Source organism: Coenobita brevimanus, chromosome 69 (assembly GCF_032717465.1).
Source record: "Coenobita brevimanus isolate Jiangsu-jjx chromosome 69, ASM3271746v2, whole genome shotgun sequence".
In the NCBI taxonomy this organism is placed as follows: Eukaryota; Metazoa; Arthropoda; class Malacostraca; order Decapoda; family Coenobitidae; genus Coenobita; species Coenobita brevimanus.
Window position 1 is genome coordinate 26,481,235 of NC_137022.1, and position 121,896 is coordinate 26,603,130.

Genomic DNA, 121,896 nt, shown 5'->3' on the forward strand with positions numbered 1-121,896 from the left:
TTAATGGGAAATCAGTAAAGTTTCTTCGAACTGGTTAGTTGAGAGCTGAATGAGTTGAATATATTTAGACTCACTATACATGCAACAGTAAGTTACATGAATGAAAAAACAAGTCTAACAATATCAACATATTTATTACATAAAAACAAATTGAACGATATTGAAAGCAGGTTATACCAACCCATATAAAAGTTAGCCTTGGGAGGTGAAGTCACGCTGGTATTTGGCATATGTCAAATACAGCATAAAATTTTCAGTGATTCTCTATAAATTATTTGTTGCCTTGTCTTTTACTGATGATATATTCCAAGGAAAGGTCCATGTTTCTCACCAGCATCATAAATCAATGAATATATTTTGACATCATATTTCTACATTTTTGCATTATAGATTTACACTGTACAGTATAGGATTGGTTATGTTGGTTAGTTTAAGTATATAGTATGATGTTTGGCACACACACACACACACACACACACACACACACACACACACACACACACACACACACACACACACACACACACACACACACACACACACACCGCTCGCTAGCTCAGTGGTAACGCTTTCGTCTGTTATCTGCTAAGACAGGGTTTCGCGCCTTGTTCGGGATGCCAAAAGTTTCACTGATGAAGCGGGTGGTTACTGTCCCCCTTGAGCAAGAAGATGGGTGTGTGCGTGTGTGAAGGTCATGGCTTTGCCCTTAGATCGGACTATATGAGCTCTCAGCTCTCATCTGAGAGGGTATAAAGCTGACGATCACAACCATCAAGTGATCCTGACCTACTCAGTGACTTACACACACACACACACACACACACACACACACACACACACACACACACACACACACACACACACACACACACACACACACACACACACACTACTTATACTACTAACTTCCATTTCCAGTTCTATGTTTTTTAACCCCTTGAATCTGAGTGATGTCCTTTTTACCATATTCTTGCTGCCACCAGGAAATTTGTATTCACCTTGGGAGAGGCAAGAATAAAATGAAAAGATATCCCTGGGCTCAGTGGGTGAAATGCTTTATACTGTACTTTGAATAGTTTTTATATAACCTTTATAGAAACTGATTGGTTATTATGATATGAAAATGAATGCTGATTTTAGAAAAAGTAATTTGTCAGACATAAACAAAGATATTGTGTTGAAATTCTGTACAGTATTTGCATAAAAGCAAAACATACTGTACCTTATTCATGTGAAGGATACAGGTAGGTGTGACTTTTTTTGTTTTTTGTTTTTAGTGCTTGTCATTCTTCATAATGACATAAATTCTGGAATACATAATCTATGCAGTGTGTTGTATGAAGTGTCTTTGGTACATATTCTGTCAACTCATGAGGGGTTCTGGCACCTCCTTTCCACTCTTATTCTGCATACGACACGTTAATTCTATACAGTAAGTCCTTCCTAAATGTCATTTTTCTACCTATTTATTCATTTATAGGAAGAGAAGGTAATAAGTGTGTCTGGGTTGACTGCTGAATTGTTGAGGGCCTCAGGGGATATAGGAGTGGGTTTGGTTACTGATTTGAAAAATTTATATATGAGTGTGTTGTTCCAGATGACTGGCTAAAAATGTGATTATAAATATAAATATGGGCAAGGATGCTGCCCTGGAAAGAGGAAATTATAGAGGCATAAACTTGTGGACTAGATAATGAAGTTAATGAAGAGAGTTTTCGAGGGTATGATAAGGGAAAGAGAAAATACTGATGAGATGCTGTTTGGGTTTATGCCAGGCAGAGGGACCACTGATGCAATATTCATTGTTTGACAGCTTCAAGATTGTATTTGTTTCTGTTGATTTGGAAAAGGCCTTTGACAGAGTTCCTGGGGAAGTGATGAAGTGGGCAATGAGAAAGTTTGGCATCAAGGAATGGCTGGTTTGTATGGTTATGACAGTGTACAAGGGTGCTTGCAGCCAGGTGAGGGTGAACAGAAATTTCAGTGATGAGTATTCTGGAAATGTTGGCCTGCATCAGGGGTCAGTCGTGAGCCTCTTATAGTTTATCATAGTGCTTGAAGCTCTCTCATATGAAATCAGAAATGAACTTCAATAGGAGATTTTGTATGCTGATGACTTGGTGTTGATCGCATGCAGTGGGAAGGAGGAGGACAAAAGATTTAGGGAGTGGAGATGGAATGGGGTCCAAGGATTTGAGGGTACATGGGGATAAAACAAAAATGATGTTGTGAAGGGCTGGTGGCAGTACTGTCAAACCAGAGAGAGTTTGGTGATGTGTAGTTTCCCACAAGAGTGTGAGAAATAACTCCATATTGTGCAGTGTTTGTGACAAGTGGGTGGATAAGAGATGTAGTGGTATAAGAGGCAGGCTGCGAAAAAATGCTGATTTCATGTGTACAGTGTGTCAGAGGGAGCTTGTGAGGAACACCTTCACATAGGCCCTGAAGCCTTTGTCCAGAGTTGGACATGTGGGAAAAAAAAAAAAAAATAAAGGGAACATGGTGGCACCAGTATGATTGGGTGGAGGAGCTGCCTGGTTATACAAATGACCCTCTGTCACATTCCCATCACCCAAAAGGAAGATGGTGGACTGCAGTGGATGGGCAGCTTCATTCTACAGTCCTGTGGGTTCACATTTCGAATGGACCTGGGGCTACATCTGCTGTAAATTTACTACTATTACCATTACTACAACTATATGTCAGTTTTTCATAGACATAAATGATGTACAAGAGAGTAGTAAGATATCATATGCAAAATAAACCGTGAAGGGAAAGGTGCATGGGTGTCTCCTCACTGGACAAGAATACAGCCTTTAGGAAGTAACCTCACATTCACTGATGTTATTGGTAGCTTCATATTTATGTCTTTTACAACTGGAAGCAGAGGTCATTTCTTTGGGGGGGGGAGGGATTGAAGACACAAAGGTTAACACATGACTGATTAATCCCTTCAGTCCAATGAGTTATATTGTATTTTGAATAGTATAATACTGTATTTTGTCCCCTTTAACAAGGTGTAAATTTACCATCACTCTACTTTGAATGTTGAGACATACAATAACAGGAGATAAACACTAGAATATGATGCTAGTCATGAAGAAATACTATGGAAAGGATTTTGAGCCACAGTACATGTACTGTCTTTTTCTGCCATTGAGCAATGGAAAATAGGCTGCAAAAGGATACAAGTTAGGGCTAGGTTAAAGTGACACAGCTATAGACAGTCTGTTCAGCTCAGGAGAGACCTGTTGAGCTAGTAGTAGTTGTAGTGGTAATAGATGTAGCAACAGGTTCATCTGTAATGTGAACCCAGTGGCCTTCAGGCTGAAGTTTCCTTTTTCTGACAGTCAACCATCCTCCTTTTGGGGAATAGGGAGGGTAATAAAATCATGTGGAGATGAGAAGAATAAACTAAATGAATGTGTCATCAAAGTGATGGGGTTCATAATGGAGCCTTTTGACAACAGCTCATACTATAGTTGGTTTGTTTTTACCAGACAGAATTGGGCCGCTCCCACAGATTGAAGCATGAAATTCAATGAGCCATAGTTATGAGATATTAATGGATCTCCATGCTTAGTAGTCAGAGTCTCTTTGGTTATTACTGAACAATAGATCCTCGATTTAATAGATCTCGATAGACCAGGTATCAGATTTAATGGACACTAAGAAAGCCACTAGACTTCTGTGTGTCTATTGCCAAACGCCTTAACCTGGTAAGGAGTGGCCACTGGACTTCCGTCGGCTATAACAATCACTGTCCATTAAATGGGCGCAGTAGGTCACAATACGTGTGTTTCATACCCATTTTGCTCTATTCTGGCCTGAAATTGCCCTCTCCCCATCATGATTTCTGAGTTGTAATAACAGACTATAGTAATACAGTGTTGTACTAGTCATGAAGAGCTATGACAAGGATGTGAAATGAGCTGCGAAAAGGCGAAATTATGGGCTGAGTTAGTGTATAATGGGTATGGTTTTCATTTTTAGCACCAGATCATGCTATCGTACCGGTACTCATTTTCTTCCAAACATGCTTGAAATTCCACCTGGGGGGGGGGACATCGGATATAATGGATTATTGGCTTTATCAGATCAGGCTTCCCCCCAGTTAGTCTGTTCAAGCGGGGGTCTACTGTATAGTCATTTTCTCAGACAGAGGGCCATTTCTGCAAATTAATACTAATTTGTGGTTGCATGAACTTAATTGATCCTTAATTATGAGGTAGGAATGAGTCTCCTTGGCTGTATTTGATTTTCCTGACAGAACTAGACCACTCCCACAGCTTAGATACTAAATCATGGTTATACGAAATAGAATGAGCTTTAGTTATGAGGCAGGAATGAGTCTCCATGGTTAATAATCCAGTCTATCCTCCAGTCTGATTTCCCTGCATGAAGGGTTAGGGATCTCTGTCAGGTTAAGAAAACAAAAAAGAAAAAGTATAGGACAAATACTGTACTGTAGTTTGTTCAGTTGAGAAAGGTTTTTTACTTAATAACTGAATCTACTTTAACTAGATGTAAAATTGCTATCTGTCTATCTTGAATATGCAGCTGTAACAAGAGGTTTTTAGAATATGGTGCTAGTCATGAAGAAGTGCAGTGGATGATACAGAGCCATAGCATTGTACCATTCAACCATTGAGCTACGGAATATAAACTGCAAGAGAATTAAAGTCTCCACCTAGTTATAATGAATGAACTATAATACAGTATCAAGTTTACCCTCATGGTCTGTATAATGTTAAGCCATTGTGTTGTCAGTTTGGAAGAAGTTAGACATTTATTACTTGATGCTGGGCAGTTCCCTATCCTGACAAGCAAATACTGTACATGACAAATGAATCACTTTTTAAAGCTATATGACCATGTGGAGAGAATGAAGAGTGAGAATCTGACTAGGAGAGTGTATGTGAGTGAGGTGGAAGGGAGGAGGGCAAGGGGGGAAGCTGAGGATGAGTGGAAGGGATGGGATGAAGAGGTATATGAATGGTAGATGTCAGTTGGAGAGAGGGCAGCCTGATAGTGGAGGATAGCAACATGGAGGCATTCTGCTTATAGCTACCCCATCTGGGATTAAGGCTTGTGGCAATAGATAGGTAGACTATACTTTATCTTGATATCGCAGTACCATGAAGTATTCAAATGGAAAAATTTTACTCTTGTATGGAAACACTAGAGATACTAACATTTTCATAGGTGGGTAGTTTCTTCTGTCAGGTTTCTCCAGGCTATCTGGACCCTATCTCACCCCATCCCTAGGTGGAAAGAAGGTCTAGATGATGATGGTGAGGATGATGACATTGGCAATGATGATGATGATGCTAATGATGGAAATGTTGTTTACTGGGAACCTACAACAGTTCTGGACCAACCTGGACTGTCTTCAGGTAAGGATGTGGGTGTAACAGCAGCACTGGAGGTGACTTTGAAGATTTTGTAGCTCCTTTTCCTTAGCATTTTATTGTGCACATTACACCTCAGTATCCTCTTGTATGTCACTGCTACAAATATTGTCTGCATTAAAATGTTATAATAGCATACATGAAAATGCCACGAGGTAAGATGCTAATTCACAGAGGAAAAGGTACTACTGGCTCCCGTATTCAAATACGAGTAAATGTTGAATTGTAATATATAAAATCAGTCACTAAGGAAGAGGTGCTATGAAGCCTCCTGTTCCACCAAGAATATGACATTTTTTCATCTGTGCTGTAATGGCTGTCATTGTTTTCTAGGTAACACCACACCTCACTGTCCAGCTTACCAAGAGTGTGTTCTTATTTTGAAGGGAAACCTAGTGGTCAGGACTTGGGAGGGGGGAAGGTGTGGGTAGGCTCTGTTAGTGTCTCTTTGTCTGGGCTCAGGGCTGTGTGGGTTAGGCCTGTGGTCCATCTCCGCCGTTTATTTATTCCAGGAATAGAAATGAGAGGCTGCTAGAGACTGAGCAGTATTGAGTGTTGGCATTAGTTACCTAGGCTGACATGTGCAAGCATGTTGAAGCCTTGAAATGAACCAAAACCATACATGAAATACCCTGTATTGGAAAAGTTGTAATTTCCGGCAAGACCAAGATGTATGATTGATGTTTTAAGTGGAATGTTAAATTCCTGATAGAAAACTTTTGAAGCGTTTGTGTTTTGATGTTATAAAAGGAATGTTTACGATTCCTGAAAGAAGACCTATGAAACATCTATTATGATGGAGGACCACCATACAGCATATAGAATATTGGCAAAGTACTTATTTATGGAAAGACTGAGGTGTGCTGACTGATGGTGGAAAAAAACAAAAATGGAATGTATTTGCAACTCCTGAGAAAAAACTGAGTATTTTTTGTTCCCTTGATTTACTATACGTAGACACGATACTCGTTCCTGGAGCATAAGACGAACTGACTGATGGTAAAGCAGTAGTAGCAGTAGTGGTAGTTGCAACCCCAGGCTCAACTGAGAGTAAGCCCAGTGAACCGCAGGCTAAAGCTGCTCTTCTCCTGTAGCTCACCATCCTCCTTTCAGGGGATAGGGAAATGGATGAGGAACGTTTATATAATCAAGCCGTGGAATTGCCTGGTTCTGTCAGTGCCACCATGCAAAGGTGTCACTCCAGCACCACTGATAGTAAAACTGTCATTTAGCTTGTGCTTGTTTATGAGAAGAGAGAGGAAGATGTAGTGATTGATGTTGTGTAAGGAATAGTTATAGTTCTTGATATACAAACAGTTTTTAAAAGCAACAGTCATTTATCCTCCATTTGTTTATGAGGATAGAATGAGATATAGTGACTGATACAAAATGGTTTTTAAAAGCAACAGTCATTTATCCTGTGTTTGTTTAGGAGGAAAGGTAAACACGTGAAGCAGCTGAGTTTTGAGCTAAATAAATCCTACTACAGTATAGATGTTATATGTGACCAAGTCCACGTGTATCATGGTTGTGTCTGTGTACATAACTCGTTCTTTTCTTCTCTGTACATATATATCTACTTTTACTCTCCAGTTTGTTTTATAAATATATGTATAAATGACTTGTTAAGTTTACATTTGTACTGTAAAATTATTTTGGATGTTTCTACATGGAGAGGGTAATCTAAAGAGCTTACTCGCTATACAATCGTTCTTGTGTATCATGGCAGTTCACGTCCCTCGTTTATCACAGTGTATTTTTGGCTTGTGTGTGCGTATGTAATATATTTGTATGGGAATAAGAATAACAGAAAGGATAATTAAGGTGTGGCTTCATTTTCCCATTACAACGAGTCATCATTATCAATCAGCAGAAAATGAGACAGGAAAAAGGTCAGGATGAGGATGGTATACAGTATACCGTATTTGTATGGGAATAACAATAACAGAGGACAGTTATGGTGCGGCTTTATTCTCCCATTACAGACATTTCTCATTACAATTCAGGGAAAAGAAAAGAAAAGTTTTGATGATGACAATATGTTTATATTATGGGAACAGAACAGAAAGGATAATTAAAGGGTAGCTTTATTTTCCCATTACAGTCTGCTCTTACTACAATTTGAAAGTATTAGGGGAGGGGGGAAATAAGGATAATGTTGATAATGATGGTGTATCTTCATTCTCTTTTTTACTCTTCATTACAGCATTATGGGGTACTGACTGAAAAGGATTCTGCTGCTGGACACCATCATTGAAGTTTAAGTGAAAAGTTGAGGTAACTAGAATATTTAACCCTATGGCATACATCCATTGTTATTTTTGGCTTTAAATATAAACTTAGGGATATTGCTTCTATGCAGACATGAACCAGTGGTGCCTTGAATATACTAACATGAGTCTTGATGGCTTAGGACTGGGTGAGATGGAGGCAGTTCATTCATGGCCACCCCTTCTGGTATTAAGGCATCCAGGTATGAGGTCTGTTAAGAAAGTGTCTGACCTTAGGCTCTAAAGAAATAACAAACAGCTAACCTGTTGAGCTAGGACACCAATCCCACTCAAAGAGGGTCCCTACTGACTTGACACACGTAGCCCAGCATTTTTTTCTATTGCCTGAAACTTTTCTGAAAATCAGTTTTTGCTGGGCTATGTGTGTCAAGTCAGAAGGGGTCTACTTTGTGGGGGATTAGCATCCTAGCTCAACAGGTTAGCTATTCATTTTTTAAAGAGCCTAAGGTCGGATACTTTCTGAACAGACCTCATATATATATAGACAGATAAACAGGACTTCATGGTATAAAGATGAATAAAGTAATATTGCCACAGCAACAATGAAAGGGAAAACCTTTAATTCTGAATGGTCTGAGGCACTGACAACTGATCAGTATCACTAGGCACTGACTGGATTTGTATCATTAGGCACTGACTGACTAGACTGGTATCACTAGGCACTGACTAGACTGGTATCACTAGGCACTGACTGGACTGGTATCACTAGGCATTGACTGGACTGGTATCACTAGGCACTGACTGGACTGGTATCACTAGGCACTGACTGGACTGGTATCACTAGGCACTGACTGGACTGGTACCACTAGGCACTGACTGGAATGGTATCACTAGGCACTGACTGGACTTTGTATCACTAGGCACTGACTGGACTTTGTATCACTAGGCACTGACTGGACTTTGTATCACTAGGCACTGATTGGATTCATATCACTAAGTACTGACTGGACTTATATTATTAGGCACCAACTGGACTTACTGTCTGGACTGATATCACTAGGAACTGCTGGATATTCCCACGTGACTGGGGTACCCTGTACCTCACTCTGTCCCTTCCTGGGCAATAATTGTATATTACAAAAACATGGAACACTCAGTACATGGGAATATGATTATGTTTATACAATACTGAGCGCACTGACCATTCTTGCAAGTGTAGGTAGTATCATGATGGAAGACTTCCATTTGCAAATCTTGAGCCAGTTCCCTAGCCTGGAGGTCTCCATGCAGGGCCGTACCTCACATCTTCCTAAGTCTTCCCGGACACTCTACCCTCCACATGCACATCTGTGACCTTCCTCAGCTAGCCATCCTCCCCTGCTTTTCAGCATCTCCAGATCAACTGAACCTACCAATTTGCATCACTCTCCTAATATTCCTCATCCCAAATCTCTCTCACAGAACACAAAACTCAGTTTTGTTGCCTAATCATATGCAACTCATCCATCTCTACAATTTATTTTCTGTGCATTCTAGTCTGCCTGTATCCTTTTCTCTTTGAGGCCAAGTCTCATTGTCATCCAGCATAACCCCATTCACATGTATTTTGTAGACAGGACCCTTGACATAAAGAGCCCCTTCATGCTCTGTAGAGGAATTTCCCTAAATTTCTTCCATTCACTTCTTACTCTAGCAATTAAGCTAGCCCCTCCTCCTCCTCCCACATTGGACATCCCTAACAGATTTATTGGGGGGGGGGGGAAGACTGGCTCCCAGCTCAACACTTTTCACTGTATCATTCACAGTTTGGATACCCCTACATATTGTACAATGAAAATTTTTCACATCCTGCAGTCTAACTGTAGCATCACTGTATTTTTTGTGGAGCCATCTATTACAAATTATACAAGATACACAATAAATAACTAAGGAGGAAGTATTAGGAAGCTTTCTCTGCACACAGGAAGGTACAAACAACCAACTACACTCTACACTGTAATTCCTAGACTGAGCTTCCTCCTTGGGTAAGTAAGTCTATATCAGAAAGATGTAAATAACATAAAAAGGAATAACAAGGTGTACATGTAATATGCAAGACAGGTAATTACAGAAGAGATTTAGAAAGCTGCTTAAAAACATAATGATAAGTCATCAACAACTAATCACTGAGTAGACAGAGATGTAAGTGGTGTAATATACAAAATGTCTTCGAAACATGTACAGTTAGAAAGCTTCTAAACACAAAAATATGGCATTAACAACCAACCACTGACTAGATTAAGATTCCTAGGTTGAGATTCCTCCCTGCCCATGTACAGTAAGTCTATATTAGAATTAAATTTATATAGAAAATAAAAGAAGTAATCATGTGTAGTATGGAAAATGCATAGGAAGAGGTGTTATAGAACTGCCTATACACACAATTCCGCCATAAAAATGAATCCTTAACTAGATTATGAGGGATATGGAAAATACACTGCTAAGGAATGGTAATATGGAATATAGATATAAATCACTGAAGAACAAATGCTAGGAACCCTCCCAAAACACTTAAGAATATGGCACTACTTCCTTCACTGTAAGTTAACCAAGATTTTCATCTTTTTGCAGCTCATTTCATCTAGCTCAGTAACAGAAAATGACAATGCTAAAGCTCTGCATCCCTTCCAAAGCACTTCATGGCTAGCATCATATTCTTGTGTTAATCAATTGTTACAAATCAGCATTCAGATGGTGAGATGGAAATTTTAGGCCATGTTAATGTGAAAAAGAGTTTAATAATCAAACACTGATTAGACTCAGATTCCTGCGAGAGTGACTGTTAACCTAGGCCTCGCTCTGTCCCTCCCTGGCCAAGGTTACACTGCGCTGAGGTTGTACACCAAGGTATGGGGTCTTGCCGGAAGCTCCACAGTCGTACCCAAACTTGCTAAAATCTTTCATCATTATGTTGAAGGTTATTGTCATCTCTCCCTGCGATCTCACACGAGTCACTGTAAAGAAAATGTCCCTAACTTTTTTGCATTTACAGTATTTATGACGGTGGATAGAGCTGGTTGGATGAGTTATGTGCAGAAAAGTACAGGACAAGGCTTTGGTACCCCTCACTTGTCATGACAGTCAAGAGATTGTCTCCATCTAGGAAGGATATGTGAAGTGCCTTTAAGAAGAGAAATACGAAAGATATGTGAAGATGGTTAAGCTGGTGAGGTGAAGACAGGCTTTTCAAGGAATGAATGATGTGTGAATATACATGTGGGCCCCATTTTGCTGGGCATGGTACAGATATCTTTCCTATTTTTATGCTCTCTCCTTATTTCTGTATCCTATCTCTCATCATTAGTTTGGGTAGGTGTATGATGATTTATTAAAAGGTATGGAACATACTCAATGTGATGTCTTATCTATTACTGATAATGCTTAAAAATGATGTCTTAAGGCACAAGTAATTACTTCTGCTTTAAAGGAGAAACTGCAGAAAAAATAACTTGTTTATGGTCTGATTTGAAAGGAAAATGTCAAAACAGGAGAAACTGAAGAGTAATAATCTAATTTGCAATCCATTTTAAAGTGGAAGTGTTAAATAGGAGAAATTTTAGAAAAATAAAGTAGTTTACAGTACAGTTTGGTCTGAAGTGGAAGTGCTAGAGCTCTCACCTTCCCTGCCTCGTCCCTGTGCTATCAACTTGAGGTCACGGAACTCAGGTCGCCTCCCTGTCAGCCACGACAGCAGCTTCTGAACGGTGGATGCTGATTCAGGCACAAATGTTGTTAACCTGTGGAGGTAAATCATTTTGGTCAAAGAATGTATCTTTCTTTTAAACTCTTGACTCCAGGTGAAATGCTTTTTAGTTTGTTCTTGCTGTTACTAGACTATTTTATTCAACTTAGGAAAGGACTCATACTGAAGGAATTTACAAAGGCTGTAACTAACCCTTCCATTTAGAAAAGTTGAATATAATTTTCATGAGTTTATACCTTGAAACACATGATGTCTTGTAGTGTATTGTACTGATTTATCCTTTTTACTTCCAGGAGATTTCATTCAGGCTAGAAGAACACTATACTGTTGAAATTTACGAAGACTGTATCTATCTCCTCCAGTCAGAAAAGTCTATCCCACGTTAAATGACAAGAATAAATTTTTAAAAGATATTTCTGGGTTGAATGGGTTAATCTTGCCATCCCTTAGATAAATTTAGTTTAGGGTTGGCTTTTAGACCTGGAGGAGTCACATACTGTACAGCTTCCATTAACCCTTTAACCACAAAGTGCTGAAGAGGGACATCTTTATGTGACAGCACCAATATGACTGGGTGGTCGAGCTGCCCAGTTATACAAACATCCTATAACCCTCTCCTTATCCCTTGAAAGGAGGATGGTGGATTGCACAGAAAGGGTGAAAATGGCATCCCTTAGAATTCACCCATAAGGCTGTTGGTAACTGAATTAATGTTGAGGTATTATATAAAATACTGTCTTACTGCACTTAAAGTCAGCCCTAGAATAACCTTAAGTTTCTATAGGGGGGGGAAAAAAAAAAAAAAAAAAAAAAAAAAATCATGGGATACCCCGTGACTTCCTAAAATAATAAGGTCCACGAGCTTCAGGTTCCTGCATGCATTGAGAGAACTGATAGTAACCTGCGTGTGTGTGTGCCGGGGGTGATGGGCACATGGCAGGCAGTGTACCCCATGATTACACTGTTGCCAAAGAAGTCTGTCCCATAAACACTGAGGATGAACTGTGGCCCTGTGGAGGATGGATACAGTGGAACCATAATTATTTTTATTGCAAATGATAGTAAACATTAAAATCTATACCAGTAAATAAATCTTACTAATATTAGTAACTCTGTAATTTAACTGTCATCAACTTTATCTTTGGAGTGCTCAGTGGGTATAACAAATCCAATTACAGTCAGACCTTCAAAGGGTATAACAAATTCAGTTACAGTCAGGCCTTGGTATTCATCAGTCTGGTACCGCATGAGATAAATCTATAAAACAATGAACTAAAAGTTATATTCAGTTTCCTTATAATGATGGTGAAATTCACTTATACAATGATTGTGGTGGCCACATACAACAACTCCATACATACTCATTGCCTCCTGCGTAAGCTGACAGTCAAATGTTTGAGCCGAGATGGCTGACCATTGTTTACATTCACTGTGATCATCTCCCTTTCATTTCATTTTGTGCATGTAACTACTGAAACATGTTATCGCCAGATAACAGTGCAATTTCGTAACAAATAATGCAGTGTGCGATGTTAAGTGGAGCAATAACTTTTTTGTGTGTGACAGACTGAAACTTCTGACATGCAAAATCATATCTGGCAAGGATGCTACCCCTAGTGGAAAGTGTGATGCTACTGAGGGTGCTGAGGGGAAGCCTAAAAGGGTAAAGATTTTTGAGATTTTAGGTTAAGTGACCCTCAACCCCACTGAACCCATGACTGTACTGTGCTATATTTTGTTCCACATGGAAATTCTCCCCACAGGGGATGGCTATGCAAGAATTCTCCAAATTGCTTTCTCCTTTATCATCTCTTGGGCATTTTGTATTTCTTCCACTGACAACTCTCTCAAGCAAAAATTGTTCAACTTTTTTTTTCCCCCCTCAAGTCTGTCACTAGTTTGAAAAATTAGGGATCTCAGTTTTACCCAAACCTAAATGGTTCAGCTTTTTTGTTAAATTACAGACTTACTGTACTGTACTTAAAGGTGGTGGATGGTGGAAACCATCATCTGCTCACTTGATATAGTGCTGCCTACTTCTTCCTTCACCTTTATCATCCCTTTTCTGTGTCAGCGCTCCTCTCCCTATTTCTCCCATCTTTCCTGTCACTTCTTACTATTCTTTCCTTTTCAGGTGTATTTACATTGAGTGGCAAACCTAATGGTTTCCTGTAAACCAGGAAACCATTTACAATGCTGAGTGGTAACCATATAACCAATCCATACGGTTTCTCTACGTGTCAACAAGTGGGTCGGCGTAGGGTTAGTGCCCCTCCCCGTAAAACAACTAACTCAAAGTCAAACAGCCACTCTTTATGGGATTATGGCATCTGGGTATAGATAGACTGACAGACTAACAACTAAGACAAATATAGTACATAACTACTGTCATTACTGAAAGCTGAAGTGCAATTGTCCTCTGTCAGTAACTCTATATTACATCCTTATTATTCCACTACAGTTCCTGTCATCATCTTGATCTATAAGCATGAAGTTCTCAACTTATTACTCAGTACGTACATCCAAAAGGGTTCGTTGACTTGAAGGTGATGTCAAAAGGGAAATTCCACACAAACAATTGCCTCTCATCATCACTCCGACAGGCTGTTTGAGACATGCATTCTTCTAGTCCCTGTAGGTGATTAAAAGAACTGTTAAAACACAGTTCTATATGACTTGTTTTTGCTAGTAGTGTAAGCTCATTCTTATCTCCATCCAGTCACTAATCTTACCTAAGAAATGGGATTTGCCCAACCCATTTAATGTAGTATCCTCAGTTTTTTATTGAGGCGAAAATGCACTTGACAGATTGGTGATTATTGGCTGAAAGCAACATTACTTCATAATCTAGCATTATTAATTGACAACAAATATCTGAGAGGGAAATTTGGGTTACCGTAGTAAATATTTTTTGGACATGTTGCATTCAGCCATCATCAAGCTGTCAAGTGCATCTTCACCTCAATAAAAAAAAAAAAATGGGGTATAGTTATATTGTTTTGGTTAAGTCATTTATTTACGGGTTCCTCTTTTTCAGTAGTTTTCCTCCATCTCACCATCATATTTTTATCCTGTGTTGGATGCTTTGATGCTGCAGGTTGTTAGAAATGTGTTTTAGAAATTAACCTCATCTGTCCCTACATAAGATACACATTGAAAGGGGGTGAAGTGTTTTTGATGAGGGATGAGTGCCATGTGTTGCTGCGCATAGCAAAGTAATGCCATCTGAATATGCTAGTATCCCTTTTGATTTGTTTATTAGATGCAGTTAGTTTATTATCAAAATGCACATCTCTGACAACCTTCAACATCGTCAAGCCACTCAGGACAAAAGCAAGGTGTTAAAAAAAAAAAAACTGCCAAAATAGAGGAGCCTGTAGGTAAAGTAAACACTGACCAAGGATAATGGTGATAATAGCTAATGTTCATATATTTTTTGGTGCTTTTTATACCGTATTAACATTACATTCAAAATCTAATAGTGTGAACATACTGTGACCACCTCCCAGTCCTGGCCAGCAGTGAAGCAGCCATTGAAGCGCAAGTTGTCACCACTCAGGAACCGTCCAGTTTCAACCTGGCCTGTTACATTCACCAGGAACACACTGGGGGAAGTGACCGACATTTTTAAGTGAGAAGATCCACACGTAATTACTCCCCATTCATAGCGGTTGGTGCACTTGGTTATTTTATTCAGAAGAGCACCAGAAGATTTAGTTCAGCTGAGAGGAATACAACCAGCAGCAGTCAAAAACTTTTCAAACTATCCCAAGTAACCCTTACATTGGTAGTGGTACATTTAGGCATTCTATGTAGACAAACCATCTAAACGGAACTCATAGTCAAGTGAACTCCTAGTGGTCAAAGAGTTAATCCGAGCCTTTCTTCCCGATTTTTTCTGAAATCGGGGGCCGCTTCTCGCTTCCGCAGTTTTGTTTACAAACATACCATGTTGCTAGGCAACCACATGATTGATCTTATACACTGAATTTGGTAGTAAGCCTTCCTTGACTGAAATCTTTATTGTTGTTAAGGTATACAGATAATATACATAGTTATACGGAGGTGGTGGGTCTTTCTCTGCTTCTTTTGAGTACATTTTGATCAACTTCATCGTGTTTTGATAGCGTTTAGCAAAATCTGCCCATTTTGATTTTGAGGAGGTGGAGGATGATCCTTTTGCACTTCATAAACTGATCTATTTGAAATTTTTCTCTCTTATTCCAATATTCACCTTACAATATTTCATGTAAGCTACAGTGCTTTAATGAACCTCGGACAGTAAAAAGAATTTAATAGATAATTAAAAGATAACAAAACGCGTTAAATTCATAAAGTTTTCGATAATGAATTCCTCATACATCACCGCATCTCCGAATTTCGTCCATTTTCGAATTCCCTGAACCTCTTCAGCTTCCCGCCGACCGCGTGAAGGTGGAGGTGGTGGGTGTGCTGAAAGATAAGGGATATTAAAAGTGTTTAATTTATCTTGTGTCTACGAGTAACTGATAATATATGTATGACAATTTGCGCTGTTTTTTATAACACCACTTCAGAACTAATGAAGGTTTGTATTTTCTTAATAGGTGTACTGGCATTGGGAAATCACTTTCAGGCCATTTTGAAGTTCATGCTGGGTATTTCTGCTGCCTATCGTACCGTTACTTCACCCTGTCTTTCAAAGCCAGAAGAAAGAGTGAGTTAGGAGGCCGGAAAATAGATGTGTTGAGAATGAACCACTAATTTAGCTGGGCACCACACTGATAGGTATTTCAGAACAATTTTTCGTCTTGAAGCATGGCAGTACTTACCGTAGGTAGATGAGAACGTTTATCATAGCTCTGCAGGAACTTCGTCTATCCACTTTTTTTTTTTCTTGCTAACAGTTCACCAAATAATTATAGGTGCTAGCAATTTACAGTAAACTAGTTCAGTTTTTGATTAGGTATAGTAGGGTAATACTTGAATTTTTGGTCACATGGCAGGTAAGTGTGTTGGTTATTTATTTTACTGAGGTGTAATTGGAATTTTATTTTGCTGAGTTATGCGGTAATTTTTAGGGTACAGTTTATGTCCAGTATCAGTGATATTCTTTTCCAGGGTGATGGTTAAATTCTGCGTAACTTTCAAGCAGTTGGTGTGCCCAAATTTATGCAGTCATATCCTACTGCCAGTAATGAAATGCTGAAATTTTTGCACAGAAACCTGCAGTACAATCCAGTGTGGTACTGTACATTCTTGTATTTTGCAGACTCTGTACTGTGCAGTGTATTTGTTATATAAATCAACAATTTTCTCGTTTCAGTCCACACTCAACATGGTGGTAATCTGGTTTTTCCCATTTTCTTAATGTGGTTTGATTGATTTTTACCATAGCCCCTCCATGCCAGGCTATTTATAGCACTGTTGTTCTCTAACTATGGAAATTTTTCAGAAAATATCCCGTTATATATCCCTGTGTAAAATATTCCTATTACAGTATACAGTATATCCCTGTGTTAAACTGGAGTCCTCAGTGCCCTCTGTCGGGTTCGAGGTTTTCAATAGCACCCCATTTTCACTGGAAATGATCAGATTTTAAAATTATTCCACACCCCTTAAAATGAGTGAATTACAAACCAATTTAGGCATTCTAACCTGACTCCATGTAACCTCACATAACCAACCATACCTTAGTTATGTGCCTCACATTCCTGAAAAAAAAGAACGAATGGGAGAGGACCTGTTACTTACAGAGGCCATGGTGAAACCAAGTTGCTTGGCAACTCACATGGCGATTGGGTAGAGAACATCATGTATTCATCCTGCCCACCAGCTGGCTACATAATTTATATTCAACATAATTCATAAAGAAATAATGAGACCTAACAATAGAACATTGCTAAAACAATAAGATTGATTATGAGCTGAAAAAAGAATAATGCTGTAACAGAAAATCATCACTTTTTGTCTAAACCCTTTTAGTAGTCATTCCCCCCCGCCCATAGAATGTTCATGTTTATTTACATTGGAAATACTGTAGCATCATAACAGAGGTTGCCATTGCAAGGCTGCCTTTGAGCCACAGTTTCTCCTTTGTAAAAAATGCTAGGGTGAACTGCAAGAGACATGCTTACTGTAGAGCTAAAGGTTCATCTTTGAGTTATTTATGTAGGGTCCTGGTAGCAAAAAATAGTGAGGTCAAGAAATGTACAGTCCTAACAGGTTTACCAATGGATCTGCTGTTCACAGAGGCTTGTTCATAGTCTCAGACATCTTTCTTGCCTTTCAGTTGCTGTGTGTACGATATTTCTGTCATTATAATCATTTTTCCAGTAAAACCTTACTATAATGGACTAATTGGGGCCCAAGCCATTCTGAAAAAAGCGAAAGTCTGATAAAAACGACATTTAGACTTCCCCCTGCGAACCCAGACTTTTTCCGATGTATCAGACTTTAGTCTGGATCGCATCAGTGGTTTTTCACTACCAGTACCATTGCAGTACTTTACTGTACTATAGTCACTACAATAATCAAGTGGTATAGTATATACAGTATACAGTACTGTAATAATACCGTACTGTACACTGATAAACATGTCTTATATTTACCTTAGTGTGGTGAACATAGCTGAAGTGGTCATGCAGTTTGGACTGCATTTGGCATTATCGGTCTTTTTCTGATAGATATACCTGTACTGTATAAGAATTTAGTCCAGTCAGCTCCTCGAGTCCGTTGAAAGCAAATTCTGGTATATTGCAGTTTGTTATATGGAGGTTTTACTACCATACTGATGGTAAATATTGCAAGAGATGGTTGTGTATTTTTTGTACAATTTTGTCATGAAGAACAGATGTTTTCTTGTTTGTTCCATTACTGTACAGTACTGGTAATGGAAAATTTCTTGTTTCAGCTCATACTGTACTCAAGTTGGTGATGAATCTGTTTTTCCCCCTTTTTTTGTGGTTTACAAGATTTACCGTTACATATGTTGGAAATTATTAGTTTTTGAGTTACCGGTATGGTTTCTTCCCCCTAAGTGAATTACAAGCCATTATACAGTATAGACATCAGCGTGTCCTGACATCATTTAAACTTCCCAAGACCCTGAGCAGTTCAGTCCCTAACCAAAGCAGAGCCCAACCGTAACTTGGTTATCAGCCTCACGTTCCCAGACAAGCAGGAATAGGAGAGTGCCTGCTGCTTACAGAGGCCATGATGAAACTGAGTTGCTTGACAGCAGCTCAGCCGATGATTGGCAGAGGAAATTACAGTACCTGTATATGACTCATTCTGGCCGCCAACTGGCTAGATTAAGTAATGCTACGTGTCTTATTGTTTCTGATGGAAACATCATAGAAGAAAAGATGTTGGCACGGATGAGATTGACTATAGAACACCCATTGAATAACCAGATCAATTATGGACTGAAACACTATCCCTTTCATCGGGAAGCACATAGCTGTTCTCTGGTACAGCCATACCCTCCTCATCAGTAGTTTTGAATCCCAGCATAAGTGTGGAATGCTTTGAAGATTAGAGAAAAATGTAGGATTGTAAAGCCGTGAAATTTGATTTAAAAGGGGGGGGGGTTTCCAAGAACTTAAAAAAAAAAAAAAAAAAAAAAAAAGGCTCAAATATTTCATAGTAAAGAAGGAAAGAAAAAAAAAGTGGAAATGAGAGCCACCTTTGACCCTAGCCTGCTTGAGCTTATTTTAACTCCTGCCTAACCAAATGGGCATGTTGTTGTTACTGACCTGCTTGGATGTGCATTGATATTAACTGTGGCATTTTTTGGCCCTAAGCTTAGCATCCTTCGGTCTTAACTTTGGCATCCTTCGGTCCAATCTCTCTATTTTAACATTTGTATTCATCAGTCCTATGCATAGCTTCTGTGTATTTGATGTTAAACCAAGTCTGTGTGATCTAACCCATCTGAAAAACCACAACTTTTGGGCCAAACCATAACATGCTTCTCTCCTGGGTAAGGTTTGGTTTTACATTTCATTTTTTTCATGTTGCTTTGAAAAGAAGCCTGGCATATGCCTGTAGAAAACAGATGCTATGAAATGAACTGGAGATAAAGATTATTAGAAGAATTATATGGTATACTAAGGAGTGCCCCTCTGCTTCCTCCTCCCCTTTATATGTACCGTATATATACCTGTATATATATATACAGTATATATATATATACACACACATATATATATATATATATATATATATATATATATATATATATATAGGCACCTCATTACTGTAATTGTGTTTGGCATTCTGTTTGGCAAGTACAGTATGTGAAATGCATTACCCTGACATACTGTACATATCCCCCTCTCCCGCCCAAAAAGAAGCATATTTTGTTCAGCTTGAGAAGGACCTCTGTTAATGAAGTGTTGATGAAGGCAATATAGTATCTACCCACTCCAGTTCCAAATGTTGTAATCCTTTGAATGTTTATTTTATTTTGTTTTTCTTAATTCCTGTTACTTTCAAACAGTATTATTGATTTAGGTAAAGCTTCTCATATTGAAAGAGTTAGTGAAGACAGTAGCTAACCTCACCAGTTTAAAAAGTCTGTGCCAAAGCTGAATAAAAATTGCCTGGAGATAGTTAAAAAAAAAAAAAAAAAAAAAAAAAAAAAAAGGGAAATGAAGGGATAAGCTTAATAAAATTGAAAGAATGGAACAGAAGTGACAGCATCTGAGGGAACTAGATAAAATTGTGGGGTACTGGTATTAAACTTTGTTAACTTCCATGGCCAGAACAGACTCAGCTTCAGTATATCAGAATACCTATGTTGCACTCATCTAAGAGAATCATAAGTTCCTGAGAGTGTAAATACCATCAACTGTAGTATGCTGATGGCAGACCATCTTATTTAGCTAGGTGCACCACAGGAGCTGCAAATGTTATGTAATGCTTGTACTGCTACCAAACTCTCACGTGGTCTGATGACCAAGTCTATCTATCCGTCTGTTGCCAGACTCCTTATGGTAAGGGGTGGCCACAAACAAATTGCCTCCATGTCACCCTGTCCCCTGCCATTTCATTTTGCTGCACCCAGTTTACACTCCTCTCATATACCTCTCCACTCCATCCCTCCATCTCATCCTTGGTCTCTCCCTCCCTCTCTCCCCCCTCCCTCCTCACTCACATACACTCTCCTTATGAGTCTCTTACTCTCCATCCTCTCCATATGGCCAGATCACCTCAGTGCATTTCTCACATCCACATCCACACCAAAGTGCTCTTTCACTTCCTCATTTGTCAGTCTCTCCATGTGACTTCACATGCTCCTTTTAAATAACTCATTTCCACTGCTCTCACTCTTGACTTGTGTCCCTCCAACAAGGTCCAGGCTTCATTTCGATATGTTAGAGTTGTTATAATAATACTGCCATGCAGCAACTTTTTCACTTCCATGCTCACTTCCCTGTTTCTTATCACTGCCTTCAAAGAACCAGCAACCTTTCTTCTTTGTACCATTTTAAGCACTTCATCCTCCAGAATTCCATCCTTACTCATCACACTTCTGAAGTACTTAAATGCACTCACTCGTTTTATTTCCTAATCCAACCTCACTGTACATTCCATGACTTCATTTCTCTTGAAGACCATAACTTTTCCCTACATTCACCCTTAGATCCCATTTCTTACACACACTCCCAGACTCATTGACCAAGCCTTGCAGCTTCCCTATATCATCACATAACAACACAGTATCAACTACAAACAACAGTAGGCTACAGGAATTTCCAAACACTGTCCTCTCTCATTAGGGCCGCTCCAGCATCCACTGCCCTACCCTGTATCTTTTTTATAATTCTATCCATATACAGATTGAACAACCATGGAGACATGACACATCCATGTTTCAATTCAACCTTCATATAAAAAAATTCACTAAGCTCACTGTCTACATGCACTCCAGCCTCAGCACCCTCATACATACTCCTCACAGCATTCAATAACTTCCCATTTACTGCACATATTCTTAATACTTTCCACATTCCTTGTCTATCCACCCTGTCATACGTTTTCTCTAAATCCATGAAGGTTGTATACAACTTCTTTCCCTTCTCTAGAGACTTTTCCACTAAAGACCTGAGAATGAATATCAGATCTACACAACCTCTTCCCTTCCTAAAACCTCCCTGTTCTTCTCCAACTAATTCTTCTGTTATTTCCCTAACTCTGTCAATAAGTATCCTATCCTATAGTTTTCATATTTCACTGAGAAGACAAATGCCTCTGTGATTACCACACACTTTTCCCCCCCCCCCTTTTCCTTTGTTTAGGGGAATAATTATAGCTGACTGCCAAACCTCTGGGACTCTACCTTCCTCCCAGGCCAATCTGCACATCTTCCTCTTCCATTCTACTACTATCTCACCCCCATGCTTCAGCATTTCACCACACACTCCATCAGTTCTTGGGGCTTTCCCCATTTTGACTTTCTTCATTGCTTCCACAACTTGTATCCTACTGATTTCTTCCTCTCCTCTCACCTCCCACCGTCTCCCAGCCATTCTCCAGCCACTTATACTCGCATGATTGTCATTCTTAGTGTGAATTTTATTATTTTATCATTCTTTTTATTTATGTTTTCCCAGTTTTTATCTTTTTACCTGTTAATCTTTTACTAGTTTTTATTACTCTCAAATGATGTTTTATATTTTTATCCATCCATCCATCATCTAATCCTACGTTGCCCCATGAGGAGTGTAGGAGCCCGGAGCTAGGAAAGTTGGTCTTGGCATTTAAGATGAGAGTGACCAGCCTCACTCATCCCTGAGTGGCATTACGTGAGCAATAAACCCCAACCACCCCATGGATATAAACTACAGTGTACAATTGTCCCTGGGTGGTAGGTGGGGGTGACCATCATCCACTCACTTGATATAATGCTGTTTACTTCTTCCTTCATGTTTCATTCATTTTCTGTGTCTGTTCTTTCATCCTATTTCTCCTGTCCTTCCTGTCACTGTTTGTTACTTCTCTTTCCACATCAGGTGGCTCAACACAAAGAAAAGCCTAATGGTTTCTTGTAACTGAGGAAACCATTTACATTGCTGGGCAATAACCATCCAGCCAAACAATGGGACGACATGGAGCCTACTATGATGCCCCTGTCAACTTGGTGGAGAGACACTAGTTTGGTGTCCACCCTTGAACCAAATTTTTACAGTAATTCTCGTGTCTCACTGTGTTGAAGTGCTGTCAGCTGTATGGGAACATCAGTTCACTGCAGGGTTGATTGCTTGCCTGCTGTTGATGGGTCTGCTCAATCAGACAGACAGGTACAACAGCAGAAGTGCAATTTCAGCCATCAATCTACAGGATTCATGTTTGGGGGGGGGGTGGGGGAATTTTTGTTGCTTAAGAGGTTATATTTATTCATTCATTCATCATTCATCATCCAGTCCTACATTGCCCCACGAGGAGTGCAGGAGCCTGGGGCCAGGCAAGCTGACATTCAAGATGAGGGTGACCAGCCTCACTCATCCCTGGGTGGCATTACGTGAACAATAAACCCCAACCACACCTTGGATAGCCTATAAACCTTCACCGGCTCGGTCCGACTGGAGCGCTGAAATTACTCACTAAACCACCAGGTGCCAAAATTTGGTTATATGGTTACCACCCAGCATAGTAAATGGTTTCCTGGTGTACAGGAAACCATTTGACTTGTCACTGAGTGTAGAGTCACCCACAGGCAGAAGGAAGAGGAAAGAATGAAGGACAGAAAGACAGAAGAGGGAGCATAAAGTCACCCGTAGGCAGAAGGATGAGGGAAGAATGAAGGAAAGAAAGAAGAGAATGGTGGGAAAGAAGGATGGCTTTCATTTATTTCTGGAATAAAAGAAATCTTTCCTGAATTGAAGAGAACCATCTCTAAAAAGGCAGATATAACACCTAACACTGTCACAGGATTGAATTAAGTTGTCTAACCCCTACACCGCGGGCTTGTTTACCAATGACTTGCGTGTGCCGCGGGGTTATTTGGGCTCCGACAGACTCTCAAAAAATATTTTGCCAAAAATCAGTTATTAGTCCTAGAATAATAAAATTACATATGCTTATGGCACATACCTTCAGCTTTCTCCTGGAATGATTGTTGAGCCTTCGTCAGTTACCGTAGGACTTGTGGAGACCTCTGAAGTAGGGTAACGAAGTCTCCACTTTACACTTCCCGACAACCCGTAATATGATTACCACAGCCAGATACAAACACTATAAACACTATTCTACAATTTTCAAGTAGTTTGGGATCCAAAAAAAAAAAAAAAAAAAAACTGTGAAAGCAATGGAAATTACGAGCGCGTCTGATCGTCGCACTGGCACTAGTTCGCTCTTAGTAGTCTGTCATTTATTATTCATAAAACCCCTCACACTTTATATTTCTATTACTATATAACACTTATATTTATCTACAGTCTTTATTCATAAGTTTCCTTCAGTAGTATTAGTTTATTGTCACTGTAGGGATTCAATTTCTTTCAGTAAAATACATAGCATTCACTTTCTCGTCCTGTATACTGGCATTGAGAGTGAATGTCACTTTCATCTTCACTCTCATAACTCATAGCATTCAGACATGCTAGAGTGAAACTTTCACTTTCATTACTCCTAGGGTATATACTCGTATTCTTATAATACTACTCATTTACATTTCTATTTACGTTCTCTATTTTATTTACGTTATTTACATTTCTATTTTATTTACACTGTTGTGCACTGTCACTTGAAATAACTTATAAAACTGTTTTCCATTGTTCACGTATATTTACATTCATTACTTTCACTTGCTGTTTACACATTATTTACACATTATTTACAATTCCACTTGCACTGTTTTACTCAATAGAAAGATCGTAGTCACTCTTTTATCAATTGTCAGCCCTTTACCTCTTTCCACACGAGGTTTAGTAGGGGGTAAAGGTCACAGGGCCATTTGCATGGGGGTGAAAAAAGGCCTTGAAGTCAGCAAGAAGAAACATACGTACTCTCACTTCGGAAGTTGAGAGTAACCTGATAACGGAGGGCTAGCGTGGAGGCCTGCTAAGGGGTTATTCAGGGTTACCAATATTACTTCTTGAAACAGCTAAGTCTAGCACTGATATGATTGGCAGGAAATCTAGACAATACATTATAAATTTGGTAGTTCCAGGTGAATGTAAATATCACTTAGGCTTCTCCCTTCCCTCCTTACATGTATATTTACTTCGAAAATAGATTAGAGGCCTACTTAGGAGATATATTTTGAGAGCTACCAATGTTAGATCTTGAAACATCTTTGTTTGGCACTGATATGATTGGCAGGAAATCTAGACAATACATTATAAATTAGGTAGTTCCAGGTGAATGTAAATATCACTTAGGCTTCTCCCTTCCCTCCTTACATGTATATTTATTACGAAAATAGATTATAGGGCATATTTCAAGGGGAAAAAAACAGCGAAAATTAGTGAACGAGTGCACGTGAGGTGTTGTCAGGTGATAATTAGCCAATTCCAGGTGTTTGGCACTCTCACTTACCTTATTTCTTTCTTGTATATATTATTTGGTATAAGAATAGGACATAGGGCTTATTTCAATGGATGAAATCAGTGAAAAATTCCAGGGAAGATTTACTTAGCGTAGCACGGCCGGGCAGGCGAGAGGATAGGGTAATGGAGGGGGGGTAGGGAGGGGAGTCAAGAACGGGGAGAAATGGCTAAATTGTCAACAATGGATGGGAGTACAGATGAGGTTAGGAGTGCTGACTAGTGTTGGACATTGGCAGTACTGATAGATGATACAAGCCCCCACTTGGAAGCCCGGGTGAATTCAAAATAACACAGAATCACAAAAGCGACGCCCCGCGGTATGATCCCTTGCTCCCAAGCGTCACGAAAGTGACGCCCCGCGGTTAAGGGGTTAAGTAGTCATGTTTTATTTTTTATTTTTTTATTTTTTTTTTAGTTTGTATGTGTTTTGCATTTATATCTTTGTGTTTATGCATTGTGTGTGTGTGTGTGTGTGTGTGTGTGTGTGTGTGTGTGTGTGTTTTAATCCTACTTCACCCCATCCATGGATGAGAAAAGAAGCCTGGATGATGATGTAGTGACTCAGTATCTCTATTTACTTGACCTGTATTTAACATGTGTCACAGACTTACATGATGTCTGATTGCTGTCTCTCTTTTTTTCCACAGATGTGAATATTATCCAGCCTCCTGTGGTTTGCATCGGAAAAAATTTGGAGATACTGCACAAGGTGTGGCTTTAGAAACCCATAGTTCAGGTTTGTAAATGAATGATTTCATACTTTTTTTTAAATTAATCATTTATCTCATTACAGATTTAGTAGTACAACTTATGGGATGTACAAGTATTCAGTAGTACTAATAATAAGCAAAATAGCCATGTCTGAAGGTATTGTATGTGCTAATCCTAAGGTTTCCCTTCTGGGTGAAAATTGTTTAGCGACACTCTTTTGTCTGTTTTCTGCAGGCCCATTGTATTGCATTTCCAATCAGTGTTCTGGCATAGTTAACATACTGGATATTTAAAATTGAATCCTATCTATCTATCAATCTATTGCCAGACGCCTTAATCCCGCACGGGGTTACCACAAACAAATCACCTCCATGTCGCCCTGTCCCCCGCCATTTCACTACCCTGCTCCCAACTCACGCCCCCATCTCTCATATACCTCTCCACTCCATCCCTCCATCTCATTCTCTGCCTCCCCCTCCCTTTCCCCCCCTCCACCTCACTCACATTGGTATAAAATTGCCATGAGTACATGTAGCTATTATGTTTGTGCTAATCCTGTGGTTTCCTTTCAGGGTCAGTATTTTTACTTATTTTTGATTATCATTATTATTTTTTATTGATGATTATACCTTTTCTATGTGCTTAATATTGTTTCTAGCATGTGTAAGATATATTACATTTTACAATGTGCTGAATCCATTAGCGTAAAGTTGTTTTGTATGTGTGCTAATCATGAGGTTTCCTTATAGGGTTGGCATTATTTGTTCATATTTTTTCTTTGATTTGGTTGCGTTATCTTGTGTTTTATATGTCTATCTATTTATCCATCTGTTTATCTATACAGTATATATATATTATATATCTATGTATATTTATCTATCTATCTGTCTATATAGTGTATAAAGTAGAAAACAAATCCAGTGTTATATAAAGGTCATAAGGAATTCAGTGCTAATTCTAATGTTTTATTTCAGGGTCAGCATTGTTGACACTTTGAAATATTTCTTTGGTGTTTTCACTGTTTCTTCAAATTTAATGTTATTTCTAGCGTGCTTGAAATATAATTGAAAATGTACTGAGTCCATTGGTATAACTTTTACCTGAAAAACTGGGTGGGGATTGGTTTTGGATGGGATATGAGAATCTAGTTCTAGAGGGATATAACCACAAATTAGCTAATTTTTCCTGAAAAAACTATTTCTTTGAGTTCTGGTTGCTTACATATTTTTGTCCTAGTCATCAAGACTGTGTGGGAAGTGGTTCTGGTGTACTGTAAAACTTATGATAAGTCATCATGAACAGCAGTTTGAAGCCATGTGATTCAAGCTAATTACTCTTAGTATACTTTCAGTCCACCTAGACGAGCAGACCTGAAGCTGAGATTGGTAATCTCTTGTACCTACCAAAGTACATTTCTTCTTGTGTGATTTCCTGATTCCTATACTTGGTACAAGTAAGTGTTGGTATTAGTTCATAGTTCAGTCATTTTTATAACTATTTGATTCTTTTTTCATATACCGGTAATTATAGTAATTGTAGTTATATTTTTCCATTTGATTCATGTTTCATATAAATATAGTAGTAATAATTCATAGGTCATTATTTTTCAATCTGTGATTCCTGATTTTTCATAAAAGTAATATTAAGAGTGCCATACAGGACACCAGATAATAACTTTCATGGATTTTTTTTTGTTTCTGTACTTATTTTGTAACAAGTACTTATAGAGTGGTGAGTGGTGGTGACCATCATCCACTCACTTGATGTAATGCCGCCTACATCTTCCTTCACTTGTATCATTCTTCTTCTGTATCTTCCCTCCTCTCTTCCTATTTTCCCCATCTTTCCTGTCACTACCGCTCCTCTTTCCTTCTTAGGTGTCTTTACATTGAATGACAAGCCTAATGGTGCCCTCTAAGCTTGGAAACCATTTACAGTGCTGGGTGGTAACCATATAACCAACCCATATGTGTTCCATATGTGTCAACAGGTGGGTTGGGATAGATCTAATAGAGACATCTCCCATAATTGTGGAATTGTAAAAGTAGCCTGTTCTTTTATAATTACAGAGATCTAAGATCAGTAGGTTAAGAAGATTCTTTTGTTAATAGGCAACATGCTACTGACAAAACATTTGTGCTTTAGTGAAGCAGATGTCTTAAATATGCCTGGGTTTCTCTTAATTATAGTATTAAGAGCTGGAAAGGTGACCATTGATAATCTTGTTGCTCAGATGTAGTACCTCTCTCTCTCTCTCTCTCTCTCTCTCTCTCACTCACTATTACTCCTCTTGTGTCCCTTCATCCATCTTGGGGACTTTTGATAAAGGATGTCTCCTAAAGAGAAGGGTAAATGGGAAAAATAGGTTTTTGAAGGCCAAAAACCGTTTTCACTGTGACCATTAATAATCTTGTTGCTTGTGTGTAGTATGGTATATATATATATATATATATATATATAAAATATATATTATATACTGTATATACAGTAATACCTTGATATACAATACCCCTAGATACGATACCCTGGCTTAATGAGTGGGGTAGAAATACCACCATACCCCGCCTTATGGCCAAACCCTGGTTAAATGATGCATTTTGATTTTTTAAAACCAATTTTGATATTTTAGAGGAAAATTGTGTGTTTAGGTTGATTTATAAACTGTATTTAGACTTAGATTAATGTGTTTTAGCCATTGGTCGGGTGAACATTGCCATTTTGGGGTATAATTTATTAGGCTTGATTTTTTCCAGACTTATTTGATGATTTTCAGATTTTATTTGTTGGTTTTAGTGAGTTATATACAGGTGTTAGGCTTAGGTTAGCTTCCATGACAGCTGTTAGGCTATTTAGATTGGCTTTTAACTTGTTTTTGTGCTCATTTGAGTGGGTTTTGGGCTTGGTTTTGGGTGAAACCCAAGGCTAGTAAATGCTCCGCATTACTTTACATGTTAAAAGTACCCTGTTATACGATATACTGCCTAACGATGGGGTTTTACCTAACCAATTGGCAGGGTAAGCCTATATATATATATATATATACAGTATTGACTTCTATTGTGTCCCCCTTCTTTCAGTAAGTACCGTACAAAATCATTGCCACTGGGTAGAGGACTTTGGTTTTGGAGCGTGTAGCACTTTATGACTGGATGCCCTTCTTGATGTCTACCAATGAACCCTTGGGTGGACTCGAACCTCCAACCCTTCATTCAGAGTGCTCTAACCCACTGAGCCACAGCTGCTACAACCAGCTAGGTGACAGGAGAGTGCTACCTCTCCCGGCATGGGAGCTTACGCAGGCGCGGCGCACGACTTCGGTCTCGAGTCAGGCACTCTTCCACTGAGCCACAATGCCCCTCATATATATATATATATATATATATATATATAATTTGTGGTAGGTGGGGGCGCTCACCATCCACTCACTCGATGTAGTGGTGCTCTTGGATGTCTATCCTTTCTTCTCCTCTGTCCTTCTTTCCTTCCATTCCCTTCTGTCTCTCTTTCCTTCAGGCTTTCCTCGTCCTTCTGCCTACCGGTGACTTTACACTCCCTCTTCCTTTCTTTCCTTCATTCTTTCCACTTCCTTCTGCCTGTGGGTGACTCTACACTGAGTGACAAGCCAAATGGTTTCCTGTACACAGGAAACCATTTCCTACGCTGGGTGGTAACCATATAACCAAATTTTGGCGCCTGGTGGTTTAGTGGGTAATTTTTGTACTCCAATTGGATTGAGACAGCACAGGTTTATATCCAAGGGGTGGTTGGGGTTTATTGCTCATGTAGTGTCACTCAGGGATGAGTGAGGCTGGTCAATCTCATTTTAAATGTCGGGACCAACTGCCTAGCCCCGGGCTCCTACGTTCCTCATGGGGCAATGTAGGATTCGATGATGGATGATACACACACACACACACACACACACAGTATTCCACTTTTACTTTTCTGCTATCCTTCGGTCCATCTTGGGGACTTTTATAGAGGGTGTCTCCTAAAGAGAATTATTGAATGGAAAAATAGATTTTTGTAAGGCCAAAGCCCCATTTTTCACTGACCATTGATGATCCTGTTGCTTGAATGTAGTGGCTTTCCCCCTTCCCCTTCCACCCCTTTTTAAAATGACAGCGTCTGGATTGACTCTATCTGATATGTTTATGTGAAGCTACAGAACGTGGTGAATGTTTTCGACGTTTCAGATAGAGCCAGGATTCCGGGGATTTGAATGGTGAGTCAATGGAAGCATGGCCCATTGGATTGGGCAAATTTGGTCTGTCTGGACATTGCTACTCCTCATCCTGTCCTAGGGTGGGAGAGGAGGTCCAGTTGATGATGATGACGATTTTTGTTTCCCCTTCATATTCCATTGTCCCTCCATTCATCCTAGGGACTTCATAAAGGGTGTTTCCTAAAGAGAAGTGTACAGTAAGCTTTCAATTCTTTGGATAGCTGAATAAAGCAAAATGCCGGGTATTGCATAGTACCCCCTATCAAGAGAAATGAAGCTATTGAATGAACAGTGAGGCCGAATGAGGAGGAAATGGAAAATGTGAGTGTGATAAGAAACAGGGAAGTGAGTATGGAAGTAAAATTCATGGCATGACAGTATTGTGATACCAACCCTAACATATGGAAGTGAAGCTTGGACCTTGTTGGAAGGACACAAGTCAAGAGTGAGTGCAGTGGAAATGAGAGTATTTAAGAAGAGCGTGTGGAGTTACGTAGAAAGACAGACTGACAAATGAGGAAGTGAAGAAGCATTGGGATGTGGATGTGGATGTGGATGTGATAGAAAGCGTTAGGAGAAATTCGTTGAGATGGTTTAGTCATGTGGAGAGGATGAAGAGCAAGAGAGACAAGGAGAGTGTATGTTAGTGAGGTGGGGGGGGGTGAAGGCGGGGGAGGCCAAGGATGAGATGGAGGGATGGAATGGAGAGGTATATGAGAGAGGGGCGTGTGAGGTGGGAGCAGGGCAGCGAAATGGTGTTGAGCAGGGCGACGTGGAGGAATTTGTATGTGGCCACCCTTACGGGATTGAGGCGTCTGGCAGTAGATAGATAGATAGACCCCCATTGACTGAACTTTTGGTGTTTAGCCGGATATTATGTAACTATCCGTCTCAATCCTCTATCCAAAAAACTTTCCTGTGAGTAAAATATGAAAATTAAGCATAAAATACAATATACTGTAGTAATGATGCAGTCTAGTAATACAGTGCCAGTTGGCTACTGGTTGTGAGCTGGTTGCTACGCCTCAGTTCCGGATATTGCATAAAACTGCTGGTTACTTCCTGTTTTGGTGCCAAATGTTGCATAGAGCCGAGCCAACAGCGCTGGATGTTGTGTTGGTCCTGATATTTCAATGACGGATAATTGAGAGTTAAGTGTAGAATGGAAAAATAGGTTTTTGCGGGGCCAAAACCCCTTTTTCCACTCACAGTAAATGAATCTGGAATAGTCGTCAGATTCCGTAAACCCTGTCTGAGGGTTTGATATTCCTTTTCCTCCGTTACCCTAAGTGAGGCCACACACTGGTTGTATTGGCAAGACCATCCGCTAGCAAACCTGGTGCTTCTGTGGACCCAAAGCACAGGTTTCTCATTGTTTAATGTTCAGTTAACCCATTGAGTGAGGGGATATGTTTTTATTCTTGCATTGCCCTAGTGATTTTATTTAGCTTGGGATAAACTTATAAACATGTGTTATATACAATACCAGATATAGCCATAATAACCCCTTTCAGCATGTGCCTCTCCTAAGTTCAGTAAAATTGTCTGATAGCTGTAAGAATAAACTGAAAAGGTCATCCCCTGGATTCAAAGGGTTAAATGACCAGGTAAGATATAATTGGCCTTGAAAGAGGGTTGTCTTGCCTTTTGAGACATTATAACCATAGACAAGAAGTAGTGAATGTGTCCCTCAGCTCCCTTGATCTGAGATGATACTTCTTGTCACTGTTTATAATGTCTGTGGGTGTCAGAGTGGCTTGAAGCTGCCCTTTCTTGAAGGGTCCTTCCCAGTTATTTCAGTTTGAGTGAAAGATGATGTTTTTGGCCCTTGAGAAATAACTGGAGACAAGAAGCTCCCTTGATGTGGGATGATTTGTGTTGTTATTTATAATGTCTGTGTGGTGTGAAAGTGGCTTGATGCTGCCCGTTCGTGAAGGGTACTTCCCAATTAATTCAGGTTTAGTGAAAAAAGTGTTTTTGGCCTTGCATAGGCCTATTTCACATACTTGTATGTGTATGTCCTTTATGTGTATTACAGTATTTATATATAATTTATATATACTATAATTATATACAGCACACTATATTTTAGTTAGCTAAATTATCTTTATTCTGTTTACCTATATGGCATGATGATGCCTTTTATGTATTATTCCTGCTGCCTCAGAAGATATTCATTCAACTATATAAAAAGATCCATGTTGAAGACAGGGTTAATGAAGGCTATCTATAACCCATCCAGTAGGAAAAATCTTCAGCCAAAGTCATCAGAGATAGCACGAATACTACTGTATACTGTACAAGCTGTATATGTCTGTACAGTATATTACTTGTGAATGACATTACTATTGTATGTGTTTAATTATGCACTTTGGCAAATTAGATAGCTTACTGGTAGTCCTTTTATGATACTTTGCGTGCATTATAATAATTTTCTGAGTTCAGAAGTATTGTCTTCACTTTTGTTTTCTTCCAGGAAGCCTATTATTATGTGGAATGATGCTTTATACACATTTAGGATTGTATGATACTTTATGGGCTTATACCGTTTAGAATACTATGTGAAACTTGGTTATTATGAGCATTTTTGTTTGGGGGGAGAAAGAAAGTTTCCACAAGGTACCATCTAAGGTTGACATGTGCTTGTGTATATTAATCACTTTAACCTGTTGTTGGGTATTTATGCTGCATTATCATTGGCAACACGTGATAATTCCAAAAACTTGAGTTGTTTTGCTGGATCTCATTCCAGGCATCTGTACCTTTGTCTAATGGTACACTACCCTCCACATTCACACTTCTTTGAGCATCTTCCGTTCTCTCCGTGTGCTCAAACCACCAGTCTCCTACATTGCATCGCATCACCAATGCATTCAGTTTCCAGCCAGCCTCATCCTCTTACTTGTAGCTCGTGTCATTCAAGGAAAACTATACATTCATCAAGCCACCCTCATACATGTATATCCAGACCTGTGAATGTTAACCCATTAATCATTATTATTATTTTTCACTGCAAGTCAGCATTAGGTACTTACACATACCACATATATTATTGCCCCCTTTGTATATGTTAGTGCACCTGTAAGGAAAAATACCATAAAGATATTGTGCAAATGGTTTGGTCTGTGAGCTGGAGCTGAAATTCTGGGGCTTGAATGAAGTGTGAATGGTTGTGTGGCTCATTGCAGAGGTCATGAAGTTGGTAGTTCTCCTTTGTAAATACTGTAATTTCGTTTTCCTTGTTTCTGGATTCTACCTTATGTTGAATAGATGTGGGTAGTGCAGGCCAGCTTTAGGACAGTGCAAGAGTGCCACACCATTTCATTAAAAAGAAAAAAAAGAAAAAAAATGACTATTATAAGAAATATGAACTGACCAGAGTGAAAGGAAAGGAAAGAGGGAAGGGTGGGAATGAGGGAAGGTTGGAGAGCGAGGGAAGGAAGGAAGGAGGAATGTGGTCATACCCACTGATTTTTTCCGGCTTGGTAGGAGGGAAGTGTTGGAGAAGAGGACAAGAATGGAGAGAATGAAGGGAGAAATAGAGAGGAAGCAGGAGGGGAAATGAAGGAAAATGATGTCGTAAATAGTAGCTTGATGCTAAAAGATTACTTGGAAAAGAGGGAGTGGGAGGAAATGGTTTGTGTATTTACCTAATTGTGATATGCAGGAAATGAGCTACGCTTGTGAGGTCCCGTCTCTGTTTCCCAGTGAATCAAATATAGCTTTAAACTCGTTTAAGTGTGTGTGTGTGTGTGTGTGTGTTTGTGTTTGTGTGAGAGAGAGAGAGACAGACAGACAGAATGTGGACATACAAGTAAGAAATAAAATGTATAGCACAAAGATTGAGTTAGAAATGGAGGCAGAGGAAGGGGGTGGATCAGAAGAGGGAAGAGGAGAGATCAGGAGGAGGAAGGAGAGAGGAGGTGGAGTGATTCAAGTCTTTACCCAAACTTAAAAATACTCTCAACACAAAAAATGACACACAAATTGCTAGTATGTCAGGGAAGTATAAATTTTTTTTTTGGGGGGGGGAACTAAAATCGATGACAAAAATTATATACAGTACCCTATGCTTTGCCATACTGTACTGTGACTTCTCTTATTTCATCCATTTAGCCTACTTGACCCAGTCTCTTATCTTTCTGCTAGTTGCCTAAAAAAAGGATCAGTAGGGTAGGAGGAGAGGAAGGAGAAGGTCAAAGTGGTCAAGGAAAGAGATGGAAGGAGGAGGAGGAGACAGGGAAGGCGAGAAGGAAGAGGAGGAAGAGTAAAGGAAAGAGGTGGAAGGAGGTACAGGGGGAGGGGGAGAGAGAGAGAGAGGAGAGAAATGGTAGGATATGAAGAGGTGGATGGGGAAGGGAAAGAAGAAAAGGAGGAGGAAGAGGAAAGGAGGGACGAGGAAGGGAGGAGAGCCAGAAGTAGTTAATCTCCTAGACAGACAGGCACCAGTGAGAGGGAGAGGGAGGGAGAGGCAAATATGAAAATGATTAAATTAAACCATTATGAGAGAGAGGGAGGGAAAGCACAACATGGAATGGATAAAAATGAGTTATAGAGGGAGAGAGAGGTTATCACTTTCATATTTATGTATGAAAGTGATAAAAATGCGTAAGCCATGATGAGAAAGAGAGGGAAGCACTCATAAAAGAGAGAGCAAGTTGATTAGATGTGTACTTGATATCAGTTAATCTTTGTTGAAGAGGTTAATGTAGACTCAGATCCCCCCCAGATTGGAAAATTTCTCCCTGCCCGAATAAAATGGTCTTCAGGACAAACACATCATTGAATTGAAGAGGTGAAACTGTTTTTGTAGGTATGATTCAGATCATTCTAGAATATATATATATATATATATATATATATATATATATATATATATATATATATATATTGGGGTATTGGGCAAGAGGGTAATGATGAGGTTGTGTTGATTAAGGTGGAGCCAGGATTCCAGGGACTTGAATGATGTGTAGATGAGTGTCTGACCCATTTAAGCAATGATACTTTTGATTTTTTTTCCTCATTTTTTTTCCTCAGTCCATTCCTAGGTGGGAAAAAAAGGTTATGATGATAGATTTACTTTTTTTTTTTTCCCCTGCCGTTGAGTCTAAGTGTATAATCTTCCTTTTGATATAGTGCAGTGGGATTGGATAATGATGCTAAGGTGTTATGATTATGATTAGTATTATTTTTCATTGTTTACCTTTGTGTGTGTGTGTGTGTGTGTGAGAGAGAGGGAGAGAGAGAGAGACCTCATCAACTCCAACTGTACAAGATTTAGATGGTGCTAAGCATTTTAAAGTTGCTGTCACTAGTAGAACAGGCAGAATGAGGAGAGAGAAGAGGGAAGCAGAGTGAGGAGGAGGAGAAAAAAGAGATAGGAACAGGGAGAGAGGGGAGGAAAGAAGAGGAAAATGAGTGAGGAGGGAAGAGGGAAGGGGGAGGTGGTGAAAGGAGAGAGAAAATGAAAACCGGAAAGATTAAGTGCAAAAGAATAAAAAGGGAGAAAGAAAAGATAGGGGGAGAAAAGAAGCTGACAGGACGAAATGAAAGGTAGGAGAGAGAGAGAGAGAGAGAGAGAAGCCGTGAGGAATGCCCCAAGAGTTTTCCCTCGGTATATTTTAGTTGAGGGTCACTGCTACAGGGTTGTTTATAGATGACTCGCCGTTTTCTATACGTGTGGGTGGTGGGGAGAAGGGTACCATTTATGTGCTCTCTCTCTCTCTCTCTCTCTCTCTCTCTCTCATTTTACTATGCACATTATTTACCATGCATTTTACTCTATTACTTGGTACAGTAGGTTATGCAATATTACTGTGCTGCTCAAACAGTACCTACAGTAATTCATGCAGAAAAAATGCAGTAAATGAAAGACGTACACAGTATGGTATTTTACAGTGCAATATACAGCACCCGAAGAGAAACAGGTAGACCTAAAGAGAAACAGAGCTGAAAGATACGGGAAGAAAAAAAGGTAGAGCTGAAAGATACCTGAAAAGATATAGGTAGACCTGAAGTGAAATAGGTAGAGCTGAAATAACTGATGAGAAATGGATTGAGGTGAATGATACCTGAAGAAGTAGGTAGAGCTGATTGATACCTGAACTAGGTAGAGCTGATTGATACCTGAACTAGGTAGAGTTGAATGATTCCTGAATAAGTAGGTAGAGCTGAATGATTCCTGAATAAGTAGGTAGAGCTGAATGATTCCTGAATAAGTAGGTAGAGCTGAATGATACCTGAAGTAGGTAGAGCTGAATGATACCTGAAGAGATATTAGCAGAGCTTAAAAATGCCTAAAAAGAATAGGTAGAACTAAAAAATGACATAAAAGAAATAGGGAGAGCTGAAATATACTTGAGAAATAAGCGGAGCTGAAAGATGGCTGAAGAGAAATAGAGTTGATTGGTGCCTAAAACGAAACAAGGTAAACTGAAAGAGACTTGAAGAGAAGTAGGGAAAGGTAAATATGCCTGAGGAGTGGCCGTCAACAGGGTGCCAAACCAAGGTGGCAGGGGGCAGGTATGGCACGGTGGTGCTGCTGTTGGTGAAAGTTCATGTGTTGGGGATCAGTAAGTTGGGAGTGGGTTCTCGATTGTCCAATTGTGTGGAAGGAGTCGATCTGAGTATCTGATGAGAAAAGTTTGACTCCAACCCCGTGGAACCTGCGAGGTGGAAACCCTCTGGGTTGCTCACTCCCCTTTCCTACTGTGATCCACCTGGAACTGATCTGGCAGTTGTTCTCACCGCCTACTTTTGGTTTACCCCAAAGTAGGGTAGATTCTCCTCCCCCCCTACTCTGGGTTTACCCTGGAGTATGTCCATTTAATTCAGCTTTACTCTAAAGTTGAGTTCCCTCAGTAGTTCCCTGTTGAAGGATAGATGAATAAAAGGAGCTAGAGTACATAGGTGTGGAGAGAGAGAGAGAAAGTATGGATGACTGGGTGGATTAGTATGGGAAGGAGAGACAAAGTACTCGTGCGGGGGGTGGGGGAGAAGGTATGGATGGTAGAGGAATAGTTTAGGAAATAGAGGGGAAGGGTTAAGGGAGACAGCTGTATGGTCAGAAAAGTGGTGAAGGATAGACAAGAAGGAGAAATGTTGGAAGGCGTGTCCTAGAGGATGAGAGGACTCTGGAAAAATTGTTAGGGAGCGATGTGTAAAATTAGGAGAATCTGAAATGTGAGAGGACAGGAAGAATTTGTGGAGAGAGAAGAGGGAAAGCACTGGGAGAGGGTGAAGTGCAGAAGGATTAGTAAAGAATAAGAAACGGGTATAGTTGGAAGTGGACTTGACAGATTTGGTTGATAGACTGGACTGAGGAAAGATTGATTATGAGGGAGATAAAGTGTCAGAAAGAACTGAGTCTGGGTTGGCTGGGTGAGTGGTCGAACCGGGCAAGGATTAAAGAGAGGACTAAGAATGTAGTAAGTGGTAAAGACCATTGGAAAAATTGGTTGTGAATTGAATGAGAAAGAATTGGTCATGTATTAATAGTACACACACATACACACACTCTCTCTCTCTCTCTCTCCGTCCCTTTGTTTTTTCCCATCTCTCTTTCACAACAGGGGGGAGGGAAGAAGTTTGTTGTGAGCGGGTAGAACAAACACACAATCAAACAAACGCACTCCCCGGGGTAGTCTGTATCCTGTAATCTCTCTCTCTCTCTCTCTCTCTCTCTCTCTCTCTCTTTTCCTTCATTATCTTTTTTTTCTCTGTCTTTCCCTTCGACATCATCATCATCATCATTTCCATTATTTCACTTTTCCATTGCCAGTCACTATCATCATTATTTTCACCTCCATCATCATCATCATCAGTTAAAATATTAGTATTATCAGTATCTTTTTTTTTTATTGCTGATCGTGTGTTATCATCATTAGTTTTTGCCATCCAGTGTTGTATTTGTTTTTATTTATCATTATCATCATCATTGTCGTCATCGTCGTCATTATCGTCCCCTTATTTTTATTATCCTTCCCTCCCTCTGTGTGTCTTTCATTTGAAGTGTTGACATTGGGCGACTCTCTCTCTCTCTCTCTCTCTCTCTCTCTCTCTCTCTCTCTCTCTCTCTCTCGTAAGAATTGAAATTCCAGGAAGAAAAGTAGGTAAAAAAAAAAAAAAGTAAGTCCCCCCTTTCTTAGTACTTCCTAGAAACCGAATCTTAACCGGGGATTAATCTTAGGGTTTCTGAATCGGCGTCCACAGCATTATTCTAGCCTTATTTATGTAGGTAGGTAGGTAGGTAGATTGATAGGTAAGTAGGTAGACAGGTGGGTGGGTAGGTATGGTATTTAGTTATGGTATTAGGTAGGTATTTAATATGTTCTTGCTGTTACCAGATGATTTTATTTACTTAGGAAAACTTTTTGTATTCTGGAGGGTTTATGTAGGCTGTATCTAACCCCTGCAGGCCAAAGTTTGTGTGTGTGTGTGTGTGTGTGTGTGTGTGTGTGTGTGAGGGAGAGGGAGGGAGTCCACCAGTGTCAACACTTCAAATGAAAGACGTACAGTGGGTGGGATAAAAATAATGGAATGATGATGATGGTGATAGGAAGAGAGCGACCCTGGGCTGAAAATGATGAGGAAAATCGTCTGGGTTCAATCTGAGTTAGGTAAATCGTCCCATGGGTTTTATAGGTTTAATCGAGGTTGATGTTGAAGGCTGGTTTACTAACACATTTAAGGTTATGTTTTGTAAGGCTGGTTTATTAGGGCATCAGTGGTTGGTTAGGAAAAGTGTTCACAGTGCATTGTGCAACTTTTCTTCTATATGTGTCTGTATCTGTGGGCTTGTCTGTCTATATAACTGTCTGCCTGCCTATCTGCATCTTCATCTGTCACCATCTGTGTATCTTTCTTGTATATCTGTCTGTCTGTCGGTCTGTTGCTTTTGTCGATCTGTCTGTCCCTGTCTAAAACATCTGTCAACAGTAATATAAATCAGATAAGAATCAACCCTGGAGGAATACAAGAAATCAAAGACGAAAATGTTGAGAAAGTCCAAAGGAACACTTCTGATGCAAACAACCCGTTCGCATAAGCCGGTGGCCATAGATCCGGATTCGATGCAGGGAGGGCGGGGTTGTATTGTGGTGGGGGAGGTGGAGGGAGTAGAGGTAGAAAGGGAAGGATTGGAGAGAAAAGAGAGTTGCGGAAAAACGTACCGAGAAAGGAATGGACAATGGGGAGAGATGAGGCGAAAAGTTTGAGAGAGAAATGAAAGGGAGAGAGGAGGAAAAAGAGTGAGGGAGAGAGAAGTTGGAGAGAGGTGAAGAGGGAGAGAAGTTGGAGAGAGGTGAAGAGGAAGATAAGTTGGTGAGAGGTGAAGAGGGAAGAAAGAGATGGAGAGGGAAATATGAGATAGGGGGAGGAAAGAGGTGGAGAGGGAGATATGTGTTGGAGGGAGGAAAGAGGTGCAGAGGGAGGAAAAAGTTTGAGTAAAAGCATAGCGTAATGGGAAGAGGAAGGGAAGGAAAAAGGTATGGAAGCAGAAATGAATAGGTAGAAATGAAAGGTAGGAGAGAGAGAATGGGATGAAAGGGGGAAGGAGTGAAAAGAGATAGAAGGAAAGGGTGGAGGTAAGAAGGAAAGGAAGAGGAGTAACTAAGAAGAGAAAGAAAATAGGGTGGAGATGAAAAGGGAGGGACAAAAAAAAATAGGAGAATTTGGAAGAGAAGAATAGGAGAGAGAGAGAGAGAGAGAATCTGGGAAAGACGAGGAAGTAGAAAAAGAGAAGATAGAGGAACTGGGAAAGACGAGGAAGTAGAAAAAGAGAAGAGAGGAGGAATAATAAGGAAGGGAGAGAGAGGTATGGAGAGGTAGGAGGACGGGGAGCAAGAGAATAAAGAAGGGGAAGTAAGAGAGAGAGAGGAGGGGAGGGGAGGGAAATATTAATGGGTGGAGAAGGGGAGCAAGTTTGATGAAAGGGGGGAGAGATGTTGGGGGAGATAAGGGAGTTAAAGAGGAGGGTATGAGAGAGAGAGAGGAACTAGGCGGCCCGAACCGAGAGAAATGTACAACAGAGAGAGAGGGAAAGAAAGAAAAAGAGAAATAGAGAGAGAAGAACATGCCAGCTTTAATTCCGAACCCTCCTCCTTCCCCTTCCCCTTCCTCCTCCTCTTCATTATCTTTCTCATCGCTTCAGTTTTCACATTCTCTCTCTCTCTCTCTCTCTCTCTCTCTCTCTCTCTCTCTCTCACTCAAACAAAAAGCGAATTTCTCCTCATTTCACTGTCCATTTAACAGTTAATAAGGTTAACTCTCTCTCTCTCTCTCTCTCTCTCTCTCTCTCTCTCTCTCTCTCTCTCATTGATACAGGGTAGGGCAAATGGTGTGATTGGTCTAACATCCTGTTGTTAGTTGAACCATTTCCGAGTTGCGGAGAGAGAGAGAGAGAGAGAGGTGCATACCAGTGCATGCTGTTCAAAACGAATGCAGTTTTTATTTGTCTACTGTTTTTGTCTATCATATAAAGCATATATGTATCTATTTATATTTCCATCTAAGTTTTTATGTCCATTCTCTCTCTCTCTGTGCCTGTATCTTTATCTACCTAGATATCAGTCTATCTGCGTGTCTACCTCCCTATCTATCTGTCTATCAGCAGTACCTATCTGCCGATTTCTATGTATGCATAGTGTGGGGGGATATATCGTCATCATCATCAGTCGTTGAGGTCCACTGCAGGACCGGCCTATCCCTACCGAAGCAGGGACGATACATCCAATGTATCTTTACCCAGTGGCTTAGGCTGTCTGGTAGAGATTGTATGTAGGGTGTGAAGTGCTTGTGAGTGTGATTGTAGTGGCTTTGGATATGTGTGTAGTCTGTGAACCAAGTGCAATCGGCCCGCAATCCGACTGGATGCAAGCATACTAGTATGCGACACTGGTTCAACCACAGCACCCCTTATGTCCGCCAAAGTAGTAAGTGGCTGGGTGAACGCTTCCCAAAGTTTTTACAACCCTGGTGGGAGGCAAACCCGCGTCCACCAGCGTGCGGAAGGCACACTTTACCATTGTACCACAGAGACTCCATATAGATAGATAGATAACTGTGTGTGTGAAGATTTCCAGGCTTGTATGTCTCTCTCTCTCTCTCTGTATATTATGTGTTTGTTTGTTTTATCCGATGTTACGCAGATTATTACACCGACTTGTATGTTATGCAAATGAATGCAGATGTATAGGTGCATGAATATGGGAATTAGTATGTGTGTTTGTGTTTGGAGTCGCTGGTGGTGTGTGTGTGTGTGTGTGTGTAGATAGGCATAAAGATGAGACGATACGCACATATCTTTCTCACATACATCCATAAACACCTTCGTATAAACCTTTACCCTCCATATCTTCTCACATACTTTGATACATATTACCATTACTTTCTTATATGCAAATACACATACACGACAAAATAGTCTTATCATAATTAGGTACTCTTTATAACTTATCCATTCATTTATCCATATCTAGAAAAGCTGAAGTATCTCATTGTCAATTATTTCATGCATTTTATTTTTATCTAACATGTGTACTGCGTTTCACCCTTGGCATATATTATTATTATTATTATTATTATTTTTTTTTTTATCATTCTCCCAGTACGCTTGCCTGCCCATCCTATCTATTTTTTATCAGTATATGTCTGTCTGCTTCCTGCCCATCGTTTACTCTCTGCCTGTAATAGTCTGCCTGTCTGTATTTTTCTGTCTTTATGTGTCTGTCTATATCTTCCCTTCTGTGTCTCCGTCATTGAGTCTCCATACGTATCTGTCTGTCAGTCCTTGTCTGTCGATGTCTGTCAATCCATCTATCTACTTGTGTGTATATCTGAGTCCTTATCTGTATATCTCTATTTGTCTATTCATCTGCTCACCTATGTCTGTCTATCTGTCTGGCTATCTATATGTGTGTCTGTCTATATCAGTCTAACTATCTATCTGTCTTCCTCGCCATCTATTTATGCCTCCCACGGTATCCTATGAAATTGTTTGTTGATATTCTCCTCTCTCTCTCTCTCTCTCTCTCTCTCTCTCTCTCTCTCTCTCTCTCTCTCACACATACTTTGAATAGAGTAACACTTAATATTAAGGAAGAACCATCTCGTTGGGACAGTGCGGTCTTTGTAGTTTGTTTCTCTCTCTCTCTCTCTCTCTCTCTCTCTCTCTCTCTCTCTCTCTCTCTCGGGACATTAGAGTGTGAAGATTGCAAGTCAGAAGTTGCTTCCCATAAAAGCGCTTATTTTTGTTCATCAGGAGAGAGGGAGAGAGAGCAGATGTGTGTGTGTGTGTGTGTGTGTGTGTGTGTGTGTGTGTGTGTGTGTGTGTGTGTGATAGAGTAAGGATGTGTAAGTATGGTCATCGTTGTTCCGTGTGTGTGTGTTTTGGAAGAGTAGGGGTGTGTAGGCTATGTCATAATTTTGCCTTTGTGTGTGTGTGTGTGTGTGTGTGTGTGTGTGTGTGTGTGTGTGAGAGAGAGAGAGCGAGAGAGATTGGGATCGGGAGTAGGGATGTGTATATTATTTTAGTGCCTTTATGTGTGTGTGTTTGTGTGAGTGAGTGATTGGGATAGGGAGTAGGGATGTGTATAGTATCTTAGTGCCTTTATGTGTGAGTGTGTGTATGTGTGTGAGAGAGAGAGAGAGAGAGAGAGAGAGAGAGCTGTTTTGAACGGTCTTAACCCATTCATAATCGTAAGCCTCTAATTTCTTCTAGCCAATTGATTTTCTTAGCAAAAAATAAGTCATAGGAGCCTGGGGGGTGTTGTCATTATTCATGCATGTATTGTTGGTATTTGGCAACCGTTATTCACTGGCCTAGATGTCTGTTAGGTGGTTTGTATAATGTATGTAATTCATTAGTCATTCTCTGGACGTGCTGAGCTTGGAGTCTACCTACCTACATACATACGTTCTTAATTACTTGCCTGGAGACCTACCTACCTACCTACATACTTACCTTCCTAATTACTTACATAGAGACCTACGTATATATCTACATTCACAATTGCGTGACACCTACATGCATAGATGTAAAAATGCCTACATGGAGACTTACATACATAGCTACATTCACAGTTACTTGAAGACATACACACATACTTATGGTCTTAATTTTTTACGTGACCAACATGCAGACATATTCTTAGTTACATCCATCCATAAATACCTACATACACATACGTATATAAAAACATGGTTACATCCATCCATCCATACCTGCCTAAATTTATACATAAACATTGATAGTTAAAACACACACACACACACACACACACACACACACACACACACACACACACACACACACACACACACACACACACACACACACACACACACACACACACACACACACACACACACACACACACACACACACACACACACACACACACTGCAAAAACGAAAGAACCAAAGACCGGAATAATAAAAAAAGTATTACTTCGAAAGAAAGAACAAACACGGGAGGTAAAATTAAGATCGGTTCATTTCGAGACGCCTGGACACACTGCGTTTAAAAGACTGGAGATCAGAGGGAGAGGGAAATATAGGCCCGCAGTGTCGTCGGTCAAGGTAGGCCCCTAACACCTCTCCCCAAGCGATTTATTGTGCTTATCTTGGTATCCTCTCGTGTGTTATATAATTTTTTCTAATCGCCATACTCTTCGGAAGTAACATACAGAATTATATTAACTAACCGTACGTAAAATTAAGTCGCTGAGGAAAAGGTGCTAGGGAACCTCCTTAGGTGACGAGAATACGAGCCATGGAATGAGAAAGACAGAGAAAGATTATAGTTCCTTCAATTTCGCTTGGTGGAAATTGCCGCTCTTTTGCAAGCTATTTTCCGTTGTTCAGTGTCAGAATAAGCCAATACTACGGCCGCTGCATCCTTTCCATGACACTTCTTCGTGACTAGCACCGTATTCTAGCGTTAATCCCTCGTAACTCAGCATTGAAGATGGAGGGTGGCAGTTTAAGCTTAATTAATGTGAATATTTACGCCTAGTTAAGGAATATTTGGTCCTATTTAGTGAATATTTTACGCCTAGTTAAAGTGAATGTTTATTGCTATTTAGGGAATATTTTAGACCTAATTAAAGTGAATATTTTACAAGTTAAAGTGAATATTTATGACTAGTTACCGTAGTGAATATTGTACGCCTAATTAAAGTGAATAGTTAATACCTAACTTGCGAATATTTTACGCCAAAGTAAAATGAGGATTTATACCTAGTGAATATTTTAAACCTAGAAGTGAATATTTTACGCCTAGTTAAAGTGAATTCAGTGTCATATATGAAGGACTGAGAGTAACAGTTAATTCCCGCCATAGATAGTTGGACAGAACAAGTTGAGAGTGCGTTGCTTGAAGGTTGCTGCATGTCCGCCGTAGAATGCGTCTACTTTTTTTTTTTTTTTTTTTTAATCTAGACTGCTGAGTTGTATGAATAGGTTGGCACTTTATTACGATGCTAGTCACAAAGAAGTATGTAGGGGCGGTAGCATTGTCTCTCCGGCACAGCGGTACGTGAGAGAAAAAAAAAAAAAGCGAAATGGCGAAAGTCTGGGTCAAGTTCGTAAAAAGTCTGAATGTGAACCCGGTGGACTGCAGGCTGGAGTTCCCCTTCCCCTGTACTCCGCCATCCTTTTTTCGGGGGATAGGGAGGGAGTTAAAGGGACGTTTGTATAACCGGGCAACTCCTCTGCCCAGTTAATCGGTGCCACCACATGAAGGCGTCCCTCTTCAACACCAAGTCCCCCTTAGTCGGATTGGATAAAAGCAGTTTACATATACAAAATCATTTATATCCATCCATCCATCCATACATACATACATATATCCATACATACATGCATACATACACAAATGAAGACATGGATACCAGTGCACATACATACTGGCATTTATACCTGTGTTCATGGCTCATACACGCTAAGAGGGGTGTACACATGTATACACGCTCATGTTCCAGTCCAAGGCCGCACACGAAACCTTTATCACGCACATGCTGTCTCTCTTTCTCTCTCTCTCTGTTTATCTAAGTGCCAACATATCTATAAATTTCTTTTAAAATTTATCTACCCATGTATGTGTGTGTGTGTGTGTGTGAGAGAGAGAGAGAGAGAGAGAGAGAGAGAGAGAGAGAGAGAGAGAATAACAACCAATAATAATATATCCAGCAAAATAATGCAAGAATAGCATAAGAGCAAGAAAAATAGGCTGCTCACTCCTCCTATCTTCTTTTCTCCACTCCTTTTCCTTGTCATCTCCCTCTCCACTCTCTACCCCACCATTTCCTTTCCATACCCTCCCCTCCCTTTTGTTTCTGTCCCTTCCTTCCCCTTCGTCTCCTCTTCCCTTCCCCTCACCTTCCTATCCCTCCTCTTTTCTCCGCTCCTCTACCCCTTTCTCCCCTCTCCATCAGCGCCACTCCCCTCCGTTCTTTTTTTCCCCCGTTCCTTCCTTCCCTTCCCTTCCCTTCCCACCTCTCCACTCCCCTCTCTCCTCCCCCTCTCTCCTTCCCTTCCCTCCCCCTCCCCCGTCGGTGGAAATGGTAGGAGTGTCCCTTAAGTGCCCGTTACCTGAACCAGCGCTTGAGTGCAACGGGATATATATTAAGGCACTTGGACCTATTCTCAGACTAACCTTAACCTCTTTCATCCAGTAACTTAGTTTTTAAAATGGTCTACCTTCGGATTATTTTATTCAGCTCGTGGTATGTCATGTATTTATTATTATTATTATTATTATCATCATCATCATCATCATCATCATTATCCTTTCATGTTTCCTTTTCCTCTTGCCGCTTCCCTTTCATTTCTCTCTCTCTCTCTCTCTCTCTCTCTCTCGTTTATATTGCCTCTGTGCTTGGGATCCATTTTCCAGTTCAATTTAGCATCACAAATTAATATCATAGCAATTTAAGGGTTAATGGAGGCTCTTTCTACCCTTCCCCCCTTTCGAAAATTTACCTAAAATAAAAAAAATCGCCCAAAGCAAGAATAAACCAGAAATGACGTCACAGGAATGAAGGAGTTGTGTGTTGAATTTTTTTTCGTATGGATGCTCTGTTGGTTTTATTTTTTGTATTTTTTCCCCGATGGTAATTTATTGGTCTTTTCTGTACTGATTTTATTTTTCCTTTAATTTCATGGTCTTTTTCGTATTAATTTTGTCTTTTTGTGTGTCTTTTCTGCATTGATTTTTCTTCGCATATTCCTTTTCTTTTGATATTCGTCCCTTTTTCCTTTTCATCTTTTGATTTTTCTTCCCTTGTTTGTCTTGATAATTTATTGGTCTTTGTTGATTTGTCTTTATTGGTTTGTGTTTGTTCCCTCATTTCGATAATGTCTTCTTTTCCTCTAATTTTGGGTGTCCGTTTATTTAGTGGGTCTTCAATATTGGGTGTCGATTTTTTGTTAGTTCTACCTTTTTCTTGGGAGTGGGGGGAGGGGGTAATTTTGGGTGTCGAATTTTTTAGTGGTTCTTCATTTTTTTTTTTTTTTTTTTTTTTTTTTTTTAGTGGTTCTTAACTTTGGGTGTCCTTTTTTTTTTTTTTTTTTTTGGTGCTTCAATTTTGGGTGTCGATTTTTTTTTTTTTTTTTTGCTTCAATTTTGGATATCATTTTTTTTTTTTTTTTTTTTTTTTTTTTTTGTGCTTCAATTTTGGGTGTCGATTTTTTTTTTTTTTTTTGTGCGTCAGTTTTGGGTGTCGATTTTTTTTTTTTAGTACTTCAGTTTTGGGTGTTGACTTTTTTTTAGAGTTTCTTCAATTTTGGCTGTCGTTTTTTTTTTTTTTTTTTTTTTGTGTGTGTGTGTGTGTGTGTGTGTTAATTTAAAGTATCTATTTTTTCCCCAAGTTCCAATACTTCTAATTGTTCTTCAGAGTTGGGTTTCGAGTTTTTTTTATTTATTTATTTATTTATTTTTTTTTGTCGTATAGGTGCGTGGATTCTAATTTTTCTTGAATTTCGGGTGTCGATTTTTTTTCTTGTCGCATAGTTACGTGGTGTCTTTAAGTTTGGGTGTCGATTTTATGCTTTTTTCCCCTTTACTTCCATGGCGTCTAATTTTTCTTTAATTTTGGGTGTCGAGTTTATGCCTTTTCCCCTTTACTTCCATGACGTCAATTTTTTTCTTCAGATTTAGATGTAGATTTTATCAGTTTTTAATCCCCTCGTTTCCATTATTATTAATTTCATATTTTGGATGCCGATTCTGTTTTTTTCGTCCTTCATTTTATTTGATGTTGGATGGGGAATATGGGATTTGATAACCTGTTTTGCTTTTGTGGAAGAAAGAAGGAACCAAAGGCTAGAAACCCACAAGATTTTTCCAGAGAGAGAGGGAGGGAGACGTTCATTTCAAGATGTCCGAACACATAGCTCGTAAAAGGCTGAAAGTCATAAACAGAAGGAAATTTAGACATAGCACAATTCCAGACGACCTGTTGCATATATGAAGGATTGGGAGTATCCTTTAATTTTTGCATTATACAGTTGGACAGGAAAGGAGTGAGAGTTTGCTGCCAGTCATGTGCTACTTATTATTCATTGATTTTTTGTTTCACCAGTTTCATTCAGATGTTTTATAGCTCATGAATTTTAGCTGGACACGGTTTTCGTCCTTTTGCAACATATTCCTTGTAGTTCAGTAGCAGAATAAGACAATACAACAGTCCTACATCTTTTCCACCTAACTTTTCGACCAGCACTGTGTGCTAGTGTCAAGCTTCTGATACAGCTCACCATTCGAGACGGAAAGATGGCAGTTTTACATCTATACTCCTTTGTACTCTAACCTGGCCAAAACTTGACATCTCTCCCTTTTGAATGCTGACACTGTAAGTTAGATTAACACTTGAATATGATGCTGGTCATAAAGAAGTGCCATGGAGAGGATATGCAGCCGTAAATTGTCTTTTTCTGCCTCTGAGTTACATAAATAAAGCTGCAAAAGGACGAAAATCTAGGCCAAGTTAAGGTGAAAAGAGTATAGTTAAAATGAGGAGAGTATAGTGAAGGTATAAACTAAGGCATAGACCAACCACGCTTAATCGGAAATCCCAACTTGAGATGAATTAACTCTTTTGGAGATAGCAGAAACAAGGCTTAAGAAATACCTTATGAGACTGCAGGGGATGACGATAAAATCATCTTGAGATTACAAAACGACAACACCTGAAATCACCGTTATGAACAGGTTAAAATGGGGTCTTTCTGTCGGTTTCTGTGGTAACTTGTTTGTTTTCTTTTATATATGTGTACTAATATTTTTCTCGTAGTAAGATGTAATTTTTGCATGCGCTAATGAAGTTGGCCGAAGGTCATGTATTCACTCGTCTCGTTCATGAACATTAAAAAATTTATAGGATTTCAACGAAAGCTGGTGGATAAATGGGCAGTGAGTCAAGAAAAAGTTGATTAAATTTAAGGTGTATCCGGATACGGATACAGGAAATAGTAATAAGTTTTATTGGCAATGGAGGGTATGCGCTCCGAATTTCGGTAATAGGGCAGAGTAACACCTTAGAATTCACTGACTGAGAGACCATAACTATTCACTTGGCTGGAAAGAGGATTCACATCAATAAATGTAATATTTTTTCGCTTTGACGAAAGTATGCGTTCTCTGAATGCTTTCTTGTTAGTTTTAGTTTTGCAAGTGCCATACGATTTTGATTCAGCTAAAAGAGCATCTTGTACTAAAGGGGTTTTAGAAAGTGTTTATTAATCTCTGCAGTGCGATGATTCAGGAATTTTGTCTGTTACTGCCACGTGATAATAGGCAGCTTAGGACTCTTGTCCTAACTTGGTTGTGATTGCAGAGTTAAGATTTGAGAGAGACGGGGGGCGGGAGAGGGAGGGAGGAATAGAGGGGAAGGGGAGGAAGGTCAGGTGGTGAGGAAAAGGGGAGATTGAGTTAAAAGGAAAGTGTTTACGAGAGGGAGGGTGAGAAGGGAAATAGTGAGCAAAGGGTATGAATGAAAAGGGAGGTGTTTATGAGAGGTGGGGGGGAGGGCATCTGAGTGAAGGAGCAGGCGGTGAAAGAGGTATGTGTGAGTGACAGGGATGCTACGAGAGGGAGAGATGAGGGACGGTAGTAAACAAACTCTCTTGGCTTCCTGCAAGTTGGATTTGCTTACAAGAACGTCACCATCTCTCTCTCTCTCTCTCTCTCTCTCTCTCTCTCTCTCTCTCTCTCTCTCTCTCAAGTGATGTGGGTGGGGATGTGGAAGGGTTGCATGATAGATGGGTTGAGGTGTGACTCGTTGCTCTTTGGCACTTTGATGATATTTCCCTGTTAGTTCTTCATTTGGGCTTCAGTTTTCCAGTTTCTAGATCTAATGATGGTGATGGTGATGATGGTCGTGGTGGCGATGGTGTGAGATGTTGGTCGTGGTGGTCTTGTTGGTTGTGTGAGAGATCTTGATGATGATGATTATGATGGTAGTCTTGGTAGGAGTGTGACAGATAGTGATGATGATGATGATAATAATGATGATGATGAAGTTGATAATGATGGTTATAGTCTTGGTGGTGGTATGAAAGATAGTGATGATGGTGGTGGTGTGAGAGAGTGATAATGATGATGGTGGTGTGAGAGATAGTAATGATGGTGGTGGCGATGGTGATGTAAGAGATAGTGAGGTGGAAAAAATGTGGAAGGGTAGCGTGATGTGTGGATGGTGTGACTCATTCCCCCTGGCACTCTGGGGATGGTTCTCACACTTATACAAATTACTTCTCCTATTTCTGGATCCTGAAATGATGATGATGATGGTGACGATGATGATGATGATAATGGGGGGGAGGACGGTTATGGTTATGATGATAATGAGGAGGAGGACGGTTATGGTTATGAGGATGAGGAGGAGGAGGAAGGGGAGGGTGATGATGATGATGAGGAGGAGGACGGTGATGGTTATGATGATGATGATGAGGAGGAGGAAGGGGAGGGTGATGATGATAATGAGGAGGATGGTGATGACTGATGATGACGTGAAAGATAGTGACGTGGACTTCTATGATAATTGATGATATAGTGATGTGGAAAGATTGCATGAAAGTGTGGCTGCAGGTGTGACCCCATTACCACAGGCACTTTGTTGATAATTTTCCTGTTTATTTTTTTTTTTAATGGAGATGCGTGACTCATTTCCTCCATGCAGTCTGATGAGAGGTCTGCATTTGTTGTTTAGCACATCCTGGTTCCGGAGTATATGGTGGTGGTGGTGGTGATGATGATGATTATAGACGGTGATGATGGGGGTGGTGGTGATGATGACAGAATGTTGAAGAGGATGATAGTGACGATGATGGAGATGATATTGGAGGGTAGGTGGTGGTGGTGGTGGTGGTGGTGGTGGTGGTGCTGCTGCTGCTGATAATGATGATGATGATGATGACACTTATAATGTTGAAGATGATGATGATGATGATGATTTTGAAGACGAGGAGGGTTACAGTGAGATGATAATGACCGATAATGTTGAATTAACTGTGGTGATGATAACAGTGATAATACTAAAGATGATGATGTGAGATAGCGGCGTGGCTTTTTGTGGGTGGTGATGATGTAGTGATGTGGAAGGGTTACATGATGAGTGAATTTACATTTCCTGGTTGTGGAAGTGACTCATTTCATCTAAACACTCTGATGATACGTCTATTTTTGTGGTCTAATTTTTCCTGTATCCTGTGGGTGTGATGATGATGATGATGATGATGATGATAGTGCTCCTGCTGCTGATGGTGATGATAACTGATAATGTTAAAGATGATGGTACAGGTTAGTGATGATGACGACGATGATAGTGCCGATGGTGGTGGTGGTGGTGATGATGATGATGATATTGAAGATAATGATAGTGACGGTTATGATATATGATTAGCGATGATGATAATACTGACGATGTTGCGATTTGATAATATAATGATTACGGTAAATGTGTTAGTAGTGATGAAGTGTATTAGTGATGAAAGTTAGTGGTGATATAGTTACGTGCCAGTGATGAAATGCACAGTAGTGATGGTGATTATGTGATGATGCATGATGTAGTAAAGCGGTTATTGCTCCTCTTCCTCCTCATCACCACCCCACCCCACCCTCCTCCACTCAGACACCCTTAACCCTTCCACACTTTCCACTCCCTCGAAACACACACACACACACCAGCCCAAACACCTGTACGCACACCTGTATGCCCTGCAGCTGTGTGTATGTGTGCGTGTGTGTGTGTGTGAGAGAGAGAGAGAGAGAGATGGATGAGTGCATAGATAAACAGACACAGATAGATAGACAGCGAGAATAAGCAAGGGAACACACGAAACAAAGATATTTGGAATGAAATTAAAAATGAAATCGACAAAGAATGAAATAAAGACGCAATTGGACAGAGAAACATGTAACAAAAAACGTAAACGAAGAAAACCCAGCAAAGAAGTAAATGGTACAAGGCAGACAAAGAAAAGATGAAAAACGTGATAGGCAAAGAAACAGAAATATGAAAAACTAGACATAGGAAGAATTGAACAAAAAGACAGCATAGGCAGATGATAAATAAACAAAACAGAGAACAGATAGACATGGACATAGAAGTGGAGGAAGCACAGCATTAACAACTAGACAAAGAATGTAGACATAAGAATATAGACAAAGAAACGAAAATGAACATAGACAGTTGCACAAAGAAAAGTTGCAGACTGAACAAAGAATCAGTGTCAGAAAGGAAAACAATATAGACACAGAAACTGGCTGGTGAAAACAGAAATACAAACAAGAGTAAAGAAAGTAGACAGACAGATATGAATAAACATGATAAAAACATAGATACACTAGGGTAAGCAGATCGATGGACAGACAGAGAGAGAGAAAAACACAAGCAGACATACAGACAGACACTAATTCAGACAAAGAGAATCAGACAGACAGACTAACAGGAAGACAGACAAAGACAAGCACCGATAGACAAAGACAGAAAAGCACAGGCAGACACACATGCAGACAGACTCAGACAAAGAGAAACAGACGGACTAACTTCTTACTCGCCTCATGGATGAAAGTTTGATAAAGAAGTTTCTCTCTCTCTCACACACACACACACACACACACACACACACACACACACACACACACACACACACACACACACACACACACACACACACACACACACACACACACACCTGCCTTGCTTCCCTACTTTCCCTTTAACTCCTTCCTCCTTCCCTCCGGCCTCCTCCTCCTCCTCCCCTCTCATTTCCTGCTCTCCTGTTCCTCCTTCCTCTTCACCTCTTTTCTCCCATCTCCTTCCCTCCACCTCCTCCGCGACTCCCTCCCTCTCCCTCCTCACCTTCTGCTAGTCCCTCTCTCCCTCCTTTCCTCTCCCTTCCTCCCTCTCTTATCTCTCTCTCTCTGCTATACTGGTAGCCTAGTAGTCCCCTTTGTAGTCCCCTGATATAGTCTCATAGCCTTTGTAGCAGTAGACCCCTGGCAGTAGTCGTCACGTAGTACCTTAATAGTAGCCCCTCTTGTAGCCTCGTAGCCCCTGGTAGTAGCCCTCCTGGTAGCCCCTAGTATTAGCCCCCGAGTGGTCTTCTAGCCTTTAGTAATAGCCCCCTGGTAGCCTCCCTAGTCGCCGTGTTCTCTACCCCTTCCCCTCCCCCCTCACTTGTAATCGATTCTGGTTATCTCCGTCTCTTCCCCTCTCCTCCAGGTTCTCTCTCTCTCTCTCGTCTTTACTTTTCTTCAGTCATCGTCTCCAACCTCTTCCCTTCCCTTCCTTTCTTCTTGCTTTTCCCTTCCCTTCCTTTATATTCTCTTTTCTGCCTCTCCTCTCCTCTCCCCTCTTCTCTTCCCATCCCTTCCATTCTCCATTCTTCTCCACTCCCTTCTCTTTTTTTTTATCTTATCTTTCCTTCCGTTCTGCCATTTCCTTTCACCTGCCTCATTCACTCTGCCCTTACGTCTCGCCTCCCCGGCCTTCTCTCCTCTCCTCACTTTTCTTTCTTCTACCCTTTCCTCTCCTGCACTCTCTCTCTCTTAACCTCTCTTTTCTTCCCTTCTAATGCCTGTCCTCATCTTTTCTTTCCTCCTATCCTCCCATTCCCTCCCGTCTCTCTTCTCCATTCCTCTCTTTCGTCCACCTGGCTCTTTCATCCTCCTTTTTTATCGCGATTTTGTTATTATTATTTTTATCATCATCATTATTATTATTATTATTATTATTATTATTATTATTATTGTTATCATCCATCATCACCATCATTCTTATGCAGTAAAGGTTTATATTGCTTCAACCCACAGAAATGTTAATAAAACACAAGGAAGAAGTTTACAAAGTTTATTATCAGTACTGGGAAGGGGGAGGGGTAAACGGGAGGGGAAGGGGGTAGGGAGAGGGGAAATAGGATGGAGAAGATATGATGAGAGAGAATGCGAAGGGGAGGAGGAGGTGGTGTTATAGTGTGAAGAGAGAGAAAGAGAGATTGAGAGACAGACAGACAGAGTGGGAGGGAAAGAAGGAAGTGACAGGGAGGGGGAAGGGGATGGGGGTGAGAGGGGAAGGGTAGAGGGGAAACTGACTAAAACCCTAACTATTTTAATGACTAGGAGACCCATATCTTGCTTTCTTGACTTCCTTGCTTACTTGTTTGTTCTTGTTTACATTCGCTCTTGGGATATTTTTTCTGTTTATTTGCATTTTGCGTAATCACCGTTCCGTTGATTTTCTCTCTCTGCTTTATTTGGCTTTCTTGAATTGTTTGTTTCTTGATTTGTTTGCTTGTTTATTCATTGTTGCCTCATGCTTGCAGATAACTTGATATTGTCGTATCTCTCTTTTTTCTTTGTCACAGTTCACTCATTTTCCTTTAATTTGTTTTTTCTGTATCTTCTCAAGTTACTTTTCACTTCACTTTTTCTTTGCTGGTTGGCTTTCATTTTCTGTGATTGATTATTCCAGCTTAGTTGATACACTGATTTTCTTATGGGTATTTAATATATTGTTTTTCCTTACCTCTGTGCAGTTAACGTTCTTAAATATTTTCACTCGTTCAGTAATTTTTCTTTTATATTATTATTATTATGCTCGTTTATTTTACATTTAGTATACTTACAATTATGCCTACTTATTTACGTACGAATATACTTATTTTTCATCTGAGCCGCTTCAACCCGAAGACGTTTGATTAATTCTTGCTATCTCGAAGTATTTTTTATTTTTTTTTTTAACTTGGGAGAGACTGTTCAAACTAGGTCTTAGATACAGCCTGCATTAAGCCCTTCAGTGCGAAGTCTATCTCAAGTTGAAGAAAATCGTCTGAAGGTAGCAAGATTGAAATGTGACGTCATTGGGTTAAAGTTTTTAAATACACCAGTGATCTTTATATAATTCCCACGTATTTTAATAAAGATTACAATATCATAGTTCGGTACCGGTAGTAATAACAGTAAATCTTGTGTATATATTGCCCAATACTCATGATCTTAAACCTGTCGGAATACATTGCTTATTTGAAAGCTGGTCTTACTGCTGTTGTTTTTCCAAATGCCAGTACATATTTCAAAGTCATTATTTATCCTTTCCATAGATAGATTACTGGTTCCATTATAAAGCCTAGATGTACACATGATTGCAACAAATAACTTATAATGTCTTGGGCCACGAACACACACACCCTTCTTCAATCCTGATATCCTACAAAGACAGTCCACGAACGCGCACAGGAAGGCAGGCCCAGGGCAGGGATAATAATAGGAATAAAGTCTCTGGTCCTAATTTTTTTTTATTCATCACATATGTCACGTCTTTTTTTTATGAATTTAAAAACAGACGCAGATTTTTACGCCACATAGCCGTGATGAAGTATACGTTGAATTCTGGTGGCCATTTTTGGCAACGTGAGGGAAAGTCGGGGACCCAGAGGGGTTTATTGTTATTATTTCCCCCCTTATGTTTTCGCCTGGCTTATTAGAACAAACAAGTTGATATAACTCCTACACCCTCGTTTCGGTCACAGCTTACCTCTAGAACACATAATATAAAATGAAAAAGAAGTGAGAGGAGGAGAAGGGGGAGGCGGCCATGACAGCTTTCCCGGATGTGACGTCACCAGCCAACAATACCCGCCACTCCCAAACCCGCCAATGGGAGCTGAGATATCGAGCTTTTTAAAAAAATGTTTTCGGGCTCTCTTCATTGAGTTCGTTGTATTGTGGCTAGTTTTAAACCGAAACTCAGATTTTTTTGTGATGGTTGAATCATATTTCGAGTAGTGCGTCGGAAGTTAATAACCGGCAGTGTATTGGAAATCGGTGACGTCACAGAAACAGTTTGGTGGTAAGAAGGAGAGATTTGAATTGGGTTGATATTTTTAAAACTATGAGTAAACGAAAGATACAAAGGAAAATTTCAAGAATAATAATACGATGATGCAGGACAAGAGGGAACGGAAGGAAAAATTGACAAAGATAGCGAACTCTCTCCTTCCTCTCCTCCCCCTCCACCTCCCCATCTCCCAGCCATACACACGCACACGCATACACACACGTCCTAAAGTTACACACAATATCCTCCTTAACCACAACAATACAATGACACCCGTAGCACGTTTTTCTTGCCACTGTCAGGTTACTTTATTCAGCTTAGAGATTTTTCGAATTGATACATTTATCCTTCAGTACGGAAAATCACTCGTAACATCCATTGAACCAGGGGATGATTTTTCACTGTATTCTTGCCTTTAGATGATTTTATTCAGCTTTGGGTCGATTTCAGGGGAGTTTTATATAGCCTTAATAAACCCTCTTAGGATCAGAAACCGTTCCCAAATTGAGTAAAACAGTCTGGCAGCTTGGAAAAAAAAAAATACAACAGTAAATACACGTCCCCCGGGTTCAAGGGAATAAACTAAATAAAATCGCCCAACGGTAACAAGGAATGAAGCTTGAACACAGCGTCATCGTAGGGAAGTGGTTAAAACTCATACTGTTGGGAATGACGAGTTTGAACTTGGAGAACCCTTAAGAGTTTCTGACGCTGCGACATGATTCTAGAGGGCCGTATTCTCGTGGCCCCTGGAGACTGCGTGACACCTTTTCCTCGGCGACTTATTCTGCCTGTGACACCCTCAGCATTTTAATTCGTCTATTACACCTATGCTGTCCTTCGTTTGGGATTATTTTAGTACTTTTCTGTTTAACCCCAGACGATATTATTCAACTGAACATGAATTATAAGAGCCCTGAATGTTTTGTCCCCATTTACTTTCATGGTCGGGACAACTCTGGCACTGTTCCAACTAGATGCTTATATTCAGCCAAGAGGGGGTCACAAGAGCTTGAGAATGCGGAGGTACAACAGGCAGAACAAATAGCTCAGGAACAAGTGCTACGAAGTCCCCTAGGCCAGCGATAATACAGTACACGTCACCGTTGATATTGGAAAAAGGAAGAAACGACTCGATATAAAAACTAGCATATGGTGAGATGGGCAATTCCAGGGAGGAGGTTATAAAGGCATATATGTGGGTGTGGAAATGGCTTCGTGTGAGTAGGGTGGGGTGGGGAGAAGCAAGGCGGTATTCTTGGTGTAGGAGGCGTTGTAGTACCTCCTCTTTAGCGATTTATTTTTGCTTATTACACCTTAACATCTTCTTGTATGTTATTTGTATCGTTTTAAGATCGATATAGTTTGCATCATAAAGGATACTGAGGTGTATTGTTCAGAATTAATCGCTATGGAAGAGGTGTTACGATAGCCAGGCCACATGGAATAAAGCCTTTAGTGATATTTTCAAGTGTGCTGAGTCACGCATAGACCCTTCACTCCGATGACGTAATTTTGATATTCTTGCCATCTCCAGACGATTTTATTCAGTCTAGGAGAAATATTTCGAACTTGGGGGGGTTACATATGGATTTTCTTGACCCTAAGATGAATTAAATCGTCCCTAAGTAGCAAGAATAAAGGAATAGGCCATCGTAGTGAAGGGGTGAGGTTCTGTGGGTCTGGATTGTGTGAGTGATTGTTTTCGGTTACAGTTAAGAATGATAAATATTAGTGAATTTTTTTTTTTTTTTTTTTGTATTAATGATTGTTATCGGTTACAGTTGAGGATAATCAGATAAATAATAGTGATGTGGGTTTTTGTGTTAACTATTTACTTCGGTTGGAGTTCAGAATGACAAATAAATAAAGGTGGTCTGTTTTGGGGCTATTGATTGTTTTGGGTTAGAACTGAGTGGCGATGTAATTTAAAAAAGTTAACAGTAGTCTCGATTTAATTTGACGGTGACAGAGTTTAATGTATTTTATTTTAATATTGCGCTGGCTGCAGCTGGGAGGGGTAAAAAAGTTTAATATTATTTTGGCTTCAGTTGAGCCTGACAAAAGTTTTAGATATGAAGGTACACACACACACACACACACACACACACACACACACACACACACACACACACACACATACGTTAACTCTTGTTTTGGTTTGTGTTTTCCGTGTACATTAGCCTCTTAACCCCTTGAGCCCCAGTTCGTTCTGTTTTTGTTTTTGTTATTTCTGTATTTATCTTTATTTGCTATTCAAGTTGTCAGGTAGTTTAATTTATCAGAACTTTTTCATGGTCGGGCTAACTCTAGCTGTGTGTGTGTGTGTGTGTGTGTGTGTGTGTGTGTGTGTGTGTGTGTGTGTGTGTGTCCTTGCTAGTTTTAAATCCTAGTAATACAGAGTGAGGCGATGAAAGAATTAGGTGAAAGGCTCATCAGATCTGGTAAGAGTACGAAAGACAGAAAACCGATTCGTAACCTGATGCTTTGAACGCTAAATATCGGGAATATCGATGGTGGCGGGATGGGATGGCGTGATGGGGTGGCAGAAGATGAAGTGTGGTAGTTGTGGTGAAAGTGGTACAAATATTAGGTTAAAATCTTACTAAATTGTTTAACTAATACAGGATTTTCTAGCGTGGTTATAGCATAAGTTACAATATAGGTAAACAGATTTTTTTTCCCCATGTAATTAGTAAAGGTTGTTTACGTGGTTATACACCCCATAATAATTATAATAATGGTAGTATTAACAACAGAAATAGTTAGTTGTAGGTTATGAATAATTGTACCCAGAATAATATATTGGAGGAGCAGAAGGCGAGGATTAAAGGTACTGCAGGATGAGATGGTCCCTCGTGTGTTGACATTGCGATGCACACACATTTGCCCGTCTCTGCCTACGTGATGGCCTTGAAGTGGCGGCAGAAGTAGACGCAGGGGCAATGCAGACGCAGAAGTTGACGCAGGGTGAAGGAAGACGAAGGGGATAGGCGCAGCGGAAGAGGGTAGAAGGGGGAGGTACCACAGGGAGAGATGGTACCGCCGCCTGTGTTTACATGACGATGCACTTGCCCTTTTCGGCCCAGGGATTGTTTTTCTTGTCAGGCGCGTGGATTAGGGGATCTGTCTTCTCGTTCTCCTCGATAAACTCACGCATTCTGCAGAGAGATAAGAAACATAGATTAGATAACCTTAGGTAGCGGATTAGAAGAGATTAGATAAACTGTAAGGATAGACAGTAAAAGTGAAAATGACGGTAAAAATAGGACGGTGATTTATAAAACTTGCTCATTTAGTTCCTCGATGAAGTCACGCATTACCGGACAGATAATTAAGATAACATATGAGAGGATATATATATATATATATATATATATATATATATATATATATATATATATATATATATAACAATACATAACTGAGGGGAAAGTCTGTTGAAGCAAAACTGGCGGGAAAAGTAGGAATTATTATTTATAAATCCTTCCTCATTTCCTCGATCAGCTCATACATTCAGCAGAGCGATATTGACGTTGATGAATAAAATAGTACCTTCATAGATTTTGAACGCAAATTATTTTCAGAAAACTTGAGACAAATGTTGGACTAGAATATTTGTAAGGTGTTATTTCCTCGATTACCTTACATTCTGCATTGTGATAGGAGAGTTAGCATAATAAAAGATACCGGTAATCGTGAAGATTCCGAACGTGATTAACTATGGAAAAAGGGAGGGGAAGAGGAAATGAGTATCTTAAAAATATATATTTTCCATGGTAAACCCACGCACTGTGCACGAGAGAGAGAGAGAGAGAGAGAGAGAGAGAATTTTAAAGTTGGCATAGATGAACTGTTGAGAAACTGGATATGGAACAGCGAGCGATAAGTGATGGAGAATGAAGCTTATTAATATATCTCTTAAAGGTACCCATTTCCCTCTATAAATCTACCCGTTTGGAGAGTCGACCTAAGAGAGATACCAGATCAGAAGTGACAGATGACATTTCGAGATATTGTAACGTGGAAGAGGGACGTATTAACGTATATATATTTTTGACTACCAGACGATATTACTCAGCTAAGGGGAGACTGATTGTAGTGAAGTACCTCCGTTAACCCTTTCACTGTATTGATCTCTTGTTTTAGTGTACTCTTCTCACCACCAGACGATTTTATTTAACCAGGTGAGGCCTCCTATACACTTTAACATACCCTAAAATATTCCAGCTCTTTAGGGAACGTAACAGTAGAGTAACAATAGAACATGGTGCTAGTCACGAGGCAGTGCTAGGGGAGGGATGTAGAGTCGTACCTTTGCCTTTTTCTACCACATAATTTCGTGAAATAAGCTGGAAAAGTACGAAAACCCTGGCCCAGTGAAGGTGAAAAACGTATAGTGACATGACCTTCAATAACCCCATCAAAACAGTGTCATTCATATACTTGCCATCGACACACTGTTTTATATATCTATGTATGCGTGTATGTATTTGTATGTGTGTGTGTATGTATTTGTATGTATGTGTGTATGTATTTGTATGTATGTCTGTATGCATTTGTATGTATGTGTGTTATGTGCTCTCGTTTATGTAGGTTACATAATTTCATATCATTTGGCGGTAGATAACAAAGACTAACAGATGGCGTGGCACAGATATCATGGACTGATAAGTGGGGTGTGTTCTGTAAGTGATAAGAGGGTGTGAGGGGTGTTGCAGATAGAGAGAGAGAGAGAGAGAGAGAGAGAGAACGACATGAAACGTCATTTTCTTACACTAACTTTCAGGTGCTCAGAGCACCATTTTACTCTCAGACAGTTCGAGAGAGAGAGAGAGAAAGGCGAACTGAGTGTGTTTGTGTGTGTGGTGGAGGGCTCCTCCCTTCATAGTCGATGTCATCCTCTCTCTCTCTCTCTCTCTCTCTCTTATATTGTCAAGTATATGTTAATAAGTACACAGCGATGTAAACACACACCCATACGCTGTCAGCACGAGAGAGAGGAGGGGGAGGGGGGAAGAGAGAGAGAGAGAGAGAGTGTGTGTGGGCGAGTGAGAAAGAGTGCGAACGTGTCATGAAAAATGATTGAATACAAGATTAAGCACGAGAGAGAGAGAGAGAGAGAGGCACCTATCATAACAACTCCTTGCCCTCCTCCCTCCCCTCCCTCTCTCTCCCTCTCTCTCTCTCTCTCTCTCCCTCGTGTGTGTGTGTGTGTGTGTGTGTTTAGGAGGAAATGTAAACCGTTTTGCATTATATACTAATGATTGTATGTAGGTATGTGCTTTTCTTAATGCACATCCATGTGTGCATACGAGTATGCACGTATGTGAGAGTATGTATGTGTGTGTGTGTATGTATGTATGTGTGTGTATGTATGTATGTATGTGTGTGTGTGTGTGTGTGTGTGTGTGTGTGTGTGTGTGTATCCTGTCTCCAAGCCAATTTGACCCACTAAACTCACTTATGCGGGCTGCAAGTGTGTGTGTGTGTGAGAGAGAGAGAGAGGGGGGGGGAGGCATAGCCAGATAATTTATCGCTCCCATACTCTCCTCCACATTCCTTTACTTCTGAGAGAGAGAGAGAGAGATGCATAGCCAGACAATTTATCATTCCCATATTCTCTACCACATACCTTTACTTCTGAGAGAGAGTGTGTGTGTGAAGCTGAGCTTTATTAGTAGTGTTTAATAGTTCTCTCTCTCTCTCTCTTTCTCTCTCTCTCTCTCTCTCTCTCTCTCTCTCTCGCACACACACACACACACACACACACACACACACACACACACACACACACACATTCATACTCTGACTCACAACCATCTCTCTCTCTCTCTCTCTCTCTCTCTCTCTCTCTCTCTCTCTCTCCAGTATTTCAGCAGCAGTCATCCATGTTTAGTTCCATTAATAACTAATTGGAGATGCTGTGAACTACTCTCTGTTGATCACTGTCTGTTTATATACCAGCGGTGTCTTTGTATTTCCTTGTCCGTACGTCTAGCTGTTTTTACGTCTAACAACATTATATTGTGTATTTATCTGTACCGTGTTCATCTGTTTATGTGTTTACAGTATCTCCATGTATCTATCTATCTATCTCTGTCTGTCTGTATGCCTGATTGTTTATCTATCAACCTATTGCTAAACCTTATGGCAAACATCATCCTGTGTTACATCAAGAAACGTTTTGATGTCTCTCACCCTTTTATCTGCATCCCTTCCTCCCAGTCTCTGTCACCATCCATCATGTATCTCTCTCTCTCTCTCGAAAAATGTAATTAATGTCTACCTGTGTATCTTTCAAAATATGCCTTTGTAGTGCCTCTATCTACCCGTCTCAGTATGTCTTTTTCCATCGATTTCTTCCCATCTATCAGTTTATCTGTCCATCCATTCATCAATATATCCATCGTTCCACCTGATTGCAGTCTTCACCTTTATTTTCCTTTTAGCCTTTCTCGTAACTTTATCTCCATCCATTCTTGCTACTCCGCGCCCCACCCCCTCATGTACTCTTCCACCCAACTGTCTATTTGTCCATCCTGATTATCCATCTATTTATTTATCTATTTACATCAATCCATTATTCATCTACGTATGTATATATCTTTTTCTACTTTCTGTCTCTCCATATTTATTCATTCATCTCATGCTCGACATCCATCTTATTAGTTTTTCCGGGTAATCTCGTTTTCTGTGTATTATTCATGGACGGAAAATCGTTTAAAAAAAAGTGTGAGATTGCTGCGGTAAGAAGGAAAATTAGGGGAGGAAAAGGGGAAAGAGAGAGAAAAAGAAGAGAATTTGGAGGAGGAGGAGGAAGAGGAGGAGAAAAAGGAAAGGAAAAGAAAGCAAAAGAAATAGTAGTAAAGAGAAAGGAAAGGAAATACTTATCAGATCAGTGCACTAAAAAAGGTAAATACATAAAAATACAAATAGTCGTCCCTGCGATACTGTACGATATCACCGGGTAACGTAACCTTGCGAAATCAGTGCACTGAAGCCAAATCCCCCGCTAAATATATCTGTCTATCTGCGCTGTCCCTGACTATCCCCTCACACACTTCAGTCTCAGGGTATTTGCTGCGACTGTGCATTTTAGGAGCTTCTGTGTCCCGCCAATCTCTCTCTCTCTCTCTCTCTCTCTCTCTCTCTCTCGTTACAGCACTTCTTCGTGACTACCACTGTATTCTTCTGTTAATCTTATAGCCCAGCATTAACGATGAAGGGATGGCATTTTTACACCAAGTTCAAAAGATCAGTTACATAGACATACACCTCGTTTTTCGTATTATTTTCTCATTCTCTTCATTTTTTTATCACTCCTCCTCCTCCTCCTCCTCCTCCTCCAATTGCCCTTCACTATACTTCTTGACCCCCTTTGACAGAATCGTCTGATGAGTCAGTAAAATACCACAGTGTGTGTGTGTGTGTGTGTGTGTGTGTGAGAGAGAGAGAGAGAGAGAGAGAGAGAGACTATTCTTGGCTGATCAGGAATTCACGTGAGTATGTGTGCAAGTGTGTTCAAGACTGAATATGAGAGAGAGAGAGAGAGAGAGCCTGTAATATAGGTCTTCTCAACAGGGTGACAGTTAGACCTTTCATCTCATCAAAATCTCCCCTTTCCTTTGTGATGCCCTTTAGCCTCTCCCCGCCGCAGTGTTTCCTCTCTCTCTCTCTCTCTCTCTCTCTCTCTCACACACACACACACACACACACACACACACACACACACACACACACACACACAGCCTTGATTACATACCTGCACACATACTCATGCGAATTCTTAATCAGCCAAGAATAGTTTCTCTCTCTCTCTCTCACACACACACACACACACACACACACACACACACACACACACACACACACACACACACACAACACACACACACACACACACACACACACACACACACACACACACACACACACACACACACACACACACACACACACACACACACACACACACACACACACACACACACACACACACAGGTCGAACTAAATTTGGCGTGGGATTCAGGAAGTAAAATTGATTCTCTCTCTCTCTCTCTCTCTCTCTCTCTCAAACTAATTTTTCAAGTTTTTTGTTTAGCTTTCAATACTTGATGTTAAACTGAACTGCTGATTTTCTCTCAGTTTAAATACACGGTTTTCACTGTCCCTTGGTATGGTATTCTTTCTACAACCTCAGTGTATAAACTCATTCTGTCACGCTTTTATCAGGAAACTTCCATTCAATGCATCTCTGACGTATATTTCTATCGTCATTAACTCTAGTGGATCTGTTTCTATGTACTTGCACTTAAACATATCCCTTTCAACATTTTATTGATACGTAGTCTCTGCGCAATATGACCAAATCATCTGCAGTACTTGAACAGTTTTCTCTTTCATTTAGTAGTTTTCTTTCCTCCACACTTTTCACTGATTTTACAATTCCACACTTCAGACACCGCAATTATGTTTATCAGTGCAGCTACATCGACCCCTTTCACATTTGGGGTATGCTGCCGGAGCATGTGCCTGGCTCAGGGAAGATGGACGCCCCTGCCCTGCATAGTCCTGGGTTACACGTTAGCAAGGTGTAGCACCCGTTAGCCCACTAGAAGATAGTAGGTGGATAGTTACCATTGTCGCGGGAGTTAGTATCATGTTAGTGCTTGGGCCTATGCCCGGTAGTTGGTCTTGACAACACCTCCAGACGGGGAACTCAGTCACGTTTACCAAGTAGTCAAAGTACGAGCTGCGACTACTACTTATCCGTATCTCGTCTACACATAGCTCATTCTCTTTAGGGGTAGGTGTCTTTCGTTTTTTCTGCACCTCGTCATTTGGAAGGACCCAGTTCTGACCCTGGCGAGGTGCTGTTTGTCACAGGAAGGTGACTGCTTGCTTGTGGTCGAGGGTACTGCTCGACCAGACATCGGAGTAGCCCAACAAACGCAACTCTCACTCTTGACATTACGTATTCAAATCATACCACTTTCCTCACACGCCTTTTTTATTCTGTATTGATTTCCATAGCACACTGATACACACTCGTTGGGTCTAGTCAGCCATCTTATAAACCTCTGTATGTAGCCTGTCCTGTAATAAAACCCTCATACCACACTAACACAACCTTAAACACTCAGTTCTCCACAGCATCTGGTCTTGAATTTTCTGTTTTGCTTGAAGGATTTCTTAATACATTCTCTTGTACTTACTCCCCCTGCCACATCTTACAATCGTTTTATCAAGGCCCTCTTACCACCTGCCACTTTCCTTACCAACTACCACTTTCCTTACCGCCTGCCACTTTCCCTACCACCTGCCACTTACCATACCACCTGCCATGTACCTTACCACCTGCCACTTTCCTTACCACCCGCCAATTTCCTCGCCACCTTCCACCTTCCTCGCCACCTGCCACTTTCCTTCCCCAAGCAGGTCTGTTCTCTTCCTCTAAACATTTACCTCCTGTGTTTATTACTCGACCAAAGACACTTAAACAACCTTATCAGTTTGAGTGTTTCTCTGTTCACTTTAACAATTATTAAGTTATCTTCGGTGATTGCAGGTACCACTTACAACCACTTCTTATCAGTGTTGCTGTGGTTGTGGGTGTGTTATTTTGTTATTGTTCTACCTTAGTGTGGGTGCTTTGTGAGATGGTGTGTTATGTTCTTGAAGCTGGAGATATTGTTTTTATTTCTTGTTTATGTTATGGCAGTTCTCTTGCTGTTATTGTTTTGTTCTTACTTTGTTTTGTTATGTGATGATGATGGTATTGCGTTTCATTTCTTATACTTGTGGCTTTGTTAAGTACTTGTTACTGTTTCTCATCTCTTGTTCTTCCTCTGCTTGTAGTTCCTATTAATGCTCTGCCTGTTATTCTTGTTCTGGTTGTTTTTTGTTAATTTTCTGCTTGTTATTGTTGTTCTACTGTTTCGTGTTGTATTTAGTGTTCTGCTTATCGTTGTTCTGCTAGTTCTTGTCAGTGTTCTGCATCTTCCACTTAATGATCTGCTTGTTATGTTACCCCTCTGCATGTTTTCCTTCTTATTGTTTCTCTTCTGCTTGTTATTATTGTTGCTTGTGTTAGGTGAAGGTGCTGTGTTATGGATGCTGCTGCGTTGGCCATTACCATAGCAACGTGGTCTTGTTTATTCTGTGGTAATGACAGTGCACAGGGATGATTTTTTTCGTGAGAGAGAGAGAGAGAGAGAGAGAGAGAGAGAGAGAGAGAGAGGAAAGGTTGGAGAAGAGGGAGAGAAGAGTTTGAGGGTAGGTAAAGGAGAGAGGGGCTGGGGGGGGGTAAGGATTCTGTTACATAAAATTACGGTGTACGAAACGACCTCTCTCTCTCTCTCTCTCTCTCTCTCACCCGGCAGGAAAAGAGACGAGGAGAGGACGAAAAGGCATGAAGGATTATATTATTGTGCGAAAGAGAAGAGGGAGGAAAGTGAGAGTCGAAGGACGAGAGGGGGAGATTGGAAAGGAAAAAGAAATAATGCGAAGAACCACAGAGAGAAAGGGAGGGAGGGAGGGAGGGAAATGGAGGCAGAGAGGGGAAACTAAAGACGTCTGGCTTGAGGGGAAAGGATGAAGAGAAGTGAAATGGCTTCGTTCAATGGGTTTAATATTTGAGAGAGAGAGAATGGAAAAAATGTGGGAAGAGGATGAGGGGAAAATTTGATAGCGGTGGAAGAGAGAGAGAGTTGGGGGTCGGGGCGTGGGTGAGGGAGTGTCAATTCTATATTCACCACAGGCAGGCCAGGAGTCTGCTTGCGTTTATAAGCGTTCTCTCTCTCTCTCTCTCTCAGCGCGAGATTACTACAGTACATGAGCACAGTACTGTTGTACACACGAACATACTCGTACCTGCATACCTTGCATCGTTATGTACACTCTTGTATTTTGCCAACACACACACACACACACACACACATTAATGGATTCTGCACATGCACACACAGGAATCACACGGCACACGCACTTAAATACTAAACACACACACACACACACACACACACACACACACACACACACACACACACACACACACACACACACACACACACACACAAACTCATTTACTGCATGTTACAAATGAAAAATAATAAATGAAATAAATGACTTAGGGTAATCAATTTTATTTTATCGAGAGGTCTGTACAGGTGAAGAGAATCGATTGCAGGGAGTAGAAATTAAAATGGCGTCGTTTTTCGAAACCGTATTATATTGATTGAAAACTGGATAATTTATATTTTGAATTACGGACATTTATTATATATTTTGAAAACGAGGCTGTGGATATTAATTTTTTTTAATATACCGAGAAATTTTATATTATTTTTACTGGATTATTGTGGTAGATATCGAGAGCATGAAATTAAATTAGTTTTAGATTAATTGGAGGGTTTATTTATTTTGGAATTAGATTTCCTCCATCGTTCCCCTGTTCCCCCCTTCATCACTTCTCCCCTCTTCCACTTCCCCCGTGTCTTCCCTCTATCCTGGCTTCATTCTCTCCATTTCTCTCTCTTCCTCTCTTCTGTCCTTCCCCCATTCCTTCTTTCCCTAACCTTCCTTCTTTCCTGCTCCTTTCTTGTTTACCCACCACTCTTAAAACTCAGTTTGATTCTCTCTCTCTCTCTCTCTCTCTCTCTCTCTCTCTCTCTCTCTCTCTCTCTCTCTCTCTCTCTCGTATTGAAACGAAATTAAAACATTTCAGTGGACAGAGAGAAAGAGAGAGAGAGAACACGCACACATAATTACATCAAAACACACGACACACACATTAACTAATTTTGCACACGCACACAAATACACAGAACTTTGAGACACACACACACACACACACACACACACACACACACACACACACACACACACACACACACACACACACACAAGATAAACCAGATAAAATACCGTAAATAATCCAATGTTAAGTAGATAAAAGAAAGATTACACCCCTTTCAGCGCTATGACTTATTTTCCATTATATTCTAAATACCTGAAGACATTTATTCAGGTTAGGGCTGCTTTGTGCTAGGGGGGTGGGGCTAGAACTTCCCTCAACCGCTTCAGTATGGTGACGTACTATTCGTAACCTTGCTTGCGGCTGAAAACGTTTGCTTTAGATCAGGAACACATCTTACTGTACTGAAACTCATACTCCGCACACACACACACACACACACACACACACACACACACACACACACGACGTATCTGTATCAATCTATCCATCTGTCAATCTATATACATCATTATTACGCCGCTGTTCGTGAAGTATGGCTACCACTGTGAATGTATATGTCGGAATGTGGTTATGTTTTTACAGTGAACATACAGGATGTGAACTAGTGCACGCATGTGGAAAGGTCACTACCCCCGCCAAATTCAAATATCCATCACGATTTGGGATTCGAACCCTCGGCTGGGAGTATAAGAACGCGACACGAATGCACTACCCCAGCATCTCAAGGGCCTCGTCTCTCTCTCTCTCTCTCTCTCTCTCTCAGTTTTACATGCCACACACCTACACGTCGCCAGTGTGACCAGCTATCACCATCTACATTGAATACATACTAGGACTGCCTCTGAAGGACTGGTGGTGGTGGTAGCGTTATTATTATTATTATTATTATTATCACTTTACTACTACTACTACTACTACTACTGCTGCTGCTACATTATTTGGTCTCGTAGAAGATAAGTAAAGGGCGTTTTGATGGAATATAGATGATGGGAAGATTCAATGCCCTTTGCTGGAATTGACTTCGCGTTCTTTCAATCACATCACTTCTCCAACCACTTGATGAACACATAAAGTAGGTAGATAGATGGATAGATAGAGATTCATAGATGTATCAGATAGTGACCTGACCATGACCTCTCTTCTGGATCATAATATGTGTATAAATGTATGTCTATCTATATATCTATCTGTCAGCTTCTGCCTCCCCTTATGCATCCAAGTATATCTGTCTTTATCTATCTGCCTAATATGTCTCTCTGTATCTACCTGTCAGTCTATCTATCGGTATATCAGTTTATTTATCTGTCTAACTACATGTCTGTCTATCTGACCCTGACCTCTGCCTGTGACCTCAGTATCCGCACTGACACTCCTTAGGTCATTCTTGAGGTCAGCCACTTCACCCCCTCTCAGTCATCCTCTGTTCTCTCTCTCTCTCTCTCTCTCTCTCTCTCTCCTCTCAAAGAAGGAAATGGAAAAATACGTTAAAGTGACATAAGTAGGAAATTTGTGTGTGTGTGTGTGTGTGTGTGTGTGTGTGTGTGAGAGAGAGAGAGAGAGAGAGAGAGAGAGAGTGGGAGGGAGAGAGAGAGAGAGAGAGAGAGAGAGAGAGAGCAAATTACTCATTATTCCCCCATACCTCTTCATTAGTCAGCGGTAAATTGGTCTTATTATTGGACGGGATGGTTGGTTAGGGTCGTTAGCATCCGTGGCTGTGGTGGTGGTAGCGATGGTTGTGGTTATGGTAGGTGCAAGATCTTGGGTAGGTGTGGTGGTGGCGGTGATAGTGGTTGTGGTGGCGATCGTGGTAATTTAAGTAGTTGTGGTCGAAATGTTGGTTGTGATAGTTGTAATGGTGGTACCAGGATTTGAGGTTGTAGAGTGGTAGTGGCGTAGGTGTTGGGGATGGTTCGAGTTGTGGTAGTTGTGGTATGGTTTTGTGGTGATTGTAGTGACGGTAATGGTGGCAGGAGGACAGTTATTTGGCCAAGGGACGAACTGACCAGGAGGGCGAACTGGTCAGGGGGCGAGTTGACCAAGGGACGAAGTGGGCACAGGGTGAGAGAAAGGGTGGGAGTGTTGGGCTAGAGAGAGAGGGTGAAAATACGCGATGGTTTGGTATGTTATTTGAGAGAAGATACAGCAATGAAAATACCCATGCATGGAATAGCATTTGAGAGAAGAGAGAGAGATTGAAGGGTGATTACGAATACGTGACTGCTTGTGTGGTTTATTATTCTTTTTGTGTCAGCACCTATTTCTTTTTTCATTACCATACCAGATCTACCTACTTACCTGTCTATACCTACTTACCTAGCCGTCTTTGCCCTCTCTCTCTCTCTCTCTCTCTCTCTCTCAGTATCCTCGTTAATTACTGATGCAAACTGATGTCCACAATAGAGCAATTCAGATAGCATACAAGGTAATGTTAAGGTGTAATAAGCAAAATAAATCGCCAAGGAAGAAGTGTAACGGGGCCTCCTGATCCCACCCTTGCTAAGTCTAGACGTTCCTCTCCCTGTCCAGACGTCTTCGCTCCCTTCTCCCCCTCCTCCTCCCTTCCCTTGCCCTCCTCTCCTCCCTCCCTCTATCTCTTTTTCACATCTTATAACTAATTCTTCTTCTCCTCTCTCTTCCTGCTTTCCTCTTTCCTCCCCTCCTTCGCCGTGTCTCTCTCTTTTCCTCTCCCCCTCCTCCCCTCTCTATCTTCCCTCCATTCCCCTCACCGTACCTCTCTTCGTGTCTCAACTCATCCTCCTTCGTCTTTTTCGTTTCCTGTCTTCCCTTCCTCTTTTTCCGGCTCTCTCCCTTTTTCTCCCTTTCCCCTCATTTCACGATTCAGTCCTCCCTTTCATTCCCTCCCACCACTTCTCTTCGTCCCTATTTCCTCCCTTCTCCCCCTCTCCCCCCCTTTTTTTCGGGCTTTCCTTCCGTCTCTTCTCCCTCCCGCCTTTCCTACCTTTCCTCTGCCATTTTCCTTTCCTCCCTTTGTCCCCTCTCGCTTTTTCTCCCCTTATTTCTACCACTTCGCACATTCCCCCTTTCTTCCCTGCCCCCTCTCCCTTCCTCCTTCCTTCCCTTTCTCTCACACATCAACTCTATCTCTCCTCTTTCGTTCTGTCCTTTCTCTTGTCCTTCCATCAGTCTCTCTCTCTCTCTCTCTCTTTCACCATCATCGTCTTTCTCGTCCTCATTCCCTCCATCATGTAGGCCATTCCCCTCCTCTTTCTCCCTTTAGAGTCATCCTTCAACCCTTAATGGTCTTCCCCCCCTAGAGAGAGAGAGAGAGAGAGGGAGAGAGAGGCACTTCTGTTTTGTCACTTCCCTCTCGTCCCTGTCCTTCCCTTTCGTTTCTAAACCTTATACCTCATTTCTCCCGTCACTCCCATTTCTTCCCTTCCCCTCATATCCCGTCACTTCCCTTCACCCCTCAGTGTTCTTTCCCCACTCACCCCCTCTCTCTTCTGTGCACTTCCTTCTCTTCTCTCCATTTTTTTCCTCACCTCTCCACTTGGTTCGTTTCCTCTTTGCCATCTCCACATTCACCCTCTTTTCCCCAAATCTTTTAACTCCCACCTTCCCTTCCCCTCTTTAATTATTTCTCTTCCCATCCCTTCCCTTCCACTTGTTTTTCTGCCCTTCCCATCCTTTTCTCCCTCTTCCTCACACTTTCATCTCCTCTCTGCCACTGTCCTCTCCCCTCATCTCCCCTACACTCTTCCCCCCGTTACCCATTTTATACACCTTCCTCTCCCGTTTCCTCCCTCCTCCCCCCTCCCCCCCTCTCTCTCTCTTTCTCTCATCCCCTGTCTCCCCTCCTATTCCTTCCTTTCCCCTCTTTCCTTCCACCCTTCCTCTTTATCCCTCTTCCCCTCCGAACATTGAAGCCAGGAATCACCCAGATAGCATTCTCTCCCCCTCGTCTCCCCTCAGTCTCACGCCCTTTCCCCTCTTCCATATTCCCTTCTTCCTTTCCTCCCCTTTTATCCCTTTCCCTCCCTTCCCACCTCCAACCTGTCCTTTTCCTATATTCTCTCCCTCCTTTCTCCTCTTCCCTCACTCTTACTCCCCTCTATTTTCTCTCCCTCACTCTCGCCTATCTCATTCCTCCCCTCCTTTCTCACTCCAGCTCTCATCCCCTCCTTTCACTTCCTCCCCTCCCCTCAGTCTTACCCCTTTCCACACTTTCCCCTCCCCTTCACCCCACTACCCCCTCCCCTCCCGTCTCACTCCCCCCTCAACAGACAGGGGGGAAAGGGAGGGTCGTTGTGGGTGAACACAACATTGCATAATAATTTCCGGAATCCTCTCTCTCTCTCTCTCTCTCTCTCTCTCTCTCTCTCTCTCTCTCTCTCTCCCCATCTATCTGTCTATCTACCTACCTGTCTCCCTGTTAATGTCAGCCTATCAGTCTGTCTAATATAGTCGGCCATCTCGTTTCGTCAGAGAGAGAGAGAGAGAGAGAGAATTTCCTGCAAAACAACCCCACTTTCCGTCTCTCTCATCAGCCTCCATTCACATTCAGTCCACATCATCCGTCTGCCTATCTATCTGTCTATCTCTCCATCGACCCCTCTTCTATCTATCCGTCTGCTTACACTGACCCATGTCACCTCTGTCGAACTATCTTCCTTAGTTATCTATCCGTCTGTCTTTCGGTTTATCTATCAAGCACATGCATCAGTCACAGACATCACACCCTCTTTCATTCTCCCCAGTCATGAGTCCCTCCCTCCAACGCTGTCTGTCTCTCTGTATCTACCTGTCCTGTCCATCCGTCCATATACACACCTGTCCAATGTGAGTGGGGGACTAGATAATAGAGGAAATGTAACGAGATAAATCAGCGGAAATGACCAGAATGCGTAAAACACCTACATAGTCATACATAGGACAGTATATATCCAAGTAATCGCCATCATTATCATCATTTTTAACTAAAGCATGAAGGTTCGTCATGTTTGCGTTCCCTTTGCCCCATGTCTTGTGATGGTGACTTTCTCTCTCTCTCTCTCTCTCTCTCTCTCTCTCTCTCTCTCTCTCTCTCTCTCTCTCTCTCTCATATTCTTAAGCCGAGGAATGAACTGAGGCGTTATTATGCACGCAGTCTACAGCCATCCTTGTTTACACACACACACACACACACACACACACACACACACACATTCCTACAAACACATAAGCCTCTCGGAGCACTCGAGTGTGTATATAGAGGCATCTTTCATACAGGCAAAACCATCCTCACTCTTACAGAATGGGAAAGTTAACTGTCATCTGTCACGTGCTGGTGTTTACATGTGACCACGTGGAATTGTTTACACATGGACATTTGACCTCTTGTCTAAATTTCGACATTCGACCACGTGTTGGTGTTTATTAGAGTCATGCTGGGGTAGAAGGGAAAATCTCTCTCTCTCTCTCTCTCTAATAATCCATCCATTCATCTGTCTGTCTCTTTGATATCTAATTGCCAGTGTGTGTGTGTGTGTGTGTGTGTGTGTGTGTGTTTTAGCACTTGCTAGTGTTGACATTTTTGACCACGTGACATTATTTATTTTTGGAGCCATGCTTGGGTTGACATTTGACCACGTGCTATATTTACGTTCTGGGAGCCATGTGCTGTTGGGACGTACGTAACTGTTATTTTTTCCCCTTGTGCTATTTATTTTCCGTTATTGACATTTGGCTCTTATTTTTCCCTTATTTTTCCTTGTGATGATTTAAGTGTTATATTTCCCGTGTGATATTTTCCTATTGCTTTCCCATGGTATATTCACCTATTGGTTTTCCCTCGCTATAATTAACTAGTATCGTTCCTTTGTGATATTTTACTGCTTTTTTTCATGTGATATTTAACAATTAGCTGTATTTCTCCTGTGATATTTAACTCTTTATCTTTCTCTTGTGCTATATACCTCTTATTTGCCTATGTGAGATTTGCCTCGCATTTTTCATATGTGATGTTAACACAGTATTACCGTGTGATATTAACCTAATTATGCTGATGCTGTGAAAATATAATGAACGTAAGAAAGGCTGTTAAAGTGAAATTTGTATGATAAGGAAAGAAGTACCTAGCTTCCTAAGTTCACTAAAACGTTATGGTCTGTCGTTTACAATCGACGTCTACTTAAATAGGAGTCACGTGCTATTGTTTACATCGGAGTCATGTGCTGCTATTTACGTCGAAAAAGTCAAGTGTTGTTGTTTACGTCGAAGTCACGTGCCATTGTTTACGTCGAAAAGTTACGTGCTATTGTTTACATCGAAAAGTCACGTGCTCTTGTTTACGTCGGAAAGCCACATGATGTTTACGTTGTAGTCACGTGCTATTGTTTACGTCGAAAAGTTACGTGGTGTTTGCATCGGAAAGTCATGTGTTGTTGTCAACTTCGACAAACCACGTGACATTGTTTACGTCGGATTTACGTGCCGTTGTTTACATCAGTCACGTACTATTGTTTACGTTCTTTGGACACGAGGACTGTTGAGGAGAAATCACATCCCCATTCATGAAAATATCCAGCGTTCTTCTACACATCAGGAAGTGACGTGTAGTGGTTTACAAGAAAGCGGCGTACAGTCGGGGACAAAAGTTGCCGTAATATTTCACTTCTTGTGCCTCTCATTTCCCATGGCTGAGTAATATTTCTAAACGGAGAGACTTGGTATGTTGCACTGCCTATGACCTGATTTCTCACTTCCCTTTGCTGGCTGTTTGTAAGCTGAGAGAGATTTGGTATGTTTCACTGCCTAAAACGTGATTCTCTTACTTCCCTTTGGTGCCTGATATTGCTAAGCTGAGAGTGACGATAGGTTTCACTGTCCATAACATGTTTCTCTCACTTTCCATTGCTAACTTCTATTGCCCTGGCGAGAGAGGCTGGATATGTCATTGTCCATATATGGTTCACCTACTTTTGCAGGCTTGATAATTGACAGCTGAGAGAGACTTGGTATATTTTTCTACGCATATATAGTTCTTTAGGAATTGATGCGTCAGGGAGGAAAGAGAGGGATGTACCCTCATTTTGTAGCAGACGCGGTGGAATAGTTAACAAATTTCATCCGTGATTGTACAGTAGGGTGTTTTTAAAAATCCGGTGATGCAATTTTTAGTATATTCTTGCTTCTCCAGACGATTTCATACAACTCTGGAATGGCCTTTCGTAGTGAAGGGAATAATGAATGCGTTGTTTAGTCCCTCCATTTCGAAAAGTCACCATTAACTGAGTAGAAACTTCTGGAGATGACATGGTGTAAGGCAAAAAGATAATTCATTGGACAGAAGGGGTTAGTGTGAAGGATGTGCATTGTACAGTCACCAGTTGAAATTCGCTTCAGGTTTACCAGTGAGATATGAGCCTGCGATCTGGTAACGATGATAGAAAGTTGACGGTTTGTGCTTTGAATAAGTACATATTATTTATTTACTTTTTTTTTTTAATAGACTGGTGGACTCATGGCGTACAAAGCGAATTTCTACCATGACTATATTGGTATAGCGTAGAATACTTATGCAGAAAGATAAAAGGGAAGGGAAGGGTGGGGAGGAAAGAGATGAAAGTTATTAGAAGAGGGGTGAAGGAAGGGAGGGGAGTGATGACTGAAGAGGGGAGATGGTAGGTAGAGTAGGTTGGTAGGTAGGTATATAGAGAGATAAGTAGGTAGTTAGAGAAGTATGTGAATAGACATAAACAGAAAGGCAGATAAGCAGGTAGATAATTAAATGGCTGTAGACAGATAGACAGACAGACGAGACATTAGTATCTGATGTGATGCGTCAGGGAAGATGATGGACATGCCCTGCCGTAAGTGTGAAGAGACGCTGTGGATGAGTAGGCGAACTTTTCAGCCTAATGTGCTGTACAACGGGAGGGATGACGTAGGAACAGTAGTATACAATAAGCAGGGCAGTGAACAGACATTAACATTTTTTCCCTTGTTGGCCTTCCTTGAGCTGTATAAAATCATCTGGTTGGGACAAGGAAAAAAGAATCCTCTGAAAAGGGGATGGTAGACTGCAGGATAATAGCAACTTCAGCCTGCATTCCACCGAGTTCACGCCCAGATGAGCCCGGGGTTGCACCTACTACTACTACTACTTAGGGGGGATATTGCTTCTGTCATTTTCACGACCAAAGTTGTACGATTGCGCCATAAATAATATACTTCATCGGAGTGATGGGTTATTGGTCAAGTGACAAGATGTGTTCGAAGTGGAGTGTGCATTAGACGGCATTATACAGTAGACGAGATAAAGTGCAAAATGGTTACTACAGATGATGTATATATGATGGTATTTCACGGACAGACAGTAGTGTTCAAGTAACGGTAGTACGTAACAGACGTGATGGTGTACAGACAGTAATGTCCAGCAAACATGGTGGTGTGGAGGCATTGATGTTCACAAAACTAATATACAAAAAGTTGTGGTCAGTTAGACAGGATGCTGTACATGTACTGTACAGAAGTGTACCTAAGACATGATAGTGTGTGCAGCAAGCAGAGCTGTACAGTTTACAGCAGACAGTATAATGTGCAGTGTAACACAAGCAGGGTTGTATAAGGTATACTGTACAGCAGGCAGGACTGGATAGCGTACAACAGGGTGGGTACTGTAGTGTGCACTAGCAGGACAGTACTACATACAAACAGGACAATGCACAAACAGTAGTGTACAGCAGCCAGGACAGCGTTGAAGCCATTCACTGAGGTATCCCCTTAGCCGAATGAAATCGTCTGACGGCAGCAAGACTGAAATAAAAAGTGGCAGTGAAGAGGCTGAGTGTACAATTTTACAAGTGTACATCGTGAGGGGAGGCAGCAGCAGGGAGGGGCCAGCGACCCCCACCCTCACCCCCACCCCCCCCGGCACCTCACCGCTCAATAAGGGAATCCCCGAGCAGCAGCAGAAAAGGAACAGCAGAACATTACACCTGCTGCACTGTACTCTACTCACCTGCACAGCACACCATTACATCACCGTACACCATCCTCACTCGCGTTGTAGTAGTAGCACCGCGAATTGTTTGGTTAGAGAGAGAGTGAGAGGTAGAGAAAGGGATCACTGTTTCAAGCCATAACCTTTAAAATTTCTGGCACCGCTTTCCGATGGCACTGTTTGGGGGCTTTTCGAGTGCCCCAGAAGGTTAACACTATATTCACTCTACTGCTGCTCCGTTATACTTACGCGGCTATACTCTTGGACAGCGGCCACCTCTCCATGGACGCTTGGTACTTCATGTTCTCGATCTGCTTCTTGAGTTGCTCCTTGTCCATGTTAGCCAGCACTGACGGGTCCATGATGCTCCCCCTGTATTTATAACCTCGGCTCCTAGCGACGCTCCTCCCTCTCGTGACGCCACTGAAATGGGAGGTTGTTATTGGTCACTTTCCACACCCGCTTGCTGGGAGATGGAGAGATTGTCATTTCTCTTATTGATTGTATGTAATGCTATGGATTTTTTTTTTTTTTCCTAGGGTAAATGTATCGACCTGTTTTGTCCTGAGACAGGGCATCATCTCTGGTGATTTCCCTCTCGCTCAGAAAGAGTGGTTAATTGTTCATCATTGGTCATTTATGTACTCATGTTGTATTTGAATGTGTACAGTGTTTATTAATGTGTGGTGATTTTAGTTTTGAAGTGAAAGTTTTAGTAGAGAGCCCGTAGAATTATTTTCCATTCATTCATCCCGTCTCTCTCTCTCTCTCTCTCTCTCTCTCTCTCTCACACACACACACACACACACACACACACACACACACACACACACACACACACACACACGCACGCACGCACACATCTCCATGCAAAAAACATCTTCACACGGCCATGCCCCCAAAATACCAGGTGAGAAAGTTACTAATTAGCGCCATATGCATAATGCCGTTTCACCAAGCACAAGGTAAAAGCTAAACCTTCCCCGTATTACCCCCTGTCGAGGTGTAGGGGCCCGAGGCTAGGCTGTCGGTCAATACCCGCCGCTAATCAACTTGTCTCCTGGCCCCTCCCCCGCACCCACCGTCCATAGAGTGGGAAGCCATAGACTTGAGGCCACGGCTTCAGAAAAGAGGCGGGGCATAAGTTTGTTTGTTTGTTTGTTTGTTTTTTTTTCCAGGCACAATTCCCCGATGGCATTACATGGTTGAAGAACCTTAAGTCACCTCTGGGGGGGGTTGGGGGGTCCAACCTATGCAAGAGCGTCACTTTTACTGGGGTGTCATAACCATTAGACCACCAGACACAAGGTCAGCCATGCCCCCAAAAAATATTATCCCCCCCCCAAAAAAAAAAAAAAACGAACACGACATCCGTATTATAATGGCACTTTCAATAAGCTCAAGGTAACGCCATAATTAGATGGGCCATTAACACCATGTGGACCGATAATTGAGGTAAAAACAAGCACATGACCTAGAACTACCTTTGATCTTTCCTACCTGTGATAATAACGAATGCGACGTCCATTATACAACACCACTTCCACCAGAAACAAGGTGACGAGGTTAAATCAGTCAGGAAGACCATTAGACGCACTGCATGACTAAAGAAATGGGGTAAGTTTTAAACGGTTGACCTCGAATTACCCAGCATTATTTCCCTCTGATTTTCTACTAGCCTCCCCTTCGGTCCATACCACCTTCGTTTTCGTTGGACCAAATTACGCGAGCCCATTCTAGCTTCTTACCTATCTTCTCCCACCACACCTGGCAGCGTACGGGAGTTCCAGTTTGGACTAACAGGACTTGCTAATAAGACAGCATCTCCCTTTGTAACTCATCCACATCCACCCCTATTAAGTCCGAAATAAGAAAGAAACACTAGGTAATGGATATCTACACTTTCCACTGTAGCTTCTCTTATAATTATGGTTGAAGTGATTCTCGTTTCGTTGTTCGTAACACAAAAATCAAATAAGCAAGTCGCTTCTGGTGGTTTTCGCCAGAGCACTAGTTAGCTGTCTTTGCTTATGGCGACATCGGTACCGGACATCAAACAAAATCAGTGCATGTTTCTCTCGGAATGTCGGTATTCTGAGCCAGTTTCCATTTTATAAGTGGCAAATTCAGTGTTTTTAACGATGCCCAATAAAATGAACTCGTCTAAAAACTCGTTACATCATCACTTCAACGCTGTTACGATATTTTCAAAATACTTTGGGGATATATATATATATATATATATATATATATATATATATATATATATATATATATATATAGAGAGAGAGAGAGAGAGAGAGAGAGAGAGAGAGAGAGAGAGAGAGATTTACATTTTTATTTATGTATATCATCATCATTCATTTGCAAGTCCACTGCTGAACAAAGATTTCCTCCACAGATTCCTTGATTGGGCCAGTCTCTGCCAGTTTTTGACTTCAGACTTGTTTGTCTCATCTGCCTGTCCCTTTTCTGCTGAACTTGCAATCCCTACTCTGATACTTTCTATATTTAGGTCATTTAATATTATTTTCTCTTGATTCCTCTGCGGTTTCTGTGACAAGGGCCATGTCATCCGTAAATCTTAATGGTTCAAGTTTTCACCGTCTATGTTTACTCCTTTGTTATCCCATTCTAGCTTTCTGAAATTCTTTCAAGTCATGCTGTAAATAAGTTTGATGACACTGTATCTCCGTGATGCTCGCCTCTCATGGTCTTAATTTTTTCAGTCTATATAGCCTAAATGTTGCAGTGTCTTCTTTTTAATTGTTTTCGAGCAGTTTTACAGTGTTCTTGTTTACGCCTTGCTCCCGCGGCGAATTTACAGTCTCGAGAATGTGTGAAGGTACTACTGTATATTCCTTTCACTCTAGCCTGGCCTTAAATTGACATCGTCTGGTGGAAGCAAGAACATACATAAAAAACGACGTCCTCCGGATTCCAGAGGTTAAGGAAAAAGGATAAAGTTCACGTAAAAACAAAAGAAAGAAAAACACAGAATGCCTGACAACACAGAATGGCTTTATTAACCAGTTCAAGGATGGGCTTTCCCTTCGATGAATAAAACTGTTTGACTGTAGTAAGAGTAAAGTATGTGAGTACATTCATGCGAAGTATAAGTCTGTCGGTAATATCAAAGTAGGTACCGATCTTAAGTAAGGTGTAATAAAATGTCTAAGTGGGCACCTAAGTAAAGTCTCCGTTAATAATACATCTAAGTGGGTACCTGTCCTGTAGGTAAAGTGTCGGTAATGAATTATCTAAGTGATACCTATCAAAGTACAGGATCGGTGTATCTAAGTGGGTGCCTATCTATAAAGTTAAAACTCAGTCGGTAATATCGAAGTGGGTACCTGTCCACTAAGTGAAGTGTCTGTAATATCTTAATGGGTACCTGTCTACTGTACTAAGTAAAGTGCTTGTAATATCATTGGAGTACCTGTTAAAGTCTGTCGGTAATAAGGTATCTAAATGGATACCTATATCAGTGAAGTGTCGGCAGTAAAATACCTAAAATAGTACCTATCCACTTAAAGTCAGCGCTTAGATACTAGAATAAAATGCCTAAGTGCAGTATCATTAGTCAGAAAAAAAAAAGAGACCTAACTTTTATATTTCTGTTGTATAAAGGAATCCGTTGCATCGCTTGTCACCATTTTTTAAAGTTCCAAATTAGGTATCATCTGTTGACTTCATGTATAGACAGGGCCACAAGCGTCCTCCCTAGCTCTGACGAATATATAGCGGAAAAATCGGAGGATGTGAAACACGTACTGTATGGCTTTTACCCTATCACATATTTTGGTTCGTAAGCATATTTTTTATTCTTTTAGCTAAATGGCAGAAAAAGACTACCGTGGCCCAGTATCCTTTCCATGCCATTTCTTTGTTAGTAGCATGATATTTCTTTGTTAATTTCTTGTAACAACACTGCATTAAGAATGGATAGAAGGCAATTTAAAGCCAATTTAGAGGTTAAAAAAAAAAAGTATAGTAGACATGGGGTTTTCCTTGTACAGTATTTCGACAGTTGTATATAATCTTCAGACAGTATTGGGATGGTAGTTTTTTCTCTTCTTCCCCAAGTAGTCAACTGTTCTATTGTCATTGACTGAGTACGTATATACTTATGTAGGAAAATTTTAAACCATGACATATACTCTTGACGTTGACTTTGTAGTATGTCTGTATGTGTGCAGTAAAGCTTTGAACTCTGACAGCACAGCAGTTACGGATCCACTAGTTAACATTATGAGTTTGGTTCCGATAAATGTCCTCTGAGGTGGTGTTTGCCCATTAGCGAAATGTGGGTGGCCGTGTGCGTAGTTGTGAGATTTATTATTTTTTCTCTCTTTCTCTCTCTCTCTCTCTCTCTCTCTCTCTCTCTCTCTCTCTCGATATATTTAACTCCACATCATGCATCCCTTGGCAATCATCCTGTACTTTCCAATGCAGTAATATGTCTTGGAAAATTACGTTGAAAAAAAAAAACTCTGCGAACCGTTTCCTGAGTTTCGTTGTGGCGATGCTGGGTAAGGGTAGTACTGTAGGGAAGCGTGTAATAGTGAGTCATAGTGAAGGGAGTTACGTAGGTACACAGACCACTGGCTTTACCGTCCCAACGAGATGGAAAGGCATTACAAGACAAGAGAAATTATGCGGTGATCGATGATAGATAGTGAAGAAAATGGGAAATATCATAACAAGAAAAAGTTTGATACTGTATATTGTGTGTAGAGCGATTAAGAGATAAACAGACAGGTAGGTCGATAGATAATAGGTAGACAGTTAGATATATAGGTAGTGACGAACATAGGAAAATAACCGTATATAAGAATAAATTTCTGTATGTGTGTGTGTGTGTGTGTGTGTGTGTGTGTGTGTGTGTGTGTGTTGCCTTTATATGTCACTTCCAGGTGGGATGCGGGAAGGGGAGAGGGTATGGGGAGATGAGAGGGATGTAGGTATGAGGGAGGAGGAGGAGGAGGAAGGGTAGGAGGAGAGAGGTGTCGGGGTGGGACAGGGAAGAGATAAGCGGGGGAGGGGAGAGGGGAAGGAGTGTATAATAGGGGGAAGGAAGTGGGGGAAGAAATATACTTGAGGCGTGGGAGGGGTTAAGGAGGGGGAGACGTGGAGAGGAGGAAGGGGAGACGAAAGGTGTGGTGGGGGTTATGTGTAAGGGAGATGACGGTGAATTAGCAGGAACAAGGAATAATGAGAATGTTTTGTGAGGGTAAACGGGTGGGATGGCTCAAGGAAAGTAGGGTGTGGTGGAGATGGGGGGGGTGAAGAAGAGAGGTGTGATGTAGGGAAGGGGTGGAGGAAAAAGATGAGGGAAGTGGAGAGGAGAGGTGTCGTGTAGGGGAGAGGTGGAGGAATAAGGGGGTGATGTAGAGAGGTGAGGTAGGGTGTTGGTGGTGAGGTGAGGTGTGGAAGGATGAGGTAGGGTGTGGGAAAGGTGTGGTAGGGTGTGGGGGTGAGGTAGGGTGTACGGGTAATTTAGGGCATAGGAGGGTGTGAGGGGTGAGGGAGGGGAGGTGGGGTAGAGAGGATGTGATTATAACGCTTACCAGCAAAGGACCTGGGATGGTTGATTGTGACGTCACGGGATATCCTATGATGGTGTTTCTCTCTCTCTCTCTCTCTCTCTCTCTCTCTCCTCTCAATCAGTCAGGTAATCCGTTGTCTTTCTATTTATTCTCATCGGTTGAAGAGGCTACCTAACACGTTCTCCTAAGCGATCTATTTTATGTATTACACCTTGTTGTCCTCTTGTGTATAACATAAATCTTTCCAGTATGACCATACTCTGAATAAATAACGTACGGTACAAAAGGATATTAATCATCCTTATTCAGAAATAAATCACTAAGGAAGAGGTGTTAGGGGAATTGCTTAACAGAAGAGAGTATGAGGAAAAGAATTTTTCGAATTGTTCGGATTGTTGTTGTTATTATTATTATTATTATTATTATTATTATTATTATTATTATTATTATGAGCTGTCTACAGATTCGTACATTTTATTTTGTTCACAACTTTAGTTTATTTTCCGTTTCAATTTTCACCACATCAGGTCCAATTTTTAGCATTCTTTTGTTTTTCCATCTCACTCTTCCTCCCTTTATTTATTTATTTAATAAACAGGAGATTGGGATAGGATACAGTTCCTCTTCGTCATCATTCTCTTCTTCATTCTCCTCTATTTCCTCCTCCTCATCCTCTTCTACCTTTTCTCCTTCCCGTCCTCTTATTTCTCTTCCTCTTCCACCTCTGTCCCCTCTTTCTCTACTTCGTTCCGCTCCTCCTCTTCCTGACCTTCCTCTTCCTCTCCTCCCACCTTTATCAGAAGCCACATAACATACTGTGAGGCATGAAGGTAGATTCCTCCACTCTTCTCCCCTCCCCTACCCTTCCCTTCCCTTTCCCTACTTTCCCCACCCTCATTTTCTTCCTCACAGTTTCTCCCTTTACGTCCACCACCTTCCCCCTCCCCAACCCCTTCAGACCTCTCTTCCACCCTCTCGACCTCCCCCCTCTCCCTCCCCCTTCCCCTCAGACCTCCCCTCCCTCCTCCGACCTCCCCTCCCTCCTCCGACCTCACCGCTCTCCCTCCCCCTTCTCCCCTGACCTTCCCCTCCCCTCAGACCTCCCCCCTCTCCTCCGACCTCCCCCCTCTCCTCAGACCTCCCCCTCCCCTCCTGTTTCCCCCACACCTACCTCCCCCCTCCCCTCCGACCTCCCCTTCTCTCTGACTTCCCCCCTTCCCTCCCCCCTCCCCATCTCCCCTTCTTTTAATTTCCCCCTTCGGTCTCCCTCCTCTCACCCCTCCCTTCGTCTCCTTCTCCCCCTCTTCCTTCCCTCGCCTCTCTCTCCATCCCTTCACACCACTCCCTCTCGCCTCATCTCTTCTTCTTCCTTGAATCTTCCCTCTCATTCACATTCCTTCTTCAGTCTTCCTCCTCCTCTTTACATCGGTTCCTCTCTCCCCTTCCTCCCTCCCTCCCTTTCTCTTTCTCCGCTTCCTTCCGTCCTTCATTTCCCTCTCCTCCCTTCCCGCCTGTTTCCTTTCTTAGTAAGTATCGGAAAATCTGTAAGGCTTGTGTCTATACCCCCCCCCCTTCTCTCTCTCTCTCTCTCTCTCTCTCTCTCTCTCTCTCATGCACATAAGACGGTATTTCTGAGACTTCAAATTCCTTTGAGCATTACGTGCTTCATTAGGTCGAGAGAGAGAGGAAGAGAGACTGGGGGAGGGAGGGAAGGGGAGCTATGATAGATATTTGTTCCTTTGTACGTGTGTGTGTGTGTGTGTGTGTGTGCGTGTGTGTGTGTGTGTGTGTGCGTGTGTGTGTGCGTGTGTGTGTGTGTGTGTGTGTGTGTGTGTGTGTGTGTGTGTGTGTGTGTGTGTGTGTGCGCGCGTGCGTGCGTGCGCGCGCTCGAGTGAGAAGCCCTGAAGTTTTACTAAGGTTTCAAAGTCCATTTTGTTTCTCTCTCTCTCTCTCTCTCTCTCTCTCTCTCTCTCTCTCTCTCTCTCTCTCTCTCTCTCTCACATTCTCTTATTCTAGTCACACTGCTTGACGGGAGCTGCCTAGCATGGGCCAACCAGTCTGCTACATTCTCTCTCTCTCTCTCTCTCTCTCTCTTTCCGAAATAACACTATAATTCCTTCTCTGCTATGACCCTTGTAGATTCTGTTCTTGCCTTTTGAAATTCAGCTTTAAAGAGGAATCCAGGTTTGATCGGTTATATATAGATTTCATTAATCGCTTTTTTGTAATTTTTCCTCCTAAAGTTTAATACAGGATAGTCCATAAATAGCGCTCCACTAGAAACTCACCTGGCAGTATCTTGTGTGTTGCGGGTACGGCTCATTATGTTCGTGAGGGCGTGGGTGAGGCAGTGGGAGTATAAGAAATGAGTAAATGATGCAGGATGGACATTGGTATCTCGAGCCGTCCGCGCAACACACAAGAAATCACCAGGTGGATTTGAAAGTGGAGTGCTGTATGTGAACCACCATTTATAATTGAGTGGAGATAGGAAGAAAAGTATATAAATAGGTACGCTGGTTGGAGTGAATAAGTAAAATAAAGAGGTCAGTGCTAAAATAAATAGTGAATGGGTAAATAAAGATGTAATGAATGAATAACGAAAGGAAGAAAGAAAACGATAGCTCACCTGAACAGAGAGTGTGGAGATGATACGTGTTGACAATACGGTGGCTGAGACTGGACTGATCACATGCCGAAGAACTAACCCTCAACCCTGCCCGGCCACTCATCAAGCATAACACCCACGCGTATTTATAGCATTCAAGTTATCGTAAATAAATCCACATTAGTCTAGTTTCAGGCATTTTTATTGACGATTATATATACATTTAACAAAATTTTGGGTGTTGTATAGTAGAGGAGTTTGTAGGAGCGTTATATTTGAGTAGATTTTAATGTATGGCCCCAGAAAGAGCATAAGAGGAAGTGCGAGGGAAATGAGGGATCACGTGACCGGACCCGACTGCTCTTGCACCTGCTTGGCTTCACGCGACGACCTCTCCTGAACTCGATTTTGACCCCCCCCCTCCTCTCTCTCTCTCTCTCTCTCTCTCTCTCTCTCTTTCTCATTCTGTGGCGCTGCCTCTGACCTCATGGCCCAACATGGCCTAATTTGACCTTTTCTTATTTTAGTGAGAATCATTTGACCTGCCTAAGCCGTAACCTGAGAGAGAGAGAGAGAGAGAGTTTAGTCAGCATGAACGAAGCTTTACAATTGTTGTCTCCCTCTCACCTGCACAGTATGTTCAAGTATTCTCTCTCTCTCTCTCTCTCTCTCTCTCTCTCTCTCTCTACTTCACACATGCTCATTTAATTGCCTTCCTTTCTCTCCTTCACTCACATTCTCTTTATTTTCCAACATTTCTCTGTCTCTCTCCTCCCTCCTCTGTAGTCTCCTCCTCCTTCTCCTCTCCTCTTTTCCCTCCCTTCCTTCCCCATGCCTCTCTTTCCTCTTCTTCCTCCTCTTCTCCGCCTTTTCTTCTCTGCTTCTGTTCTCCTTTTCCCCTCTTTCTCTCCTCTTTCCTTCTCCCTCTTCTCTAGGGATAATAATGATTTCAATTTCTTCCTCTTCCTTCTCATCTCTTTTCTCCTTTGCATCCCCCTCCCTCCTCCAGTCTTCCCTTCCCTCTTTTCTCCCTCCCTCCCAGTTTTCCTCCCCTTCTTTCCCTTGCCTTCTCCATTCTCTTACCTCCTCTCTCTCCCTTATTTCTGTGTCTTTCTCATTTCTCTTCCTCTCCACGTTTCCCTTTTCCATTTCACTTTTTTTCCCCTCACTTTCTCCCCCATCTCTTTCTGCATCCACCCCCTCCATCTCTCCCCCTCTCGTATCTCTCCCTCTCCCCCTCCCCTCCCTACTTCCATCTCTCCCATCCCTCTCACCCCGTACAGTTTCCCTCCCCCTTCCTTCCATCTCTCCCATATCTCTCCGCAAACTACCTCTCTCTCTCCCCTCCATCTCTCCCATGTCTCTCCTCTCCACCTCTTCTCTCCCCCTCCCCTCCATATCTCCCATCTCCACTTCTTCCCTCCCCGTCTCCTCCATCTGTCCCCTATCTCTCCACTCCATCTCTCCATCTCCCCTCACTACCTCCCCCTCATCCTCCGTCTCTACACCCTGCCCTGCCCTACACCTCCCCAACACCACAATCTGATCCTTCTCCAACAGCACCAACGCGGCCCCTATCAGTGTTCTTATGGGTGGCTGGGAACTTTTGTCAACCCTTCTTTTTCGTCTCTTGTGTTTTCGGACGGGAGAGTTGGGCGGGGCTGCAGACTCTTCGATTTGGGCGTAGGGCTGGTTCAACTGTGGGGGAATGAGAAGTAATATTTCCATCAGTCATTTGGAGAGGCTGAAGAATGACAGACAGACTAGGAGGGTGTATGTGTTAAGTGAATGTGGGCGCAGGGGAGGGGGAGACTAAGGAAGAGAGGGAGAGATACGTTGGAGAGGTATATGAGAGAGTGTGTGTGATTTGGAGAGAGGGCAGCGTGATGGCGGAAGACTTGGTGATGTGGAGGCGATTCGTTTATGTCCACCCCATAGGGACAAAGGTGTCAGGTTATAAACAAACATTTCCTCAGGGGTTAAGGTGTTTGACTAGATACTGCTAAAAGGGAACGTTTTCTTGAGGTACATGGTACAGAGAAAGTAGCAGTAAAGGGGTAACGTATCTTAATGCTTTAACTAATCGTATGAGTGACTGCTGATTTGCTACGTTTTCTCTGCAGTTCATGGCGCAGAAAACTGGATATTTAACGATACATTTTTTTTTCTTTTTTATACGTATTTGTATCTGCCTGTCTATATTATTATCGATCGACTGTGCTAGATTGTATGACTGATGAATGTGGATTTCATTATTGAAACTCGTTAATCCTTTAGCTTCCTAAACTGTCATTCAGTTGTAGGAAACGTCAGCAAAAAAAATAGGTTTATAAACTTAATGGCTAGAATGTATATTGTAATGGACAGTGTGTGTGTGTGTGTGTGTGTGTGTGTGTGTGTGTGTGTGTGTGTTCCTCACTGCTTCCATTCCCTTTTCTGTTCACCCATCTGTTTATGCTTACCATCTGTTAGTCTGTATTTGTCCATCCCTCTGTGTATCTGCCTGTCCGTCTGTCCATCCACCCATTTACGTCTGTCTGTTTATCAGCGCCTATCTATCAGCGTGTGTTTGTATGCATCTCAGTCTGTGTATGTCAGTGTATCTGTATACGAGTATCCATCTATTTATCTATCTGTCTGTATCTATCTATCCATCCATCCATCGCTTACCATTATATAGTATGTACCAACGACCATGATGTAGTGAATGCCCCAAGCCAGCTGAAGAAATGCCACAAATCCCCTTAGTGATGGTGAATAGGGCAGCATCACCACCACCCACACCCCCTGCATCACCACACCAATACACCCACACACCAGCCACACCACCAGTAGCCATGGTATGCCCTGGAATAAAGAGACATGGTTAGAAATATGATACGTGGTGTGGGGAGCAATATAGTAAGACAGTAGCAATATTGATGATGATAATAATAATAATAATAACTAATAATCACGATGATGATAATGATGTTTATGATTATTATTATTACTGTCACACCAGATATGTTACTTTGCCAGGAACAGTTTCTTCAGTCAGAGCAAAAACTCATTAATTTATTTAACATTAATATCCCTTTATTTCATCATTCTTTCTATCTAGAGACAGTTTTATAATTATGGGAGATTTTCTTGAACCAAAGGGGTAAAACACCACTTACTGATCCTTCCATCTCTAGGTCACTCAAATGCTGATTAAAATGTTAGATAGTAACTGTCTAGCACGTTTGTTTAATTATAATTTTTCATTTTACATGCAAGTATTCTGTGTCACCTTTTATATCTACAAAACCCGCATAAATACCAGAGTCCTTATAATATTACAGACGAGAATTTTAACACGAAAAAATGGTAATTTTATATCTATCAAACCGTCTTTTTTTTTTTTTTTTCTTTTTTTTTCCCCCCCCTACCACCAAATACGATACAGTCAGATACAAAAGTCTGTTCGCCTACGTTTCCTCTTATTGCTGACTACATAGATGCTTGAATGGGAGAGGATGGACAAAAGTACGTACTTTCACCCGCAGAAGAAGAGGTACAGTCAGCTGCAAAATTCGCTCGCCTATGCTGTCTCTTCCTTACTGCTGAATTCATAGATGCGTCAGTGAGACGTAATGGACAAAGGTGCATATTATCACACCCACAGAGGTACAGTTAGATACAAAATTATATTCCTTTCTCCTGCCTCTTGGATTAACAGATGCTTGAATAAGGCTTAGTGGATAAAAATGAATAATAAGGTGCATCTCAATCCACTACATCACATTCCAGCGTTTAGGAAGCCAGTAAGGAGATAGAGACACGAGAGGCGAGAGAAATTTTCCTCTTTACTAGTTAGCCTTCTAAGTTGGTTTGTTGTCATCTGACGGAACTGGGTCAAACAACGTTGAGTACCGTACTGAGTCGCGGTAGGGTGAAATTTGATTGAGCTGTAATATGAGTTAGCAATGCGTCTCTTTGGTTATTAGGTTAATTATCTAAGAATGAGTCTCCTTGGTTGTTAGTCAGATTATCCCTCCAGTCGTGGTTAGGTGGAATTTGATTGGGTTTTAGTTACGAATTAGGAATGAGTCTCCTTGGTTATTAGTCAGATTTGTCCCCCAGTCGTGGTTAGGTGGAATTCGATTGGGCTTTAGTTATGAGACAGGAATGAGTCTCCTTGATTATTAGTCATTTTAACATTCCAGTCGTGGTTGGGAGAATTCGGTTGAACTTAGTTATGAGGTGGGAACGAGTCTCCTTTGTTATTAGTCAGTTTAACCCTCCAATCGTGGTTGGGAGAATTCGATTGAGCTTAATTATGAGGTGAGAATGAGTCTTCTTGGTTATTAGTCAAAATTTCCTGAAATCTAACCAAACCTCGGCATCAGATAAAAATAAGTCAGAGATCCCAGTCACGGAAAACATATATACTACCCCTGATGACACACTGAGTCGTATTCTGAGTGGCATGGCAAGCTTCGTAGCACATCTTCCAAAGCGATTTATTTTGCATAATTCTTCTTCAGTTTCTCTGGCATGTTTTTTTTATATCTTTTCAATCTTGCCATAGTTTGCCTCAGTACTGTAGCACGCCAGAGGATGGTGAGGTGTAATGTGAAGAATAAATCGCTAAGAGGCGTTTCGAAGTCTAGAGTCATTTAGAATGCGAATTTATGACGGTGAGGTGTAAAGTTCAGAATAAATCGCTAAGGAAAAAGCGTTACGAAGTCTGGAGCCACAAAAAATATAGGTGTCGTGACGTACCTTCTTAGCCCCGTACAGCAGTAGTGCGGAGGCCAGCCACTGCAGGGCGTTGACCGACCCACCAGCCAGGCAGAGTCGCGAACCTGGGGGACAAGGGAAGGGGTCAGAATTTTGTCATCGACTGCACCAGGTTCATTATGGCAGACACACACAAACTAACTCTCACACACACACTCTCTCTCTCTCTCTCTCTCTCTCTCTCCTCCAGCCATGACTCGTAATAGTTAAATAGGTTAACAGATTGGGTTAATGGGTATGCGGCCGTAACATATGTCCGGCTTAGGGAAGATGGACGCCCCTGCCCTGCATAGTCCCGGGTCACCCTTGGGCAAGGTGTAGCACCCGTTAGCCCACCAAAAAAGGTAGTAGGTGGATGGTTACCATTGTCTTTGGAGGCTATAGTTCTTTCACCTTAACTTGGCCCAGATTTGTCCTTTTGCAGCTTATATCAGGTATATCAATGGCAGATGATACTACAAAAGCTGTACATTCTTTCAATAGCACTTCCGCGTAACCATGTAATGTGCTCCAGTGGCAAAAGATGATACTGCTACGGCTCCACATTCTTCTGTCACACTTCTTGGTGACTGGTGTAAGTCTTTTGTTAGAACCCTGTATTGGAGATTGAGATGTCAGTTGCAGAGTATATAAAAAAAAGGAAATGAGTTAAAGATAGGCTGAAATCTGTTTTTATCTGTCAGAACTCAGCTTGATTACCAAGTCTTGTTTTTTAGTTCGGTGAACTTTAGGTATGAAGTGGAATGAATCTCCATGGTTACTGACCAAAATTAGCCTTCACTCTAACAACACTTGGCCATTAACTAAGCTGAAAAGGAGTTACCGATTTCTTAGGTATAATTGTTTGGAATTCGATGAGCCTAAGTGTGAAGTGGAGTGAGTCTCCTTGGTTACTAGTCAGAATTTCTCCAGTCTGACCGCACTTAACTAAACTGAAAGGGGTTGTCGATCTTCAAAGACTTTTAAGTGTTTGGAATTCAGTAAGCTTTAAGTATGAAGTGCAGTGAATCTCCGTGGTTACTAGTCAGATTTTGCGTCCAACCTAACTACACTTGGCCATTAACTGCGCTGAAAAGGAGTTACCGATTAAAGTATGAAGTGGCATGAATCTCCATGGTTATTAGTCAAACTTGCCCTGAAAAGAGGATACCGATTTTAGCCCCGTGAGATCAGATGACTCACTGAAATCGTAGTCTATACAGGTGGTGCATGGGGGGCGGGGCAGGTAAGCTGAGATGAAGTCCACGAGGGTAGCTATAGTGCCCCAGATCTGCAATAGCAATGGTATTTATGGTAGTAGTAGCACTGTGTATATACCGGTCGACTTTTTTATAAGAAGAAAATATTAGCTGTAAAACGGGCAAAGAGAAAGTAGATTGTCTAGAAAGTTTTATCAAAGTGAGTAAAAAAAACGGCAATTTTACATACGTACATACGTAACATAAGTCACTTGCAGTACATGATCCGGTAAAACGGTATGCAGAAATCCACGAAGAATTAACCTACGATATTCCCAAACGCTTTCCTGTGTTTCCATCCTGTATAGCAGACAAGGATAGAAATAGAGAGAGAGAGAGAGAAATAACTTACCAGTCCGACTCCTGCCACCCATACACAAGACGTAATATTGGTAGGGAAGCAGAAGCAGCATCTGTTGGCCCATAGGAGTCCACCCTGTCTGTCCCAGTCACTGCGCAGACCGTCACCACCCACACCCACTCTGCTCACACCCCCTCCCGTGTGCTGTCTGCTTCTTGACACTGCGAGGCTTTCTTCACCCCTTCTGCTGTTTTCTACATCACTTCTAATTTCTAAATCACTCCTGTGGTCGTCTGTTTCATTTCTGTTTTTTTCCACTTCATCACATATGCTTTCGAATTCACTCTTGTTGCCGCCCGTTTCATTTATGCGTTTTTCTTCTTCATCACTTCTGCTTTCAAAATCACTCATGTGGTCGTCTGTTTCATTTCTGCTTCTTTCTGTTTCATCTCCCAACCCTCTGCCTGTTCCTTCTGTCTGCTCTAGGCCCTTGGACACAGCTCCGCATTTTGTTTCATTCCTGCTTTTTGGGTCACGCCTTTCCACTTCATTTTTGCTTTCGAATTCACCCGTATCACTATTTGTTTCACTTCCACTTCTGTCCATTTCATTTCCCACCCCTCTGCTTGACCTCCCTGTTTGCTGTCTGCTCCTTGATACACCTGTTCTGTCTTCTGTTTTACTTCTGCTCTCTGCTTCATCCTCACCTTTCTGCGTTGCTGCCTCCATTCTGTAACATAAAGAAATAATCATTATCAGTAGTCTTACCATCATCATTACCCACATTACCACTACCCAATTTCCAGTGGCGTGACCATAGAGGAGGGAGGGGGGGGGTAGCCTGAGGTGCCTGTCCCCCTTCCCCGTAAGGCCTTTGGCTCCTTCATAACCCCCCCCCTCTCCCCGTCAGGTCCTTGGCCCCTCCATAAGCTCCCCCCCTCCCATATGAAATTTCAGATTAATTAGTGTGTGCAGCAGTGTGTTATACATTTGGTTCGGATTAGGCAAGAGTTCTTTTCTCATTATTATGGATAAGTTGAATAATGGGCATAATGAGTCACCGGAGGACAGAGCTGCCCCTCCCCTCATTTGTGGAGACTTATTATCTGCTTTACGCTGATGAGTAGGGTAGGGGAAGAGAGCCAGAAACAAGACCGATAAAGCATAATGTTGGTGGAAATCAGTATTAACAGTGTGTGTCAGCGTGTTAGCACTGGAGTTCTCACACGTTTTCCCTTCACGTACCACTTTATACTTGTGTCGAGAGCTGCCTACCACTGTGTCATCACGCCCATAGGTTTGGCTCGTAAATGAGTTTGAACATGGGATAATAATACTCGTGAACTACCTATAACGTGCTTTTTCTAGACTGATGGAAATCCGGATATCCTTAACCCCTTTCACTGCGATGTAGTTTGATTGGAGGGTTGACGTGTGTAGTAACCAACAAAATTAATGCTTCACTGACTGGTAACCAAAGACACAGATTCCTCATTGCTTAATCTCCAAGGATTTTTTTTTTTTTTTCCCCTGTACTATGATGACCAGTTTAATCCTCCCCCCACCCCCCCACCCGCCCTTTTTTTTTTCCTTTGAGAGTTGCAGTGAGTGTTCTGTATTCCTCCTATATTTTTCACTTGGCTAAATAACAAACAACAGCTTGATCTTCAACATTTGAATCCACTTTCCTTCATGATGACCTTGTTTTAGGCTGGTATATGCGAGAGAGAGAGAGAGAGAGAGAAAAAAAAAGTCTTTCTTGAAGGAGGAACCAAAAGCGCAGGGAGGAACTATACGACGATTAGTTTTATGCACTTCAGTAACGCGGCTGGTTTTGTGTGTGTGTGTGTGTGAGAGAGAGAGAGAGAGCGGGAGAGAGGTGATAGCTCATGATATTTTGTTTAATATTTTTGTCTCTAACTTTTTTACCCCCTTGATAGTTATAGCAAATTGTCCCTGTGTGTTAGATAGAGCTGAGGTTTCTAAAGTTTTGGTTAATTTTGTCTTTCATTTTACTTGGTACACTGTTTATTATTTTTCCTACACATGTGCGTATCTCCTGTATTTCAGAGTTTACTTCACCTGATTTCATACTTTGAAATTAGGGTTGGGATAATGATGACGATGATGGTGATTTTCCCTGCTTATTGTCATTTTCCTAATTCATTGTTTCTGAATCTACGTGGAGAGTTCTGATGGTGATGATGAGTCATTCTTTTTGTGCTTTTCCTATCTCTGTTTTCTGAATTTTCCCTCACTCCATGTCTTAGTGGAACCTGGGTTGGGATGATGACGACGACGATGAAGTGGCTAATTTACTTACCTTATTAGTATGCAGTTTTGGGTCGTGAGAGGGGTAGCGCGCGGTTCTTTGGTCCCGGTGTGTGAGACTGGCTATCCTTCCACAACACACCATCTTACTCATATCCTGTCTACGCACACGGGACTTCCCCTTTCTCACTCCCATGTACGCCACATTGGACCTAATGCGCCATATAATTAGAGGTGAAATTATAATAGATTTGGGAATTTAAGGAGCATCCGGTAGAGGCGTTACGGCTGTTATCAAATGTCAAACTTCTGCACTGGTTTCGAAGTTTTAAGTAACGTTTCAGAAAGCTTGGTCTGGGGTTTATGTGTTATTTTTAGTTCACCCTCGATTTTGGGAGATAAATTTTTCTTTGGATAACTAAAATCGTGTGATGGAAACAAGAATTGGAAAGAAATGCATTTCACTGCAGGTGAGGGACGCCTTCTCTTGGTGTCACCGATGTGACCGAGCAACTCCTCAGCCTTGTTATAGGCCCTCAGCTGTCACTATTTGCCGAAAGAAGGAAGATGGACAAGAGGAAGAGTAGCTTCAGCCTGTGGTCCACCGGGTTCTTGCCCAGATGACCGTAGGGTTGCAAATTGTAATTGTTTGTGCAGTATGGGTGTGAGAGAGAAAACGGAGAAGAGAACGGACATGTCTCATACGGGACAAGCGGCAGGCGGTGGGCCGCGGGCGCGGCGGTGAGTACCGAGACAGAGAGGACAGAGGGGAGAGGTGCGTCGCCTGGCCGGAGTGCGGTTCCCTGCTGTGCCCAGCTCTCAGTCGCCTTTGTGAGTTGCTGTGCCTTTTCTGTGCCCGTGCAGCCGCATATAGACAGTGCCGTGCATAGACAGTGCCATGTATAGACAGTGCCTTGTCGTGAGGAAACTGCCTGAGGCTGTGACTGAGAGGAGATTCAGTGCCTGCCTGCGGAGTGATTGCCGGAGTGACTGAGGTATTGCGTCCTTGTACTGTGCTGTATCATAAGTGCTCATTAAAGTGCCCTGTGTCGCAAAGTACAGTCTTGATGATGTGGGTAACACAAACTTGAAGAAGTCAGTAAATGGGTAATGTAATGAAAAAGATTGGGAACCACTGGCTTACAGGAAACCATTTGGCTTTTCACTCAATGTAAAGCCACCTGTAATGGAAAGAAAAGCAGTTAGAAGTGAGAGGAAAGATGGGAGAAATAGGAAGAGAGGAGGGCAGGCACAGAAAGAGAATGATAAAGACTAAGGAAGAAGTAGGCAGCACTACATCAAGCGAGTGGATGATGGTCGCCACCACCTACCACTTAGGTAGAATCACTAGGTAAAATCATCCAGTACTCCCAAGAATAATATTACAGTAAAGTGTATGAATTTGTTCTTGCAACCACCCAACGATTTTTTTCAATGTATAGGGTGTGATGGGAAGGGGGGTATTCGGCCCAGCTCGCAGAATTGTGGTAGGAGTCAGCTTGGAGAATTGTGGTAGGAATCAGAAGGCAAAATTGTAATGTAGTATAAATGAACCTGCAAAATTGTGGTAGAAATCAACTAGCAGAACTGTGGTAGGAATCAGCGTGCAAAATTTTGGTAAGAATCAGAAAGCAAAATTGTGATTGTGGTATAAATGACTCTGCAAAATTGTGGTAGGAATAGCAGAACTGTGGTGTAAATCAGCTTGCAGAACAGTGGTGTAAATCAGCATGCAGAAATGTGGTTGTTGCATCCGTGAATTAATCAGCACGAACTCAGCTGTAATGCAGTGTGGGGTATCATTACAGAATACTTACAGTGTGATTGACGAGTGGTTGATACAGTTGGTTCCCGGTGTATGTGTAGCTGTATCTCTCATTGAGGGAGGGTAATATGTGTTAAGATACATATTATAGGGTGTGTGTTTTTTTTTACTTGCACATGTGTAGGCTGTGTGTGTCATGTTGTTGCACATATACGGCTGTTTATACATACATAGCGCCCCTTCCTGTAAAGTAAACATGCAAGCAACCCTGAAAATACGTGCGGGGGGGAGGGGTAGTGGAATAATGATGGCAGCATTTTATCATGAGGGAAGAAAAAGGAGAGGGGATACAGCAAATATTATAAACAAAGCAGGATTTGATCACATGTCAGTTTTCTTCCACACATCAGTTTATAAAATTCAAAGCCTTATATGTTTAAAAAGGGAAATTACAGTCAATAATTCCTTTAGGTTGAGTCCACACCAGGTGTTTGCTGGTGCGGGCGAGAACTTCTGTGGGTTTCAGTGATGCAGAATTCCCGCCCACACCAGCAGGCTTGTGGTGTGGAGGCGGACTGCCACAGGCAAAAATTAAGAGACTCCTAAAATTATCACTGGGACTGCTAAAGTACTGCTTAAATAATCAGTAATTTTATAATCAAACGCATTGGAATTTTATTTCTAAGTACAGCAACCTCGTTCTTCATAAGAGGCAAGATTTAGATTTTTAAAGTTTTTCTGTGTTGCTTAAAGGATATAGAATATAGCATCTATTTTGAGGCAAGGATATTAGTGACATCTCTTAAATATTTATTTTTTAAACTTGTAGACATTGTTATACAATACAACATTCTTTTTAAAAACTATAATAATTCAAAGTCGTCTACAGTCCCTTTAAAAACTAAATAGTCATTCATAATCCCTTTAAAAGCTAAAATATATCAATCCTCCACAGTACGTTTAAAAACTTCTTAAATAATCGAGTCATCCACAGTGCCTTTAAAAACTTCATAAAGAATCCAGTCATTCACAGTACCATTAAAAATTTCTTAAAATAATGCAGTCATCCACATTACGTTTAAAAACTTCTTAAATAATCCAGTCATTCACAGTACCATTAAAAATTTCTTAAATAACCCAGTCATCCACAGTGATTTAAAAACTTCTTAAATAATGCAGTCATCCACAGTGCCTTTAAAAACTTCTTAAATAATGCAGTCATCCACAGTACTTTTAAAGGCTTCTTAAATAATCCAGTCATCCACATTGCCTTTAAAAGCTTCTTAAATAATCCGTCATCCACAGTACCTTTAAAAACTTCCAAAATAATTCAGAGTCATCCACAGTCCCCTTAAAAACTTGTGTAAAAAATTCAGATAATTCCATTCACAACTTCCTACAGCCGCAACCATGCAGTCACCCAAACACTTTAACAGCCACACATATTACAGTCATCTACAATAAAGACCCCGAGAACCATCCACGGCCTCTGGAACTTCTTAAAACCCTCTACAGCCCATCGAACCCTCAAGCAGTGACCATAGTCTGTTCCAGTGGCTTCCGCTTATGTGCTGGTACGGCTCCACACTCTTTCAAAATCATCCGAGCACATCCACAATTGCTGAAATCTCTCCACTGTCACCTCTAATTATCCAAAAATCTCTAAAAACCATCCACAATCTCATCCATCCCTCAAGCAGTGACCATAATCTCTTCGAGTGGCTTTCGCTTAAGTGCTGGTACGGTGGCGTCCTTGGCGGGGTATCCCACAGGCAACACCAGCATCGCCTTCTCATTGGCGGGACGACCTAGTATGTTGCGTAGGGCAGGACCACAGTTCAGAGGCGTCGAGGTTAAGGTAACGAGGCCCGCGTACTGGAAAGAGAGAGAGAGAGAGAATAAGTTACTGCGAGGAAGTGATAGTAAGCGGAACTATCTGTCTGTCTGTATCTACACTGTTTATTATTCTAATGTCTGTGCCTATCTTTATCGTCTTATTTATGTATTTGTCTTTTTTCACTAACTTGGCCTAAAATTGCCATCTCTCCGTCTTGAATGCTGAGCTGTAACAATACATTAACAATGGAATACGGTGCTAGTCACAAAGAAGTGTTATGGAAATGATGACCCGCAGTATTGCCTTATTCAGTCATTAAGATACGTGAAATAAGCTGCAAAAGGACAGATATCTGGACCAAGTTAAGGTAAAAGAACTGCCAATAAAACTCTGTACAGTACCCATTAATGTAGGGACGGCGTGCAAGGGCGTGTAGCATAAATCATGGTTGAGGCGGTACCGGATGTTAAGTTAGGGTAATATTCTCCATTCTTTCCTTCTCACAGCAAAAACAAAATATTCGGAGCTATGACGGAGAACTGATTATAATTGTAATATGTCTGGCTGAACGTGACCCAATGAAATCACGGTATTTTTCAGTTTTTTTTTCGTACCTGCATTATCGGCATCAGCTTATGGCAAGTCTTGGCCTCATCCTTTTAACATTGACGTAGTTAGCGTTACTAGTACAGAAGAGGATATCGAGCTGTTATGTGAGAATAAATCGCTAAGGAAGAAGTGTTACGAAATCTCCAAAGCCAATTGTAATATGATCCCTAAATTCCTGCAGTCTGATTACGTATTTCTCATTTGATTCTGTTTCCAGAGTACTTCCGGAACTGAAAGGATTCTGTATATTCATTTAAGTTTTCAAAAGTTAAATAAAATCAGCCATTGTTAGAAAAAAAAAAATACTTCACAGGAGAAAAAAAAATGTACTTATGTTAACGACAGACGGTTTTAGTCCGGGTTAACTCACGTGGATAGCGGAAAGGAGGATGCCCCCGGAGATGGCAGCGGAGATCTCGTGGTAGTAGTGGTTCTTCTTGCGGCCGTCGGGGGTGATGCCATAGGTCTGTTTGAAGAGCACTATCAGCCAGGGCGCTTCCGTCAGGTACTCTTTCACCCAGTTGGTTCGTAGCCCAGCCAAATCACGGACCCACTGCGCTCCTGCCGGGGGATTAGCTTGAGTTAGGTTTGTTTGACTTTGCTTGGTTTTGTTTTGTTTACTTTGGTTTGGTTTGTTGTGGTTTGGTTTGCATTGCTGTGGTTTGGTTTGCTTTGCTTTGTTTTACTTTGGTGTGATTTGGTTTAGTATGGTTTGCGTTGTTTGCTTTGCTTTAGTTTGGTGTGTTTTGCTTTGCTTTGCTTTGCTTTAGTTAGACTGAGCTTAGGTTAGGTTTGAAATAGGTTAAGGCATGCTAGGTTAAGTTACGTATGTATAGCTTTGATTTGATTACTGTGATTGTAGGTTGGATTTGTTTAGAATATGTGTTAAGAAGGTTAAGTTAGGTTACGTGGGGCTGGATTACGTTAGGCCTAGCTATGTTAGGTTAGCCCTGGTTTGGCTAGGTTAGGCTAGTTTTGGTTGTGATGGGTTAGGTTAGGTAGGTTCCGTTTGTGTGAGGGAGGTAAGATTAGATTAGGCTAGGTTATATAATTGCACTTACTCTTACAGATCTACACTTAACCATCCTCTTCCCATATTTAATGCCCTCTTCCTCCTCAGTTATCTTTTGTATATGCGCCTTGATATCCTTCACACGCACCGTCAAGGTTATTTTACGTTAGGTTGCGTTGGGTTGGTTAGGCTAGGCTAGAGTATAGGTGTAGCTTAACTTTATTTTTAAAAAGTTTGGTCTAGTTTGGTTAGGTTATTGTATAGAATTCCGAATACTTAGTTATCATTAGACTCACCCATCCTCTTCGTATAGTTAATCTCCTCTTCCTCCTCAATAATCTGTCGTATCTGCGCCTTCGTATCCTTCTCACATATTGCCACGAACGTCCATGGCTCTGTGTGTGCGCCGCTGGGGGCTGTGCCTGTGGGGGGGAGAAACAGATTAAAGTTAGAATGGAGTTAGAATTAAGATAGGTTAGAGTAAAGTAGACTGGCTGCTGTACCTGGGGAGAGGGGGGAAAGCGGAATGAAGTTGGAAATTAGATAGGTTAGAATGGACCTACTGTAGACTGGAGGAGGAAAAACAGAATGAGTTTAGCATTAAGTTATGTTTTCGAATGGAAGTATTAGACTGGTGGCTGTACTTGGGAGCGGGGAAAAACATAGATGAAGGTAGACTTAAGCTAGATTGAAGAGGTTAGCATGGAAGTTATAACACACTGGAAAAATTGCTTGTTGTTATTATGACCCCGGACTCATCCACCTTCTACTCTAATACCGTCTTCAGTAACAGATCCGGGGACTGGATATGAACTGAAAAAACAAACTGAGCATCTCTTGTCCATCATATACAGTATCTATCTGTCTGTTCACCTATCCACCCATCTGTATCTATCGATCTATCTGTCAGTCTATCCATGCATTTGTCCACCCACCTGCAGTCCTAATAACGTCATCAACAACGGATCTGGGCACGGGGTCGGAACTGAAGAACCGAACTGATCGCCTTTTATTCATCAGCTGGTAGAATTCATGGGCTCGACGCTGGCTCTCCTCGGGGCTCAGCCTGGGGGAGAGGTAGATAGATAGATTTACTGATTTATTAATGGATACATAGATAGAGGGGAATAGACAGGAGGGACGTAGATATACAAACATAGAGAACAAACCGACAATCACTGTACAAAAGTGAAAATGGAAAGAGAGAGAGAGACTAACCTGGGATGGACGAAGGGAATTTGCTCCAAGTCTGCCGGCAGGTGAGGTTCGCATGTTTCTTGGTCTTCCTCTCCATCTTCTCGGTCTGTTGGGGGGATAGGGGGATTTAGAGGGAGATTGGGAGGGGGGTTTGCAAAAGAATTACGAGTATAGCGAGGTAGGGAGGGGGGAAAATTAGTGTACTTCACGGTTACTTTTTTTCTTGCATATGTCTGTGAAATACAAAATACAGTCCGAGATCTTTCTTCTACACACCTTGCTGAACCCCTGCTGTATTCAAGTTCCTTTCTTTTTCTCCTCCTCCTCCTCAACATGTCAGTTTGGTACCATTCCTTTATTTCTTTATTTAGCCCTTTCGGACTTGACACAATTATTTAATACACCCAGACACCTTTTTTTTTTTTTTTTTTTTTGGGGGGGGTCATTTAAAGGGTTGTATGGGGTCAAAGGTCAGATCATACACAAAAATAAATGGGAATCCTATGTTTTGGTATCTTCTTTAATCATCTGGGCAGTTACCGTAAAAGGAAGTCAGTGCACCTTAGCCATGTGGAGACCATCTTGCATTCCCTTGATAGTGTTGAGAATCCTTTATATCAATTCTAGGTTTAGTGTAAAAAATAAAAAACATACTTGTGAACTGAAGCCTTCGAGCTGGTGGTGGCGTTGGTGGTTTGAATTTTCGTGTGCGTACGTGGGCGAGGAAGTGGTTGCGGTAGATGAGGTAGCCAAACCCCGCGATCAACACCACCGTCAGGAAGTTGTCGATCAGTAGGGGCAGCACGAACTTCTCTATCAGCACCATTGTGATCTGACTGACACCTGGAAAGAAAAAAAAAATGAAAGAAAAAGACTTGGGAAGTATTTTGTTAATTATGAATTATACCGGTCAAGTAAAGGTAAGAGTGGAGGGAGATATCATGAGGCGCTTAGTCATTATGCTCTTTTCCGTAGCTTAAGCCTTTGAGCGTGTGCCGGGTTATTCATGCACTCTCCTGGGACACAGTCATTGCATCATTCAGGTTTCCACAGTTGCCTCATGCAGGTGTTGCCATGGCTTAGCTATCAGTGGTAACCACTTAGCCACTGCGGTCTGAATGCTGTTGTTTTTGACATCTTCTGAGGGATAGGGAGGCAATGGAGGGACGTTTGTATTCTCACAATATAATTTGTTGCTTCTTGTAGAGTAGTTTTGTAGATCAGTTATATATATATATATATATATATATATATATATATATATATATATATATATATATATAATATAATATATATAGATTAGGCTTGTGGACGAGCGGTTGTTATACGTGAGTAGTTTTGTAAGTAGATAATCTTCGTTCCCTTTTGTCATGACTTGACAGGAGAGGTAAAGATTAGTATCGGACTATTTTTATTTGTCTTGGAAATATTAACAGTCTCTCACACACGAGTGAAGTATAAGTAGAGTCCCGCCTGCTACCTCCTGTCTCGCTCTCTCCCTCTCTCTCGTCCATGTTGCTAAGCCCTTCTCCCTACTACCTGCCGGTTCTATGGCCTGTCTCCTTCTGAGCTCTGTTTCCTAAATTCTGGTGTAGCAGGGGTCGTGTCACGTATGTTACACTGTGGTTGGAAAGTTCTAGAAACCTGTGTGTGAGTATGTGTGTATGTGTGTGTATGGTCACGAGGCGCTCTCGTGTGCCTATAAAGCATTCCTTGAGTTAGTGTGTGTAAGCATGTTTAGCATTGCTCGATTCTCGCAGACACAACACCTTCACATCATCTGACTTGCTGCTTCTATCTGTCTGTCTGTCTATCTGTTTATCTGTCTATTATGATTTGTAATTATAATATGGAGTCCTAACAGTATAACCGGGCTGTGGAGCCGCTCGGTTATATCGGTGCCACCGTGTGAAGGTATTCCTCTCCAGTAAGTTTCTTCATCATAGCAAAGGAATGGAAGCTTTTTGTAACCCATCAGTTGGGAATGTTTTTGTAAAGTCTGTTAGGCCGAACAAAATCTCGAGAGTTTGCCATGGCAGTCAACGAGGTCAAAGAAACATGGCGGACGGGTACACATTTTGTTCCCGACTATTCTCCCTGACTCCATCACATCACCTCTCCTTCCATTCCCTTCTCCCTCCCACTTTCTCTTCGCACCATCATCCTACCAGTATCTCTTCTCTCCTCTCTCCCCACCCATCTCCTTCATCTCTCCCCTACCTATCCTCCCCCTTCCCGTACCCCATCACGCTTCCTCCTCCTCCTCCTCCTTCTTACCTCCCTGTTTCCTCTCCCACCGCTCTACCTCCTCTCTCTTCTCCCCTCCCTGTCCCCTCTGCCTCCTTTTCCGGTCTTTCGTCTTCCCCCTTCCTCCTCCTCCCCTCTTCACCTTCCCGTTTCTTCCCCCTACTCCCGTCGCACCCCTCCCTTCTCCCCACTTCCCCTCCCCATCCATCCTTCCCTCGCTGTCTACAGTACCTCTTCCCCTTCCTACTTATTCCCTTTCTTCCTTCCTTTCCCACCTCCCCTCTCAGCCTCCGCTATTTCAAGGTCAACTATATAGTAATATCCCCACCCAGAAATAATCTTCTGGATTCTGTACTGAAGCCTGTTATCACCACCACCACCACCACCACCACCATCATCATCATCATCATCATCATCATCATTGTACCAAGCCTCTCTCTACTTAGGAGTATTAGTCAGCAGAGTAGCCATCCCCCCACCCCCCGTGTAGCGTGGTGAAAGTGCGTTCTTTCAGTCTTACTTCCACTGCTGAGGCCTCACTCCCTCAGCTTCAAACCCCCATCCCCACCCCACACCCACACCCCCATCCCACTCCACCGCAACCCTCACCCAGATCCACCTTGCCCCATCCACAAGCCGCCACCCCTCCACACCCCCACCCCACCTCAACCCCCATCCCATCCAACCCCTCCCCCGACCGCAGACCCATCCTGCCCCACCCCCAAGCCCCCTCCATACCCACCCTTGACCCAAACCCCCCCCACCCCCGACCCCCACCCCTCCCAACCCCCACCACCTTCCGCCCAGGCCTATGTGACATTTTAAACACAGGAGGCCTCGGGGACTGTTTTGCACTTCTTCCTTACTAGCACAATTCAACATATGTCGTGTTGGTGTTTTCTTGTATGTTATGAAATTACTTCGATATTATAAAGTCATAAGTAGCATAAAGGACAATAGTAAGGTGTCATGTGGAAAGTAAATCGCTGAGAAAGAGGCGTTAAGAACCTTTATGCTGGTTAGCTTCGAACTTTTTTTTTCTTTTTTTCTTTTCTTTTTCTTTCTTTCCTTTCCTTTTTTTTTTTTTTTTTTTTTTTTTTTTTTTTTTTGCATGTTGTAGCTCATTATTTCCTTATTTGGTATTTTTATGGTGCTAGTGAGGGACGCCTGCATCTGGTGGCACTGCTATGAGCGGGCGGTGGAGTTGGCTGGTTACACTAACGTCCGTGAATCCCTTCATGCCCCAAAGGAAGGAATATAGACTGTAGAAAAAGGGCGTCGTCATTCTGCAGTCCACCGGGTTCACATTTCAGATGAACCTAGAGGTGCCACAACTGCTATTACCACTACTACTATAACTAATAATAATAATAACTAGGACTCTGTAACTGTCTTGTGGACAGTCGCTAGTCTCCACCTACTGTTTCTTACAATGACCTTGACCTCATTGAGAAGACTTGGAATTTTTTGTCTGCAGTGGCCCATACCAGGACACATGACCTGGGCCATTCAGATTACTTGCGCAGGTCGTATTGAAATCTCCAGACACTACCAGCTTGTCTCATTCACAACATAATACTGATATGACTCATTCTGATATGCCCTTCCACTGCGTGTAAAGGATTTGGAGTTTTTTCTATCAACAATGGCCCATGTCAGGACACATAACCTGGGCCCTTCAGATTCCTAACGGAGTCTCCGGTTCTCCTGGAATCGTTGCAAGACGGCGGCGGGAATAATAATAATACTGGCGAAAGCGAGTTCCTACCTATGTAATAAGTGGAGACTAATAACACGCATACGTACATTACGTGCAAAACTGTATTAACATACCAAATACAGACTAGTCGTTTTTACCTTAACTTGGCCCAGATTTTCGTCCTTTTGCAGCTTATGTCACGTAGCTCCGTGGCAGAATAAGACAATACTAGGGTTCATCACCCTTTCTGCTGCACTGTTTTCATGACACTGTAGCGTTAATCTCTTGTTACAACTAAATATTGAAGATGGAGAGGTGGCATTTTTAGGCCAAGTTAGGGTTAAATATGAGAGAGAGAGAGAGAGAGAGAGACTTGACCTTGACACACTTAGCTGAAGACTGCCTCGAGGCTGGGAGTCCTCTTGCTTTCCTCTTTTGTCTGTCCGTCTGACTGCTTTGAGCGACAAGGTGAATCTCTCTCTCTCTCTCTCTCTCTCTCTCTCTCTCTCTCTCTCTCTCTCTCTCTCTCTCTCTCTCACACACACACACACACACACACACACACACACACACACACACACACACACACACAAATCGAAGTTAATCGTGAGTACATTCATTTTTAGAGTTTAACAATAAACATGCTGATAGTCATGAAGAAGTGCTATGGAAAGGATGTAGAGCCGTGTATCGTCTGTACCACTGACCTTAGGGAAGTGAGCAGCAAAAGGTCGAAAATCTTGGCCAAGTTAAGGCGCAGTTTTATTTTTTATTTTTTTTTTTTTCTTATGGCAGAGAGTGAGAGTCATTACGTATGGTTTATTCCCATTATCTTCGTGGCATTTCCTATCAGTACTTGAGAGGACTGGCTTATCTCCCGCTGTTGTTCTGAGATAAGCATAATCTGTCGGGAAGGAAATGTACGAGGTGGATTATTTATTGATTTCGTTTTCCTTGTGTTGGCCTCACTATTTTTTTTTTTTTATAGTCATCCTATCCAAGCCTAATTTTAATGAAGGGTAACTTGTTTGCCTAGATTTGCTTCTGTCTTCTGTCAGAGCATTGTAGCTTGTCTCAGAGTGAGTGGTTGGTATACAAGTTTTATTATTATTATTATTATTATTATTATTATTATTATTATGTAGTAGTAGTAGTAAGAGTAGTTGTAGTATTAAGAGTGGTAGCAGTAGTAGTATTGTGTGTGTTGATATTGGTGATTGATCCAGTATATGCGTAAATTCCGGAGATTATATTGTTTTAGCGCATATTTTCTTCCTTCTTTCCTTCATTCCCTCCCTCCCGTCATCTGTCCTTCTTTCTGTGTCAGTTTGCGTTTTTCCTCTTTTTATTACGGTGACGTTGCAAATACTCCTCGTCCAAGCTTTTATGTGCTGCTGTGAGTGTGTACTTTGTCTCGTTTACGCCCAGTCACAGTAGAGGATTTTACGCGTAACGATTTGGAGTGCCATTAACATATTTCACGCTAAACGATTTGGATTAACAGTAACGGATTTCACGCGTAACGATTTGGAGTAACATTAACATTTTTCACGCTTAACTATTTGGAGTAACAAGGACGGATTTTACGCGTAAACGATTTGGAGTAACAAGGACGGATTTTACCCGTGAGGATTTGGAGTAACTGACGGGTTTCAGGCGTAACGATTTGGAGTAACAGTAACGGGTTTCACGCGTAACGATTTCAAACCCGTGAAAGTGCCTGAACGTTTTGCAATGACTTAGCAAGGATGACAGTTATCTGCACATTGACCTTTATTTTTAAGATGCTGACCTTACAAGTCATTCCTGTATTATTCTAAAGTAGCGTTTTCGCGGCATTTTCAAGTCTAAGATCATCTTGATATCCATTTTGACAGAGTATCAAGTGAGTGTCGCGAAAATGGTTCGGCAAGATTGTATTGCCTTTACATCAGAGCCATCAGTAAACATTAGTTCGTGCGTCATATGGCTGCCTTAGGAGATTTTCTTCAAGTAGAAGAATTAAATGATGTTATTCGTCATGTTACTGAGAAGGCGGGGCTTTTGCTTGAAAATTTGGAGTCAGATGAAAGGGCAGCTGCACCGTTGTTGTTGGACACAAGGTAAAATTGTCAAAATCCTCAAGAACCTCACGTTGTGGTGGCATCAGGGAAAAACAAGAGTAAAATTGCTGTGGGACCTGCGGCGATGCTTTTGTTTCAAACAGTTTGCTGAAAGTGTAACTAGCCATGTCGAGTAACCTTATATGGGGCCACTTTTATGCCTCGATGGGCTTAAATGAAAAACTTTTACTAAAGTTGCTGCTAGATGGCGCTACCACAGGTATCAGCTGACAGCAAAATTGGATTCTTCATTTCAAATAAACTTATATGGGACCACATTTACGTCTCAATTGGCCGCAAGCTCTTTCATCTTCTCTATCGAATTTGGCTCGACTTCGGTAGCACTGAGTTTGCTTACAAAATGGAAAGTCAGTATCAGTCAAAATACCTCGGGAGGAACATTGACTAATCTTGGCTAGTCATGCTCAAAATTCAAAATCGTCTTGACTTTCGGTGCTCGCGAAAACGGGTATCAGCACGATAGTCAGTATGCGATATCAAGATTAGTCAATATGTCTTGACTTTTAAGGTTGCGAAATCGCGGCTTAAATGTTTATATGTTATCAGTCTTGCCTTTCGTTCCTTCTTCGATGCATTAAAAAAAAAAATCTGCCTGCTCGGGTTTGACATGCTGATATCGTCTCTAATCTTTAACAATAAGTACAGATAACCTAGAAATGAACGTTTATTTTAGCTTCTTTTTCACTATATTCTTTTTAATCATCCTCTCCTATCCTAACTGTTTATACAATATCCCGTCGGTCGACCTCCACGTTTGGGTTGCCTTATATCGTCTCTAAACGTCCACAAATACAGCCCATCCATAAGTGAATCCACATTTTAATCTCTCACTCATTATCCTGGAATAGCAAATCATCCCTGCCTTTGCGTAAATGTTTATGCCGTAACCGTATTCTCGTAGGGAAGGAGGCACCCTAACACCTCTTCCTTAGCGACTTATTTTTGGATATGGCTGGTTAATATCCTTTTGAACGTTATCTATGCAGTGTGTGTCGATGTTTGAATGAATTATGTAATACTGAATAAGACAGTAAGGTGTAGTAAGCAAAAGTTATGGAACAGAATAGGACAATAAAGTGTAATAAGCAAAAATTATGTAACGGAATAGGACAATAAGGTGTATTAAGCAAGAATTATGTAACAGGATAGGACAGTAAGGTGTAATGAGCAAAAATTATGTAACGGGATGGGACAATAAGGTGTAATCAGCAAAATTATGTAACAGAATAGGACAGTAAGGTGTAATAAGCAAAGAATATGTAACGGAATAGGACAGTAAGGTGTAATAAGAAAATAAATCGCTAAGGAAGAGATGTTAGAGAGCTTCCTTAACCGAGGAGAGTACGCTCCTTAGACTTCCCAGCATCTCTACAGTTTTGAGACATTCTCTCTCTCTCTCTCTCTCTCTCACTCACTCACTCTATTTTCCTGATGTCAACACGCACATCTTCCACGTTTACACACATACAATAGGCTATTAATCTAATGCCAGACGCTTAAATCCCATAAGGGGTGACCACAAACAATCGCCACGTCGCCCTGTCATCCTCTGTCATTTGGCTGCCAGTTCTCCAGCACATAGGCTACCCCTTTTATCATGCATCTCCATCCCTCTATCTCATCCTTGGTCTCCCCCTCCTCACACACATAAACTCCTCTAGTCACTCTCTCATTGCCTTTCTCTTTACACTTTCACTTAGTAGGCTGAAAGGTCATCTCTCCGACCTCCTTCACCCTCTTGCTTCCCGAGATGAACACAGCATCTTCGGTAGTGAGTCGGTATTTTCACTCCTTCAGTATGATAACCTTGGCATGAAAAATAAAATAAAATAAATATCATGTTAGTCCGCATTTTGACTCCGCGTTGAAGATGGTTTGCCTTTCAACTGTACATTGGAGATAGTCTGTCCTTTAACACACTTGCACTATGTCAACCGTGAATACTATCCTTGTCCATACCTTAATTATTTCGTATGCAATTTTGCTACCCATTCAGTCTTCATTCCATCATTTCTGCCTCCCATATACTTTTAGTTAAAATGGTATCTGGCGATTTCGAAGTTATATATACTGTATATTTTTCTAACATGGCTTAAAATTGTCATCCCTCTATGTTCAGTAGTAAGCTGTAAGGGGAGATTAAGACTAGAATATGATGCTAGTCACGAGGAAGTGCTATGGAAGGATGTAGAACCGCAGTATCGTCTTGTTCTGCCATGGAGCTACGTAAAATAAGCTACAAGAGGACAAAACTCTGGACCAAGTTTGGGTAAAAGATGTGTAGTGGTTTCGGTGTACGGGATACTGGTTCGTCACCGCGTTTCCCCACCTGAACATTGCGCCACCAGTGAGTGTAAGTTCGTTGCGAAATGGATTCTCTCTCTCTCTCTCTCTCTCTCTCTGCTATAAGAAAGCGCATTTTTCTTAAAAATAACAAGGTTGCACACACACACACACACACACACACACACACACACACACACACACACACACACACAAGAAAATAATAACTGATACCTTATAGTGTCACAAAAACACCTTCCATAAATGAACAATATGAGCAAAACGAACACACACCCTCCGTAAACGAAACAAACACTCACCCTCCGTAAATAACAGTATGAACAAAGCGAACACTCACCCTCCGTAAGCAAACAGGATCGTAAAACAAACACTTCCTCCGTAAGAAATCAACGCGAACACTCCGTAAACAAAAAAAATCACATAACGAACACTCACCCTCCAACGACCGCCCAAGACTGATCTAACACGTGCTGAGTCTACGGAGTACTGACTGACTTTACTCCGTAGGCCGTAGAGTTGGCCAATTCCAAAGCAACAAATACAGCTAAACTTACTCTCAAAAGCCGCTAGAATGACGTGTGTGTGTGTGTGTGTGTGTGTGTGTGTGTGTGTGTGCTACCTTCAGAGTGTAGTAGTGTGAAATACAGTACAACTCGCTAGATTTCTTGCCGCTGAACATAAAAAATTGCCGCTAAATGAAAGTTATTGAATCTAAATCTAGCGGGAAAATCGCTAAATTGCCAACACTGACCCAGGTCGGTAAGGTGTGCTTCCGCCCAAGGTCTGGGGAGAGAGAGCCCTTACTTTCTCTAGGCCTTCCTTTCACCCAGTACCACTTGTAAGAGAGAGAAACAGGCCTGCCACTAAAATCCCTATGTATATGTCCTCATCCACCCTTTTTTCTGCGATCGGTGTTGTAATGGGCGGACACAAATCTAGAGAATTAGGTGATTAACTCGATTGTACGGGCTTTACAATCATGGCTCTATACATCTTAATTATATCCATATTTAGTCACCTCGGCACTGCTAGACCACCGTGTTCACCCCTCTTTGCTCATGGTATTTCCTCCCACATGCAGGCAGTGTAAAGTCGCCCCTGAGAAAGTAGGAAGGATTTTTTTTTTTTTTTTTTTGTTTTTAAAGCAGGACCTACATCTAGATCATACTTATCACTTCACCTCACTCACTCACTCATTCACTTACCTACTTACTCACTCATTCACTTACTTACCTACTTACTCAATCACTCACTATCTCATATACTCTGTTGCGTGTTGTGTTATCTTTAATACAGAAACTAATACTCAACCACTGGACGTTTTATGTTGTAATGTACGGTAGAACAAGATTTATCCAGTAATACTACTACTAATATTGTAGTAGTAGTAACTGTAGTAGTAACAACAATAATAAAATGCACTCGGTCTTCAGCTAAGGGAGGTCACACAATCAGGGTTTTTCTCTTCCAGCTGCTTGGAAAGTATTGCAATTGACGATACCAGGAAAATTGAGTGTGTGTGTGTGTGTGTGTGTGTGTGTGAGAGAGAGAGAGAGAGAGAGAGAGAGAGAGAGAAATTGAAAGAAGCTATGGAAAGGGTGTAGAGCCGTAGTATTGTCACTTTCTGCCACTGAGCTACGGGAAATAAGCTGCATAAGGACGGAAATCTCTACCAATTTTAAATGAATGCACTATAGTTACCTTCGAGTATAAGGTGATCCGAATGAATTATACTGCGACCTTTCCAGATAATATAGAAACTTGCAATTGGGGATTCCAAGTGTAAAGAGGCGAAATTACAAGCCTTCACACCTGATTCAGTATCGACGGTTAGGTTAGCAAGACAACATAATACACACACACACACACACACACACACACACACACACACACACACACACACACACACACACACGGGATCAAGACCTCCAGACGATTTTATTCAGCTCTCCGGAGACCATTATTGAAGTGGAGAAGTTAGATACAGCCATGAATCCCTCCATTTCACGCCATGATGCTGGAGAGGGACGCCTTCATGTGGTGGCACTGATATACGGGCGGCTGAGCTGGCCAGTTATATAACCTCCTTCATCTACTTCCCTGTCCACCAAAAGGAGGAGGTGAAATACAGGAGGGAGGGTACTTCATCTTGCAGTTCACTGGTTTCAAATTTCAGATGAACTTATTGCTACAACAACAACAACAACAACTACTACTATTACTACTACTGCTGCTGCTGCTGCTGCTACTTTTACTACTACTACTACTATTACACGAGAGATCTTGCTTAATGCGTATTAAAAACTGGCGGTAAAAAAAAAGTGGTATAGGAGAACAACGCTTTGGACCGAAAGTAACCAAAGCGTGGGCTGTAAATTGCGCTTCAGAAAAAAATTATCTGGCGGTTGTCTTGTGTTGTGGGGGTGGCTCAGTCTGCCGGTGTGGGTATGAACGTAGCAGTGGGAGTGGAAAATTAATACACATATCAAAGTGAACATTGATAACATTAACTGAGCTGTCTAGGGCATGGGTGTGGCAATAGGAGTATGGGAAATGAATAAATGTAGCCGTTCCCGCAGCACACGAGAAAGGGCCTGGCGGGGTGAAAGAGGACGGCCATGTACAGTACGGTCAGTCGCAGTTCCCCGCAGGTAACCCATGATAACCTACAAACCTTATCTCGACATACATAATTAATCAAATGCCTCTTGACCGTGATAGATAATTAGAATGTTAGGTGCGATGGTTAGGGGTATGTTGAGGGTTTGGTTTTGTTCAGTATTATGTGGAGAGGGAGAGAGAGACTACTGACTAGAAATGAATATCCAGATCTAAAAAAAAGAAAGAAAAAAAAAATCTAGTGAAAAAAATCGCTAACAGCGACACTGTTTCCGTTGTGGCGGGGCGGGTGTTTGCATTCCTTTGTGCCGGGGCGGGTGTTTGCATTTCGTTGTGGCGGGGCGGGTGTTTGCATTACTGTGCAATGCTTCTCGCATTAACTTTCACTTTCTCACACATTGTTTTGCGTCACATATTTTCCGCCTTTTAGACGTTACGGAACCTTTTAACCGCTAGGAACTTTGTATAATAATGTCGGGTGATTCTGCAGTCATGCTATGCTCTCGGGAATGTTTACTTTGATTTAAATCTGCAGTTAATGCTGCAAATTAGGAAATTTATATTTATGAACGCAAAGCATCCTTTTTCTCACTTCAGTTCTTCAGGTGTTATATCTTTTACTAAAAATCGTATATTCATGTTTCACGTAAACGTTCACAAGAAATATAACACCTGCTCACTTTACATTATTATTATTATTATTATCTCTATCTGTCTGTCTATATACCTAGGCTGCTTCCCCCAAAGAAAGCGGGTTAGCCGACACAGGACGACACACTCCCAATTTACTCCTCCACACACACACATTTATTCGTATCTCAGCCCTAAGGGGAGAAGGGACAGATCCTCACCGCACCACACCGCACGAGGGTCAACTGCGAAGTGCAATCAGTGACATCCGCAGCACGGCCCGACAGCAGAGCTGGTTTACCCCTGCCACATTATAATGGTCCCATCCCCTTACCCGCACGTGACCTGAACAGCTGATCAGACCAAATGCGGGAGAATATCCCCTCAGGGCCGCGTCACCATTTTATTCATTCACAATTTCTCTCCAATCATTCCTGTCACGCTCAGCCACTCTCTTCCTTTCTCTACAGACATCCCTCTTGCATCTAATGCTCTCTTCACACTGTCCATCCATCCTATTCGTGGTCTTCCTCTCAGCCTTACTCCTCTCACATCCGATCCAGTTATCTTTTTCACCAATCGCTCTTCACCCATTCTCTCAGCATGCCCAAACCATCGCAACACTGTCTGCCCAACTTGACCAGTCATGTTCTACATAACTTCAGTTCTTCGCACTTCATCATTTCTCACTCGATCCATTCGCATCACTCCACACATATTCCTCACTCCTCAGACACCTCATCTCCATTACATTCAAACTTTTCCTCTCTGCTACACCCATCTTCCATGTTTCAGCCCCATATAATGCAGTCGGCGCCCTTACATCCTCACACAGCCTTTTCTTTACATCCATTCAAAGCGAATAACATCTAAACACTTTTTCCATTCCTCCCAGCACAAACTTCACTTCTGCATCTATTCCTCCATCCACAACATCATGTGATCCTAAATACTTTAAACATATTATTAATCCTTCGTGCACTCAGCTAACCTTCCAAATCCACTTCCAAGTATCAGGGTGTCCTAGGGTGACTCTGCGCCTTCTTTTTTCTTGCATAGTTGTCTGTACAAGGGCTTATTCACCCCGCGTAGAGTAAAATTTGTGTGTGGGGGGAGGGGATGGCTTACGGCACAAACAGCTCTTCTAGACAGGTAGGAGTCAAAGGCTTTTCGTGTCATCAGCTCTCCACCTCTTAATGACCCCCCCCTTCTCTCTCTCTCTCTCTCTCTCTCTCTCTCTCTCTCTCTCTCGCATCGTTATTTCTTTGCTGTCGCTGCTTCAGGACTCACAGCTCTCTGAACTGTCTGCCTGCATTCCTCCTCCATTACGGCGGGCGCGTAGCACCCGTCTGGCAGTGCATTCCCTCATTTTCCGTCTAGCTCTCTAATGCAAGAGTTAACCAGTATTCCCAGTCCCTCATGTATGCAGCTGGTCATCTCCGGAACTGTCTTCTTCAGTCCGTATTTTCCTTTGTTTATGACCTCTAGTCTTTTAAACAAAGTGTGTTCAGGCATCTCGAAATGAACGGATCGTGAATTTCGCTGTCTTGTTTAGTTTTTTTTTTTTTTTTCCGACTTTCAAGGCTTTTAGACTTAAATTCGTCTTTGAATAAAGCGCGCGCGCGCGCGCGCGCACACACACACACACACACACACACACACACACACACACACACACACACACACTCACAATGAAATAGTGTGTGCCAAAATGGTTCATATATTTAAGGATATGTATGATAAAAATGGTTTAATACACGGGACAGTACGAGCTTGACTCATTCCTGTAAAGATAAAATTAGGTAAGCACACACACACACACACACACACACGCGCACACGCGCGCGAATTATTTCCCGTATAAAACTGTTTGCCAGAAATCTGATTGGCCAAAAAAAAAAAAAAAAAAAAAAAAAAAAAAAAAAATCGCTGCACTCACGATTAATCCAACAACCTCCACTTTCACAGGTTGTACTCCCCCAGTCCCCCACCACAATCCTAGCACATCCCACCCATTTCTTTGTCCACTCACGCCCGTTTCTCTATCACCACAACCCAACAGTTTCATTCTTGTTTCCTATCATCGACTTTCCTGTAGTCCTTTCACCTTAACTTAGCCCTGATTTTCGTCCTTTTCCAGCATATTTCACGTAGCTCATTGGCAGGAAAGGACAAGACTACGGTTGTACATCTTTTCCATTGCACTTCTTCGTGACTGTTGTGCTAATCTTTTGTTACAGCTCAGCATTCTTCATGGTGATTACATGCTTAAGCCAACGTAAAGTGAAGAGAGGATGGGACACAAGGAAAAAGTGGTGGTTGCGGTGTGAGGAAAAAAATCGTCTGTGTATTATTCTTTCCTATAGTCAAATAATTGTCATTGTTTTCCTTAAAGATAAGAGATGAAAATAAAATCCTATTATAAAAATAACTTCGGATATTGTTATTCATCTGTATTTGTGCCAAGCGAAATTAATTATTTTTCCTTTAGTCATCCACAATATTTGAAAATGAATATACTACTTAGTAGCTAGCTTTCCTGTACCTAATTCACCTATATGACGTCGTGGGCCAATTTCAAACATTAAGACGCCTTGTCCAAGAGCTGTTACCCTTGCTGCATCATAGTACACTATTTTGCATCACTGGACACTATTGTTTCACTTTTGATTTATATACCTTGAGATGCAGCAACCCCGCCCCCCTTCAAAAAAAAAAAGAAAATATACGTAGTATGAGTTATTATTATTATTAGATAGATAGATGGATTATTATTATTATTATTATTATTATTAATGTTTAGGTGCCTGATATTGCTCTTTCTTTTACAGCTTTGTCATATTGTTAGAGTGGATTTTACTATTGCTGAAGTGTTCTTTGCCATTACATGATTTATAGTGATGTATACTTGCTGTTGAACTACTAATTCCATTTATGAATTCATTTCTGTAATTCACCTGTGGCCGTTAAAGTAAGAAATTCGACCAGCACTTTCTCATTTTACTTCCTATCTCAGACTTACTGGGACACAAGGACAAAATATATGAGTGGTGAGAGGAACAGCACCTTCCCCTACCGCTGCTGACTGTGTACTGACCTCCTTCCTCTGGCATATAATGCCGGAGAAAGGAGGTCAGTAACTGACCTCCTTCCTCCGGCATTAACCGAAGGAAGGAGGTCTGCCAGTGTTGCCGGGTCTACAGAAATATCTGTATTTCTACAGATATTTTGATGTTCATCGAGAAAAACAGATTTTTAGGCAAAATCTACAGAAATGTTGGAAATCTACAGAAAAGTTTACAGAAATCTGACAGGATTTTTGAAAATAGTCAAAATACACGTGAATCGTGAATTTAATAAATCTGAGACTAAATATTTGTACACAGTCTTTGACTCAAGGTAGTGACTGATTTGAATAATGAGTAGAGGAATTGAAAAAATAATAGAGTTGAGAGTTGTCTTTTTGAAACATGGAAAAGTAAAGAGAACTTTTTATTATTATTAAACAGTACTTATCACCAAATATCTAATATGTATTTACTGATGGAATTTTTGTTTCCCTAGCTCTTTTATTGATTGAGACTCACACCAAGTTGTGTTTATATTCCGGGGTGTACATTAAAATTATCACGGGTATGTCACGAAATACTTGTTTTCATGGATTTTTTTTCTTTGGCTCCATAGATTTTGTAATGGTTAAGATTTTCACAGGCCAAGGTAAGTGTCACATTTTGCTTTGCATATTAAAATTATCTTGCGTTTATAAAGTCCTATCTTTTGTAATCACGATTATTTGTGTATTCTCTTGTCATGATGGTCATTTACAGTATGGTCTACAGAAATTTTCCTAAATCTACAGAAATCCTCCAGACCCACACTCCCACAGTCTCACTTATGACTGGCTCTGAGGCCACCTACGTAGTGTGAATTGTGACGGTGGGGATTTTCAGTTTGTTGATCTCTCTCTCTGTCTCGCTCTCTCTCTGGTATAATACAGGTTCCTGCGTAAATTATGCCTGTTTATCTACGCAGTGTTTGGAATTAGTAAGAATTGAGTGCCTTTAGTTATTTAGTGGTAAATGTAGTAACAAAAACCCTAACGATAATTACAGTTAACCTACTATACTCCATACACCTCGACTCTTAACATTGTGTGTGTGTGTGATGAGGTAAAGGTGTGTATGTGCCACATCACACACACACACACACACACACACACCTGCATGAATAACGTGTCTGTTTATCTGTAGCCAGACGCTATAATCCCGTAAAAGGTATACACAGTAAAATACTTTAATAGCAACAGCCAGTGCCCTTTCTACCCCTGAAGGTGTAGGAACCAGAGGCAAGTTTACGACTGATCAATTCAGTTCCCCTTTTTCGGCTAGTAGGCTGTTTTTTTCGACTAAACAAATGCATCTAGTGTTGGCCTATATAACAGCTTAAAAAAGTATCTGTAGTTGTTCCAGTTGCAGAGAAAGGGTCACGAGGTAGTTTTTGAAGACTGGGCCGTATTTTCGTGCAGTTAGGAAGCTTACTAACACCTCTTCTGTACTGGTTTATTTCTGTATCTGCTCTTCTAGTACATTTTTGTATATGATTCATGCAGTTCATGTCGATATTAAAAAGATTTAAGAAGTAATAAAGAAAATATTAACAGTTAGGAAAATAAATCGTTCGGGAAGCGGTGCTAGAACCTTACCTCTTCAACCCGATTACTTTTTCTTCATACTTTCATCAAGGCACTAGATGATTGTAGTGAATTTATGAAGGACTTCTACAGTAGTTCTGAAAAGTTTAATGGAGGTTCTATCAAACTTCATATCAGATGTTTGTCCTGTATGTGAATAAAATTGTCGAGTGATATAGTCAGAATAAAGGAAATAATACGTCATTGGAGTCAAGGGGTTAATAAAGCATTGTATTCAAATGCACCAACCGCAGCAAAAGCGATTGAGTAAATGACCAGCCTGTACCCAGTGGTTGCATTACATGACCAAAGAACTTCCATTCATTTCCTCGGGACTGAACGTAGGTGCAGTGCCAGGGCCTTCACTTCGAATAGGATGTTCAGATTGCTATACAAGTAGTCTTGAGCCACCCTCCCCCTCCCCAGGGAAAGAAAGAAAAATTATGAAGGCGGGTGATCAGTGGTTTCATTTAAAGCATTGTTTCTGTTCATGTTTTTTCGTAGCAAATACTGTATTTCTTAATGGATATTGCACAGCTGTATTTCATATATCGCTTAAAGGTTCCTGTTATATCTTATTGATTAAAACAGCATGAATCATCATTCGTGAAATGCTATCAGAAATTATTTTCAAACGCTTCAACCTTTGTCTCATTGTATTAAGATGTAAGTTGTTCAAATACTTTTTGCAATAAGTGTACCACCAGGATACAACTGCCTGTGGTGTACGGTACATGTAATTACTCATAGCTCGAGTACCCATCTAACCACTTGTAAGACAAGTGTGTGGTGGGACATTATGGGTGACCATGTATACTGAATTCAAGATGAGCTGATTACTGTGTTCTACCATCCATGTTTTGCATATTGATCTATTTTGCCGCATCTGTAAATTTAGTGTTCAGAGTCGTCCCATCACCATTTTCCTCCTGTCTCTTTACTCCACCCCCACAAGCAGCAGCAGTACTGGTTGTCATCGTCATTGTCGTCATTATCATCATCATTATCATCATTGCCATCTTAATCATCATCATCATCATTATCACCACCATCATTATCATCATCTGAAAGGATATAAGTTCAATCCCAGGCTGGAACTAGGAACATTTTAATCGTGTGAATTTCGTTCAAATACAGTGGAATTTAATGATCTTATAGAGGACCCAAAATGTCAGAAAAACACCCCTGTTAATGCCATCACACCAGTCCTAAATGAGCCAACCTTTGCATGCATTCAGTATGGACTGTGGATAGAAGTGCCAAATTGGTGACATGTGAAGATATGTGGTATGTAGGAGGACTGCTGAACCTCAGGGAGTCAGCTATCAGATGTACAGGTATGGTTGGAGTTAGATAATAATAATAATAATAGTAAAAGTAATCTTAGCCTTTAAAACCACTAGAAACTCTGCTGATAATTTTACTACATCTGTGCTTTTCATAGTACTAGCACAATGTACAATTCATGAGTACTGTAATCCACTGTGCCCTCGCTGTAATGCAGCACCCCCTCACACCACAGCACATTCACCTCTTGCACCTCACCCCAACAACATGGCAATCCATCAGCGTAGTAGTAGCAGTAGTAATAATAGTTGTGGCCCCAGGCTCATCTGAATGTGAACCTAGTGAAGTGCAGGCTGAATCTGTCCTCCTCCTGCAGTCCACCACTCTCATTTTGGAGGATAGGGGGGATGCTGAGGGACATTTGTATAACCATGCAGTGGAGTTGCATGGTTATATCAGTGCCACCACATGAAGGCTTCCCTCTACAGCATCTCCAACATAACAAAAAATCCCTGGGAGTGCCTGGCTGAAGTGTCTGGTTTCTAGCAGTCCATGAGATTCACTGGTTTCTAGCAGTACATGAGGTTCACACCCAGATAAGCCTGGGTCCACAAAAACAGCAAAAACAACATTCTCAGGGGCTTCAAAAGCATTTTAGCACCTTGTGATGATGATGATATAAAGAGTATGAAAATGGGATCACTTTACACACTGAATTTCATCATCATTATCATCTACATCTGGACCTCCTTTCCCACCTTAGCATGGGGTGAGGAGGAGCATCATCCAGACAGCCAAAGTTTACCCAATTCAATGTGCCACGCGTCCATTCACTCATCATTCAAGCCCACAGAATCATGGCTCCATCTGATAAGCCAAAAAATGTCACCACGTTCTGTAGCCCCACATATACAGTATTTATTCGATAGAGCCAGTCCGAAGGCTGTCACGTTAAAAAGGGGTGCCAGATTGCTGATCATGCACTTCTTTGCACAAATTCGTCCAGCCAACTCGATCTCTTGTCAGTCCCTTAGCCTCGCCAACTTCCATACCTCTCTTCCTCACACACACATCCTCCAAATCCTTCCACCTTCGTCTTGGCCTACCTCGCCTCCTTCCTTCTTCAAATTCACTCAGATATACCCTTATGACCCCTCTGTTGTCATCTATTCTCTCCACATGACCATACCATGTCAGTACACTCTCTTCGATTCTGGTGTCCACAGACTTCCTCACTCTGCATCTTTCACGAATCACATTCTGTATCCTGCCCTCTCTCTGTACTCCACATCCATTCCTCAGCAGTCCCATCTCCATTGCTGTTACTCTTGACATTTCATTTTCATGCCACACCATAGACTCTCACATGTTTGTTAAAGTTGGCATTAACACTCCTTCATGTAAGCCTCGTGCAGCTGCAACACTCAGACCTGTTTCTTATCAAGGCCTTCATAGCACCAGGTACTTTCCTTCCTTGTGTCATTCTACTTTTTTTCTTTTGCACCTTTTCTTCTCTTTTCTGTCACTTTACCCAGTTGTTTGAACTCTCTCACCACTTTCAGTCTCTCTCCATTAACTCTAACATCACACTGGAAGTCACCTTCTCTCTCAGTAACCATCACTCTACTCTTTTTTACATTTCCTCTTAAGGCACAACACTCACAGACATCTACAAAACTCTGCACTGGTTTACCAAGCTCGTTTCGGTATTTGCAAGTAGGACTGCATTATCAGCATACACCAAATTTGAGATATTCCATCCATCACCATTCATTACCAATGTCATCCCTGTCTCCATTACTCATGTCTTCTCTCATCACCCCATCTTCCATTCATATTGCCCATTACAATCACTGCATAACTCCTGGGCATTTCTCCCACAGCTTCATCCAGCTCATCCCAAAACCCTCTCACTCCTGTCATCATACGGTGCATACGCTACAATCACAGCCACTTTCACCCTCTCAAACTTGTACTTGACATACATACATCTCGAACTGACACATTTGTAATCTCTCATTCCACTCTGCCACACTTCATTCGTCAACAGAGCTACTCCTTTCTTGCATCTTCCTCGCCCATTCATGCCCGATTTTACACATTTCACACCCTCCCAATCATCCACTTCACACCCTTTCAGCTTTGTTTCACAGTGCCATCACAGCTTATCTCGCACTCTTGAACACATTCACTACTTCATCCTCTTGCTCTCCTTATTCACGCCTCTCACATTCCACATGGCCATGTGAATCTGCTCATTTAGTTGGGGACCTGGGCAGGTATTGGGTCCTCTGTGGCTCTTTGAAATGTCTGCCATGATTTAATGATTTTAGATAGGGGAATCTGGGGAACACTTAACCCAGTCAAAACCCAGGTTATATGGTTACCACCCAGCATAGTAAATGGTTTCCTGGGAACAGGAAACCGTTTGGCTTGTCACTCAGTGTAGAGACCATAAGGCATCCCTACATTGTGTGAGGATGATGGGCACCCCAACCTACCATTTATTTAAATAATTTAATAAATAATTTGGTGTTAGGTAGGGGCACTCACCATCCACTCACTTGATGTAGTGCTGCTTTGGGTGTCTGCCTTTTCCTCTCTTCCTTCCTTCTTCGTCTGTCTTTCCTTCATTCTTTTCTCATCCTGCTTGTGGGTGACTTTACCTATTTTGTCTTTCTTTCATTCTTTGCTCTTCCTTCTGCCAGTGGGTGACTCTACACTGAGTGACAAGCCAAATGGTTTCCTGTACACCAAGAAACCCTTTACTATGCTGGATGGTAACCATATAACCAAATTACGGCACCTGGTGGTTTAGTGGGTAATTACGGCGCTCCAATCGGAGTGAGACAGCACAGGTTTATATCCAAGGGATGGTTGGGGTTTATTGTTCATGTAATGCCACTCAGGGATTAGTGAGGCTGGTTATTTTCATCATAAATGTAAGGACCAACTTGCCTAGCCCCGCGCTCCTGCACTCCTTATGGGGCGACATAGGATTCGATGATGGATGTATGGAATAAATACTGTAATTTAATAAATAATTTAATAAATTTTAATATACAAAAAAACTCTACAAATTGCACAGCATACTAACAGCATGTGTTACAGCCATATGCTTAAGATGACCGTAATGACACCATCTTTGGTATAAACTTTTAGTCTAAATACTGCATATTAAAATACTCGTAATTCATTAAAGTACTTTTGCCTTAACTTGGCCCAGCTTTTCATTCTTTTGCAGCTTATTTCATGGAGCTTAGGGGGGAAAAAAAAAATGCTCTTCTTCATGGATAGCACCATATTCTAATGTTAACCCATTGTTACAGCTCAGCATTAAAGATGAGGTATAGCAAATTTAGGCCAATTTAAAGTAAAAAGAGTATAGTATCTCTGTGAGGCATAAGACATCTTTTTAAAATTAAATTCTTGACATCTCCTGATGATTTTATTCAGCATAGGATAGAGTCTTCAAACTGATGGTGTTAGGTATTGCTGTAATAAACCCTTGTAATATGAGGCCTTTCCTAACATTTTTAATCTGGAGCTCATATTCTCATATGTTAAGGAGGCTCCTAAGCACCTCTTCCTTATCAGTTTATTTTTTAATATGGATGGTTAATATCCCTGACTGTAGTGTACAGTACATATATTAGTGCTGTGATGAGAAAGAGTAGGCTGAGATGGTTTGGGCATGTGGAGAGGATGGAGGTTGACAACTGGGTACAGAGGTGGTGATGTGTGAATGATGAAGGTAGAGATGTGAGAAAGAGACCAAAAAAGACCTGGAATGGAATCATACAGTGTGACCTCAAAGATAAGAGACAATAAGGTAGACTGCTAAAGATCCTGCAGCATGGAGAGTTGCCATTAGGTAAACAAGGTTGACGTATGCAGGTATGATGAAACCTTTATAAATGAATGAATGTATGCATTGTATGACAATGTTAGAAGGACAGGTGAGAACAGTACAGTGCAACAGGAAAAGTAAACGGCTTACAGAGAGATGTTAGCTTCCTCAGCTGAAAAGAATACGGCTTGGGGTGACACTTCATGGTTTAATCATTCTACTACCAGACAGTCATGTCAGACTCAAGAAAGGCCTCTTGTACTGATGAGGTTTATTTATGCTATATACAACCCCTCCAGTTTGAAAGTCTGTCTTAAGGTGAGTAACATTATCATGAAGTTGCAAAAAGAAATTAAAAGATATCTCTCAGCTTCCCCCCCCCCCCTCTAAGTTTTTGCCCTTTTGCAGCTTATTTCGTGTAGCTCACTGGCCCAATACTGTGGCTTTTTATCCTTTCCAAAGCACCTCTTTTTTTTTTACTGGAATCATATTCTAGTGTTACTCTGTTGTTACAACTCAGCATTCAAGATGGCAATTTTAGGCCATGTTAGAGTAAAATGGGCATAGGAAAAATATTCTAATAAGGACAACACCCAGACTCAGGAGATTAAAGCAATAACTTGTCTGACTCATTATTAAGTACCCCAGCTAAGAACCTGTGTGAAACTTTGCCTAAGTACTTCCTAAAGATTAAGTATCAGATTCAGCATGGTTATTAAGTAGTACACACCTCATTCATCTTCACTTACTGAAGTGCTCTAAGTCAGGATTTTTTTTGTACAGTAATCATTCATCAACCATTGTATTTATTGTTAAGATGCTAACCAACAGAACCTTCACTCCTCTGCTTCTTCCTCCAGTGACTTTTCACACTAATGTTTGTGAGTGCATGAACCATTGAATATGAGCTTTACTAAAATAGTTACCATGGAATCATAAGCAGAATTCACACCTACTAGATATAGCTAGTATGCTAATACTGAGGATTCTGTTAACTAAGAAATAAAGCAAGCAACTGTGGCAGTGGCCCTGTGTCAAATACAATACCAAATTCACTAGCCATGTAGAAAGCATACATAACTTCATCTTCAGTTTCCTACATTCTTCCTGTTTCAAGGTTTATCAGTTGATTATTCTCTTTATCTAATACTGTAGTGCATTTAAATGTCATATTGTTATCACTGTTATGATTGTCTACAGGTTTAGATATGAAATGATTCATATCACCCCTGCAGTCCAATAATGTACTGTATTTTTTATTTTGTTCATACTATCTCCAGCCTGCTACATTCATCCCAGGAAAGACCTTTGTTAGCGAAGGGAAAATTGTATGGGTGTATCTAACCTGTTAATGAAGGGCATATTGCAGGCTATCAAACCTGTTAACGAAGGG

General features: G+C 41.4%; 4 protein-coding genes across 5 annotated transcripts; all 4 read right to left on the minus strand.

Moving 5' to 3' along the window:
* Positions 1–10,441: 10,441 nt before the first annotated feature.
* B9d1 (B9 domain-containing protein 1) lies at positions 10,442–15,077 on the minus strand. 2 transcript variants are annotated; one of them, XM_080277268.1, is made up of 5 exons: positions 14,887–15,077; positions 13,905–14,016; positions 12,286–12,394; positions 11,300–11,418; positions 10,442–10,635 (listed from the first exon to the last, which is right to left on the minus strand). In XM_080277268.1, exons 1-5 carry the CDS (start codon positions 15,007–15,009, stop codon positions 10,469–10,471), a joined length of 630 nt encoding a protein of 209 aa, XP_080133394.1. In that variant the 5' UTR covers positions 15,010–15,077; the 3' UTR covers positions 10,442–10,468. The 2 variants fall into 2 exon arrangements, with proteins under 2 accessions (XP_080133394.1, XP_080133393.1); XM_080277267.1 differs by having other exon boundaries at positions 14,878–15,077.
* Positions 15,078–53,195: 38,118 nt separating this feature from the next.
* Ggamma30A (guanine nucleotide-binding protein subunit gamma-e) lies at positions 53,196–84,123 on the minus strand. The gene is made up of 3 exons (XM_080277383.1): positions 84,079–84,123; positions 76,150–76,323; positions 53,196–58,356 (listed from the first exon to the last, which is right to left on the minus strand). Exons 2-3 carry the CDS (start codon positions 76,260–76,262, stop codon positions 58,251–58,253), a joined length of 219 nt encoding a protein of 72 aa, XP_080133509.1. The 5' UTR covers positions 76,263–76,323; positions 84,079–84,123; the 3' UTR covers positions 53,196–58,250.
* Positions 82,151–92,728, minus strand: LOC145406165 (uncharacterized). The gene is made up of 7 exons (XM_080277363.1): positions 92,687–92,728; positions 90,415–91,093; positions 90,007–90,094; positions 88,807–88,889; positions 86,728–86,904; positions 85,540–85,755; positions 82,151–82,240 (listed from the first exon to the last, which is right to left on the minus strand). The coding sequence occupies exons 2-7, from the start codon at positions 91,090–91,092 to the stop codon at positions 82,151–82,153; spliced, it is 1,332 nt and encodes a 443-aa protein (XP_080133489.1). The 5' UTR covers position 91,093; positions 92,687–92,728.
* Positions 92,729–95,559: 2,831 nt separating this feature from the next.
* On the minus strand, positions 95,560–113,737 carry Iyd (Iodotyrosine deiodinase). The gene is made up of 7 exons (XM_080277168.1): positions 113,699–113,737; positions 99,709–99,897; positions 99,076–99,160; positions 98,793–98,923; positions 98,154–98,279; positions 97,216–97,406; positions 95,560–96,274 (listed from the first exon to the last, which is right to left on the minus strand). The coding sequence occupies exons 2-7, from the start codon at positions 99,878–99,880 to the stop codon at positions 96,092–96,094; spliced, it is 888 nt and encodes a 295-aa protein (XP_080133294.1). The 5' UTR covers positions 99,881–99,897; positions 113,699–113,737; the 3' UTR covers positions 95,560–96,091.
* Between the last annotated feature and the right edge of the window lie 8,159 nt (positions 113,738–121,896).

Coding starts and splice junctions, on each gene's coding strand:
- B9d1 (XM_080277267.1), bottom strand. CDS start 15,009: ATGTCGGTCACTTCCCCCAGTGTGTTCCTGGTGAATGTAACAGGCCAG. Junction 12,395..13,904: donor GTCAACGAACCCTTTTGGAT/GTACGTACTGAG, acceptor CATCCTCCACAG/GGCCACAGTTCATCCTCAGT. Junction 11,419..12,285: donor CCCGGCACACACACACGCAG/GTTACTATCAGT, acceptor TTACCTCCACAG/GTTAACAACATTTGTGCCTG.
- Ggamma30A (XM_080277383.1), bottom strand. CDS start 76,262: ATGGACCCGTCAGTGCTGGCTAACATGGACAAGGAGCAACTCAAGAAG. Junction 58,357..76,149: donor CTGTCCAAGAGTATAGCCGC/GTAAGTATAACG, acceptor ATCTCTCTGCAG/AATGCGTGAGTTTATCGAGG.
- Iyd (XM_080277168.1), bottom strand. CDS start 99,880: ATGGTGCTGATAGAGAAGTTCGTGCTGCCCCTACTGATCGACAACTTC. Junction 99,161..99,708: donor TCGAAGGCTTCAGTTCACAA/GTATGTTTTTTA, acceptor TCCCCCCAACAG/ACCGAGAAGATGGAGAGGAA. Junction 98,924..99,075: donor ATTCCCTTCGTCCATCCCAG/GTTAGTCTCTCT, acceptor CCTCTCCCCCAG/GCTGAGCCCCGAGGAGAGCC.
- LOC145406165 (XM_080277363.1), bottom strand. CDS start 91,092: ATGGAGGCAGCAACGCAGAAAGGTGAGGATGAAGCAGAGAGCAGAAGT. Junction 90,095..90,414: donor GGGTGGCAGGAGTCGGACTG/GTAAGTTATTTC, acceptor TTGCTATTGCAG/ATCTGGGGCACTATAGCTAC. Junction 82,241..85,539: donor AGACGGAGGATGAGGGGGAG/GTAGTGAGGGGA, acceptor CTTCTGATAAAG/GTGGGAGGAGAGGAAGAGGA.